General features: G+C 40.8%; 8 protein-coding genes and 3 pseudogenes across 8 annotated transcripts; all 11 read right to left on the bottom strand.

The window, feature by feature from the left end:
- Positions 1-8,244: 8,244 nt before the first annotated feature.
- On the bottom strand, positions 8,245-11,423 carry LOC121784202 (biotin carboxyl carrier protein of acetyl-CoA carboxylase 2, chloroplastic-like; the record flags this gene model as incomplete). Its single annotated transcript, XM_042182369.1, has 7 exons — positions 8,245-8,411; positions 8,655-8,720; positions 9,098-9,169; positions 9,424-9,730; positions 9,823-9,956; positions 10,078-10,131; positions 11,196-11,423. Coding segments are annotated over 7 exons (930 nt in total), but the record flags the coding sequence as incomplete, so codon positions are not given.
- Positions 11,424-25,646: 14,223 nt separating this feature from the next.
- On the bottom strand, positions 25,647-26,123 carry LOC121784204. Its single transcript, XM_042182370.1, has 3 exons — positions 26,116-26,123; positions 25,908-26,025; positions 25,647-25,826 (listed from the first exon to the last, which is right to left on the bottom strand). Exons 1-3 carry the CDS (start codon positions 26,121-26,123, stop codon positions 25,647-25,649), a joined length of 306 nt encoding a protein of 101 aa, XP_042038304.1.
- Positions 26,124-27,082: 959 nt separating this feature from the next.
- Positions 27,083-34,558, bottom strand: LOC121784523. The gene is made up of 4 exons (XM_042182678.1): positions 34,551-34,558; positions 34,343-34,460; positions 34,109-34,261; positions 27,083-27,220 (listed from the first exon to the last, which is right to left on the bottom strand). The coding sequence occupies exons 1-4, from the start codon at positions 34,556-34,558 to the stop codon at positions 27,176-27,178; spliced, it is 324 nt and encodes a 107-aa protein (XP_042038612.1). The 3' UTR covers positions 27,083-27,175.
- Positions 34,559-35,421: 863 nt separating this feature from the next.
- Positions 35,422-37,663, bottom strand: LOC121784205. Its single transcript, XM_042182371.1, has 4 exons — positions 37,656-37,663; positions 37,448-37,565; positions 37,214-37,366; positions 35,422-35,598 (listed from the first exon to the last, which is right to left on the bottom strand). Exons 1-4 carry the CDS (start codon positions 37,661-37,663, stop codon positions 35,422-35,424), a joined length of 456 nt encoding a protein of 151 aa, XP_042038305.1.
- An 863-nt stretch (positions 37,664-38,526) lies between these two features.
- Positions 38,527-40,767, bottom strand: LOC121784206. The gene is made up of 4 exons (XM_042182372.1): positions 40,760-40,767; positions 40,552-40,669; positions 40,319-40,471; positions 38,527-38,703 (listed from the first exon to the last, which is right to left on the bottom strand). The coding sequence occupies exons 1-4, from the start codon at positions 40,765-40,767 to the stop codon at positions 38,527-38,529; spliced, it is 456 nt and encodes a 151-aa protein (XP_042038306.1).
- Positions 40,768-41,715: 948 nt separating this feature from the next.
- Positions 41,716-46,763, bottom strand: LOC121784207 (annotated as a pseudogene).
- Positions 46,764-47,625: 862 nt separating this feature from the next.
- Positions 47,626-49,930, bottom strand: LOC121784208 (annotated as a pseudogene).
- An 858-nt stretch (positions 49,931-50,788) lies between these two features.
- Positions 50,789-59,113, bottom strand: LOC121784209. Its single transcript, XM_042182374.1, has 4 exons — positions 59,091-59,113; positions 58,884-59,000; positions 58,649-58,802; positions 50,789-50,989 (listed from the first exon to the last, which is right to left on the bottom strand). Exons 1-4 carry the CDS (start codon positions 59,111-59,113, stop codon positions 50,858-50,860), a joined length of 426 nt encoding a protein of 141 aa, XP_042038308.1. The 3' UTR covers positions 50,789-50,857.
- Positions 59,114-60,118: 1,005 nt separating this feature from the next.
- Positions 60,119-63,185, bottom strand: LOC121784210 (annotated as a pseudogene).
- A 34,761-nt stretch (positions 63,186-97,946) lies between these two features.
- Positions 97,947-101,894, bottom strand: LOC121785488 (allantoinase-like). Its single transcript, XM_042183934.1, has 14 exons — positions 101,742-101,894; positions 101,083-101,188; positions 100,803-100,923; positions 100,532-100,605; positions 100,330-100,406; positions 100,197-100,233; positions 100,031-100,116; positions 99,886-99,945; positions 99,667-99,806; positions 99,408-99,534; positions 99,185-99,340; positions 98,890-99,111; positions 98,463-98,561; positions 97,947-98,384 (listed from the first exon to the last, which is right to left on the bottom strand). Exons 1-14 carry the CDS (start codon positions 101,823-101,825, stop codon positions 98,256-98,258), a joined length of 1,518 nt encoding a protein of 505 aa, XP_042039868.1. The 5' UTR covers positions 101,826-101,894; the 3' UTR covers positions 97,947-98,255.
- On the bottom strand, positions 101,864-102,743 carry LOC121785489. Its single transcript, XM_042183935.1, has 2 exons — positions 102,098-102,743; positions 101,864-101,997 (listed from the first exon to the last, which is right to left on the bottom strand). The coding sequence occupies exons 1-2, from the start codon at positions 102,596-102,598 to the stop codon at positions 101,938-101,940; spliced, it is 561 nt and encodes a 186-aa protein (XP_042039869.1). The 5' UTR covers positions 102,599-102,743; the 3' UTR covers positions 101,864-101,937.
- Between the last annotated feature and the right edge of the window lie 41,436 nt (positions 102,744-144,179).

The raw sequence follows: 144,179 nt of genomic DNA on the forward strand, positions 1-144,179 counted from the left end.
ATGCGAATACTTCTACACCAATCTTAGTGGTCAGGGGGAGAGTAGACTGATTGATAGGTCAAGTCGACCCCTAAATTGGTTTGTGTCACCGCCAAGCGAATCTGTGGCGGAACCAACAGAGACAACTAGCACTGTCGCCGAGCCCGTCTTGTCACCGGCAGAGCCTCCTCAGTCACCCACATCTGACCATCCTCCTCCAGTGATATCTGAGGTAAACACTGAAACCAATGTCAATAGTGCAAATGTTCCTAACGATACTAATGTAGAACCCATGGAGAATGCTGCGATTGATGGAGACACAGGACAGTACATACTTCCAGACAGGAGTACAAGGGGTGTTCCACCTAAACGATACATTCCCGAGCGTATATCAAAGAAGAGCAGATATTCGGTGGGAAACTTTGCAACAACGAATCTGACCAAAATGGCAAAGACTTTTATGATCGCTTTATACGAGGAAGAAGTACTTCCTAGGACAGCGGAGGAGGCGATAAAAATCCCGCATTGGAAGGAAGCGATGCTTGTGGAAATGAAGGCACTAATGAAGAATAAGACGTGGGAAGTCTGTAGAAGGCCGGAGGGGTCTAGACCAGTGGGGTGCCGCTGGGTCTTTACAATCAAGAGAAAACCGGATGGATCGGTTGATCGCTACAAAGCAAGACTAGTGGCAAAAGGATATACACAAACCTATGGGGTGGATTATGCAGAGACCTTCTCACCAGTAGCAAAGATGAACACGATCCGCGTACTGTTCTCTATTGCGGCAACGAAGAACTGGTCACTACATCAGTTTGATGTGACTAATGCGTTCTTGCACGGAGAGCTGACACGACCGATCTATATGGAAGCTCTACCAGGGTTCGATGAAGAGTTCAGAGTGGGAGAAGTGTGCAAACTCAAGAAGACGCTTTATGGTTTGAAACAGTCACCAAGAGCGTTGTTTGGAAGATTTACTGAAGTGATGAAGAAATATGGATACAAACAGAGTAACTCAGATCATACTTTGTTCATAAAAAGGAAAGAAAAGAAGATCACTTGTCTAATCATTTATGTGGACGATATGATCCTTATTGGGGATGATGAGGACGAGATCAAACAGTTGAGGGAGAACCTATTCACCGAGTTTGAGATGAAGGACCTGGGCCTATTGAAATACTTTCTAGGTATTGAAGTGATGAGATCGAAGAAGGGAATATTTATAAACCAGCGGAAGTATGTTCTGGACCTCTTGGCTGAAACAAGAATACTTGACTGTAAGCCTGCAGAGACCCCGATGATGCAGAACCACGGTCTGCGACTGACCGAAGGAGCTGAACTCACTCATCAAACAAGATACGAACGACTGGTGGGTAAGCTTATCTATTTCTCCCACACTTGACCTGATATTGCATACGCCGTGGGAGTAGTCAGTCAGTTCATGCACAAACCCCAAGTTGATCACTGGGAGGCAGTCTTAAGAATTGTGCACTATTTGAAGGGAACACCAGGACACGGGATCCTGTTCGAGAATCACGAAAACTTGGAAGTACATGGGTTTACAGATGCAGATTGGGCAGGAAACCCAAATGATCGGAAATCAACTGCAGGATACTTTACCTTCGTTGTAGGTAATCTGGTGACGTGGAGAAGCAAAAAACAGAAGGTGGTAGCTCTATCAAGTGCAGAAGCAGAATTTCGTGGGATCAAGAGTGGGATAATCGAGATACTGTGGCTAAAGAAGTTACTGACAGAGATTGGCTTGATGTCAAAGGAGCCGTGTAAGCTGTTTTGTGAAAATAAAGAAGCTATTAGTATATCCGAAAATCCGGTACAACACGATCGAACGAAGCATGTTGAAGTAGATCGACATTTCAGTTTTCTTTTAACACCGATGTGGGATAGTTACATGTTATTTTTCTAGTTTCAATTGCCAACAAAAAGAAAAACAAAATAATATATATATAAATCTAGCCTCTAACTTATATAATACCCTTTCTCATTCATCGATAATGGCCTCAATTCAGTTTTACTAGTTTTGGTATATGACTGTCCGTTATTTTAGTAACTTATTCCACTAGCATTTTCTTATAAAAATAAACAGAACTTGTATTTATTAAAGTAGGACACTTATTCATGAAGTGAGGGAGTAATGTGGATGACAAATAATGAATAGTTTTGGCCTAAAACAAGAATCATCCTATCTTCACCCTGAACGTAGGGCAAAATACAGTGGGCTGATTGAAAAGTGACCAAAACTTAAGTCCACTCTAAAACCAATTACGATCAGTGGTTGATTATTTAATAAGAAAGTGAGCACTCACATGTAAACATGAAAGTTGTCCTTGGTGATTTACATGTGCATGGCCAATACAAGGGCTGACCACAAAGGGCGTGATTAATCGGGCTGCGTGAGGTTGGTGGAGTTTTGCGGTTACAATGTCACAATGTGCAGGAAGCAACATCATTTGGAGTAATTTCATCGTACATACAAAATGTTTCATAAATGTTTCAAATTAGTACAAAGAGTTTAAAATTTATCGGAATCATCCAAAAGTTTCATTATTATTCTATCTTAATACATTCCGTTAAGTGCTAGCTTTGCAAAATGGGTGTGTCTCGAAAGCGCCGCAGCGATGGGCCGGGCCACAACTGGGCGTGTCCCGAGAGCGGGCAATGCCGGGCCGGACCGCAACTAGTCTCGGCCTCAGGCCGCTCCAGCTTCCCGGAGTGCGTCCCAGCCCCGTCCCCAACCCCCTAAAACACATCAGGCCATGGGCCGGGAGCCGGGTTCGGTCTAGCCCCCATAATGCTCTAAGAGCATCTCCAACCATTACCAAGCCGATTTTAGTATAAATGTCACACTAAAATATGTATTTTGCTCCAACCATTTACACTAGGCATGCACACTGTTCAAAAACCGCCGGTTTCGGTTCGAAATCGGCGGTTCACAGTTCAACATTTTCATGAACCGGAACCGGGCCGCCAAGGCTTCCGGGAGGTTCAAAACCGTCGGTTCGGCGGTTTGTAATTTTTTTTTGCATTTTCTTATTTATTTATCTATGAAATATGCGTAGACAAAATTCAAAAAATCACAATGAAAATTGCAATTTTATTGAGATTACAAGTTACAACAATTACAAATCACAAAAAAGACTTGAAGTTCTGAACAATAAATTTATAGGTATATATACTCTTAGTCGGCGAAGGAGATGTTTCTACATAACTAAATTGGGGACACCTTTAGCAATTCAACCTTAAATGTTGAGTTTAGTCTAACAATCAACAATTATAGTAGAATTGTCAAAAGTTTCCCGGAGCCTTATAGAGAAATCTATTTAACCGACTAGAGTATATACAAATACAATTATTTAATTGTATTTGCATATTTTTAAAGTAGAAACAAATGAAAAAAAAATAAAGGAAAAAGGACTTAGAGTTCAACTTAAATTTAAAATTTAAGTTGAGGTGCCTACGTATCCTCAATGCTCATTTACATTAGGGAATCAAAGCCCACATAGTTCTCTTACCTTACTTACCTATTTGGCTTGGCCGGCGGTTGGCGGTTGGGTTGGTCTACGATTCATCCCCGGTGAAGTCTTCTTGTGATTTCTCCTGACGATCATCCCAATCATTTTCTTGCTCTCTGACGTCAGTTTTGACCCAATCATCAAGTAACATCACAACTTTCATATTTTTCGCGGAGAGCTTACTTCTTGATTCATCCAACACACGTGATCCAACATTGAAAGCGGACTAGACGGCGACAGTGGAAGCCGGAACCGAAAAAATCTCCTTGGCCATTGACGCAAGTATAGGAAAATCTTTCTCGTGTGTTCCCCACCAATCGAGGATGTCGATTTGGGCGGAAGGAGTAGAACCTTCATCACCAAAGGAAAAGAGTGAATCAAAATATAAATCTAACTCACTTACCATACCTAAGGTCGACCTTCCGCCGGTGCTATAGCTGTATAGGTCGGCTAATTGGGATTGCGCGTCGGGGTCATCATAATCAGTTTGAAATGCAGGGCCTAAATTATGTTGTTGAGGAGGGGTATGTCTTCTGACTTGGTGGGTACTGTTATACTTGGTTTCATATTCGGTATAGAGAGCACGCAAGTTAAACTCGAAGGTTTGTTGGACAATTGACCGGTCTGGGAGGTTTATTTGAAATGTTTCGGTTAGGTTTACTCCCCATTGGTCATCGGAATCCGCTTGCAATGCTTGAAGTGGACCAAGATCAATAGAACCCAAATTGTTATAATAAAAATCTATAATCTTGGAGGTACCGGCTAATTTTGATTTTGGATCCAAGACCTTTGTAATGAAAAACACAGTTGGAATCTCACTGAAATACTTAAGCCATTTGTCAATCATATAATATAAAACACACATCAATTTAGGAGAAGAGCAAGCATTTTTCATCACAGTTTTAAAACCAAGTGATATATATATACATGCAATGCTCTAAAACACGAACAACAGTGCAATAATAAACACCCGATAATTCAACAGTCACATTTTCGAAATATTTGAACAATTTAAATAAACTCACACTATGATCCCAACAACTATGCGACATATATAAATCAGAAGCGGGATAGGTTCTAAAAAAATCACACAAAGAATCTTTATGCGTCAAAGTAGAATTCAGACAATCATATGTCGAATTCCATCTATGAGACATATAGATTAGCATATTCTCGTGTCACTCTTAGTCGATTTGAAGGCCTCTCTAAGAATTAGGTGCACCGTGTGCATTGTGTGTGTGCGCGCATTTGTGCAAATGTGTGTATAGATGCACTATGTATGCGGTGTGCATTAAATGTGTGAATTGTGTGCATGCGTTATGTGTGTGAAATAATGTGTGCGAAGACATCCAATTTTATTGCTATTTTGGAATTCTAAATATGTATACTTCGAACAGAGTAGATCTTGAAGGAGAAAACATTTCCCCGTCGACGATTTCTTCTTCATTTTCTGGAGATCTATTGGATCCGACATTTCCTTCGCTAAATAGTTTTCATAGTGTCGATTCTTCCATGGAAATATTCATCTCCATAGATCAAGAAGTATTCCCCGAATTGTCACTCTGAGCCATGAATGCAAAGAATTTGAAACAATTAGAGGTATACATGATTCAGAAAATGATAAATGAATAATTTAATCGAAATCCGTACAAACATTCTTAGGATGGTGATGGTAGAAGTGGTGAGGTTCAATCTCCTTCATGACCTTAGTCAGTAGAGATTTAGAACCCACCTTTTTCTACAGGTAGAATTCGATGAGCTCTTCGTCGGTTGGATCGAATCGCCAACCGGCCGGCAGCCTGATCTCTTCCTCCATAACTGAACTCTCCCTCCTAACAATGACAATGTTGATTTAGTTTAGTCACTAAGAGCCCGTTCGGTACACGAAATTGGAATTTAATTTTTAAATCATTTTTTGGTAAAAATAAAATAATTGATCATAAAATAAAATTTGAAGAAATTCTACACACGCACGACACACATTGCAAACACTTCACATTTTGTTTGTAGGTGCACCGTGTGCATTGTGTGTGTGCGCGCATTTGTGCAAATGTTTGTATAGATGCACTATGTATGCGGTGCGTGTTAAATGTGTGAATTGTGTGCATGCATTATATGTGTCTGAAATGTGTGCAAAGACGTCCAATTTTATAACTATTTTAGAATTTTAATATATATACTTCGACGATTACTTCTTCATTTTCTAGAGATCTACTGTATCCGACATTTCCTTCGCTAACTAGTTTTCATAGTGTCGATTCTTCTATGGAAATATTCATCTCCATGGATCAAGAAGTATTCCCCAAATAGTCGCTCCGAGCCATGAATGCAAAGAATTCGAAACAATTAGAGGTATATATGATTCAAAAAAAGATAAATGAATGAATTAATCGAAATCCGTACAAACATTCTTAGGATGGTGATGGTATAAGTGGTGAGCATCAATCTCCTTCATGACCTTAGCTAGTAGAGATTCAGAACCCACCTTTTCGACAGGTACAATTCGATGAGCTCTTCGTCGGTTGGATCGAATCGCCAACCGGCCGGCAGCCTGATCTCTTACTCCATAACTGAACTCTCCCTCCTAACAACGGCAATGTTGATTTAGTTTAGTCACTAAGAGCCCGTTCGGTACACGAAATTGGAATTTAATTTCCAAATCATTTTTGGTAAAAATAAAATAATTGATCATAAAATGAAATTTTAAGAAATTCTACACACGCACGACACACATTGCACACACTTCACATCTTGTTTGTAGGTGCACCGTGTGCATTGTGTGTGCGCTCGCATTTGTGCAAATGTGTGTATAGATGCACTATGTATGCGGTGTGGGTTAAATGTGTGAATTGTGTGCATGCGCTATATGTGTGTGAAATGTGTGCAAAGACGTCCAATTTTATTGCTATTTTGGAATTCTAAATATGTATACTTCGAATATAGTAGATCTTGAAGGAGAAAACATTTCCATTCTCGTTGACGATTTCTTCTTCATTTTCTGGAGATCTACTGAATCCGACATTTCCTTCGCTAACTAGTTTTCATAGCGTCGATTCTTCCATGGAAATATTCATCTCCATGGATCAAGAAGTATTCCCCAAATAGTCGCTCCGAGCCATGAATGCAAAGAATTCGAAACAATTAGAGGTATATATGATTTGGCATATGATAAATGATTGAATTAATCAAAATCCGCACCAACTTTCTTAGGATGGTGATGGTAGAAGTGGTGACTGGTGAGCATCAATCTCCTTCATGACCTTATCCAGTAGAGATTCCGAACCCACCTTTTTCGACATGTACAGTTCGATGAGCTCTTCGTCGGTTGGATCGAATCGCCAACCGGCCGGCGGCCTGATTTCTTCCTCCATAACTGAACTCTCCCTCCTAACAACGGCAATGTTGATTTAGTTTAGTCACTAAGAGCCCGTTCGGTACACGAAATTGGAATTTAATATCCAAATCATTTTTTGGTAAAAATAAAATAATCGATCATAAAATGAAATTTGAAGAAATTCTATACACGCACGACACACATTGCACACACTTCACATTTTGGTTGTAGGTGCACCGTGTGCATTGTGTGTGTGCGCGCATTTGTGCAAATGTGTGTATAGATGCGCTATGTATGCTGTGTGTGTTAAATGTGTGAATTGTGTGCATGTGCTGCATGTGTGTGAAATGTGTGCGAAGACGTCCAATTTTATTGCTATTTTGGAATTCTAAATATGTATAATTCGAATAGAGTCGATCTTGAAGGAGAAAACATTTTGTGTTTGCAGGGTGTGTGTGTATGTGCTTTGTGTGCTGTGTGTGAAATGTTTGTTGTGTGCGTGCACTATGTGTGTGTGAAATGTTTTCGAATGTGTCCAATTTCATAGCTATTTTAGAATTCTAAATATCTACTACGAGTATAGTAGATCTTGAAGGCGAAAAAATTTCCATTCTCATCGACAATTTCCTCCTCTTTTCCAAGAGATCTCCATGATCCATCATTGCCTTTTCAGACTAGTTTCATCTTGTTGATTCTTTCGTGGAAATATTCGTCTCCATGAATCAAGAGATACTCTTCCAATAGATGTTCTGAGCCATAAACTGCACATAATTGAAAATGATTAAAGGCATATATGATTCTAAATATGATAAATGAATGAATGAATCGAAATCCGCACCAAGATTCTTTGAAGGGTGTTTGTAAAAGTGGTGAGCATCTATCTCCTACATGACCTTAGATGGGAGAGATTCTAAGCCCACTTTTTTCAACAGATTTGATTCAATCAACTCTTCACCGGACGGATCAAAATGCCAACCGGACGACATCTTGATTTCTTCCTCCACAGCTGAATTCTCCTTCCAAACCATGGCCATCTTAATTCAATTTAGTCACTAGGAGTCCGTCCGGTTGCTGAATTGAATTTGAAATAGTTTTATTCTAATTCAATTCGAAATCATTTGTTTAGTAAAAAATGAAGTAATTGATATGAAATTGAATTTGAAAAATTTGTGTACACAAACTGCACACACTGAATAAACACACTACACATTTGTGAATGAAAATCTATATTGTAAATAAGAATATAGAATCATTTTCCGCTCTTAGATTGAATGTCTAACTTATTCAACAAAACTTATGTGAGCTCTCTTTCATATAAAAGTGAATATTTGTAGGTAACCATCCAAATGAATTTTAATCTGCAACGTAGTGATTTGTGTGCGCAAAAATATTATTATTTGAAGATTATAAATTAACACCAGAATTACTAAACATCATTACAGCAAGAACAGCATTGTCCTAATTTCAGTGTACATTTCAAGAAGACAAATAAATCTCACACTTCAGAGCTTTAATTGTGGTTTTTCATGAGAGGTGCACTTGGTTCTTCTTGGCTCGATTATAAATAAAGGCTGCAAAGGAAAAAAAATTTAATTATAAGAAAGAGATAGCAGGTCTGAGGAATATATATGATGTTTGAGATTCACATATCGACTATATCCTAATTGATGCATCATTCTATCATACTTGAAGGACATATGATCCGTTCGACATCAAAGCTGTTTTAGCATTGGATTATCAGCTTCCCATGCAACCACACGGTACAAATTTCAAAATGGAGTTGCGAGTAACAGTCGACAAAGAAAACAGCTTACCATATCCAAGCTGACGGGTTTCCCATCATCTACAAGAATCTCAACTACAGTGCCAGAGTGATCAGCCTGAAAGAAAAAATAAAGATATCCCGAGGTTATTTGTATCTAAGAATGTCATATAGAAAGAAAGTAATGAAACAAAGTTGAGCATATTTCAGAAGAAATTGAATTGAATATCTGAACAAAATCATAAAGCTGTCCCATTTAATTTTTAATACTCCATTTTTCTAGAGTTTCATCATTGCTACAACATTTTAGGTAATATAGAATCAACAATCTCAAGGAGCTTAACCATAAGCTTTCAGAAATTCCCTCAAGCTGAACCACAGAATTGGAGCATTTCATGTAATTCGAATTTTAAACTATTTATCTAGACATGTATCCACCATGTAAATAAGAACATAGAAACACGAATAAATGCTATGCAAGAGATTAAAGCTCACCTCAATATCATTCATCAGTTTCATAGCCTCGATGATGCATATTACTTGTCCCTTTTGCACCTTATCCCCAACCTAGAAAATCAAGGAAAACAAAAGGAAAATAGACAATCACGTAGAAGCTAAAAACCAGAGCATGCATCAGATAAAATTAAAATGGTCTAAACTGTTTTTCCTATGTAGATAAAACTTTAGTTATATAAAAGATATAGAAAATTGGGAAAGTCCTCCTACATCGAGCTCACACCAAATAAGATATATGAAAAATAGACACTATCATTATATCTGGAAAATTATTTTCATGTATACATTCATGATTTCATGCAAACCTTCACAAAAGGTGGTTCACCAGGAGCTGGAGAACGATAGAAGTTTCCAGCCATTGGGCATTTCAATGGGGGATGTGATGACGTTGGTTTTGTTGGTGCAGGTGCTGAAGTGGGAGATGACGGTCTAGAGGACACAGATTCCGGAGCAGGAGTGCTTGGTGGTAGTGCAGACTGGTATGTAGGAGGTGGTATGAGGTAAACAGGATCTGGACTTGATGACTGTGGCAGTGCTTCCTTTTTCCGGATAAGGATTTCAATATCCAATTGTTTAAGCTGCAACTCTGCAATATCTTTTGAATCCACAAGCCTGACCATGCGAGGAAAAGGAAAAGGAAGGAAAAGTTTTAATACAGATTGACTGAGAAAGTGACCAGATTCTATGCAATTTGGTTTACATACTTGACAAGATCTGACACTCGGTTCATAAAAGTTGAAATAGAGGATGCATCTGGAACTTCATCTTGCTTTTCAGATTCTAGGATAGGCACTATCTCTAGAGCTGGAGTAGCATTTGGAACCTTTTCGACCACAGCCTGATTAAAGTAGGAAAAATCTCAGCTATATCCTTCAAGTCAAGGAAACTCAGGTATAGGAGAATTGAAAGCAAACGAAGAAAATGAAAACAAGTTATACCATCATCACCATTCGTCTTACCTGACTAAGCTGAGCACAGACCTTAAAGGCATCTGATTGGCTGCGGCTACATCCCTACAAAAAGGGAGGAAGCTTATCGCCGTTATCCACTAATTAAACATCATTGTTTCTATCTTCTCTAAACTGCAAGTCGGCAACATTCTGTGCCTTTCCACATCCAAACACTTTAAAAGACATGAAATACTGAGAGCAACCCAAGTCTTTCTGTCTCCAGCTGAAGATATGTCGAATTGAACAAAATCTAAAAACTGGGACCGTGGGACATTATCACATCCTATATTCATTCACTAACTGTTTTTTATTCCATTTGAAAATCAGTGGTTCGAAATTAAACTAAAGTACGATATTCATGATACTAATTACCACCAAACCAAGAAATGAACTTATTCATTTTTTGAGAAATACATTAACCATCAATTGGCATAAATGATACATCTGTGACGAGATCGCAAGTTTGCTAGGTAAAACCGAAGATGCCTAACAGAAATCTTAATGTGTTCTCTGAACAGCTGCTCTGAGATTGGCAACATCTTTCGAATTTTCGTACAGTCTTGATATATCACTTCATAATAAGGCTTGCAAATTCAGTCACTGAGTAAAGTCTTTCACTGGAACTAATGGAATAACAGGAATGTGTTAATTGTGGGCTACTACATGAACTTATTTTGAATTTGAGAATGTCTATTACTGCATCAAGAGAAACTTAATGACTTCACTGCTGTATGGAGACTGATGGTTAGCACGACACCTTCTCCTTGTCGTTGTGTTGTCATATTCATATGAAATAGATATATACTGTCTATATCACACATGCCAGTTCTCACCAACTTAACTCACCTTTATGTTAAATTACATTTACTCTCAAAGACATTTAAGCATCGAAAGTCTAGGTAACTAATACACATGATAATGCGATAACAACACATGATTTAAATTGCCATATCCATATGAATGGCTTGCAATAAAGAACCAGAGTGGAATTGAAATTCAAGTTGACAGTTCAACCAAACTAGAGTGCTACTCAATCCAATCTACAAAACTGCGTCCATACATGTCACTTGCAAAAATGAACTAAATAGCTACAGAAAGCAAGTTTTTCAGTACTAAACAAAAATTACCTGAAACTGAGCTGTTGTTGTCAATGCAGGAGTTGATCTGCAATCCGATCGAGGAAAGGAAGCAATAAAGTGCCGTCTCTGAGCCGGCTGCGATGAAGCAGCCAGGAGAGGCGAACCTTCGGGCCTTGGACGCTGAAAGAAGACATTGATTAATACTATTATTGCTTCAGCAACAAAAGTAAACGATGAATCAACGTAGAAAGAAGGAATGTAATTGCAATCGTAGATGTGAATCCGATGGAAAATATGGAAGAATTAGATAGGCAGGAAGTAGGCGATAGGAATGAAGTGCGACTAGGAGAAGAAACGATGTCTGTGTGTGTGTGTTAGAGAGAGAGAGAGAAGGCGATGCGGTCGAGGGGCAAAGGCGTCGTTTTCATGTGGCCGATTTTCCCTCCAAAAGGCCGTTTCGTTGTGGTTGTTTAACCAATCAACATTTTAATAATCATAAAATATAATCATATTTTCTCATTTTGGATTATTCATTAAAATTAGTTTCATCTATTTATAAAAAAAATCTAAGAATTTCATATTTCAATAATATTTCTATAATCACTTTTTCTATGTCTACCATTATTTACCAATTTTGCATAGGAGAGGTAGTAGTTTGGAGTGTTGTACATGAATATGCATTTCCCTCCGTGCTATTTTGAAGTAGTAACGGTGCAACAACAGCCTCAAATTTTCTCGCTTGACTTGTAGAAAAGATTAACTACTGCGACCAAAAATAAATCTCATACTATATCTGTAGTCAAATCTCTTCCAGAAGAATGGAGACGTATTTCCAATAACAAAAAAAATGATTGCATTCTTATTGATTATACTATAAAAGAAACCGCAGCCAAATGATGGACTGCTGAAAAATAACCTACTAGTATATTCTATTTTCAGTATAATTTATGTCAAAATAATGTTCAGTCTTCACCACATTACAGTGTATGATTTCCTTGCTTGCCATTTCATCCTCTTTGTTGTGTTTACTTCCTCAAGCATCCATATGAGCTCATTTGCTTTAAGCACTCATTTTTCAATTTATTCATTGCATCTGAGTATTACTACAGACCAAAGAGATGAATTCATACTTGACCAAATGTAGAGCTGCATATGTTGTTTTGCCTATACATGACCAGAGAGAGTTAATTGTGATAAATGCAACCAAAAAGTGTATTAACATGAATGTAGATGTGGTTTACTAACCTTACCTCTCCTTAATTTGGTTTTCCAAATAATCACTTCAGACAGTTCTGGAAGAATCGAACTCCCTGTTCCCAAAATTATTGTGATCAAATATACAACTCACACAAGCACTAAAATAGGCATATTAGAGTACCTGCAGTGCAAAAACAATGTCTGCTCTGTCAACATTTAATGTCACTCTTCTTAGCTTATACTCTCTTGATTGTCCAAGTTTAAGAATTCCCTGCAATTTCAAATTTTTTATTCCCATGAGATTAAGAACATATGAAATATTCAGACATAGCCAGGTAGAATGCTGTGTTTGCATGGTCATGAATAACATGAGTATATTTTACCTGGTCGTCTAGCACCCTGCACATACTTGAGAGCTCCAAAATGCCAACTGGAGGGATCATAGTCGATTTACACACATCCACGTAATATTTATTCAACTGCAGCAGTATAATGAGTGGCATTTAATCCCAACGTTGGAAAGATTTATATTGGCAGAGGATGATCTGGGGAAATGGCTCTCATTAAAAAAGCATATGAATATACGTAGTATAAGAAAAGTGTAAACTATTAAGATTGATGAGTAGTAACATTTTATCAAATTATTTATGCCTGATGATTTAGCGAATTTTTTATGGGAATAAATGCAAGTAATAAATGAAGATCACAACACTGAGAATTACGTGGTTCGATTTACTGAGGTAAATCTACGTCCACGGGAAGAATAGAGGGCAAATTTGTATTGCTTGATCTAGCTTACAGATTACAATACTGATTTGCTATATAAGATTCAGGATCTAGAGAACTTAACCTTAGTCTATCTGATCTAAGTTCTATTTATACATTCGAACTAAGATCGTGGTTTGCAGTCCTGGTAGGGGGGTTGATAACTGCTTAATACCACTAAATAGATCGTGGGTGTAATGGAGGTCGTGGAGATCCTGCATGGGTCCACTATCTCCTTGTTCGGTCGAATACTGAGACCGAACTGCTGAACTTTGCCGATCAGCTTTTGCCGATCTGAGAGTTGAGCTCGATTGGTCGGCTTTTACCGAGCTATAGGCTGTGACCGAACTCTTTGGTTGTGCCGAACTGATACTCTTTCTTGGGTTTTGGGCTGGTGGGCCGTCACTGCTATTGGGCTCGCAATTATTGTTTAGTTGTTTAGTTCGTATCCCATCACCACCCCCCCCCCCCCCGAAAAGCGAAGTGAATCACTTCGGCATTTTGGATAAGTGTAAGGGGGAGGCTGACGTCAGGGGACGTGCTCTGCACGTGTCTGCATTAAATGTGACAGCAAATCCGGCCAGAGAATCCAGAAAAAGTGGGATTTGAAACGGTGCGACGAATTTGAAAAATATTTCCTTTCTTCATCATTGGAACACTTTGGCGATTATTTCTTCTGCATTCTCTCTCTTTTTCGTAAAATTTTCTTCCGCTTCTTCAAGAATTTCTTCAGAGACTTTCGACCATCAAAGAGTAAGAATCATGTCTTCTTCTTCTGAAACTGTTTCTGAATCAGGTAGTGGTAGGAAGGGGGGTAAGGGATCTTCTGGCTGGAAAAAGTCCGGGGAGAAGACGGTAGAATATTTTCACAGCATTTTGAGTAAGGATACTGTGATATCCTTACACAGAAAATATTTTCTTCCTGGGGGGTTAGTGGTGATTCCCGACGACACTCATAGGGCTAACTCGCCGCCGGAGGGTTATGCCACCGTTTACGAAGCCTGCTTAGAATGCGGGCTTCGTTTCCCTCTTCCCCCCGCCTTTGTAGAGCTTCTTGATTTTTTCCAACTTCCTTTAGGTCAGGTGACTCCAAATTCTTGGAGGCACTTATCGGCCTTTGCTGCCAAGCTGCGTAGACTAGAAAAGGATCTGTCTCTGAGGGCAATCCTTAATTTCTTTCAGTTTAAGAGAAAGGGATCCTGGTTTTACTTGATCCCTTTACAGCCCTTTAGAGCCTTCTGTAAAACCAAATGGCCGATGTGGAAAAATCGCTTCTTTTTTTACAATAGGACAGCGGCTCCGGACTTTTCCTGGAGAGGGCCGAAGTCCGTAATTCCTCATCCTCGGGTAGAACCGTTGGACGAGCTCGAGGGCGGGCTCAATAAGATTCCCATGATTAGGAAACAGTATTTGGAATCTGAGCTCGTCAAGGGTGACTTCGTGTTCGACTCCTCGTCTTCGGACGAAGAGACTGAGGGTGAGGATTTCTTTTTTATGCTTTACTGCTTTAGCGGCGAAAACTAACTTTGTTTTCTTGCTTTTTGGCAGTGAACATGCTAAGCAGGCTTGGTCGCAAATCCTCCGAATCAAAGGAGCCGGAGAAACAGAAAACCACCAGCTCGGCGTCTGATGCCGAGAAGAATCCGAAGAGGCAGAAGACCTCTTCGAGTCAGTCTTCGGATCCAAAAAAGCCGGGATCGACCTCGGCAAGGGGGAAGGCGAAGACTCAGAAACCCCCAAAAGCGCCAGAGAGAGACATTGTCCAGGGGGGTTATGGATCAGGAGTGGTTACGGCCACTTCGGAACATATCTCTGAGCCCTTTTTATGGCCAAAGGACTTTGTAGAGGTGAATTTTCTTCTTGATTTTCTGGCTTTGCTTCTTTCCTATATTTTTTTTGTGGACCCTCTGTTGACTTTTTCCTTTTTCCATTTTCAGAGGAACAATATGCTCTGCAAACTCGTCACAGTTGAACTCTCTAAAGCGTCCAGCGATTATGATGAGATGCAGAGGAATTTGAATGCTGCTCGTCACCAGGCCGAACAGGCTCGGGCAGACTTTGAGAGGGCAAGGGCCGCTATGATCTCGGCTCAGGATGAAGCCCAGCGTGCCAAAGACCAGCTCATCATCCAGAGGGAGGCGGCTGCCGTGGTTGCTCAGGGGGAGGCTCTCCGTGTTTACACGGAGAAACTCTTTTTGAGCAATCAATTTTCGGCCCTTATCGGTGATCTGCTGAAATTGATGACCGATAATGTTGAGCAGGAACCCGAAGTCGTCTTGCCGCTGTACGGCCGAGAGATTGCAGCGCGTCTCCAGAGTCTGCCGCTCCTTGAGGAGCTTGCATCTTCATCGGTCCTGCTTTCTGCTGAACGAGTCCGTAATTGCCGTGCTGACCGTGACGAGAACATGGAGGCCATCTTTGCCTCCTTGGGGCCTGTTTCACCCGCTTCAATTTTCAAAGAAGAGGGTGAGCAGGAAAATGAGGCCGGCAAGGAGACCGAGCAGAAGGATGAGCAGACCGGCGACGGGCACGCCGAGCAAGAGGTGCAGCAGATCGGCGATGGGGGCGCCGAGCAGGAGGGAGGGAGGAGGGAGGCTGAGGCTGAGACCGAGGTCGACAAGGAGAAAGAAGCTGAAACCCACAGGGAAGCCGGAGACGAAACTGGCGAAGTATGATTTCGTCTCCCTTCTCTTAGTTTAGTTTCTTTCTTTCTATTTGTAAAATGGCCTTGAAGCCCTCCTTGTGTAACTTTTTTCCTGTGAATGAAAAAAATTCTTCTTTCTACACTCGTGTCTTCCTTATAGCTCTTCTTAATCTCTTTTACCCCTATTGTGGTTTACTGCCTGCTCGGTAAACTGAAATGCCGAACTGACATAGCTGCTTCGTATTCTTAACTCTAAGGAGCTGGAGATACTTCACTGGAAGCGGCTGTACTCTTCGGCTTTAGACGAAGCTGAGAAAAGAGCTATAGCCGATCAGACGAAGAATGACGAGCTTCTGGCTCGTTTAGTGGAGCTGGAGTCCAACAATAAGGACTTAGAGTCCATAAAGAAAGATCTGGAGGCCGAGCTGAATACTGTCATCGCTGAGAGGACTGCATATGAAGATTTCATCTGCGGGCGCGGGGGAATGACTATATCTGAAGTTCAGAATCAAGTTGATGAACAGTGGGAGAAGCTTCATGTACTCCGGAAGAACAATGTGCTGGAGAGCTCGGCTTGCCAACAAGTTGTGAAATCATTGCGGCGCTTGGCTTCTCTGTACGACATCATTCTTTCCCGGCGTCCCTCAATCGAGAGATTCCTTAGCCGTTTCCCGCTAACAGATGCTCACACTCCAACTCAAACCTCTAATCCACTTACTCAAATTTCTACTCCAAATCAGCAACGGACTCAGGAGCAACCGGAAACGTCAAGACAAGAACGCCCTGAAGTTCGTAGAGGAGTTGTGAATATGAGTGAGCAAGATCAGCGAATGCTTCGTGAAGAGACTCTTCGCCGCCGAGGTGCTAGAACTTCCCGGACTCAGGGAAGAGGCGGTAGGTCGATCAGAGCATCTCGCCCACCTACTTATTCTTCATCTGCTTGGAACGCCCGAACTCAGCATCATGAGGATTTTTTGGATAGGTGGCTCAACTTTAGCAATCGTAGACAGTAGAATAGTCCTTTGTAATAGTGTAACGCATTCTCGTAGGGCAGCGGAATTGTATGCCCAACAAGACTTAGTAAATGAAATTTTTTCATTTCGCTTCTATCACTGCGTATTTACAGTTCAGCGATTTTTTATTTCATTTATTGTACTCGTCCTCGGTCTTATGAAGTAAACTCTTCTTTGACCGGACTTAGTTAGTGTCCTTATTTGGCGAGTTTTATCGCTTGGATTGGACATTCCCTAGTTAACCGAAGTGGTTTTCGGCTTATTGCAGTTCGTTTCAGACGAATTGCTTGTTTCTTAAGCTGAATTGTAGAATCTTGTATCTTCCTTAGAAGCTTGGACTCACAATTGTCTTTAATACATGCTCTAAAAAAAGGGGATCAACCTTTAAGGAGCAATATACCTCAGTAACATTCGTAAGAGACAAAACGCACATAGAGAGACAAATAAAAAGGACGAAAAAGATTTTAACCTTTTAAAAAACGACAAGTATAAAGAACAATAAAAATATGAAAGCACATAACCCTAGGACCGAACTAGACACAAGACTGACCGGATCTTGTCTCTTACAAATAGAACTTCTTGAGGTTGGAAATATGCCATGTTCGGGGTACTTGTTCTCCTGACATGTGGGTTAATTTATAAGACCCTTTTCCCAGGACTTCTGACACCCGATACGGACCTTCCCATGTGGGTTCAAGTTTGCCCAGCTTTTCTGCTCGGCTTACTTCATTGTTTCTCAATACGAGATCTCCCACTTGAAACTGCAGCTTTTTCACCCTTTGGTTATAATACCGGGTTACTTGCTCCTTGTACTTGGCTTCTTTTATGAAGGCCAATTCACTTCTTTCTTCGGCAAGATCTAGTTCGGCTCTCAGCCCGTCGTCATTCAGTTCTGTTGAGAAATTAATGGTTCGGGGGCTGGGTATGCCGATCTCAACCGGAATTACGGCTTCAGTGCCGTACACTAGACTGTACGGAGTTTCACCGTTGGAGGTTTTTGGTGTAGTTCGGTAAGACCATAGGACTTGAGGAAGATTTTCTACCCATTGTCCTTTGGCTTGTTCTAACCGAGTTTTTAATCCTTTCACCAAAGTACGGTTTGTTACTTCCGTTTGTCGGTTTGCTTGTGGGTGAGAGACTGAAGTGAACCGCTGTTGAATATTCAACTCTTGGCACCAATTCTTGAATGTTTTGTCAGTAAACTGAGTCCCATTATCCGAAATGAGGATATGGGGTATGCCAAATCGGCAAACTATGTTCTTCCAGACAAAATCTAATGCCTTTGAGCTTGTTATCGTAGCTAATGGTTCAGCCTCCACCCACTTTGTGAAGTAATCCACGGCAACGATCAAGAATTTTATTTGCCGGGGAGCTTGTGGTAGTGGTCCTACTATGTCTATGCCCCATTGCATAAAAGGCCAAGGGCTTTGCATAGCACATAGATCAGTCTGCGGCGTCCTTGGGATATTTGCATGGATTTGGCATTTCGTACATTTCTTAACTAGCTGTACTGCTTCTTGTACCAAAGTTGGCCAATAATATCCCCATCTCGGAACTTTTTTAGCTAATGCTCTAGCTCCGATGTGGCTACCGCAAGATCCTTCATGAACTTCTCTAAGGATGTAATCCGTCTCTTCTGGTCCTACACATCGCAATAACGGTTGAAGGTAGGACTTTCTATATAGGACTCCTTCATGAAGTTCATACCGACGTGCTCGGCATGTGATTTTCCTTGCTTCTCTCTTATCCTCGGGCAGTTGTCCTTGATCTAGATACTTTAATATTGGCGTCATCCAGTCTGGTGAACTGGTTACTGAGTGTACTTCAGCTTCATCAATGCTTCTGTGCGGTAATTCCTCCACCTTTGAGCTCGGATATGAGGCCAACTTACTTAAAGTATCTGCTCGGCTATTTCCCGCTCTGGGAATGTGGATTATCCGAAAATAAGAGAAATTTCGGCTAATACTTTGCGCTTTGTCCAAGTATTTTTTCATCCTTTCACCACGGGCTTCACTTGTACCCAGCATGTGATTCACTATGACTTGTGAATCACAATGAATTTTGAGAGATTTGATAAGTAGATGTTGCGCTAACTGAAGTCCGGCAAGAAGGGCTTCGTATTCGGCTTCGTTATTAGTGGTTGGGAATAAGAACCGAAGTGAATAAGTTACTTCGTGTCCGTCGGGAGCGATAAGTAGAATACCAGCTCCACTTCCTGTCTTATTCGAAGCTCCATCTACGAATCCAATCCAACAGTCCGACGACTCTACTTCGGGTTTCTGGGGTTGTGTTAGTTCATCATTGGTAGGATTTTTCTGTTCGGCAATAATAGGGATTGCCTGATCGAACTTTGCCTCTACAAGAAAATCTGCCAAGGCTTGTCCCTTGATGGCTTTCCGAGGTAGATATTCTATTGAATGTTCTCCCAACTCTATGGCCCACTTGGCAATTCTGCCTGATGCTTCTGGCTTAGTCAAAACTTGCCGAAGTGGAAGATCGGTTAAGACGCCTACTTTGTGAGCATAGAAATATGGCCGCAGTCTCCTTGCTGCATTTACTAATGCCAGAGCAATTTTTTCCAGAGGTTGATACCTTGTTTCGGGACCTCTTAATGCTCGGCTTGTAAAGTAGATAGGACGCTGTTTTAGGCCTTCTTCTCGTACAAGCACCGCGCTAATGGTTTGATCTGATGCTGCTAAATATAAGAATATCACTTCGGCATCTGTTGGAGCAGAGAGAGTAGGAAGTTCGGTTAAATAACTTTTGAGTTCGTCAAAAGCCTTTTTCTGTTCGGCTCCCCACTCAAACTTTGGTGCCTTCTTCAAAACATTGAAGAACGGCATTTGCTTTTCGGCTGCTTGGGAAAGGAATCTATTCAGTGCGGCTAGACATCCAGTTAGCCTTTGCACATCATGTATGGACTTCGGCATTGCCATGTTCTGAACAACTTGAACCTTTAGGGGATTTGCCTTGAGTCCTTCCTTTGAAACCCAACAACCCAGAAATTTTCCCGAATCTACCAAAAAGGTACATTTTTGGGGATTGAGTTTGAGGTTGGCTTTTTTGAGCACGTCGAGAGTGGATTTGAGATTGTTTTCGTACTCCGAAGTGCTTCTGCTTTTAACAACTATGTCGTCAACATATACTTCAACCTCTTTTCCGATCAGGTGCCGAAATAGCTTATCTACCATCCTTTGATATGTGGCTCCGGCATTCTTTAAACCAAATGGCATCTTTTTATAAGCAAAAATACCGAAGTCAGTAATGAAAGCTGTTTTTGAAGCATCATTCTCATCCATTAAAACTTGGTGGTATCCTTTATACAAATCAAGAAAACAGAAAATTTCGAAGCCTATCAGAGCTTCTACTTTTTTATCTATGTTGGGAAGGGGGGTAGCAATCTTTAGGACAGTGCTTATTTAGATCCGTAAAATCTATGCACATCCGCCATCCTCCTTCTTTTTTCTTGATCATCACAGGATTGGCCACCCAAGAAGGATATTTTACTTCAAATAATACATCCGCTTTCAGTAATTGGCGGACTTCGTCATGGATGACTTGACTTCTTTCTGCCGCAAAGAGTCTTTGCTTCTGTTTTATAGGCCGGACTGAAGGATCAATATTTAACCGATGTGTAATTACCTCGGGAGACACTCCAGTCATGTCCAACGGAGACCACGCAAAGACATCTTTGTACTCTTTGAGGAGCTGGATGGTCTTTTCCCGGAGTAGAGGTGTTCCCGCGAAACCGATCTTGACCGTTCTGGATGGATCATCTTCGTATAACTGAACTTTCATCGAGTTCGGCTCCGGTGTGACTTCGTTCATTTCGCCTGCCTCTGACTCCGGCTGCTGTGATTGCTATGCTTGATGGTGCCGATCTGATTGTTCGGCACTTTTAAGCGCAATATGCAAACATTCTTTTGCTCTCTTTTGATCACCTCGGATGACTGCTATCCCTCCTTTAGTGGGGATCTTGATTGTGAGGTGATAAGTAGAGCAAATGGCCCGAACTGTGTTGAGCCAGTCTCTTCCCAGTATAATGTTATACGGGTATCGAGCTTTTACCACAAAAAACTCGATCACCGTACTGGAGCTAGTAGGCGCTCTTCCTACCGTAATCGGAAGGCTGATAATACCTTCAGGGCGGGTGTCCTCCTGGGCGAAACTTTTCAGAGGAAGTGGGGCCGGACTGAGCCGAGCTGGATCCACTTCCAGTTTATCAAAACATTCTTTAAAAAGAATGCTAACCGACGCTCCTGTATCCACAAACACTCTGTGGATCAGTTTGTTTGCCACTCCGGCTTGAATGACAATAGCGTCTTGATGAGGAGAAATGGCCGGGACGGGATCTGCATCTGAAAATGTAATTACTTCCTCATTCTTCAGCCTTTTATGTGTTGGCTCCTCTCGATTGAAGCCTCTGCGCTCTGATTTTAGAGACGATTTAGTCTTCCCGGCTGGGAGAGCGTCAATAGTCTGGATTACTCCATCATATTGCGGCTCGTCATCGTCTTCGGGATCCTGTTGCCTTTTAGGATCCTGAGGAGCGCAGTTCGCACTTCTCTGTTTCTTATTCTTTTTCGGCGGCTTGCTTTGGTATTTTTTTAACGTCCCTGCTTTCACAAGAACATCAATATCTGCTGCCAAATTTCGGCACTCCTCGGTATCGTGACCGTGGTCTTGATGGAAGGAGCAATATTTATCCTGACTTCGGCGCGTGGCCGATTTCGTCATCGGCTTTGGTTTTTCGAACATATCAGAATGCAGTTCGAAAATTTCCGCTCTCGACTTGTTCAATGGTACGAACTGAGCGGGTGGTTTCTCAGGATTGAGACGTGGTCCCAATCTGTCTTGTACCGGTGCCCTTTGAATTCTTTCAAAAGGAGTTCGGCGAGGATGTCCCTGATCGCTATGATCGGGCTTCCTCTTGTCTCCTCTGGAAGAGCTGTCTAAAGACCGTTTTCGACGGTCTGCCTCATCAGCACGAGGAAACTGGTCCTCAATGTTCCACATCTCTTGAGCTGTTTGCGGACTGCATTCAACGAGCTTTCTGTAGAGAGCTCCTGGCAGAATTCCATTTTGGAATGCCGAAATGACAAGTAGATCATTGAGATCATCTACTTGTAGGCATTCCTTGTGGAATCTTGTCATGAAGTCGCTAATCTTTTCATCGCGACCTTGACGTATAGAAAGCAGCTGAGCCGAAGTGATTCGGGTTTCAGCTTTCTGGAAGAACCTCCTATGAAAAGCATCCATTAGATCTCTGTAAGATCTAATGCTGCCTTGAGGGAGGCTATCAAACCACCTTCTTGCGTTCCCGATGAGCAGCTCGGGAAACAGCTTACACATATGAACCTCATTGAGACCTTGGTTCGCCATATTATACTGATAGCGTCCCAGGAATTCATGAGGATCCACTAACCCGTCATAAGTCACTGACGGAGTTCGGTAATTCTGTGGCAACGGAGTTCTGGTGATATCATCCGAAAATGGAGTCTTCAGCGCTCCATACATAGCGAATCCGACATCTCTACGGTATGGTGGAGATGGAGTTCTCCTGTGATTTCGGTAACAAGGAGGAGAAGGAACATATCGGTGGTGAGGATTCTTTCTCCTGGAAGATACGACACTACTGCGGTAGTGACTTTCATGTCTGGAGGGGGAGGGAGAATCCGCCGTTTTCTTCTCCGGCTTCTGGCTCTTTTGCAGGAATGTTAAGAACTCATCCTGCTTCTCAGCCAAGAACAACTTGACAGCCTCATTCAAATCGAGCTGCTGGGGAGGCTCGGTGCGATGACTTTTTGAGTGGTTTGTTCTTTCACCGTGAGAACTGGAGGCAGATTTCTCCCGAGGCTGTTTTCCAGACCTACGGGCTGGACTAGCTTCCTCACGTTCATCACGGACGGAAGTATGGGTATTATGTGATCTGGTACGCATTTTTTGGTGGAAGAGGATCAAAAGCTCGCTTTTATCACAGTTTTGGTTTTCTGTGTTCCCACAGACGGCGCCAGTGATGATTTGGCGAATTTTTGATGGGAATAAATGCAAGTAATAAATGAAGATCACAACACTGAGAATTACGTGGTTCGATTTACTGAGGTAAATCTACGTCCACGGGAAGAATAGAGGGCAAATTTGTATTGCTTGATCTAGCTTACAGATTACAATACTGATTTGCTATATAAGATTCAGGATCTAGAGAACTTAACCTTAGTCTATCTGATCTAAGTTCTATTTATACATTCGAACTAAGATCGTGGTTTGCAGCCCTGGTAGGGGGGTTGATAACTGCTTAATACCACTAAATAGATCGTGGGTGTAATGGAGGTCGTGGAGATCCTGCATGGGTCCACTATCTCCTTGTTCGGTCGAACACTGAGACCGAACTGCTGAACTTTGCCGATTAGCTTTAGCCGATCTGAGAGTTGAGCTCGATTGGTCGGCTTTTACCGAGCTGTAGGCTGTGACCGAACTCTTTGGTTGTGCCGAACTGATACTCTTTCTTGGGTTTTGGGCTGGTGGGCCGTCACTGCTATTGGGCTCGCAATTATTGTTTAGTTGTTTAGTTCGTATCCCATCAATGCCATCATAAAAGAATCCCAGCATGTTGCAAATTTATCCCACCTGTTGATGTTGGGGCAGTGATATAATTGTGTCTATTACTGGCGATTTATACACCTTTGATAATGCAGCAGCAACATGATGTATTCTCACCTGCAAAAGTCCCCAAGTATTTTAAAGACATAATCAAAATCTTCAAAGTGCATATAACATGAAGAGAGGTTCCACAAAAGATGTCAAAACACCAAGTTTCATAACAGAACATTGGGGGTAGAATTAGAAGACTAAGTAGAAAATAATGTTTCTCATGGTACTTACTTGATTAGACATCATATCATTTGCAGCAGGCTTTAGTTGATATTCAGTCCCATCTACTGATGATAACATAGACTCGCCTATTAGCATTTCAATGAACAGCTCTTGTTATTGCGGTTCAATGCGGTTTAATAGTAACTTAAATCCATTTTCCTGAGGGACCTAAAATTATGGCATCTCTCTGTAACTGCTCTGGTTTGGAGTCAGTTGAACCCAACATAAAAAAATGGCTATGCAAACATAAGTGTAAAAATACCAACCTGCACACTGCAAGAGCCTTTCTCATATCTCCCGATTTCTGCAGAAACAGAAAAACATCATTGAGAATATAAATAAGACATGTCAAATTGACCCCTATTAGCACCTGTAAGGAGCAATGAATTTGAAGAGAGAGACTTAAAAGAGAACCACTGTTTTAATGTTCCAAAGGAAAAGAAATTGAGCTCACCCTGGCACAGAGTTCCAGTGCTTGTGGCTGGAAAACAGTATAGGTAAGTGCCTGTCAAAGTTGCAGTTATGTTAGACTGACATGATATTTTCCAAGAACAACGAATTCTCTAAACTATACGATCTCATCTTCAGATGCACTGCTGATGAGATAAAGTTAGTTATTCTTTATTTATCCATTTTATTTAACCTTCCATTTCTTTCTATGATATTCTATTTTATTAGATATACTTTAAAGTTAGGGTGTGTTTGGTTCACCATTTACCATTTCTCTAGAAAATAGATACCTCACATTTGTAATTCCCTTTTCAGACTTGGGCTTTTTTTAATCAAGCGTTTGGTTCAATTATTAGGAAAGTCTGTTAACATTTCTAGTGTTTGGTTTGGCATTTGAATCTACAAGTTATCCTAACATTTGAATCAGATATGCTAAGCTGATTCAGTTTCAAGAGCGCCCCCCCTGAATTTCATTAGACTGCTTATTAGTGAACATTACATTGTATGCACACATCTGAGTATAACTCCACTTTACAAAAGTCGATATCTTTTATTTAGCAATACCCCTTTCTTAGCGTAATAATTCTAGGTAATGATCATAAATGAAATACTCGAGACTCCAGGCAACAAAGCATATGAAATCATAAATAATATCCCCCCGTCTGCCAAAACCTAACACGTTTTGCCATTTTGGGGAGTCTGCCCTTTAAAGACACATTTACCTTTTTTCCACTTTTAGTAACCTTATACTCCACGTACTCATTCCACTCTCATTCTACTATAAAATAAATATATAAAAATGAGACTCACATTCCACTAACTTTTTTACTCATTTTCTTTATAAAGTCAAACAATTTCTTAAAACCCGCACCGAGTCAAACTGTGTCTTTAATTGGCGGACGGAGGGATTAATTCAGTGGAGCTAGCCAATGTTAATCTAAAGTTCAAGTGTGAAGTGTGAACATCCAATCACCAAACCCCTGATGTTCCTCAAAATTAAACTGAAGTATATGTAAAATTTGCCATGGTGGTGTAACTGCATGCATTGAAAACAGAGTAACCTAAACAACAACAAATGGACAAGATGCCAGATCGTCCTAAACTGATTCCAGTAATTTATCTAAAATAAAATACTCAAGACTCCATGTGACAAAGAAAATGAGATCATAAATAACAATTGGTTTAGCTAGCCAATGTGAATCTAAAGTTCAAGTATAAGGCATCAGAAACAAATTTCCAAACCACTGATTTCCCTCAAAATTAAACTGAGATAGATGCAAAATTCATACAGCACTAAACTGCATGTATTGAAAATAGAGTAACCTAAACAACAACAAACATATACGTTACCAAATCATCTTAAACACATTCAGAATAACATCTTCACCTAGTATTTGAACCAAGGGTCACACTTATCAACCAATTTTCAGTGTAACTTGGATAGGAAAACTCAACATAAGTGGACATACAACATTGATAAATATAATGATGTGGATGGCTCTTTATTAAAAACAATGTAGGAAGTACAATTCAACAACACAACAAAACATAAGGAACTCAATAACAAGAAATGATAGAGATTATCGGGAAAAGTTCAGGTTCATTTCTTGGTCTTATATTCACAATATTAAGAATATCTGCCTTTGGAAGGTCAAATTTTTGGCACTCGGCAACAAAGTTATCGACAATTTCCCTTGTTTGATTGCAAGCAACAGTCCCCTCTAAATAATCAAAAACCTAAACGAAAAATAAAAGATATGAGAGATGCAATAAAGAAGTGGTAACATAAGTTGATGATCATAAATAGGAATCCCCAACCTTGAACTCAGATTGAGATACGGTTGCAATAGCTAGTGAGGCATACTTTCCAGCCCCTCTTGATCTCAAGAGATCAAGCAATTCAAAATTAGTGAGAGCGGTGGCGCTAGCCTCAATTCTTAAATAAAGGATAGAAAAAGCTAACTACTTCATATGTTAATTCTCACTTTGTAAAAATCGGAAATGTGTAGAAACTCTCTATACGTACATTTTCATCGATAGGATGCTCACTGCTTTGAGAGCTAAAACTTGTTTCAGTATATTATGAGCTGTGATTTGGTCGACCAGATTTGTGATGGTGGCTGCAGTCGCCGGAGTGGAGGGGTTGCGGTCGCGGTCGCGGCGGCAGATGGGGGTTTTGGATTTGGGGGTATGTTTTGATTGTTTAATTTATTGTTGGAAAAAATGCATTTTGTATATATTCATCAACAATTAAGAAAATAAAATCATTTTTTATATTTGTTGATGAATATATACAAAATGCACTTTTTCCAACAATAAATTAAACAATCAAAACATACCCCCAAATCCAAAACCCTCATCCGCCGCCGCGACCGCGACAGCAACCACTCCGCTTTTTCTTTTTTAACTCTCTTTTTGCTACATGATTTTTGTGAGGTGTTATTGCAGTGATAAGATTTATGAGTAGCATTAATTCAGTATACCTTTTATGGGACAAAAGGAGGTGATAGATGGATTTCTTAAAAAAGAAACAAGAAACGAGAACAAGATACAACTAATTGCGCTTCATTCGGGCTACGCCTACGGGCCTAATCAACACAATTTGGTCCGTCTAGCCAGAAACCCAAAGTATCCTAAAATGAAATCAAATTTGTAGCAAGAGTGGGACAAATTTGAGATATTTTCTTTTTGTAGTATAGTTATTATTGTGCAAAACTTAGAAAAGAGAAATCACTAGCTTTGCAAAAGCACAAAAAAATAACTTGACATTGATGTAGTAATTGGCTCTTGAGAGTTCAGTTGTTAATTTGATGTCATTGTGCAAAATTTCACACTACCATCTTCCTTCTTATACTAACTAGAATTCATGGCTAATGCTCTAAAGAAATTAAGTAGAGGTGGTAAAAGAAGTATACTATGTAGTATGGTTAAGGCTCGGTCTCTTCTTCTTCTTCTTGCCCTTCCCCATCCCCTTCAGCAGCCTATTCAGGCACGGTCTCTTCTTCTTCCCCCTCAGCAGCTTCCTCGTTTGCTTCATCCACCTGAGACGGATGAGGTGGCAATATCCTAGTGATGGTCTCTACAAGCTATTCAGCCTTATCTTCCATACGTGACTCGCATTCCTCGATGAGCTCGCGAATGGGAAAAAAACAAAATGAACAAGCAAAAATCTGTTAGACCATTAATAGCGCTCAGAAAGTACGATATTGGATTTCTAAGACTGTCAGTTAAAGAAGAGCCCAAGATAACAACATCATGGAACGAATTATTCAAACATTGTCTTGTTATATTCTAAAAGAAACCAACTCATGAAATTACCACAGGATGTCCCAATCCCACATCATTGTTGTGAAAGTTTTCTAGATGTTTAGAAAAAAACATGGACAACCCAACTTGAATGTTTTTCGTTTACATTTCCTCCATTTCTATTGAGAATTACTATATGAATCCGAATCCTGATATAGACTTACTGATGGCTCAAAATTTAACCTAAACACATCACTATCTTGTGATCAGAAATGCAAATACTGAAAAGAACTTAACAGTTCACTACCTTACCATTTGGTATTTGAATCTACAAGTTATCCTAACATTTGAATCAGATATGCTAAGCTGATTCAGTTTCAAGAGCGCCCCCCACCCCCGAATTTCATTAGACTGCTTATTAGTGAACATTACATTGTATGCACACAGCTGAGTATAACTCCACTTTATAAAAGTCGACATCTTTTATTTAGCAATACCCCTTTCTTAGCGTAATAATTCTAGGTAATGATCAAAATACTCGAAACTCCAGGCAACAAAGCAAATGAAATCATAAATAATATCCCCTCCGTCAGCCAAAACCTAACACGTTTTGCCATTTTGGGGTGTCCGTCATTTAAAGACACATTTACCTTTTTCCACTTTTAGTAACCTTATACTCCACTTACTCATTCCACTCTCATTCTACTATAAAATAAATATATAAAAATAGACTCACATTCCACTAACTTTTTTACTCATTTTCTTTATAAAGTCAAACAATTTCTTAAAACCCGTACCGAGTCAAAATGTGTCTTTAATTGCCGGACGGAGGGATTAATTCGGTGGAGCTAGCCAATGTTAATCTAAAGTTCAAGTGTGAAGTGTGAACATACAATCACCAAACCCCTGATGTTCCTCAAAATTAAACTGAGGTATATGTAAAATTTGCCATGGTGGTGTAACTGCATGCATTGAAAACAGAGTAACCTAAATAATAACAAATGGACAAGATACCAGATCATCCTAAACGGATTCCAGTAATTTATCTGAAATAAAATACTCCAGACTCCATGTGACAAACCAAATGAGATCATAAATAATAATTGGTTTAGCTAGCCAATGTGAATCTAAAGTTCAAGTGTAAGGCATCAGAAACAAATTTCCAAACCACTGATTTCCCTCAAAATTAAACTGAAATAGATGCAAAATTCGCAACAGCACTAAACTGCATGTATTGAAAACAGAGTAACCTAAACAACAACAAACAGATACGATACCAAATCATCTTAAACTCATTCAAAATAACATCTTCACATAGTATTTGAACCAAAGGCACAATGATCAACCAATTTTCAGTATAACTTGGATAGGAAAACTCAACATAAATGGACATACAACATTGATAAATATAATGATGTGGATGGCTCTTTATTAAAATACAATATAAGAATGACAATTCAACAATACAACAAAACATAAGGAACTCAATAACAAGAAATGTAGAGATTACCGGGAAAAGATCAGGTTCATTTCTTGGTCTTATGTTCACAATATTAAGAATCTCTGCCTTTGCAAGGTCAAATTTTTGGCACTCGGCAACAAAGTTATCGATAATTTCCCTTGTTTGATTGCAAGCAACAGTCCCCTCTAAATAATCAAAAACCTAAACGAAAAACAAAAGATATGAGAGATGCAATAAAGAAGTGGTAACATAAGTTGATGACCATAAATAGGAATCCCCAACCTTGAATCAGATTGAGATACGGTTACAATAGCTCGTGAGGCATACTTTCCAGCCCCTCTTGATCTCAAGAGATCAAGCAATTCAAAATTAGTGAGAGCGCTGGCGCTAGCCTCAATTCTGAAATAAAGTATAGAAAAAGGTAACTGCTTCATATGTTAATTCTCACTCTGTAAAAAGCGGAAATGTGTTGAAACTCTCTATACGTACATTTTCATCGATAGGATGCTCACTGCTTTGAGAGCTAAAACTTGTTTCAGTATATTATGAGCTGTGATTTGGTCGACCAGATTTGTGATGGTGGCTGTAGTCGCCGGAGCAGAGAGGTTGCGGTCGCGGTCGCGACAGCGGATGAGTGTTTTGGATTTGTGGGTATGTTTTGACTGTTTAATTTATTGTTGGAAAAAATGCATTTCGTATATATTCATCAATAAATATAAAAAATGATTTTATTTCGTACATAAGTTCTTTTGTATGAAGAAGAGGTTAATGAAGAAGTGGTGGATGACTCTTGGTTTGTAGCATTGATGGTGGAAGAAGGTGAAAGAGTTGGAGAGGATGAAAGGTGGAGAGTCTCCAAGGGGTGGGGGGTGATCGGCCGAGAAGTGGGAGGGAGAAGGAAGAATTAAAATTCTTGGGCTTGTTCCCATTTTCTTGGATAGATTTGGGCTCCAATTAAATTAAGTGTTGTTGGGCTCAAGTTATTGTAAGCCCATGTTAGAATATTATTGTTTTGTTAGACTTTTACATAATTAGGGTCCAAGCTATTTTGTAGATAGACAATTGGGCTCTAATTAAATTTGCAACGCCCAAAATAAATTCATACTTTATATTTTTGTATTTTCCTTCGATAATTAAAATTCACGGTTCTTCATTTAATTTTGTTATCTCGTCCTTCACAAACAAAAATTAAAGAATGTTTAACGGCACAACTTATATTTGGTGTTGTTCCAAATATAATTCCTTCAACCATTCCTCGATTTACGCACGTCGTCTTCCATAAAAAAAATATTCATCTCCACGTATTTCATCCGTCTTGCCAAATATAGCAATATCGTCGTCATTCTTTCAACGAGACCTTCAACATGTCTCCCAATGTTCCATAATAAAAAAAAGTACGTTCCTTTTCACATTAAACACATAAAAACATACTATTTCCCAAATCACATTTATCGAGAAGCATAGTATTCGAAATAATTTTTATTAATCATTTCGTGACATATATTAAATTCGTACTTAAAAGTACGGGTGTTCCATTCTACCCACCTTAAAAGAAATTTCGTCCCGAAATTTACTCATTTCTAACGAACAACTCTGGGTATTTCTGTTTCATTTTATACTCGAGTTCCCAAGTAGCCTCCTCGTGACCATGATGTTTCCAAAGCACTTTCACCGACGCGATTGATTTATTCCTCAATTCTTGCACTTCCTTGTCTAGAATAGCTTCGGGCTTCTCCTTATAACTCAATCCGGGATTCAAAATCTTTTCCTCTTGATGAACCACGTGTTTGGGATCGAACACGTACTTTCGTAATTGTGACACATGGAAAACATTATGCACAGTCCCAAAACTCGGTGGTAGTGCCAACCTATACGCTACGGGTCCCACCTTCTCAAGAATTTCATAAGGCCCTACGTATCGTGGCTTCAACTTCCCCTTTACGCCAAACCTTGGTATCCCCTTCGACGGAGATACTTTCAAGAACACCTTGTCTCCAGTATTGAACTGTAAATCTGTACGCCGGACATCAGCATACGACTTCTGTCAGTCTTGAGCTTCTTTTATCCTTTGTCGGATTTGTCACACGATCAATCATTTCTTCGACCGAATCTGGCCCGAGTATTCTTCTTTCACCAACCTCATCCCAGTAGAGTGGTGATCTACACTTCCTCCCATACAATGCTTCATATGGGGCCATATTTATTGTCGCCTGGAAACTGTTGTTATTGGCAAACTCGATCAATGGTAGTACAACTTCCTAGTTTTCTCCTCTGTCAAGAACCACGGCTCTCAACATGTCCTCGAGAGTTTGAATCGTTCTCTCGGACTGTCCATCGATTTGTAGATGGAAAGCAGTACTAAAATTTAGTCGAGTACCAAGCTCTCTTTGTAGGCTTATCCAAAATCTTGAAGTAAACCCGGTGTCTCTGTCTGACGTGATTGTTACTGGCACTCCGTGTAGTCGAATGATTTCCTTCACATAAATTCGGGCCAGTTTGTCAGATCCATGAGTTATAGAGATAGGTATAAAATGCGCACTATTGGTAAGGCGGTCTATGATTACCCAAATGGCTGTATTCCCTTGCCGGGTCTTTGGTAAACCCGTCACAAAATCCATGGCGATATGTTCCGATTTCCACTCCGGAATCTCCAACGGTTGCAGCTTCCCATAGGGTCGTTGATGTAGAGCTTTTACTTGTTGGCAAGCCAAGCATTTCTCCACAAACGAAGCTATGTCCCTCTTCATTCCACCCACCAGAATGATCCTTTCAAGTCCTGGTACATCTTTGTACTTCCAGGATGAGCGGTGTATGGAGTCTCGTGTGCCTCAGTCAAAATTTCATTTCGAAGTCCTTCGTCGCTCGGCACACATAGTCTCCCCTCGTAGGTGAGAGCATTATCAGCCTCCTCTCGAAACTTCTCTTGCTCGCCCTTCCTCACCTTCAGTCGAACTTTCTCCAAATTTTCATCATTTCGTTGACCCTTTTTTTATCCTTGTTCGCAGATCGGGTGCAATTACCAAGGTGGCGATCTTTCCTTTCACGGTCTCTGGGGCTCTCACTACTTCCTATCGCATTTTGCTGAATTCACGAATCAACTCCTCCTCCTGAGTGAAGAAGGTAGCCAATTGTGGTTGGGCTTTCCGGCTCAGTGCATCTGCTACTACGTTTACCTTGCCCGGATGATAGTTAATGCCACAATCATAATCCTTGACTAGCTCGAGCCATCTGCGTTGCCTCATGTTCAGGTCTTTCTGCTCAAAGAAGTATTTTAGGCTCTTGTGGTCGGTAAAAATCTCACACCGAACCCCGTAGAGATGGTGTCTCCAAATCTTCAAAGCATGCACAACGGCTACTAATTCCAGGCCATGAGTAGGGTAGTTCAGCTCGTGTGGCCTCAACTGACGTGAAGCATAGGCAATCATCTTACCGTTCTGCATCAAAACACATCCCAGTCCAACTTTAGACGCATCAGTATAAACCACATAGTCTACTCCCGGTTTCGGCACGGCCAGAATAGGTGCGGTGGTCAACTTCTCCTTCAACAACTGAAAACTAGCCTCACACTCTGGTGTCCAATTGACCTTGGTCCCCTTCTTCAGTTGTTGAGTTATCGGCCTAGCGATTTTAGAAAATCCTTCAATAAATCTCCGGTAGTATCCTGCCAGACCCAGGAAACTCCGAATTTCGTTTGGGGTCTTTGGCGCCTTCCACTGTTGTACGGCCTCCACCTTTGCAGGGCCAACTCGAATCCCTTCGGCCGTCACAATATGCCCCAGAAAATTTACTTCCTTTAGCCAGAAATCACACTTACTGAACTTGGCGTACAACTTCTCCGTTCTTAGTGTTTCCAGTGTGATCCTTAGGTACTCCTCATGTTCCTTTTCATTCTTCGAGTAAACCAGCACATCATCTATGAACACCAGGACGAACTTGTCCAAGTATGGATGGAATACTCAATTCATTAAGTCCATGAATACTGCAGGTGCATTTGTCAGTCCAAATGGCATTACTACAAACTCATAATGCCTATACCTTGTTTGGAATGCCGTCTTGGGTATATCTTCTCTTCGTACCCTCAACTGGTGATATCCTGACCTTAAATCCATTTTCGAAAATACCCCTGCTCCCCTGAGTTGGTCGAACAGGTCATCTATTCTCGGCAGAGGATACTTATTCTTGAGAGTTAGGTTGTTCAATTCCCGGTAGTCTATGCACATTCTCAGTGTTCCGTCTTTCTTCTTTACAAACAGTACAGGTGCTCCCCACGGCGATACACTGGGTCTGATAAAACCCAAGTCCAGTAGTTCTTGTAGCTGGATTTTGAGTTCTTCCAACTCTTTCGGTGCCATCCTATAAGGTGCTATCGGTACGGGTGCGGCTCCTGGTTCCAGATCGATAGTAAACTCCAACAGTCGGTCAGGAGGAGGGCCTGGCAAAGCGTCGGGAAATACGTTGGGAAACTCACGTACTACTGCCACATCTTCAACTTTCATTTCTTTCTTGTCATGTTCTTGTAGATAAACGAGATAGGCAGGACGCCCCTTTCTAATCATCGTAGTTGCTTGAAGTGCCGATATCACAAAAGTACGGGTGATACACAAAATGTGTCTTTAATTGGCGGACGGAGGGATTAATTCGGTGGAGCTAGCCAATGTTAATCTAAAGTTCAAGTGTGAAGTGTGAACATCCAATCACCAAACCCTTGATGTTCCTCAAAATTAAACTGAGGTATGTGTCAAATTTGTCATGGTGGTGTAACTGCATGCATTGAAAACAGAGTAACCTAAACAACAACAAATGGACAAGATACCAGATCGTCCTAAACTGATTCCTGTAATTTATCTTAAATAAAATACTCCAGACTCCAGGTGACAAAACAAATGAGATCATAAATAATAATTGGTTCAGCTAGCAAATGTGAATCTAAAGTTCAAGTGTAAGGCATCAGAAACAAATTTCCAAACCACTGATTTCCCTTAAAATTAAACTGAGATAGATGCAAAATTCGCAACAGCACTAAACTGTATGCATTGAAAACAGAGTAACCTAAACAACAACAAACAGACATGATACCAAATCATCTTAAACTCATTCAGAATAACATCTTCACCTAGTATTTGAACCAAGGGTCACACTGATCAACCAATTTTCGGTATAGCTTGGATAGGAAAACTCAACATAAGTGGACATACAACATTGATAAATATAATGATGTGGAGGGCTCTTTATTGAAAAACAATGTAGGAATGACAATTCAACAACACAGCAAAATATAAGGGACTCAATAACAAGAAATGATAGAGATTACCGGGAAAAGCTCAGGTTCATTTCTTGGTCTTATATTCACAATATTAAGAATCTCTGCCTTTGCAAGGTCAAATTTTTGGCACTCGGCAACAAAGTTATCGATAATTTCCCTTGTTTGATTGCAAGCAATAGTCCCCTCTAAATAATCAAAAACCTAAACGAAAAACAAAAGATATGAGAGATGCAATAAAGAAGTGGTAACATAAGTTGATGATCATAAATAGGAATCCCCAACCTTGAACTCAGATTGAGATACGGTTGCAATAGCTCGTGAGACATACTTTCCAGCCCCTCTTGATCTCAACAGATCAAGCAATTCAAAATTAGTGAGAGCGCCGACGCTAGCCTTAATTCTGAAATAAAGTAGAGAAAAAGGTAAATTCTTCATATGTTAATTCTCACTCTGTAAAAAGCGGAAATGTGTAGAAACTCTCTATACGTACATTTTCATCGATAGGATGCTCACTGCTTTGAGAGCTAAAACTTGTTTCAGTATATTATGAGCTCTGATTTGGTCGACTAGATTTATGATGGTGGCTGCAGTAACTGGAGCGGAGGGGTTGCGGTCGCGGTCGCGGGGACGGATGAGAGTTTTGGATTTGGGGGTATGTTTTGATTGTTTAATTATAAAAAAAGTATGTTAAGAAAATAAAATCATTTTTTATATTTGTTGATGAATATATACAAAATGCATTTTTTCCAACAATAAATTAAACAATCAAAACATACCCCCAAATCCAACACCCTCATCCGCCGCGATCGCAACCGCAACCCCTCCGCTTTTTCTTTTTTAACTCTCTTTTACTACATGATTTTTGTGAGGTGTCATTGTAGTGATAAGATTTATGAGTAGCATTAATTCAGGATGCCTTTTATGGGACAAAAGGAGGTGATAAATGGATTTCTTAAAAAAGAAACAAGAAATAAGAATAAGATACAACTAATTGCGCTTCATTCGGGCTACGCCTACGGGCCTTATCAACACAATTTGGTCCGTCTAGCCCGAAACCCAAAGTATCCTAAAATGAAATCAAATTTGTAGCAAGAGTGGGACAAATTTGAGATATTTTCTTTTTGTAGTATAATTATTATTGTGCAAAATTTAGAAAAGAGAAATCACTAGCTTTGCAAAAGCACAAAAAAAATAACTAGACACTGATGTAGTAATTGGCTCTTGAGAGTTCAGTTGTTAATTTGATGTCACTGTGCATAATTTCACACTACTATCTTCCTTCTTATACTAACTAGAATTCATGGCTAATGCTCTAAAGAAATTAAGCAGAGGTGGTAAAAGAAGTATGCTATGTAGTATGGTTAAGGCTCGATCTCTTTTTCTTCTTCTTGCCCTTCCCCATCCCCTTCAGCAGCCTGTTCAGGAGCTTCCTCGTTTGCTTCATCCACCTGAGATGGATGAGGTGGCAATATCCTAGTGATGGTCTCTACAAGCTCTTCAGCCTTATCTTCCATACGTGACTCGCATTCCTCGATGAGCTGGCGAAAGGGAAAAAAACAAAATGAACAAGCAAGAATCTGTTAGACCATTAAGAGCGCTCAGAAAGTACGATATTGGATTTCTAAGACTGTCTGGTAAAGAAGAGCCCAAGATAACAACATCATGAAACGAATTATTCAAACATTGTCTTGTAATATTCCAAAAGAAACCAATTCATAAAATTACCACAGGATGTCCCAATCCCACATCATTGTTGTGAAAGTTTTCTAGATGTTTAGAAACAAACATGGACAACCCAACTTGAATGTTTTTCGTTTACATTTCCCCCATTTCTATTGAGAATTACCATATGAATCCGAATCCTGATATAGACTTACTGATGGCTCAAAATTTAACCTAAACACATCACTATCTTGTGATCAGGAATACAAATACTGAAAAGAACTTAACAGTTCACCAGCTTACCATTTGGTATTTGAATCTACAAGTTATCCTAACATTTGAATCAGATATGCTAAGCTGATTAAGTTTCAAGAGCGCCCCCCCTGAATTTCATTAGACTGCTTATTAGTGAACATAACATTGTATGCACACAGCTGAGTATAACTCCACTTTACAAAACTCAACATCTTTTATTTAGCAATACCCCTTTCTTAGCGTAATAATTCTAGGTAATGATCATAAATGAAATACTCGAGACTCCAGGCAACAAAGCACATGAAATCATAAATAATATCCCCTCCGTCTACCAAAACCTAACACGTTTTGCCATTTTGGGGTGTCCGCCATTTAAAGACACATTTACCTTTTTTCCACTTTTAGTAACCTTATACTCCACTTACTCATTCCATTCTCATTCTACTATAAAATAAATATATAAAAATGAGACTCACATTCCACTAACGTTTTTACTCATTTTCTTTATAAAGTCAAACAATTTCTTGAAACTCGTACCGAGTCAAAATGTGTCTTTAATTGGCGGACGGAGGGATTAATTCGCTGGAGCTAGCCAATGTTAATCTAAAGTTCAAGTGTGAAGTGTGAACATCCAATCACCAAACCCCTGATGTTCCTCAAAATTAAACTGAGGTATATGTAAAATTTGCCATGGTGGTGTAACTGCATGCATTGAAAACAGAGTAACCTAAACAACAACAAATGGACAAGATACCAGATCGTCCTAAACTGAATCCAGTAATTTATCTGAAATAAAATACTTCAGACTCCAGGTGACAAAGCAAATGAGATCGTAAATAATAATTGGTTTAGCTAGCCAATGTGAATCTAAAGTTCAAGTGTAAGGCATGAGAACCAAATTTCCTCAAAATTAAACTGAGATAGATGCAAAATTCGCAACAGCACTAAACTGTATGTATTGAAAACAGAGTAACCTAAACAACAACAAACACACACGATACCAAATCATCTTAAACTCATTTTGAATAACATCTTCACCTAGTATTTGAACCAAGGGTCACACTGATCAACCAATTTTTAGTATAACTTGGATAGGAAAACTCAACATAAGTGGACATACAACATTGATAAATATAATGATATGGATGACTCTTTATTGAAAAACAATGTAGGAATGACAATTCAACAACACAACAAAACATAAGGAATTCAATAACAAGAAATGATAGAGATTACCGGGAAAAGCTCAGGTTCATTTCTTGGTCTTATATTCACAATATTAAGAATCTCTGCCTTTGCAAGGTCAAATTTTTGGCACTCGGCAACAAAGTTATCGATAATTTCCCTTGTTTGATTGCAAGCAATAGTCCCCTCTAAATAATCAAAAACCTAAACGAAAAACAAAAGATATGAGAGATGCAATAAAGAAGTGGTAACATAAGTTGATGATCATAAATAGGAATCCCCAACCTTGAACTCAGATTGAGATACGGTTGCAATAGCTCGTGAGGCATACTTTCCAGCCCCTCTTGATCTCAATAGATCAAGCAATTCAAAATTAGTGAGAGCGCCGACGCTAGCCTTAATTCTGAAATAAAGTAGAGAAAAAGGTAAATTCTTCATATGTTAATTCTCACTCTGTAAAAAGCGGAAATGTGTAGAAACTCTCTATACGTACATTTTCATCGATAGGATGCTCACTGCTTTGAGAGCTAAAACTTGTTTCAGTATATTATGAGCTCTGATTTGGTCGACTAGATTTATGATGGTGGCTGCAGTCGCTGGAGCGGAGGGGTTGCGGTCGCGGTCGCGGGGACGGATGAGAGTTTTGGATTTGGGGGTATGTTTTGATTGTTTAATTATAAAAAAAGTATGTTAAGAAAATAAAATCATTTTTTATATTTGTTGATGAATATATACAAAATGCATTTTTTCCAACAATAAATTAAACAATCAAAACATACCCCCAAATCCAAAACCCTCATCCGCCGCGATCGCAACCGCAACCCCTCCGCTTTTTCTTTTTTAACTCTCTTTTACTACATGATTTTTGTGAGGTGTCATTGTAGTGATAAGATTTATGAGTAGCATTAATTCAGGATGCCTTTTATGGGACAAAAGGAGGTGATAAATGGATTTCTTAAAAAAGAAACAAGAAATAAGAATAAGATACAACTAATTGCGCTTCATTCGGGCTACGCCTACGGGCCTTATCAACACAATTTGGTCCGTCTAGCCCGAAACCCAAAGTATCCTAAAATGAAATCAAATTTGTAGCAAGAGTGGGACAAATTTGAGATATTTTCTTTTTGTAGTATAATTATTATTGTGCAAAATTTAGAAAAGAGAAATCACTAGCTTTGCAAAAGCACAAAAAAAATAACTAGACACTGATGTAGTAATTGGCTCTTGAGAGTTCAGTTGTTAATTTGATGTCACTGTGCATAATTTCACACTACTATCTTCCTTCTTATACTAACTAGAATTCATGGCTAATGCTCTAAAGAAATTAAGCAGAGGTGGTAAAAGAAGTATGCTATGTAGTATGGTTAAGGCTCGATCTCTTTTTCTTCTTCTTGCCCTTCCCCATCCCCTTCAGCAGCCTGTTCAGGAGCTTCCTCGTTTGCTTCATCCACCTGAGATGGATGAGGTGGCAATATCCTAGTGATGGTCTCTACAAGCTCTTCAGCCTTATCTTCCATACGTGACTCGCATTCCTCGATGAGCTGGCGAAAGGGAAAAAAACAAAATGAACAAGCAAGAATCTGTTAGACCATTAAGAGCGCTCAGAAAGTACGATATTGGATTTCTAAGACTGTCTGGTAAAGAAGAGCCCAAGATAACAACATCATGAAACGAATTATTCAAACATTGTCTTGTAATATTCCAAAAGAAACCAATTCATAAAATTACCACAGGATGTCCCAATCCCACATCATTGTTGTGAAAGTTTTCTAGATGTTTAGAAACAAACATGGACAACCCAACTTGAATGTTTTTCGTTTACATTTCCCCCATTTCTATTGAGAATTACCATATGAATCCGAATCCTGATATAGACTTACTGATGGCTCAAAATTTAACCTAAACACATCACTATCTTGTGATCAGGAATACAAATACTGAAAAGAACTTAACAGTTCACCAGCTTACCATTTGGTATTTGAATCTACAAGTTATCCTAACATTTGAATCAGATATGCTAAGCTGATTAAGTTTCAAGAGCGCCCCCCCTGAATTTCATTAGACTGCTTATTAGTGAACATAACATTGTATGCACACAGCTGAGTATAACTCCACTTTACAAAACTCAACATCTTTTATTTAGCAATACCCCTTTCTTAGCGTAATAATTCTAGGTAATGATCATAAATGAAATACTCGAGACTCCAGGCAACAAAGCACATGAAATCATAAATAATATCCCCTCCGTCTACCAAAACCTAACACGTTTTGCCATTTTGGGGTGTCCGCCATTTAAAGACACATTTACCTTTTTTCCACTTTTAGTAACCTTATACTCCACTTACTCATTCCATTCTCATTCTACTATAAAATAAATATATAAAAATGAGACTCACATTCCACTAACGTTTTTACTCATTTTCTTTATAAAGTCAAACAATTTCTTGAAACTCGTACCGAGTCAAAATGTGTCTTTAATTGGCGGACGGAGGGATTAATTCGCTGGAGCTAGCCAATGTTAATCTAAAGTTCAAGTGTGAAGTGTGAACATCCAATCACCAAACCCCTGATGTTCCTCAAAATTAAACTGAGGTATATGTAAAATTTGCCATGGTGGTGTAACTGCATGCATTGAAAACAGAGTAACCTAAACAACAACAAATGGACAAGATACCAGATCGTCCTAAACTGAATCCAGTAATTTATCTGAAATAAAATACTTCAGACTCCAGGTGACAAAGCAAATGAGATCGTAAATAATAATTGGTTTAGCTAGCCAATGTGAATCTAAAGTTCAAGTGTAAGGCATGAGAACCAAATTTCCTCAAAATTAAACTGAGATAGATGCAAAATTCGCAACAGCACTAAACTGTATGTATTGAAAACAGAGTAACCTAAACAACAACAAACACACACGATACCAAATCATCTTAAACTCATTTTGAATAACATCTTCACCTAGTATTTGAACCAAGGGTCACACTGATCAACCAATTTTTAGTATAACTTGGATAGGAAAACTCAACATAAGTGGACATACAACATTGATAAATATAATGATATGGATGACTCTTTATTGAAAAACAATGTAGGAATGACAATTCAACAACACAACAAAACATAAGGAATTCAATAACAAGAAATGATAGAGATTACCGGGAAAAGCTCAGGTTCATTTCTTGGTCTTATATTCACAATACTAAGAATCTCTGCCTTTGCAAGGTCAAATTTTTGGCACTCGGCAACAAAGTTATCAATAATTTCCCTTGTTTGATTGCAAGCAACAGTCCCCTTTAAATAATTAGAAACCTAAACGAAAATAAAAGATATGAGATATGCAATAAAGAAGTGGTAACATAAGTTGATGATCATAAATAGGAATCCCCAACCTTGAACTCAGATTGAGATACGGTTGCAATAGCTCGTGAGGCATACTTTTCAGCCCCTCTTGATCTCAAGAGTTCAAGCAATTCAAAATTAGTGAGAGCGCCGGCGCTACCCTCTATTCTGAAATAAAGTAGAGAAAAAGGTTACTGCTTCATATGTTAATTCTCACTCTGTAAAAAGTGGAAATGCGTAGAAACTCTCTATACGTACATTTTCATCAATAGGATGCTCACTGGTTTGAGAGCTAAAACTTGTTTCAGTATATTATGAGCTGTGATTTGGTCGACCAGATTTGTGATGGTGGCTGCAGTCGCCGGACCGGAGGGGTTGCGGTCGCGGTCGCAGTCGCGGCGGAGGATGAGGGTTTTGGATTTGGGGGTATGTTTTGATTATTTAATTTATTGTTGGAAAAAATGCATTTTGTAATAAAAGTATGTTAAGAAAATAAAATCATTTTTTATATTTGTTGATGAATATATATAAAATGCATTCTTGCCAACAATAAATTAAACAATCAAAACATACCCCTAAATCCAAAACCCTCATCCGTCGCGGAGACCGCGACCGCAACCCCTCCGCTTTTTCTTTTTTAACTCTATTTTGCTACATGATTTTTGTGAGATGTCATTGCAGTGATAAGATTTATGAGTAGCATTAATTCAGGATAACTTTTATGGGACAAACGGAGGTGATAGATGGATTTCTTAAAAAAGAAACAAGAAACAAGAACAAGATACAACTAATTGCGCTTCATTCGGGCTACGCCTACGGGCCTAATCAACACAATTTGGTTCGTCTAGCCCGAAACCCAAAGTATCCTAAAATGAATTCAAATTTGAAGCAAGAGTGGGACAAATTTGAGATATTTTCTTTTTGTAGTATAATTATTATTGTGCAAAACTTAGAAAAGACAAATTACTAGCTCTGCAAAAGCACAAAAAAATAACTTGACATTGATGTAGTAATTGGTTCTTGAGAGTTCAGTTGTTAATTTGATGTCACTATGCAAAATTTCACACTACCATCTTCCTTCTTATACTAACTAGAATTCATGGCTAATGCTCTAAAGAAATTAAACAGAGGTGGTACAAGAAGTATACTATGTAGTATGGTTAAGGCTCGGTCTCTTCTTCTTCTTCTTGCCCTTCGCCATCCCCTTCAGCAGCCTATTCAGGCTCAGTCTCTTCTTCTTCCCCCTCAGCAGCTTCCTCGTTCGCTTCATCCACCTGAGACGGATGAGGTGGCAATATCCTAGAGATAGTCTCTACAAGCTCTTCAGCCTTATATTCCATACACGACTTACATTCCTCGATGAGCTGGCGAAAGGGGAAAAAATAAAATAAACAAGCAAGAATATGTTAGAAACCAACTCATAAAATTACGATATTGGATTTCTAAGACTGTCTGTTACAGAAGAGCCCAGATAACAACATCATGGAACGAATTATTCAAACATTGTCTTGTTATATTCCAAAAGAAACCAACTCATAAAATTACCACAGGATGTCCCAATCCCACATCATTGTTGTGAAAGTTTTCTAGATGTTTAGGAAAAAACATGGACAACCCAACTTGAATGTTTTTCGTTTACATTTCCTCCATTTCTATTGAGAATTACTATATCAATCCGAATACTGATATAGAATTACTGATGGCTCAAAATTTAACCTAAACACGTCACTATCTTGTGATCAGGAATACAAATACTGAAAAGAACTTAACAGTTCACCAGCTTACCATTTGGTATTTGAATCTACAAGTTATCCTAACATTTGAATCAGATATGCTAAGCTGATTCAGTTTCAAGAGCACCCCCCTGAATTTCATTAGACTGCTTATTAGTGAACATTACATTGTATGCGCACAACTGAGTATAACTCCACTTTACAAAAGTCGACATATTTTATTTAGCAATACCCCTTTCTTAGCGTAATAATTCTAGGTAATGATCATACTCGAGACTCCATGCAACAAAGCACATGAAATCATAAATAATATCCCCTTCGTCTGCCAAAACCTAACACGTTTTGCCATTTTGGGGTGTCCGCCATTTAAAGACAGATTTACCTTTTTCCACTTTTAGTAACCTTATACTCCACTTACTCATTCCGCTCTCATTCTACAATAAAATAAATATATAAAAATGAGACTCACATTCCACTAACGTTTTTACTCATTTTCTTTATAAAGTCAAACAATTTTTTAAAACCCGCACCGAGTCAAAATGTGTCTTTAATTGGCGGACTGTAACACCCCGAAAATTTGTGACTTATTTTATTTTATTGATGTGGATGTTGAATGGGAAATGCTTTTATGAAATTTAATTTATATGTGATTTAGTTTATTATGTGAAATTAGTTGTTGTGAGTTATGTGAAATATTGTGATTAAATTTTCAATGTGTGAATTAAATTAAATGGGATCATGCATAATTATTCTAGCCATTTTATCGGAATTTTCGGCCCTCCTATTTATTGGAAATAATATTTTCTTTCTTGGATTTAATTAATTGCTTTGTGATATTTATCCAAATTAAATCCAAACCAAACTGTCCTCATTTTATTCTACATGATTTTCGACCCCTTGGCCATCCCTTGATATTTCGAAATCTCCTATTAATTGGGAGAAGAAATTATATTTGTAGATTTTATTGATATCTTGTTTATCTCTTTCCTTGAATTAAAATCCAATTAAATCTTACCATATCTTGCCAAATCTCTCCATATCCTATTTTAATTAGGATTTGATTCTTTCTTTCCCTATAATACACGGCTCTTTTCCTCTCCTCACTCCCACACGTTTTTCCCTCTCCTCCCTCTCTTCATCCTCTCCAAAATTCCTTCCATCATTGTTCTTACATCCATTAGAGTTGGATTTTCAAGAGTTCCCGACGAATCGCGTCAATACTTGCTTCTACCGTTTGATTTTTGATTCAAGAAGGTATAACTAAAATCTTTTCCTCATCTTTTCCATTGAAACCTTGTTCTTGATTCCCTCATGCATATAGTGAGTGTAGGAATCATAGATCGCGTAATTAATCGGTGGGAATTTGTGTTTTGTATGAGGAGAATTGTGAATATGCGATTTTGAATGAATATGTGTGAAGTTTGAATGATTCATTGGTGAATGATGTGTGATTATATGAGAACATGATTGTGAGAACCTTTGAAGCATGTTTGTGTGTGGGGAGCATGAAAATTTGTGTTTGGATGAATGAGGAAGAAACCCTAATTTCGAAATTTGGAGACCTGAAAACTGTGGTGTTCGGACAGTGGATTCCGACGTGTGTTTGACTGACCAAACGATCTTATTTTGGTACGAATTTTTAACTGAGTAAACTTAAAGGTGTTTTCTGTGTTGTGTGTAAATTTCAGCCCCCTTTGACGAAAGATGAATGTTTAATGAATTTTTTAAGTCGGCTGCGCAATTCTGCCAGAAACTTGTATTCTCGCCCAGAATGTTTCGTTTTTTATTTGACCGACCAAATGGCCTCATTTTGATGTGAATTTTGAACTGAAGTAAATTTGAAGTGTCTTCTGTGTTTTGTGAAAATTTCAGCCTCATTGGACATAGGATGAATTATTGGTAAATTTTTCAATTAAACTGCGCAGTGCCGCCAAAATTTTTGTGTTCCGACCAAAGAGTTTCATTGTTGTTTTGACTGACCAAATGACATGATTTTGGTGTGAAATTTTAAAGGGATGAATGTGTCTACTGTGTTGTGACCAAATTTTAGCTTCATATAAGGTCGGATGGATTTTTGGTGATTTTTACAAACCAACTCCACAGTTCTGCCAGATTTATTGCTACGTTAAAATATCATTTGTTGCCAAGTTGGGTGAATTATATGATGCATGTATGACTAAGGAATATATCCTATGACGTGATTATGTGTGATACGTTGAGAAATATTATGGCATGTTTTCCTTATGTTGATGAATGTTGGGATGAGTAATTTAAGAGAACGATGAAAGGAACGATAGGACATGCATGATAATGTGAATTCATGGAAGGCTGATTTGTGTTGTGATGTTGGCAAGGGTTATTGTGTGTATGTGATCACAAGGTACGATGTTGCCTCAAGTTGGATATTGAATTGTTTAAGCAAACGAGGTGGGCTTTCTTTTACTAAACTCTTTTATTTTTTCAAAGTATGATTGTGGAGCTATAAGGGTGGTTTAAAGTGTTATATCATGCCATGATTGTTTTGATGTTGAGATTGTTGCTTGATGCCTAGTTCGTTTGAGCTTGCTCCGTTAGGCTATAGGGCTATGTTGAGGTTGTGCTTGATGCCTAGTTCGTTTGAGCTTGCTCCGTTAGGCTATAGGGCTATGCTGAGATTGTGCTTGATGCCTAGTTTGTGAGTTCGCTCCATTAGGCTATAGGGCTATGATAAACGAATTCGGGTGTGAGTAGGGCCGCAAACCCTATCAGGCTGTGTACACAGGTGGGATCGGGAGCCGTCCTTGCAAGTCGGCCGGTCTCGTGGGCGAATAGTGTGGCCACACTTTCATCGCACTATGGTAAGAGGATGTGAATGATTGATTGTTGAGAAAGTGGGAGATTATTTTGTCGGGCCAGACTATGAAAATGTTTTTGTGTTCTCGATGATATTTCTTAACTACGTATAAAACTCGAGATCACTGGTATGGATGACATAACTGTTTTAAATTGTTTTCGGCATGAACCCATTGAGTACAACAAGTACTCAGCCCTGCATATGTTTTCCCTATGTGCAGGTTGAGCGGGATGTTGCAGCGGATGTTGAGTGAGCTTTAGGAATTCCCGGATGCATCGTGTCTTCATACATGGGCGTCATCCTATGACTCTCCTTTGATACTTGTATTTCCGCTGCCGTGTTTCGAATCGTTCTTGTTAAAGTCTTTCGTTTTGCCCCACACTATTTTTTGACATTATTTACCTTGAGATATTAACCCGCTCCTTAATTATTTAATCGATTAAAACTCTTCTTTTGAAGCTTTGTTTAAGATGTTGTCTTTCATTGCTTTCCCATTCTTCTTCCCTGCTCATTCGTCCCTTCCCTAGTCACGATTTCCCCGTCTTTACTATCCTTAGTGAGGGCAGTCGTGACACAGACGGAAGGATTAATTCGGTGGAGCTAGCCATTGTTAATCTAAAGTTCAAGTGTGAAGTGTGAACATCCAATCACCAAACCCCATATGTTCCTCAAAATTAAACTGAGGATATGTAAAATTTGCCATGGTGGTGTAACTGCATCCATTGAAAACAGAGTAACCTAAACCACAACAAATGGACAAGATACCAGATTGTCCTAAACTGATTCCAGTAATTTATCTGAAATAAAATACTCCAGACTCCAGGTGACAAAGCAAATGAGATCATAAATAATAATTGGTTTAGCTAGCCAATGTGAATCTAAAGTTCAAGTGTAAGGCATCAGAAACAAATTTCCAAACCACTGATTTCCCTCAAAATTAAACTGAGATAGATGCAAAATTCGCAACAACACTAAACTGTATGAATTGAAAACAGAGTAACCTAAACAACAACACACAGACACGATACCAAAATCATCTTAAACTCATTCAGAATAACATCTTCACCTAGTATTTGAACCAAGGGTCACACTGATCAACCAATTTTCTGTATAACTTGGATAGGAAAACCCAACATAAGTGGACATACAACATTGATAAATATAATAATGTGGATAGCTCTTTATTGAAAAACAATGTAGGAATGACAATTCAACAACACAACAAAACATAAGGAACTCAATAACAAGAAATGATAGAGATTACCGGGAAAAGCTCAGGTTCATTTCTTGGTCTTATATTCAAAATATTAAGAATATCTGCCTTTGCAAGGTCAAATTTTTGGCACTCGGCAACAAAGTTATCGATAATTTCCCTTGTTTGATTGCAAGCAACAGTCCCCTCTAAATAATCAAAAACCTAAACGAAAAACAAAAGATATGAGAGATGCAATAAAGAAGTGGTAACATAAGTTGATGATCATAAATAGGAATCCCCAACCTTGAACTCAAATTGAGATACGGTTGCAATAGCTCACGAGGCATACTTTCCCGCCCCTCTTGATCTCAAGAGATCAAGCAATTCAAAATTAGTGTCAATTCTGAAATAAAGTAGAGAAAAAGGTAACTGCTTCATATGTTAATTCTCACTCTGTAAAAAGAGGAAATGTGTAGAAACTCTCTATACGTACATTTTCATCGATAGGATGCTCACTGCTTTGAGAGCTAAAACTTGTTTCAGTATATTATGAGCTGTGATTTGGTCGACCAGATTTGTGATGGTGGCTGCAGTCGCCGGAGCGGAGGGGTTGCGGTCGCAGTCGCGGCGGCGAATGAGGGTTTTGGATTTCGGGGTATGTTTTGATTGTTTAATTTATTGTTGGAAAAAATGCAAAAGTATGTTAAGAAAATAAAATCATTTTTTATATTTGTTGATGAATATATACGAAATGAATTTTTTCCAACAATAAATTAAACAATCAAAACATACCCCCAAATCCAAAACCCTCATCCGCCGCCGCGACCGCGACCGCAACCCTTCTGCTTTTTCTTTTTTAACTCTCTTTTGCTACATGATTTTTGTGAGGTGTCGTTGTAGTGATAAGTTTTATGAGTAGCATTAATTCAGGATACCTTTTATGGGACAAAAGGAGGTGATAGATGGATTTCTTAAAAAAGAAACAAGAAACAAGAACAAGATACAACTAATTGCGCTTCATTCGGGCTACGCCTACGGGCCTAATCAACACAGTTTGGTCCATCTAGCCCGAAACCCAAAGTATCCTAAAATGAAATCAAATTTGTAGCAAGAGTGGGAAAAATTTGAGATATTTTCTTTTTGTAGTATAATTATTATTGTGCAAAACTTAGAAAAGAGAAATCACTAGCTTTGCAAAAGCAAAAAAAAAAATAACTTGACATTGATGTAGTAATTGGCTCTTGAGAGTTCTGTTGTTAATTTGATGTCACTGTGCAAAATTTCACACAACCATCTTCGTTCTTATACTAACTAGAATTCATGGCTAATGCTCTAAAGAAATTAAGCAGAGGTGGTAAAAGAATTACACTATGTAGTACGGTTTAGGCTCGGTCTCTTCTTCTTCTTCTTGCCCTTCCCCATCCCCTTCAGCAGCCTGTTCAGGCTCGGTCTCTTCTTCTTCCCCCTCAGCAGCTTCCTCGTTTGCTTCATCCACCTGAGACGGATGAGTTGGCAATATCCTAGTGATGGTCTCTACAAGCTCTTCAGCCTTATCTTCCATACGTGACTCGCATTCCTCGATGAGCTGCCGAAAGGGAAAAAAAGAAAATGAACAAGCAAGAATCTGTTAGACCATTATTAACAGCGCTCAGAAAGTACGATATTGGATTTCTAAGACAGTCTGTTAAAGAAAAGCCCAGGATAACAACATCATGGAACGAATTATTTAAACATTGTCTTGTTATATTCCAAAAGAAACCAACTAACAAAATTACAACGGGATGTCCCAATCCCACATCATTGTTGTGAAAGTTTTCTAGATGTTTAGAAAAAAACATGGACAACCCAACTTGAATGTTTTTCGTTTACATTTCCTCCATTTCTATTGATAATTACTATATGAATCTGAATCCTGATATAGACTTACTGATGGCTCAAAATTTAACCTAAACACATCACTATCTTGTGATCAGGAATACAAATACTGAAAAGAACTTAACAGTTCACCAGCTTACCATTTGGTATTTGAATCTACAAGTTATCCTAACATTTGAATCAGATATGCTAAGCTGATTAAGTTTCAAGAGCGCTCCCCCTGAATTTCATTAGACTGCTTATTAGTGAACATAACATTGTATGCACACAGCTGAGTATAACTCCACTTTACAAAACTCAACATCTTTTATTTAGCAATACCCCTTTCTTAGCGTAATAATTCTAGATAATGATCATAAATGAAATACTCGAGACTCCAGGCAACAAAGCACATGAAATCATAAATAATATCCCTTCCATCTACCAAAACCTAACACGTTTTGCCATTTTGGGGTGTCCGCCATTTAAAGACACATTTACCTTTTTTCCACTTTTAGTAACCTTATACTCCACTTACTCATTCCACTCTCATTCTACTATAAAACAAATATATAAAAATGAGACTAAAATCCACTAACTTTTTTACTCATTTTCTTTATAAATTCAAACAATTTCTTAAAACCCGCACCGAGTCAAAATGTGTCTTTAATTGACGGACGGAGGGATTAATTCGGTGGAACTAGCCAATGTTAATCTAAAGTTCAAGTGTGAAGTGTGAACATCAAATCACCAAACCCCTTATGTTCTTCAAAATTAAACTGAGGTATATGTAAAATTTGCCATGGTGGTGTAACTGCATGCATTGAAAACATAGTAACCTAAACAACAACAAATGGACAAGATACCAGATCGTCCTAAACTGATTCCAGTAATTTATATGAAATAAAATACTCCAGACTCCAGGTGACAAAGCAAATGAGATCATAAACAATAATTGGTGTAGCTAGCCAATGTGAATCTAAAGTTCAAGTGTAAGGCATCAAAAACAAATTTCCACACCACTGATTTCCCTCAAAATTAAACTGAGATAGATGCAAAATTCGCAACAGCACTAAACTGGATGTATTGAAAACAGAGTAACCTAAACAACAACAAACAGACACGATACCAAATCATCTTAAACTCATTCAGAATAACATCTTCACCTAGTATTTGAACCAAGGGTCACACTGATCAACCAATTTTCAGTATAACTTGGATAGGAAAACCCAACATAAGTGGACATACAACATTGATATATATAATGATGTGGATGGCTCTTTATTGAAAAACAATGTAGGAATGACAATTCAACAACACAACAAAACATAAGGAAGTCAATAACAAGAAATGATAGAGATTACCGGGAAAAACTAAAGTTCATTTCTTGGTCTTATATTCACAATATTAAGAATCTCTACCTTTGCAAGGTCAAATTTTTGGCACTCGGCAACAAAGTTATCGATAATTTCCCTTGTTTGATTGCAAGCAACAGTCCCCTCTAAATAATCAAAAACCTAAACGAAAAACAAAAGATATGAGAGATACAATAAAGAAGTGGTAACATAAGTTGATGATCATAAATAGGAATCCCCAACCTTGAACTCAGATTGAGATACGGTTGCAATAGCTGGCGAGGCATACTTTCCAGCCCCTCTTGATCTCAAGAGATCAAGCAAATCAAAATTAGTGAGAGCGTCGGCGCTAGCCTCAATTCTGAAATAAAGTAGAGAAAAAGGTAACTGCTTCATATGTTAATTCTCACTCTGTAAAAAGCGGAAATGTGTAGAAACTCTCTATACGTACATTTTCATCGATAGGATGCTCACTGCTATGAGAGCTAAAACTTGTTTCAGTATATTATGAGTTGTGATTTGGTCGACCAGATTTGTGATGGTGGCTGCAGTCGCCGGAGCGGAGGGGTTGCGGTCGCAGTCGCGGCGGTGGATGAGGGATTTGGATTTCGGGGTATGTTTTGATTGTTTAATTTATTGTTGGAAAAATGCAAAAGTATGTTAAGAAAATAAAATCATTTTTTATATTTGTTGATGAATATATACGAAATGAATTTTTTCCAACAATAAATTAAACAATCAAAACATACCCCCAAATCCAAAACCCTCATCCGCCGCCGCGACCGCGATCGCAACCCATCTGCTTTTTCTTTTTTAACTCTCTTTTGCTACATGATTTTGGTGAGGTGTCATTGCAGTGATAAGTTTTATGAGTAGCATTAATTCAGGATACCTTTTATGGGACAAAAGGAGGTGATAGATGGATTTCTTAAAAAAGAAACAAGAACAAGATACAACTAATTGCGCTTCATTCGGGCTACGCCTACGGGCCTAATCAACACAGTTTGGTCCGTCTAGCCCGAAACCCAAAGTATCCTAAAATGAAATCAAATTTGTAGCAAGAGTGGGACAAATATGAGATATTTTCTTTTTGTAGTATAATTATTATTGTGCAAAACTTAGAAAAGAGAAATCACTAGCTTTGCAAAAGCAAAAAAAATAACTTGATATTGATGTAGTAATTGGTTCTTGAGAGTTCAGTCACTGTGCAAAATTTCACACTACCATCTTCCTTCGTATACTAATTAGAATTCATGGCTAATGCTCTAAAGAAATTAAGCAGAGGTGGTAAAAGAAGTATACTATGTAGTATGGTTAAGGCTCGGTCTCTTCTTCTTCTTCTTGCCCTTCCCCATCCCCTTCAGCAGCCTGTTCAGGCTCGGTCTCTTATTCTTCCCCCTCAGCAGCTTCCTCGTTTACTTCATCCACCTGAGACGGATGAGGTGGCAATATCCTAGTGACGGTCTCTACAAGCTCTTCAGCCTTATCTTCCATACGTGACTCGCATTCCTCGATGAGCTGGCGAAAGGGAAAAAAACAAAATGAACAAGCAAGAATCTGTTAGACCATTAACAACGCTCAGAAAGTACAATATTGGATTTCTAAGACTGTCTATTAAAGAAGAGCCCAAGATAACAACATCATGGAACGAATTATTCAAACATTGTCTTGTTATATTCCAAAAGAAACCAACTAATAAAATTACCACGGGATGTCCCAATTCCACATCATTGTTGTGAAAGTTTTCTAGATGTTTAGAAAAAAACATGGACAACCCAACTTGAATGTTTTTCGTTTACATTTCCTCCATTTCTATTGATAATTACTATATGAATCCGAATCCTGATATAGACTTACTGATGGCTCAAAATTTAACCTAAACACATCACTATCTTGTGATCAGGAATACAAATACTGAAAAGAACTTAACAGTTCACCAGCTTATCATTTGGTATTTGAATCTACAAGTTATCCTAACATTTGAATCAGATATGCTAAGTTGATTCAGTTTCAAGAACGCCCCCCCCCCCCCTGAATTTCATTGGACTGCTTATTAGTGAACATTACATTGTATGCACAGAGCTGAGTATAACTCCACTTTACAAAAGTCGACATCTTTTATTTAGCAATACCCCTTTCTTAGCGTAATAATTCTAGGTAACGATCATAAATGAAATACTCGAGACTCTAGGTAACAAAGCACATGAAATCATAAATAATATCCCCTTCGTAAACCAAAACCTAACACGTTTTGCCATTTTGGGGTGTCCGCCATTTAAAGACACATTTACCTTTTTTCCACTTTTAGTTACCTTATACTCCACTTACTCATTTCACTCTCATTCTACTATAAAATAAATATATAAAAATGAGACTCACATTACACTAACCTTTTTACTCATTTCATTATAAAGTCAAACAATTTCTTAAAACCCGCACAGAGTCAAAATGTGTCTTTAATTGGCGGACGGAGGGATTAATTCTGTGGAGCTAGCCAATGTTAATCTAAAGTTCAAGTGTGAAGTGTGAACTTGTGACTAGGGAACTGACGAAGGAGCAGAGAAGAAGAAGAGGAAAGCAATGAAACACAACATCTTAAACAAAGCTTCAAAAGAAGAGTTTTAATCGATTAAACAATTAAGCAGCGGGTTAATATCTCAAGGTAAATAATGTCAAAAAGTAGTGTGGGGAAAACGAAAGACTTTAACAAGAACGATTCGAAACACGACAACGGAAAAACAAGTATCAAAGGAGAGTCATAGGATAACGCCCATGTATGAAGACACGACGCTTCTGGGAATTCCTAAAGCTCACTCAACATCCACCGCAACACCCCGCTCAACCTGCACATAAGGAAAACATATGCAGGGCTGAGTACTTGTTGTAACTCGAGTTTTATACGTAGTTAAGAAATATCACCGAGAACACAAAAATATTTTCATAGTCTGGCCAGACAAAACAATCTCCCCACTTTCTCATCAATCAATCAATCACATTCTCTTACCATAGTGTGATGAAAGTGTGGCCACACTATTCGCCCACGAGACCGGACGACTTGCAGGGACGGCTCCCGATCCCACCTGTGTACACAGCCTGATAGGGTTTGCGGCCCTACTCAGACCCGAATTCGTTTATCATAGCCCTATAGCCTAATGGACCGAACTCACAAACTAGGCATCAAGCACAATCTTAACATAGCTCTATAGCCTAACGGAGCAAGCTCAAACGAACTAGGCATCAAGCACAATCTCAACATAGCCCTATAGCCTAACGGAACAAGCTCAAACGAACTAGGCATCAGGCAACAATCTCAACAACAAAACAATCATGGTATGACATAACACTTTAAACCACCATTATAGCTCCACAATCATACTTTGGAAAATAAAAGAGTTTAGTAAAAGAAAGCCCACCTCGTTCGCTTAACAATTCAAAATCCAACTTATGGAAACTCTCATTCCTTGAGCTCACGTATACACAATCACCCTTGTCAACGATAACACAATCAACCTTCCATAAATTTATATTATCATGCATGTCCAATCGTTCCTTTTATCACTCCCTTAAATTACCCATCCCAACATTCTTCAACATAAGGAAAAACATGCCATAATATTTCTCAATGTATCACACATAATCACGTCATAGGATACATTCCTTAATCATAAATGCATCATATAATTCACCCTACTTGGCAACAAATGATATTTTAACGTAGCAACAAATCTGGCAGAACTGTGCAATTGGTTTGTAAAAATCACCAAAAATCCATCCGACCTCATATGAAGCTAAAATTGGGTCACAACACAGTAGACACATTCAAGTTCATCCCTTTAAAATTTCACACCAAAATCATGTCATTTGGTCAGTCAAAACAACAATGAAACTCTCTGGTCAGAACACAATAATTCTGGCAGCACTTCGCAGTTCAATTGAAAAATTTACCAAGGATTCATCCGATGTCCAATGAGGCTGAAATTTTCACAAAACACAGAAGGTCATTTGGTCAGTCAAACAGAATATGAAACGTTCGTGGCGAGAACACAAGTTTCTGGTAGAATTGCGCAGTCGACTTCAAAAATTTATTAAAAATTTATATTTCGTCAAAAGGGGCTGAAATTTACACACAACATAGAATACACCTTGAAGTTTACTCAGTTAAAAATTTGCACCAAAATAAGATCTTTTGGTGAGTCAAACACACGTCGGAATTCACTTTCCGAACACCACAGTTTTCAGGTCTCCCAATTTCAAAATTAGGGTTTCTTCCTCATTCATCCAAACACAAAATTTCATGCTCCACACACACAAACATGCTTCAAAAGGTTCTCATAATCATGTTCTCATATAATTACACATAATTCACAAATGAATCATTCAAACTTCACACATATTCATTCAAAATCGCATATTCACAATTCTCCTCATACAAAACACAAATTCCCACTGATTAATTATGCAATCTATGATTCATACACTCACTATATGCATGAGGGAATCAAGAACATGGTTTCAATGGAGAAGATGAGGAAAGATTTTAGTTATACCTTCCTGAATCAAAAATCAAACGGTAGAAGCAAGTATTGACGCGATTCGTCGGGAACTCTTGAAAATCCAACTCCAATTGATGCAAGAACGAGGATGGAAGGAATTTGGAGAGGATGAAGAGAGGGAGGAGAGGGAAAACGTGTGGGAGAGAGGAGAGGAAAAGAGGCGTGTATTATAGGGAAAGAAAGAATCAAATCCTAATTAAAATAGGATATGGAGAGATTTGGCAAGATATGGTAAGATTTAATTGGATTTTATTTCAAGGAAAGAGATAAACAAGATATCAATTAAATCTACAAAAATAATTTTTCCTCCTAATTAATAGGAGATTTCGAAATATCAAGGGATGGCCAAGGGGTCGAAAATCATGTAGAATAAAATAGGGACAATTTGGTTTGGATTTAATTTGGATAAATATCCCAAAGCAATTAATTAAATCCAAGAAAGAAAGTATTATTTCCAGTAAATAGGAGGGCCAAAATTTCAAGGGATGGCCAAGGGGTCGAAAATCATGTAGAATAAAATAGGGACAATTTGGTTCTAGATTAATTATGCATGATCCCATTTAATTTAATTCACACATTAAAAATTTAATCACATTATTTCACGTAACTCACAACAACTAATTTCACATAATAAACTCAATCACATAGAAATTTAATTTCATAAAAGCATTTCCCATTCAACATCCACATCAATAACATAAAATAAGTCACAAATTTTTGGGGTGTTACATCCTTCCCCTCTTAAAAGAAATTTCGTCCCGAAATTTAGTCGTCCTACATAAATAATTCGGGGTACTTTCACACATACCTAGGACATCATGCCAATCATGCTCATCTTCCGCATAATCATACCATCACATTATCATACCATCACATTATCATATTCACACATGTATACTCTTGCCAAAACATCCTTATCAAATCATCGTCAATTTCATATTCCTCCAATAACTTAAAACATACCTCACATTCTTTTGGTTGAGCGTGATGCTTCGGATGTTGAGCCTTCGTGACACTTTTAGTCTATGGGTACTAATCTAGACTTAATCTGAAAAAAGACTCTCGGACCAGAGCGCAAGAACGAAGCTCTGATACCACTTTGTCACGACCGCCCTCACTAAGGATAGTAAAGACGGGGAAATCGTGACTAGGGAAGGGACGAATGAGCAGGGAAGAAGAAGAGGAAAGCAATGAAACACAACATCTTAAACAAAGCTTCAAAAGAAGAGTTTTAATCGATTAAACAATTAAGCAGCCGGTTAATATCTCAAGGTAAATAATGTCAAAAAGTAGTGTGGAGTAAAACGAAAGACTTTAACAAAAACGATTCGAAACACGGCAGTGGAAAAACAAGTATCAAAGGAGAGTCATAGGATAACGCCCATGTATGAAGACACGACGCATCCGGGAATTCCTAAAGCTCACTCAACATCCGCCGCAACATCCCGCTCAACCTGCACATAGGGAAACATATGTAGGGCTGAGTACTTGTTGTACTCAGTGGGCTCATGCCGAAAACATTTTATAACAGTTATGTTATCCATACCAGTGAACTCGAGTTTTATACGTAGTTAAGAAATATCATCAAGTATTACAAAAACATTTTCTTAGTCTGGCCAGAGAAAACAATCTCCCCACTTTCTCATCAATCAATCAATCAATCAATCACATCCTCTTACCATAGTGTGATGAATGTGTGACCACACTATTCGCCCACGAGACCGGCCGACTTGCAGGGACGGCTCCCGATCCCACCTGTGACATAGCCGGATAGGGTTTGCGGCCCTACTCTGACCCGAATTCGTTTATCATAGCCCTATAGCCTAATGGAGCGAACTCACAAACTAGGCATCAAGCACAATCTCAACATAGCTCTATAGCCTAACGGAGCAAGCTCAAACGAACTAGGCATCAAGCAGTATCTCAACATAGCCCTATAGCCTAACGGAGCAAGCTCAAACGAACTAGGCTGCAGGCAACAATCTCAACAACAAAACAATCATTGCATGACATAACAATTTAAACCACCCTTACAGCTCCACAATCATACTTTGGAAAATAAAAGAGTTTAGTAAAAGAAAACCCACCTCGTTTGCTTAACAATTCAAAATCCAACTTATTGCAACTCTCGTTCCTCGAGCTCACGTATACACAATCACCCTTGTCAACAATAACACAATCAGCCTTCCATAAATTTATATTATCATGCATGTCTTATCGTTCCTTTTATCACTCCCTTAAATTACCCATCCCAATATTCATCAACATAAGGAAAAACATGCCATAATATTTCTCAACGTATCACACATAATCACGTCATAGGATACATTCCTTAATCATACATGCATCATATAATTCACCCTACTTGGCAACAAATGATATTTTAACGTAGCAACAAATCTGGCAGAACTATGCAATTGGTTTGTAAAAATCACCAAAAATCCATCCGACCTCATATGAAGCTAAAATTGGGTCACAACACAGTAGATACATTCATGTTCATCCCTTTAAAATTTCACACCAAAATCATGTCATTTGGTCAGTCAAAACGACAATGAAACTCTCAGGTCGGAACACAAATATTCTGGCAGCCTAGAATCATGTCGTTTGAGCTTGCAGTTCAATTGAAACATTTACCAAGAATTCATCCGATGTCCAATGAGGCTGAAATATTCACAAAACACAGAAGACACTTCAAATTGTCATCTAGTTCAAGAATCACATAAAATGGAGGTCATTTGGTCGGTCAAACAGAATACAAAACGTTCTGGGCGAGAACATAAGTTTCTGGCAGAATTGCGCAGTCGACTTCAAAACTTTATTAAAAATTCATATTTCGTCAAAGGGGGCTGAAATTTACACATAACATAGAAAACACCTTGAAGTTTACTCAGTTAAAAACTCGCACCAAAATAAGATCGTTTGGTCAGTCAAACACACGTCGGAATTCACTATCCGAACACCACAGTTTTCAGGTCTCCCAATTTCGAAATTAGGGTTTCTTTGTCATTCATCCAAACACAAATTTTCATGCTCCACACACACAAACATGCTTCAAAAGGTTCTCATAATCATATTCTCATATAATTACACATCATTCACCAATGAATCATTCAAACTTCACACATATTCATTCAAAATCGCATATTCACAATTCTCCTCATAACAAAACACAAATTCCCACTGATTAATTATGCAATCTATGATTCCTACACTCACTATATGGTTTCAATGGAGAAGATGGTTCAATGGAGAAGATGAGGAAAGATGAGGAATCAAGAACATGGTTTCAATGGAGAAGATGAGGAAAGATTTTAGTTATACCTTCTTGAATCAAAAATCAAACGGTAGAAGCAAGTATTGACGCGATTCGTCGGGAACTCTTGAAAATCCAACTCCAATTGATGCAAGGACAAGGATGGAAGGAATTTTGGAGAGGATGAAGAGAGGAAGGAGAGGGAAAACGTGTGGGAGAGAGGAGAGGAAAAGAGGCGTGTATTATAGGGAAAGAAAGAATCAAATCCTAATTAAAATAGGATATGGAGAGATTTGACAAGAGATGGTAAGATTTAATTAGATTTTAATTCAAGGATAGAGATAAACATGATATCAATTAAATCTACAAAAATTATTTTTCCTCCTAATTAATAGGAGATTTCGAAATATCAAGGGATGGCCAAGGGGTCGAAAATCATGTAGAATAAAATAGGGACAATTTGATTTGGATTTAATTTGTATAAACATCCCAAAGCAATTAATTAAATTCAAGAAAGAAAGTATTATTTCCAATTAATAGGAGGGCCGAAAATTCCAATAAAATGGCTAGAATAATTATGCATGATCCCATTTAATTTAATTCACACATGGAAAATTTAATCACATTATTTCACACAACTCACAACAACTAATTTCACATAATAAACCCAATCACATAGAAATTTAATTTCATAAAAGCATTTCCCATTCAACATCCACATCAATAAGATAAAATAAGTCACAAATTTTCGGGGAGTTACACCTGATGTTCCTCAAAATTAAACTGAGGTATATGTAAAATTTGCCATGGTGGTGTAACTGCATGCATTGAAAACAGAGTAACCTAAACAACAACAAATGGACAAGATATCAGATCGTCCTAAACTGATTCCAGTAATTTATCAGAAATAAAATACTCCAGACTCCAGGTGTCAAAGCAAATGAGATCAAAAATAATAATTGGTTTAGCTAGCCAATGTGAATCTAAAGTTCAAGTGTAAGGCATCAGAAACAAATTTCCAAACCACTTATTTCCCTCAAAATTAAACTGAGATAGATGCAAAATCCGCAACAGCACTAAACTGTATGTATTGAAAACAAAGTAACCTACACAACAACAAACAGACACGATACCAAATCATCTTAAACTCATTCAGAATAACATCTTCACCTAGTATTTGAACCATGGGTCACACTGATCAACCAATTTTCAGTATAACTTGGATAGGAAAACCCAACAAAAGTGGACATACAACATTGAAAAATATAATGATGTGGATGGCTCTTCATTGAAAAACAATGTAGGAATGACAATTCAACAACACAACAAAACATAAGGAACTCAATAACAAGAAATGATAGAGATTACCGGGAAAAGCTCAGGTTCATTTCTTGGTCTTGTATTCACAATATTAAGAATCTCTGCCTTTGCAAGGTCAAATTCTTGGTACTCGGCAACAAAGTTATCGATAATTTCCCTTGATTGATTCCAAGCAACAGTCCCCTCTAAATAATCAAAAACCAAAACGAAAAACAAAAGATATGAGAGATGCAATAAAGAAGTGGTAACATAAGTTGATGATCATAAATAGGAATCCCCAACCTTGAACTCAGATTGAGATACGGTTGCAATAGCTCGTGAGGCATACTTTCCAGCCCCTTTTGATCTCAAGAGATCAAGCAATTCAGAATTGGTGAGAGCGCCGACGCTAGCCTCAATTCTGAAATAAAGTAGAAAAAAAGGTAACTGCTTCATATGTTAATTCTCACTCTGTAAAAAGCGGAAATGTGTAGAGACTCTCTATACGTACATTTTCATCGATAGGATGCTCATTGCTTTGAGAGCTAAAACTTGTATCAGTATATTATGAGCTGTGATTTGGTCGACTAGATTTGTGATGGTGGCTGCAGTCGCCGGAGTGGAGGGGTTGCGGTCGCGGTCGCGGTGGCGGATGAGGGTTTTGGATTTGGGGTATGTTTTGATTGTTTAATTTATTGTTGGAAAAAATGCATTTCGTATATATTCATCAACAAATATAAAAAATGATTTTATTTTCTTAACATACTTTTTGTGAAATGATTTTATTTTCTTAACATACTTTTTTTACACAAAAAGTATGTTAAGAAAATAAAATGTAAAAAAAGTATGTTAAGAAAATAAAATCATTTTTTATATTTGTTGATGAATATATACAAAATGCATTTTTCCTTCAATAAATTAAACAATCAAAACATACCCCCAAATCCAAAACCCTCATCCGCCGCCCCAAACCGAGACTGCAACCCCTCTGCTTTTTCTTTTTTAACTCTCTTTTGCTATATGATTTTTGTGAGGTGTCATTGCAGTAGCATTAATTCAGGATACCTTTTATGGGACAAAAGGAGGTGATAGATGGATTTCTTAAAAAAGAAACAAGAAACAAGAACAAGATACAACTAATTCGGGTTGCGCCTACGGGCCTAATCAACACAATTTGGTCCGTCTAGCCCGAAACCCAAAGTATCCTAAAATGAAATCAAATTTGTAGCAAGAGTGGGACAAATATGACATATTTCCTTTTTGTAGTATAATTATTTTTGTGCAAAACATAGAAAAGAGAAATCACTAGCTTTGCAAAAGCACAAAAATATAACTTGACATTGATGTAGTAATTGGCTCTTGAGAGTTCAGTCACTGTGCAAAATTTCACACTACCATCTTCCTTCTTATACTAACTAGAAGTCATGGCTAATGCTCTATAGAAATTAAGCAGAGGTGGTAAAAGAAGTATACTATGTAGTATGGTTAAGGCTCGGTCTCTTCTTCTTCTTCTTGCCCTTCCCCATCCCCTTCAGCAGCCTATTCAGGCACGGTCTCTTCTTCTTCCCCCTCAGCAGCTTTCTCGTTTGCTTCATCCACCTGAGACGGATGAGGTGGCAATATCCTAGTGATGGTCTCTACAAGCTCTTCAGCCTTATCTTCTGTATGTGACTCGCATTCCTCGATGAGCTAGCGAAAGGGAAAAAAACAAAATGAACAAGCAAGAATCTGTTAGACCATTAACAGCGCTCAGAAAGTACGAATTGGATTTCTAACACTGTCTGTTAAAGAAGAGCCCAAGATAACAACATCATGGAACGAATTATTCAAACATTGTCTTGTTATATTCCAAAAGAAACCAACTCATAAAATTACCACAGGATGTCCCAATCCCACATCATTGATGTGAAAGTTTTCTAGATGTTTAAAAAAAACATGGACAACCCAACTTGAATGTTTTTCGTTTACCAGCTTACCATTAGGTATTTGAATCTACAAGTTATTCCAACATTTGAATCAGATATGCTAAGCTGATTCAGTTTCAAGAGCGCCCCCCATGAATTTCAGTAGACTGCTTATTAGTGAACATTACATTGTATGCACACAGCTGAGTATAACTCCGCTTTACAAAAGTCGACATCTTTATTTAGCAATACCCCTTTCTTAGCGTAATAATTCTAGGTAATAATCATAAATGAAATACTCAAGACTCCAGGCAACAAAGCACATGAAATTAAAAATATTATCCCCTCCGTCTGCCAAAACCTAACACGTTTTGCCTTTTTGGGGTGTCCGCCATTTAAAGACACATTTACCTTTTTTCCACTTTTAATTACCTTATACTCCACTTACTCATTCCACTATCATTCTACTATAAAATAAATATATAAAAATAAGACTCACATTCCACTAACTTTTTTACTCATTTTCTTTATAAAGTCAAACAATTTCTTAAAACCCGCACCGAGTCAAAATGTGTCTTTAATTAACGGACGGAGGGATTAACTCGGTGGGGAGCTAGCTAATGTTACTCTAAAGTTCAAGTGTGAAGTGTGAACATCCAATCACCAAACCCCTGACGTTCCTTAAAATTAAACTAAGGTATATGTAAAATTTGCCATGGTGGTGTAACTGCATGCATTGAAAACAGAGTAACCTAAACAACAACAAATGGACAAGATACTAGATCGTCCTAAACTGATTCCAGTAATTTATCTGAAATAAAATACTCCAAACTCCAGGTGGCAAAGCAAATGAGATCATAAATAATAATTGGTGTAGCTAGCCAATGTGAATCTAAAGTTCAAGTGTAAGGCATCAGAAACAAATTTCCAAACCACTGATTCCCTCAAAATTAAACTGAGATAGATGCAAAATTCGCAACAGCACTAAACTGTATGTATTGAAAACAGAGTAACCTAAACAACAACAAACAGACACGATACCAAATCATCTTAAACTCATTCAGAATAACATCTTCACCTAGTATTTGAACCAACGGTCACACTGATCAACCAATTTTCTGTATAACTTGGATAGGAAAATTAAACATAAGTGGACATACAACATTGATAAATATAATGATGTGGATGGCTCTTCATTGAAAAACAATGTAGGAATGACAATTCAACAACACAACAAAACATAAGGAACTCAATAACAAGAAATGATAGAGATTACCGGGAAAAGCTCAGGTTCATTTCATGGTCTTATATTCACAATATTAAGAATCTCTAGCTTTGCAAGGTCAAATTTTTGGCACTCGGCAACAAAGTTATCGATAATTTCCCTTGTTTGATTCCAAGCAACAGTCCCCTCTAAATAATCAAAAACCAAAACGAAAAACAAAAGATATGAGAGATGCAATAAAGAAGTGGTAACATAAGTTGATGATCATAAATAGGAATCCCCAACCTTGAACTCAGATTGAGATACGGTTGCAATAGCTCGTGAGGCATACTTTCCAGCCCCTTTTGATCTCAAGAGATCAAGCAATTCAGAATTGGTGAGAGCGCCGACGCTAGCCTCAATTATGAAATAAAGTAGGGAAAATGCTAACTGCTTCATATGTTAATTCTCACTCTGTAAAAAGCGGAAATGTATAGAAACTCTCTATACGTACATTTTCATCAATAGGATGCTCACTGCTTTGAGAGCTAAAACTTGTTTCAGTATATTATGAGCTGTGATTTGGTCGACAAGATTTGTGATTGTGGTTGCAGTCACCGGAGCGGAGGGGTTGCGGTCTCGGTCGCCGCGGCGGATGAGGGTTTTGGATTTGGGGGTATGTTTTGATTGTTTAATTTATTGTTGGAAAAAATGCATTTTGTATATATTCATCAACAAATATAAAAAATTATTTTATTTTCTTAACATACATTTTGTACATATTCACCAACCCCTCCGCTTTTTCTTTTTTAACTCTCTTTTGCAACATGATTTTTGTGAGGTCTCATTGTAGTGATAAGATTTATGAGTAGCATTAATTCAGGATACCTTTTATGGGACAAAAGGAGGTGATAGATGGATTTCTTAAAAAAGAAACAAGAAACAAGAACTAGATACAACTAATTGGGCTTCATACGGGCTACGCCTATGGGCCTAATCAACACAATTTGGTCCATCTAGCCCGAAACCCAAAGTATCCTAAAATGAAATCAAATTTGTAGCAAGAGTAGGACAAATATGAGATATTTTCTTTTTGTAGTATAATTATTATTGTGCAAAACTTAGAAAAGAGAAATCACTAGCTTTGCAAAAGCACAAAAAAATAACTTCACATTGATGTAGTAATTGGCTTTTGAGAGTTTAGTCACTGTGCAAAATTTCACACTACCAACTTCCTTCTTATACTAACTAGAATTCATGGCTAATGCTCTAAAGAAATTAAGCAGAAGTGGTAAAAGAAGTATACTATGTAGTATGGTTAAGGCTCGGTCTCTTCTTCTTCTTCTTGCCTTTCCCCATCCCTTTCAGCAGCCTGTTCAGGCTCGGTCACTTCTTCTTCCCCCACAACAGCTTCCTCGTTTGCTTCATCCACCTGAGACGGATGAGGTGGCAATATCCTAGAGATGGTCTCTACAAGCTCTTCAGGCTTATCTTCCATACGTGACTCACATTCCTCGATGAGCTGGCGAAAGTGAAGTATTTGATATTTTATATTTTTCAATGTCGGGAATAAATTAAATAGGATCATGCATATATATTTTTTTTCTAGCCAATTCTTTGGAATTTTCGGCCCTTCCTAATTAGTGGAAATAGTATTACATTTTTGGATTTAATTAATTGTTTTGGGATATTCATCCAAATTAAATCCAAACCAAATGATCCCTAAATTGTACTACATGAAATTCGAACTCTAGCCTACCATCCTTGGGAGTTTCAAAAATCCTCTATTTAAAATAAGAGGATGAATTATTTTCTTTGATTTAATTGGTGCCTTGTTGACTCCCTTCTTTTGAATTAAATCCAATTAAATCATGTCACATTTTATTTCTTCACCCAATAAAATAAAGAGTGGAAATAATTCCTTTTTGTGAGACCCTTTTTATTCAAATTAATACCTATGTCTACTTAACTGGGAATGTGAATATTTCCTTTTAATTCTCACCTATATCACACGCCCATGCTCTTATTTTTCCTTGTGGGAATTTATTTATTTGTTACCTATTATATGGGAGTCTTTTCCCATAAAGAAATTACCAAATTTAAATCCTATTCTATTTAATTGAGGATTTAAATAATTTCCTTGTGCATTTCCCCTTAAATTTTCGGTCCTTACCCCATTTTTCCTACTTGGAGATTTAATTTATTTTGTTCCCTTGTTTATGGAATATTCATTGTTTTATTTCCTAAATTGTGGATCTATTTCTCTCCAAGTAAATACCAAATAATTCCTTGTTAATTCCCAGCCATAATTTTCAAAAATTATGCTTCTTTAATTGTGGGAATTTTAATTATTGACCTCTATTTTATTCCCCCATAATTAATTAAATTTTGGAATTAACCTGGAGCTATAAAATCACCTAAACTAAACCCTAGCCCCCATTTTCTTCCTACCCTAGCTGTCCACCCTCTCTTTTCCTCTCTCTCACACGCCCCTTCTCCCACTCTCCATATTCTCTCCAAAAAAATCCTCCATTCATCCTTGTTCTTGCATCCGTTGAAATTGATTTTCAGGAGTTTCCGACAAATCGCACCAATTCTTGTTTCTACCGATTCATTTTTATCAAGAAAGGTATATTTGATTCACTTTCCCTCAATCTTTCCATTTAATCCTTGTTCTTTAATCCTACATGAATATAGTGAGTGTAGGAATCATAGATCGCAAATTAATCGGTGGGAATTTGTGTTTGCATGAGAACTTTGATGATTATGCGATTTTGAATGAGTTTATGTGAAGTTTGATTTGAATCTTTGGTGAATGATGTGAGTTTATGTACAAGCATGATTATGATAACCTTTTTAAGCATGATTGTGTGTTATAAGCATGGAAAATTTGTATTTGGATGAATGAAGAAGAAACCCTAAATTCGAATTTGTGAGCCTGAAATCTGTGACGTTCGAACAGTGGTTTCTGATGTGTAATTGACCTATCAAACGATCGAATTTTGACATGAAAATTTTACTAGGTAAACTTCAAGGTGATTTATATGACTCCTGTGAATTTTAGCCCTTTTTATTGAAAAATGAAATTTAATAAATATTTGAAGTTGACTGCGCAATTCTGTCAGAAACTTGTGTTCTCGCCCAGAAAGTTTCTTATTCTGTTTGACCGACCAAATGACCTCTGTTTGATGTGATTCTAGAACTAGATGAAGATTTGAAGTATCTTCTGAGTCGTGTAAAAGTTTCAGCCTTATTGGGCATCGGATGTATGTTTGGTGAATTTTCCAATTTAACTGCGCAGTGCTGCCAGAATTTTTGTGTTCCGACCAGAGAGTTTAATTATTGAGTTGACTGACTAAACGACGTGATTTCAGTGTGAAAATTATTCTGGACGAACTTGAATGTGTCTTCTGTGTTGTGACCAAAATTTAGCTTCACACGAGGTCGGATGCAATTTTAGTGAATTTTACAAAACGGTCGCGCAAGTTCTGCCAGTTTTCTGCTTTGATAAAATGCTATTTATTTTCAAGTTCAAAAGTACTATATGATGCATGTATGTCCAAGGAACGTATTTAATGGTGTGATCACGTGTTATACGTTGAAATATATTATGGTGTGTTTTCCATCTTTGTGGCGAATGTTGGGGTTGGGTAAATTGAGAAAAACGATGAGAGAGAAACGATAGGACATGCATGATAATATAAACTTATGGAAGGCTGACTGTGTTGTCGTTGACAAGGGTGATTGTGTATACGTGAGCTCGAGGAACGAGAGTTGCCATAAGTTGGATTTTGAATTGTTAAGCGAACGAGGTGGGCTTTCTTTTCAAATCTCTTTATTTTTTGAAAATACTATGTGGCGTTACAAGGGTGGTTTAACTTGTTATGTCATGCCATGTTGTTTTTGTTTATGACATTGTTGCCTGATGCCTAGTTCGTCTGAGCTTGTTACGCTAGGCTATAGGGCTGTGTTGTGAAACGAATTCGGGTCTGAGTAGGGCCGCAAACCCTATCAGGTTGTGTACACTGGTGGGATCGTGAGCGGTCCTTGCTAGTCGGCCGGTCTCGTGGGCGAACAGTGTGACCACACATTCGTCGAACTGTGATATGATGATTGTGATTGATGGATTGATAGGAAAAGTGGGGAGATAAATTGTCTGGCCAGACTTGAAATATTTTTGTGTTCTCGTGATATTTCTTACTACATAAAACTCGAGATCACTGGTATGGATGACATAACTAATATAAAATATTTTTGGCATGAGCCCATTGAGTACAACAAGTACTCAGCCCTGCATATTCTTTTTCTTTATGTGCAGGTTGAGCGGGATGTTGCGGAGGATGTTGAGTTGGCCTAAGAACTTAGGATGCGTTGTGTCTTCATACATAGGCGTTATCCTCGACTCTCTTTAAACCTTATTTTCGATGCTATATTTTGAACTATGTCTCAAGACTTTAATCTTTTTCGTACTGTGTTTGAGCATGTTTGGTTGTGTTTGTTTTTTAACCGAGTATTTACAATGTTACTTTAAAATGGTGTTTACGTGATTTAAACTAAATGTTTCTTTATAAGTTAATTGGGTTTTTTTTATATATATATTTTCTCTGCTGCTTCTTTTGAAAAATCATTTGTCATAAGTCGTTGCTAATTAATACTCCCTCCGTCCCGCTTTAGCAGTCCCGGTTAAGCCGGGCACATGTTTTAAGGGGTATTTAAGTGTAATAAATAAATGATGAAATAGAGGTTGGGTCCCACTTTTAAACTACTTTTTTACTTTTAAGTGTGTAATAAATAAATGATGTAGTGGAGGTTGGGTCCCACTTTTAAATGATGTAATAAATAAATTGATGTAGTGGACATCAATTTTTATGCACCGAGTTCAACCGGGACTCCTAAAGCGGGACACCCGAAATTGATCAACCGGGACTGCTAAAGCGGGACGGAGGGAGTAATAGATTTATAACATTAGGTTTCTTTAAACTAAAATTTTTTATTTACTGAACTTTTAATGAACTAAAATATTGTTATTCCATTAAGCTAATTAAGTTTTCTTTTAAAATGTTATCCTTGTATGTTGTCGTTTTGTTGTCCCTTGGTCACGGCCGCCTCGTTAGTTGTACCCCTAGTATGGGCGATCGTGACAGAGTGGTATCAGAGCTTTGTTCTTTCGCTCTGGTCCGAGAGTCTTCTTTCACTTTATGTCTAGATTAGTGAACCCTTATTGACTAGAAGTGTCACGAAGGCTCAACATCCAAGCATCACGCTCAACCAAGGAAAGTGAGGTATGTTTTAAGTTGTTGATGAAATATGAGAACGATGTATAAGATAGATGATATGATGAGGACGTTTGGGCAAAATAATGCATGAGTATGGAATTATGTGATGATGTAATGTTATTGTCATGTTGTAATAGGAGTATAAATGATGTGATGACATGCATAAGTTGAATGTGAGCATGATTGACATGATGATCTAAACACGCATTACATGTGTGAAAGCGATATTATGATAGTATGAATATGTGGAATATGAGCATGAATTGACAAGATGATTTAAGCACGTGTTGTATGTACGGACATGATATTGATATGGTATGATTACGTGTGACATGAACAAGATCTGTATAATGACACAAGTATATGTCAAATAGGAGAAAGTGATAAGACGTGAGCATGAATTTTGTGATGTTGTGAATGTGTATCACGTGCGAAAATAATACGACGTTAGCATGTGGAGATATGAAGCCTTGAGATAATATTAAACTTGAAAATGCGTGAGGAGCTTAGGAACCATCACAAACAACAATGAGATAAAAGATGTTTTGAGAAAATTTTGAGAATGAAAGAGGAGAAAAATGTTTACACGAGCAATGAAGTAAAATCTTTCCATGAGGGATTGTTTTCAAATTGAGAAGTATTTTCTGATGTTTGTGAAAAGAGCGAGTTGTGAATAAGGAATATGACGTAGTTATGCATGATGATATACGTTTATGCATGTTGAATCTTTTGGTATGTGAATCATGTTTTAAGTGATGAATTATGAACGTTAAAGTGTGAGGTATTTTATGAAAGTGTTGATAGAAGGAAGTATGATGCTATGAACTTTGTATGCAAACATAGAATGCCCAAGATGTCTGTTTGATCGAACGATATCGAACTTAGTTGTTACAACTGCAATATCACTTTTCTGAGTGATAAGATAAATGGAAATATGTGGTACGAATGCGAACTCCTTTGGATAGTTACAAATCCACTATCGTTTTCCTGAACGATAAGAATAAAGAGAATACAAAGAGACATTACATACAATGATGATTTCAAGAGGAGATGCTAAATGACTTAATCCTACGACGAGGAGAGATCATACTTGTGATCTAATATGTAAACTCATTCTTATGTCAAAAGTGGCGATGTGACGAAAACGACTGTTATAGCACGTTGAGAGCGCGAGTATAATTACGATGTTTTAAGAGAAAGTTTTTTTATGACGTGCGGAGAATATTATGAAGATATGGATTCCGACTATCATTATTAGTGGCATTGACACGAAGAATCTCAGCGTGGAATCCACAGTTCTTAGAGCGATATTACCAGCCTCGGCTTGCGAACGATGAACGAGGTGGTGCGAATTTAATAGCTAGAACAAACTATTCTAATCAACAGTTCTTACTAGGATTCTAAGAAGTTGTCTTTCAGGACCTTTCAAATAATCGTGAGCCCTTGTCTATTTAACATCTTGTTTCACTCACTCTTTGCAAGTAACGCTTATTATTTCTTTTCATCCATTGAGTCATAACTCACTTTCAGTTCTTGGAAAGTGGTGTTGCCTTTATAACTTTGGACACTTGGATTGGTTGTAGTCTTCCTTGACCTATTATTTACGAACAATATTTTGACCTTGTGAACCTTTGCTATTAAACTTCATTTCTAAGGCTGGTTGCAGTTATGTCCTTCAACATGTTCACGTTTCGCAGACATGTTTTCTGTGGGATATTCTTCTTCGAACTATTTTTTTCAGTCTTTCATTTTGTAACCATGTCTGTTCAAGATCTTTCTTACAGAGTGAAATTCTTTTGGTTCTGTTCCACTATACATATCATTTCCATATTATAACTTTTCTTTTTACAAAACAAAGTTAAGGCCTACATTTTGTACCTTGCCTTAACGAATTCAATCCACTAGATTTTCTTTCAAAAGTTCCTTTGACCTTCATAGCCTACTACGAGACTTGAGATTTAATTCGATTCCACCCTATATTCATGATCTATCTTATGTTCTTTCAAGCTCCGTGGAGATGATCATAACCAATTGTTGCAAGTTAGTGAGACCCGAAAGAGTCGAGCTAGAGATGTTGTTTTCTTAATTAATTCTGCAGCCTTTCTGCTTAAGACACTTTCAGCAGTGTAGCTACAATTTTGAAATCAGTTCATATCCAAGTAAGACTGCTTGATCAATTTTCGAGTTCTTAAAAGCTACACTTGGAGGAATTGGTGAGGTTGAGCTTTTCGAATGCACTTTATGCGGATGTGTTTGTAGACAGGTTGAATTGGGTTTGAGGTTGTCTTCACCTGGTGGAAGTTTGATTGATATTGTGCGAACTTGCTCGAACATAGAGTTTGTGTTATAAGGATTAAGAGTAATGGCTCAACTGTTGCACGTTATACCTTTGGAAAACGTAGACATAATTTTGGGAATGGATTGGCTTACCGATAACCACGAAACGATTCACTGTAAAGAGAGACAAATTTCTTTTCAAGCCCCGGGCAAAGAGGCGACTATCTTATATGGGATCTCCATGAACCGACGAACCCCCATAATCTCCGCATTGCAAGCAACCACGATGATAAAAAAAAGGGCGTTCGGCGTATCTTGTGTACTTGAACGGAGAGGAAAAGAAGGATTTAAGAGTGGAAGACGTGGCGGTCGTACAGGATTTTCTCGATGTGTTTCCCGAATCTTTGCTTGGACCGCCAACCGAGACAATTAGAGTTCACCATTATTTTGGAGCCAGGGTCTGCGCCAGTATCGAAGGCGCCATACCGAATGGCCCCTAAAGAGTTGGCAGAATTGAAGATTCAGCTGCAAGAACTGTTAGACTTGGGTTTTATTCGACCTAGTGTGTCACCGTGGGGAGCGTCAGTGTTGTTCGTTAAGAGGATAAATAGGCTTGAGAAAGCACTCTTGAGTGCAATTGAGAAGACCAACCCACCAGCCTCACAAGAGAAAGAGAAGCCTCCGGATCCAGGAGAAGTTCCACCCCAGCAATACTATGGCCCTCAAGTGGGAGATTACCAGGCCCATGTTAATTCGATGGGGAGTTGTAATCCAGATAGGAGTTGGAATCAAGGGAGGTAGAGGGATGCACCATGGAGAAACCATCCCAATTTTAGATGGTCTGACAACGATCCGAACCCGACACATCCACAACAGAATACCCAGTTGACACATCAACCAGAAAGGCAAACTAACTGGTCTGGGAAAAATCAGGAGGGGCAGAACAACTGGAACAACCGGAACCAAGGAGATCATTCTAATTTGGGGAACAGGAATCAAAACCACCAGGGGAACTCTTATGTACCGCCACACCAAAGGAACTACCCTGGAAATTATCAGAATTCCCAAACCACTTACCAAGGGAACCAAGGGCCAGGAAATCAGTACAACAACAGTTCAGGAGGTCAGGGAAATTTTTTCCAGAACCAAAGGAGAGGACAAAACCTAGGTTCGGGACCGAATCCCAACCAGCCTAATCCTAAACCACCAAGGAATCTTGATGATATGGTGCATGATCTAGTCAGTTCGCAACAACATACGCAGAACAACTTGCAATCCAACAATGACGTGGTGCATAAGCTTCAAGACGCTCAGTTGGAGCAGAAGGCATCAATGGACATGTTGGCCAAGCAATTGTCCCAGATCGCAACTTCCTTAAGCGAGATGCGAGGGAATGAAGGAATGATTCCTGCCTCAGTAAGGCCAGCAGATAGAGCTAACATTAGTAAAATCACTTTAAGATCTGGACGAGGTTATGAAGGTCCGGTGATGAAGATGAATGAAGAAACAACTTCCGAGGAAGGCAAGGAAGGGAAGAATTCAGCTTCCGAACTTGGAAACTCGAAGAGGGCAGGGTTGTGAGAGGAGATGACCTTCAGGAAGGTGATCTGGGGAAACCGCTACCTAGTGTGGCTGAACCATTTTTCCTAGACCCAGAGCCAGAAGCGGAGAATGAAGGAGTGAGGAAGGAAACAGAAGAGCTTTCAGCTGGAGGGTCTACAAGTGTAGGGAAATAATTGAAACCATTTCCGCACCGAGGAGAGGCTAAGAAGAAGAAGGATGAACCGGTGGATTTTATGGATATCTTTGGGAAGTTGGAGATAAACCTACCATTCTTATAGGCTTTGAAATTGCCGGTCTTCAGTAAATTCATTAAGGAATTCATAGCTGGGAAGACAAGACCCAGTGAGAAAATCCTGATTGGCGAGAACGTGTCAGCAGTGATTCAGAAACACAGGATGCCTTCGAAACGCACTGATCCAGGTATGTTCACCTTACCTATTTCCATTGGTGATGTCAGAATTGAGCATGCTATGTGTGATTTAAGGGCGTCGATAAATGTTTTACCGCTTTCCATATACAAAAAGTTGGTAGGAGTAGGAATGGTGGATACAAAAGTGGTGATCCAATTGGCGGATAGGTCGTGCATTTGTCCAGAGGGAGTCTTGGAAAATGTTATAGTCAAAGTGCATGATTTTCTGTATCTGGCCGATTTCCATGTTATTAAAATGAGTGATAATGAATCTGCTGAGTCTAGCGGGGTGCTTTTAGGAAGACCTTTTCTGCGTACTGCTAAAACCATTATCGATGTCTTTGGTGGAACAATATGCTTGAACTATAATGGGGAGAAATATACATTTAGCATAGATGAAGCAATGAAGAAACCTTTAGATGTTGAGAATTTGCATGCTGTCGATGTTATTAACCCCATGGTCCAGGAATATCTTGAGACCGAGTTGATGCAGGAGCAAATTGATAATTCAGAGTTAAGTCACTCTATTGATAGAGAGGTAGCTGGTTGGTGTAAGGCAATGCACATAAATGAATTATCGAATGAAGAGCTAGCCGAAGCTATTTCAGAATTTTGTAGAGATCCAGAGTCAGCCAGGTCAAGGGAATTATCCCAAGTAGCAAGCGTGGGAAATTCTTCTAGGTCTGCTAAGGGGATGATAATAGATGCGACAGAAAAAAATCCCTTACCCGAGGAAACAAGTACCCCCAAGAAGGAACTGAAAACGCTCCCACCAGGCCTCAAGTACGCTTATCTGGAAGAAAATGAGGCTTTCCCAGTCATCGTCAATAGCAACTTGACCGAGGAACAGGAAATGGCAATGCTGGAGGTAATCAGAAGGAACAAGAAGGCAATAGGATGGACTCTCTCAGACCTAGTATGAATCAGTCCGGATCTTTGCATGCACCACATCAGGTTGGAAGAAGGTGCGAAGGCCTACAGGGACCCGCAGCGTAAGCTAAATCCAAACATGAGGGAGGAAGTTCTGAAGGAAGTCTTGAAGCTGCTTGCCTTAGGCATCATCTATTCCATACCAGACAGTGAATGGGTCAGCCTGGTTCACATGGTACCCAAAAAATCAGGAATTCAGGTAGTTCAGAATGACAAGAATGAATTGGTGCCCACTCGGCTTGTCACTGGGTGGAGGATGTGCATCGATTACAGGAAGCTGAATGAAGCAACCAGGAAGGATCATTTCCCCCTACCCTTCATTGATCAGATGCTAGAGAGGCTAGCTGGAAAGCAATATTTTTGTTTCCTTGACGGGTACAGTGGATACTTTCAGATCTATGTTGATCCCGAAGACCAAGAGAAGACTACGTTTACGTGCCCCTTTGGCACGTATGCTTATAGAAGGACGCCGTTTGGGCTGTGCAATGGGCCATGCACTTTTCAACGCTGCATGATGAGTATCTTCTCGGATCTACTGGAGGATTGTATTGAGATTTTCATGGATGACTTCACCGTATATGGGAACTCTTTCGATTCTTGTTTAGCTAGCCTGGACGTAGTATTGAGGAGATGCCAGGAAAAGAATTTGGTCCTTAACTTCGAAAAGTGTCACTTCATGGTACCCGAGGGAATCGTCTTGGGGCATGTAGTCTCGGAGAAGGGCATGCAGGTGGACCAAGCAAAGGTCGATGTAATATCAAAATTACCTTACCCTATGAATCAGAAAGAAGTCAGGGGATTCCTAGGGCATGCAGGTTTTTATAGAAGATTCATAAAGGACTTCGCGAAGATTGCTCAGCCACTCACCCATCTGTTGCACAATGATGTTGATTTCGTCTTCGACGAAGTGTGTAAGAAGGCTTTTTGATTATTGAAAGATAAACTAGTATCTGCCCCTATCATCAGGGCACCCGACTGGAGTCAGCCGTTTGAAATAATGTGTGATGCAAGCGACTTCGCAGTGGGAGCGGTACTAGGGCAAAGGATTGATGGAAAGAATTACGTGATCTTCTATGCATCGAAGACACTCAACCAGGCCCAGAAAAACTATGACACCACGGAAAAGGAAATGTTAGCAGTCGTGTATTCATTTGAGAAATTCCGACCATACTTACTGGGGTCGAGGGTGATAGTTTTTACCGACCACGCGGCTATCAAGTACTTACTGGCGAAGAAATAGTCGAAGCCAAGGTTAATCCGCTGGGTGTTACTCTTGCAATAATTTGATTGGGAAATTAGAGACAAAAAAGGGATAGCGAATAAAGTGGCTGACCATCTGAGTTGGATCTTCCAGGGAGAGTCTGAGGAAGCTATACCAGGCGCATTCCCAGAGGAACATTTATACTACATGTGAGAATTTCTTAGACCTATCAGTTGGGAAGAAATAATGGCGATAACAGGTCCAGTAGATGCTGTGTCACGACTGCACTTCCTAAGGATAGGAAACACGGGGAATTGTGACTAGTGGGGGAATTAAGAAGCGGGGAAGAAAGGGGAAACAATCAAGGGGTACGATATGTAGATCAAAAGATGAAATTCCATTTATCAAACAAAGTTTCAAATCCCGAAAGTACATAACGTGAATGACATAGTTTGACAATTCAAATGGAATAAAAGAAATTCTTAAAACGTAGAGTAGCGGAAGCAATTGAGAGTTGGCTACTACTATGTATGAAGACACAATAGCAACCAGAACGTTTATTGAATATGGTCTCTGTCCAATGCTCAACATCCTCCGCCTCCCGCCCACACTCAACCTGCACATAGGGAAAACATATGCAGGGGCTGAGTACTTGATGCACTCAGTGAACTCATGCCTGAAATACATTTTATCGATATAGATATGTCAAGCCATCATTGAGTGAAACTGGGGTTTTACTTTAATAGGCCGAGAAACACTAAATCATTCCTTAAATAAAATAGTGCTTGCGCAGGCAAACATCATCGTCATCCTCCATCATGTGAAACGAGAATGTGGCCACAAACTCGATCACTGGACCGGCCGACCACAAAGGACGGCTCACAATCCCCATCAGTGCACTAGCCTGAGTAGGGACTCACTCCCTAGTCAGACCCGAATTCGTTAACCATCAAAGTCTAGTAGGACATTATCTCAATAGACAATCAGATAGGCAATTCAAAACATAAAATACGGCATGACATAACATTTAAACCACCCTTATCTCACCATATACATATTATTTCAAATAAAAGAGTTTAAGTAATAAAGCCCACCTCAAAAGCTTAGAGTTTTCCTTAAATAGCTTCTCGTTCCGACTTTAGCGGCCGTGCGAACCACCTTTTCAGAAAATACATAAAGTTCACATCAATCTCGGCAACGAAGACATTTTAGAATGCATGCACTCTAATTAAAATCTTTTAATTCGTTTTCTCGGTTTTCGTGCATTTTCGATTATTCGGCGGCCGCCCAAGGCATCGCGTGCTACGCCGGTCGGCCGCTTACGCTCGTTCTTTCCTCTGTTGGCTCCTCGTATTTTTCCACGATATCGGAATAAATTTCAAAAATTAATTAAGCGCATAATTACTTTATTGCAATTATTTCTCTTCGCAAATATATTTATCTCGCACTTGGGATAAAATTATTCATAATTTGAAATATTCCACAAATTAATTAAAATTTCCCACGATTAAATTAATTATTTGCCCAAAGGTTTAATCAACTAATCCAAGCTATTTTATATTCGAGCCCAACGTAATTGCCAAACAACCCACCTTATTCTCCATTTTAATTGATGGGCCCAACTTAAATAAATCATCCCATCAAATTATTAAGCCCACTTCCTTTTTACAAACAGAAGCCCAATCTTTTTAAAAAAAAAGACCACCCATCTCTACTGCCACCATTTCCACGTCTCTCTCTCCCTCCCTAATTCTCCTTTCTAATTCTTTTCGCCCAAAACGGCTAGTTCCAAAATCTCCGTCGCCGTCTCCAATTCCGCCAGAACCGTGGGTCGTCTTCAGCGTCCAGCCACCGCCGCCAATCCGCCGGAAGAGCTGCTGATCCTGGCTGCTGTTCGGCGGGAGGCGCCGCTGCTATCGCAGTTGCTCGTTGTTGGTGGCCGTCGTCCAGCCACCGTCTCGGCGGTCTGAAGTCAGCCGCTGATGCTGTTACTGCACAGAATTGCTGCTGTCGTTTCCGGCAGACGCGACGCCGCTGCTGTCAGCAGCGTCCGTCGATCGGTCTACGCCTCCGTTGCCCCGATTCACTCCGAATCAGCCCCAAACAGACACCGCACAGCCCCGAACAACTCCTAACAGCCCCGAAACGTCCCGAACCAAACCCGAACAGCCCCGAAAGCTAAGTTCTCGTACTCAAATTAAGTTCTTTTCGCATTCGATTTTTATTTTGCCGAGGGAAAGTTCAATTGGGATTATTTGATCCATTGTTGATTGTTGAATTTCTTGAATTACTTGTGAGAGTGAATGTATGAAAATAATGTATGAAATATATACTAAAATTCATGCTTTGGGGATTGGATAGAGATTAGGGTGTCCACTATAAGGTGGACACGCCCAATAGCCCCGCCCCAGTTTTTTGTCCATAGCCCCGGATTTTTGTCCATAGCCCCAAAATTCTATTTCCGCCACTATAGTGGATACCTCCAATAGCCCCCAAATTTTATAATCAATTTTCATTTTAAAAATAAAAAATTTTGCATGCGTCGACCGCCGCGCCGGAAGCTGCGGTCACTATGACCGCCGCGCCTATAGGCGCGCCTCACCCCCACCAGCCGCGTCCTCGCCCCGCACGCGGCGAAGCCGTTTCCGCCCCCCTCCCCCGTCCTCAGGCGCGGCGGCCACCCCAGCCACTATGACCGCCGCGCCTCCCGCCTCGCCCCACACCCCTCTTCGGCGACCGCCGAGCCGCTCCCATAGTGGACACTCTTATACCTCAAAAGAATTGAACTTGACTGTGGTTGAAACAAAAATGGAAGCAACTTCTTGAAACCTCTCGGCTCTTTCTCTCTGCCCTCTTTCTCAAATTTTGTTTGGAGATGTAATGTGTACTGTGAAGAGTTAGGGAAGAGGATACATGAAGGATTAATGTGTGACCCTTGGTTTGTAGAATTAATGGTGGAAGAGGGAAGGTGAAGAAGTTGGAAATTGGAGAGTCTCCATGGAGAAGAACCGGCGCTGGGGAAGAAAGAAGAATTTCGGGCTTGCACCAACAATTTCTAGGAATGAATTGAGCCGAAAGATATCTCTTTTAATTTAATAGCCCCAAAGCCAAATTGTAAAAATAAAACATTGGACTTTATTTAATCGAGAAGCCCAACTTTTACTTTTCGCATAACTCTTTATTTATTCAAAGTTCACGGAAAACTTTAATTAATTTTATCGTTCCCAACTCCAACAAAGAAAAAAACGAGAAGCATAGCATGACGACAAAATTTTATTTTAACTAGTTCACGACATTTTTTTTAGTACTTAAAAAGTACGGGTGTTACATGCTGAGAGAGCGAAGTGTCAGCTGAACGCTGAACCCTGGTTTGCAGACCTGGCAAATTACTTGGTCACTGGAAAGGTGCCTAGTTCACAAGAAATTTTCCGGAACCCGAAGATGAAGCATTAAGAGTGAGGCTAAGTATTATTTCTGGGACGATCCCTACTTGTGGAGGATGGGAGCTGACCAGGTGATCAGGAGATGTATCCCCGAGTGGGAACAGAGGGATGTGCTTAATCATTGCCATGCGTTGGCGTGTGTAGGTCATTTTGGACCAAGGAAGACTGCGAGTAAAGTCTTAGACAGTGGAGTTTTTTGGCCTACATTACACAGGGACTCTTTTGAATTCTGTCAACACTGTGAGAGATGCCAGCAAACTGGAGGAATTTCAAAGAGAAATGAGATGCCTCAGGTCCCAATAATCGTCTGCGAAATTTTCGACGTCTGGGGGATGGATTTCATGGGTCCATTCCCATCTTCGTACGGGAGTACATACATCCTTGTGGCCGTAGAGTATGTTTCAAAGTGGATAGAAGCCAAAGCAACCACTTCTTGTGAATCCAAAGAGGTGGCTAAGCTTCTTAGAGCTAACATTTTTAACAGGTACGGTGTGCCCCGAGCTATTATATCTGACCAAGGGACGCATTTCCGTAACCGAACCATAGAAGCTCTGATGAGGAAATACGGAGTCCACCACAGGCTTTCTACTCCGTACCATCCTTAGTCTAATGGGCAGGCAGAGATCTCGAATAGGGAGATCAAGGCAATATTGGAGAAGACAGTGAACCCGTTGAAAGTGTTTTAGTGAAGCTGTGTGTGCTTTTATGCTAGGTCAGGCTTCTCAAACCCAGGGAATCCACTAGATCACGAGGTCTAGGAACTCGAGGATCACAGAAGTCTCAGTCGTTGGACACACACTCTTTCAAAACCCTCAACCCGCTATACTATGAATTAGTACAGGGAAGTAGGGATCGATCCCACGAAGATGGGTGCGTAAGAAAGTGTATAAAAGACTCTGGGAAGGGTGAATGGCTGCTGCCCCGTAAATTTGGGTTGAGGTGCAACTATTAGTAGACAACATAAAGCACTAGACCTAAGAAACTGAAAACATCATGCAGGTTCTGAGCACATCTTTAGCTCCAATCTCTTAACCGAATTTCCTCGGTCTAGTAAATATCTACCTAATTTAGCTAGACAGGAAGAAAACAAACAGTGGAGACCAATGACCAAAAACAGCAAGTACGACGAAAAGCTGCATATAACAAACTATGAAATTAACTAAACAACGCCACGTGCCCCTTGCTTGAATCAAATGCGAACATGAAGAAAACATAGCAAATAACTAGACTCAAACAGAATGTAAAAGTTTGGACGTCGGAAACTTGCGATTAGCCAGAAATTAAACAGATCTACATATACTAGACGGAAGGAAATAAAAATACAGAAAAGCAGCATCAAACTACAACTACTCTGTTTCAGATCCACACGTCGGATGCTTAATCCACTCCGGATCTAAGCAACCCGAACACAACCTCAGCCAAACTCAACTCCGTAACTCCTATCCAGCAGATCTACTCCGGTCAACCACAATTATCAATGATTCTGCTCCATTTCGACAAGCAAATGCGAAAAGCATCCAAATAACTTCAAACTCAGAAATAAACCTCATTCATGCGCAAAATACACATCACCATGACAGAAAACGGAAACTGCAATACCACGATAATTCAACGGAAAAAAACAGAGCTAAGCTTCGAACAACGAAGCTCGGTGAAATTCACAGCAACAGAATTGAAATGAAAGTGATAAATTGTTTCTTCGCCCCACGCAGGGACGGTGTTACCCAACTACTGACTGAAACAATAACCCGTAACCCCCTACAAGTTCCCGAATAATTCCCCCAAGTGCGAAGATATGAGTGAGCTATGAGAGCCTAAAACTAAGTGCTGAGAGATTGGAAAAAGTCCCCGATCATTGCATGCTCTCCTTCTTTATATAGGTACGGAAGTGACCTTCTAGAAGCACTCGCAGAAATCTCCATTCTGCCCTTCAGCTTCGCGGTCTTCCTCCGTCCAGTCATTTCTTCCATCTCGCTCACTTTTCTCGCCAGTTCCCCGCGCCATGCAAACGTCCTTCTCTCTTTCCTGGACCTTGCAAACTTTCTACACACCTGGCTTAAAAAGATGTGTTAGACCCTGTATATGGACGAAATCAACCCCTTAATCAATGCATGAAATTAGCCTTATCAAACTGCTCACACTTAAACCATACTTGTCCTCAAGTACAAAGACAAGAAAAAGAAATAAGGCGAATTTCAATGCATGATTGTCCTATGACCGACTCTACAAAAACAGAAACTCCTAGACCTAGACACACTAACAGACCTAAAAGAAAAACAAACACTTTAAGAAAAACACAAAGGCATGAACTAGCTTCAACTTTTAAGCAGTCGTCCCCACAAGCTTAAGGTCTATCCGATTCGTCTACAGTCTCCAAATCCTCCCCTTTCCTTCTTCTACCTAATCGGTCTGCCAGTTCGTCAAGATAGCCTATTGACTCCCCAATTATTGGATACACTCGATCACTCATTCCTCACCAGGGATGTTAGGATCGAATCACTCTTAAGTCAACGTTATACCATTGATGCATCGGGTTATGAGAGTTTCTCCTTCCTACCGTCCCCTTTTTATTTCCTGGGTCAGGTAACTATTGTCTCCTACCCTTGGAATTGTTTTTCCTTTTCTTCTCCCTCTTTATATTTTTCCTTTTTACCCTGGACTTCGTCCAGCTTATACCTCCGAGTTTTTTATTTATTTATTTTTTATTTTTTTCCTGGACTTCGTCTAGCTTATACCTCCTTTTTCTGGACATCGTCCAGCTTATACTTCTTTTTTCCTGGACTTCGTCCAGCTTATACCTCCAGAACCCATTTTTTTATTATCTCCTTCTGACTCTACTCCCTAAGCATCAAGTGGCGGCCCCCTTTTTATACAAGTTAGCTCAAAGTGTATAGGCTTATAACTCACTTTTAAAGTGGGGCTTCTCAACTAAGTCATCTAAGGCGTCTTCTATCGTCCTTACTTCATTCAAACCGAATTCGTCTTATTAAGGAAAAAGACCTCAAAGTTGACATGCATTCTATCTTCAATTGCTCTTACGAAGGGAATCTTGCCTTATTATATTCACTAGCTCATGCTACACACAAAAACAAAATACTAGACCTTAAGACACCAATCAACATTAAACACAAACTATACGACTCCCTCCCCCTCCCACTTTACTCAGGCTTGTCCCCAAACTATCCCAGTGAAAGGGGGAAACATGGAAGTAATACAGATCGCAACAAAACACCAACAAAAACAACACAACCTTCTCACACTTAGACCGAGCAACGGGCTAAGTGGGAGAAGTGACAACAGACAAACGGAAACATGCCTAAAAGCAATACAAACTTCGCACACTTAGACCGAAGAACGGGCTAAGTGGGAGAAAAATACATAAGATGCAGACAATTATATACAACAAAAGGCATGCTGGAAACAAACTAACGCAAGTATAAACACAAAACACCAAACATACAAATATTCAAAAACTGAAAGAAAATAAAGAAAAACTGAAGGTAAAGTTACTTGGTTAAGGGGGCCATCAATTCGGAGTCTGGCTCCCTCGGGAGCCAGACTGGGGTGGAACGTAGGGTCGGGTTACTTTCGATTTCTTCCTCGCCGGCGACTCCGGCTTCTCCTCCTTCTTCTCACTTGGTCTAGACACTAGCTTATTCACGGACACGGGCTTTGATGCAGATGGGGCTGTCAAGGGCTTGGACGCTGGCGGTGGCAGCTGGAGGGAAGAACTTCCTTGCCCTGGTGGTTTGGACACACTACTGGGTCCAGCAGGCACTTTCTTCTGGGGCTCAGGGAAGTTTTCCTTCAGCTATTTAGTCATCATCATCATTAAGGAAACGGCCTCCGCCATTCTATCAGTCTGCGTGGATGATTTCCCAGCCAACTCAGTAAAACCGCCCCTAATGGCCTTAATCTCGTCCCTGGCATCACCAAGCTCCTTCCGCATCAGTCCAATTTCTTTCCTAACTTCACCCAACTCAACCTGCATCGTTCCCATCTCTTTTCTCATCACATCATACTCTACCCTGGCCACCGCTTTGACAACATCCTGTTCGGGCTTCACCTGGGGCTCCATTCTGCCGACCTCATAAAAGCAAATATCCTTCCCAGACATGTAGATCACGCCTTTGTTGAAGAAATAATCGACACTGAAAACTTCGAGAGGCTCACACATCACTATCTCGGGTGCTGTTTTGGCAATCTTCATTATCGTGTTTCGCTGAAGGTAAGCCCCGAGAAGGTGGCATGTGTACATGTGACGGGAAGGGTTTGCGACCATCTGGTGACATGCCTGAGCTAACTAATAACCCAGGTGTACCTTCACGCCCTTGGCCATACACCATGTGAAATAAAGATCGGCCGTGGTCAAGGCAGAATTGGTAGTCCCCATCAAGTTGTAGCTAATGAACGTCTGAGCAAAACGCAGGATCCGGTTGTCGATATGAAAGGCTTTGGAGTAGCTAGTCTTGAACTGTCCCACTTTCGGATGCGTGATGAACTCCCAAGCAGACTGTGCCTTGAACCCAGGGTATACTTTGGTGGACCCACAACGCGCTCATTCCAAACACCGTCATCGTCATCTGTGCGGGTGAACAGACCCAGTCGGAGGGATCATTCTCGGATACTCATTTCGTGTTCTTTTGTAAACAATCGGAAAGTGATTGAGTCCGCATCCAGATCAGTGGTGGGTTTCAGGCGGAACGTGGAGAAAAACTCTCGGGCCAACGCAGTCGGCACCTCCGCCTCACTATGCTTCAAGAGCCAGTCAAACCCGATCGCACTGATGTATTGACGAAACTCCTCTTCGTCGTCTATCTCTTCCAATTCTTCCCGAACATACCGTTTGCCGGACTTAGCTAGCTTTCCAGAACTACATCGTTCCTTATACGTCACCGTTCTCTTGGGATCCTCGACTTGCCCATTGCTTCTAGCAGACCTTTTGTTAACCACACTTCCGCTGGCTCGAAATTTAACTCTTCCTCTGGTTCACTGATCTCCTCCTCATCAGACTCACCTTCCGCTGGAGTAGCAGCTTGTTCCTTGGCGAAAGGAACCTTGGCAGGGGTAGGGAACGGAGTTTCAACAGCTTTGCCAGTGGCAGTCTGCTTAGCCTTCTTGGCCTGGGAGGTTGCGGCATTCTTGCCCTTCCTTTTTTGTTCTGCCGCTAGCCGGCGTTCCTCTGCTTCGTCTGCATCCCCGCCAGACCTAGGGGTGTCTTCCTCCATGGGTAGGGTGAGATCCTCGATCTCGTCCCTCAGATTTCGTCGGGCCCTCCACCTGGCCGTTCTTTTATGCGCAGGCGAGTCTGCGTCCGTCGGACTTCCCTCCAGATTAATCACTAATTCGAGCCCGCTCTCCTTTGGTTCTGAAACTTCATCAAGAACAGGGGTCTCTACCCCCTCAGACAAACTAGGGGTCTCCCCCTCAACGTAGACAGGGGTTTCTCCCTCAGCAACTATCGGATCAGAAATTAGGGCGTTACCGCCCACGAACCTTTCAGGGGTTTCCCCCTCAACAACCTTCTAAGAAATAACAGGGGTTTCCCCCTCCAAAACACCAACAGTAACAGCAGGGGTGGCCCCCTTGATCACACCGTCAACACCAACAGGGGTTTCCCCCTCACCCATACTTGGGTTTCCCCTTCACAAACACTCGCAGAAATAACAGGGGCTTCCCCCTCAACAACATGTGCTATCCTGCGATCACACACCGCTATTTGCTCCACCCATGCAGTCAGATCCGTCTCCTTTCCCTGTCCAGCACCTATCGCGGCGTCTTTCTTTGGTGCGCTGGTTGACGGTTCGGCTACTGCATGTACGACCGTGAGTTGGGCTGTCGAATCTTCCGGGATTTGCGGTGGTGGTGGTGCGGTGGTGGTGGTGCGGTGGTTGTCGACGCGGTAGGTGTTGCTTTCTCCATCATCATCGCGAACAGGGCGAAGGCCTTCATCGCCTCTTCTAGACCGCCGAATTTCAGCATTAATTCTGCCATGAACGTCGTCGTACTTGAATCGGCAGATATGGTGGGATTTCCTGCATTTGGTGCGTTCTCCATGATATGAATCTGAAAATTATACAAAGAACTTGGAAGAAATTTTCCGATTAGGGTTAAAGAAGGGTGGGTATTGCGAGAGAGGATTTGGGGATTTTTTAGAGTGAGAGAGAGTTTAGTTTGGGAAATAAAGAATAAAGTGGGAAAAGAAGTAATGTAGGTAGGGATAGGAACGGTTTGCAGGCGGTTGCAGGCATGATGTAAGCAACCGTACGCCTTCCCGTAAAGTGAAAATTTGAATTACGAAACTTTAACTTCTTCCCTCCTAAATAAAATCTCTCTGCCTCATGTAAACGCTTCCCTTCGCAATACCACACTTGGGCAAAAAACAAACAAATGAAACGCCAGACTCTCAGGCTAAGGATTCAAACTATGACAAAACAATTTCCCTAAGGAGCCTGGTGTTTCGAAAATATTTTTGGAAAATTAGATTTTATGAAAGCAAATAAACTATTTACACATTCAATAGAGTACTCTCGAGATCCCCTGGTTCAGTGTATAGATAAGAATGTATTCCCATTTACCTGACCCAAGAATTCGTCGAGAGCACTTACTCCAGAGCGATTAGGCGATAATAGGGAGTGCGCGTAGTGACATCAGCTTGAGCCTGAACTGAAAAAGGAGCACCTTCTGGCCTACTTGTAATTGCTTAACCCGGAGGTTCTTGTCATGCCAGAGTCTCATCTTTTCTTTGTACCACATTGCGGATTCATATAACTCCAGTCTTAACTCTTCTAGTTCTTGGAGTTGCAACTTCCTCTCTTCCTCCGAAGCCTGGGGTCTCATATTAATCTCCTTGACCGCCCTGTACGCTCTGTGTTCCACTCCCACGGGTAGGTGGCATATCTTGCCAAACACCTACCTGTAGGGTGACATTCCAATAGGAGTTTTGTAAGCTGCCCTGTAGGCCCACAACGCATCACCGAGCCTTTTACTCCGGTCCTTTCTTGACGAATTCACAGTCTTTTCCAGTATTGCTTTGATCTCCCTGTTTGAGATCTCCGTCTGTCCATTAGACTGAGGATGATACGGGATAGAAAGCCTGTGGTGGACCCCGTATTTCCTCATCAAAGCCTCTATCGTTCGGTTACGGAAGTACGTCCCTTGGTCGGATATTATGGCTCGGGGTACGCCGTACCGGTTGAAGATGTTAGCTCTAAGAAACTTAGCCACCTCTTAAGCTTCACAAGACGTGGTTTCCTTGGCTTCTATCTACTTTGAAACATAATCCACAGCTACAAGGATGTATGTGTTCCCGTATGAAGATGGAAATGGACCCATTAAATCCATCCCCCAGACGTCGAAGATTTCACAAACAATTACAGGAAACTGCGGCATCTCATCTCGTCTCGAAATTCCCCCTGTTTGCTGGCATCTCCCACAGTGTTGACAGAATTCAAAAGAATCCTTGTGTAAAGTTGGCCAATAAAATCCACTGTCCGGGACTTTTCTAGCAGTCTTTCTGGGTCCGAAATGACCTCCACATGTCAATGCATGGCAATGATTAAGCACATCCCTCTGATCCCATTCGGGGATGCATCGGCGGATTACCTGGTCAGCTCCCATCCTCCATAAATAAGGGTCGTCCCAGAAATAATACTTCGCCTAAGTAATTTGCCAGGTCTGCCAGGTCTGCGAACCATGGCTCGGGAAATATTTTGTGAACTGGGCATCTCTCATGTGACTAAGTAATTTGCCAGGTCTGCGAACCATGGCTCGGCGTCTGGCTGACATTTTCCTTTCTCAGAATCTCCTGGACCTGTTATCGCCATTATCGCTTCCCAACTGATGGGTCTAGGAGACTTTCCTATGTAGTACAGATGTTCCTCAGGGAATGCATCAGGTATTGCTTCCTCCGTTTCTCCCTGGAAGATCCGACTCAAGTGGTCAGCCACTTTATTCTCCGTCCCTATTTTGTCTCTTACTTCCCAATCAAATTCTTGCAACAATAACACCCAACGGATTAACCTTGGCTTAGATTCTTTCTTCGCCAGCAAGTACTTAATGGCCGCGTGGTCGGTGAAAACTATCACTCTCGACCCCAGTAGGTATGGTCGAAACTTCTCAAATGAGTACACGACCGCCAGCATTTCCTTTTCCGTGGTGTCATAGTTCTTCTGGGCCTGGTTGATCGTTTTTGAGGCATAGAAGATCACATAATTTTTTCCATCGATCTTTTGACCCAGCACTGCCCCTACTGTGAAGTCGCTCGCGTCATACATTATTTCAAACGGCTGACTCCAGTCGGGTGCTCTGATAATAGGGACAGATACTAATTTATCCTTCAATTGCTAAAAAGCTTTCTTGCACTCTTCGTCGAAGTCGAAATCAACATCATTGTGCAAAAGATGGGTAAGCGGTTGAGCAATCTTTGCGAAGTCCTTCATGAATCTTCTGTAAAACCCTGCATGCCCTAGGAATCCCCTAACTTCTTTATGATTCGTAGGATAAGGCAATTTCAAAATCACATCGACCTTTGCTTGGTCCACCTGTATGCCCTTCTCTGAGACTACATGCCCCAAGACGATTCCCTCGGGTACCATGAAGTGACATTTTTCAAAATTTAGGACCAAATTCTTCTCTTGGCATCTCCTCAACACCACGTCCAGGCTTGCTAAACAGGATTCGAAAGAGTCCCCATATACGGTGAAGTCATTCATAAAAATCTCGATGCAATCCTCCAGTAGATCCGAGAAGATACTCATCATACAACGTTGAAAAGTTCCTGGCGCATTGCACATTGCCAAAGGGACACGTAAATGTAGTCTTCTCTTGGTCTTCGGGATCCACATAAATCTGGAAGTATCTACTGTATCCGTCAAGGAAGCAAAAATATTGCTTTCCAGCCAGCCTCTCTAGCATCTGATCAATGAAAGGTAAAGGAAAGTGATCTTTCTTGGTTGCTTCATTCAGTTTCCTATAATCGATGCACATCCTCCATCTAGTGACGAGTCAAGTCGGTACCAATACATTTTTATCGTTTTTGACTACCTGGATTCCTGACTTCTTTGGTACCATGTGAACCGAACTTACCCATTCGCTATCTGGGATAGAGTAAATTATGCATAGGGACAGCAGTTTCAAGACTTCCTTCAGAACCTCCTCCCTCATGTTTGGATTCAGCTTACGTTGGGGGGTCTCTACAAGCCTTTGCTCCTTCCTCTAGCCTAATGTGGTGCACGCAAAGATCCGGACTGATTCCTACTAGGTCTGAGAGAGTCCATCCTATCGCCTTCTTATTCCTTCTGATTACATCCAGTAACTTCTTTTCCTGTTCTTCGGTCAAGTTGATGTTGATGATTACTGGAAATGCCTCGTTTTCTTCCAGATAGGCATACTTGAGTCCTGGCGGAAGCGTTTTCAATTCCTTCTTGGGGGTGCTTGTTTCCAGGAGTAAGGGATCATTTTCCTTCACATGAGTTTTCATTCCCTTCCCAGACCCTAGAGTATTTTCCATACTAGCCACATGGGCTGATCCTCTTGATCTTGCTGACTCCGGATTCGTGCAGAACTCCGAAATAGCTTCGGCCAGCTCTTCATCCGATAATTCCTTTGTGTGCAATGCCTCACACCATCCAGCTACCTCTCTGTCAATAGAATGGCTCAATTCTGAATTATCCATCTGCTCCTGCATCAACTCAGTCTCAAGATATTCCTGGACCAGGGGGTTAATAACATCGATAGCATGCAAATTTTCAACATCTAATGGTTTCTTTATTGCCTCATCTATGCTAAACGTATATTTCTCCCCATTATAGTCCTGACATATTGTTCCATCAAAAACATCAATAATGGTCTTAGCGGTACGGAGAAAAGGCCGTCCTAAAAGCACTCCGCTAGACTCGGCGACTCATTATCACTCATTTTAATAACATGGAAATCGGCCGGATACAGAAAATCATGCACCTTGACTATAACATTCTCAAAAACTCCCTCTGGACTAATGCACGACCTATCTGCCAATTGAATCACCACTTTCGTACTCACCATCCCCACTCCTACCAACTTTTTGTTTATGGAAAGCGGTAAAACATTTATCGATGCTCCTAGATCACACATGGCATGATCAATTTTGACATCACTGATGGAGATAGGTAAGGTGAACATACCTGGGTCAGTGCATTTCGAGGGCATTTTTCGCTTCTGAATTACTGTCGACACACTTTCTCCAATCAGGATCTTCCCACTAGGTCTCGTCTTGCCCGCTATAAACTCTTTGATGAATTTACTGAACACCGACAATTTCAAAGCTTACAAGAATGGTAGGTTGATCTCCAATTTCCCAAAGATGTCCATAAAATCCACAGGCTCATCCTTTTTCTTAGCCTCTCCTCGGTGTGGGAACGGTTTCACTTGTCTCTCTGGTCTTGCGAATCCTTCAGCCGGAAACTCACCTAGTTCCTCTCCTGCTAACTCCTTCTCTGCTTCTGGCTCTGGGTCTAGGAAAAATGGTTCAGCTTCTCTCGGTAACGGTTTCTCGAGATCACCTTCCCGAATATCATCCCTTCTAGTGGTACCTTCTACTTTTGAATTCTCAGGTTCAGAAACTGAGTTCTTTCCTCCCTTTCCTTCTGTGGTGGGTGTCTCTCCTCTCGCTCTTATCACTAGACTGTCATAACCTCTCCCAAATCTCAAAGTGATTTGACAGATGTTAGCTATGTCTGGTGGCCTTACTGAAGCAGGAATCCTTCCTTCATTCCCTCGCATCTCACTCAAAGAAGTCGCTATCTTAGACCATTGCTTTGCCAACATGTCCATTGCTGCTTTCTGCTCTAGCTGAGCGTCCTGAAGCTTATGCACTACGTCATTGTTGGACTGCAAGTTGTTCTACATATGTTGTTGAGAGCTCATCAGATCATGCACCATATCATCTAGATTCCTTGGTGTTTTAGGAATGGGGTAGCCGGGGTTCGGTCCCCGAGCCTTGGTTCGCCCCACTTCCGTGGTTCTGGCGAAAGTTTCCTTGACCTCCTGCACTGCTGTTGTACTGATTTCCTGGCCCTTGGTTCCCCTAGTAGGTGGGCTGGGGATTCTGATAATTTCCAGGGTAGTTCCTTTGGTGCGGTGGTACATAAGGGTTCCCCTGGTGGTTGAGATTTCTGTTTCCCCAAATCGAATGATCCCCCTGATTCCGGTTGTTCCAATTGTTCTGTCCCTCATGATTTCTCCCAGACCAGTTAATCTGCCTTTCTGATTGATGCGTCAACTGGGCATTTTGTTGTGGAGGTGGCTGGTTTGAATCGTTTTCAGACCATCTGAAATTGGACTCTCATAACCGAGGCATCAGTGGTGTGGCAATAACTTAAGAGTGAATCGATCCTAACATCCCTGGTGATGAATGAATGACCGAGTGAATCCAACAATTGAGAAGTCAATAGGCTATCTTGATGAATTGACAGGCCGATTAGGTAAAAGAAGGAAAGTGGAGGATTTGGAGACTGTAGATGATCGGATAGACCTTAAGCTTGTGGGGACAGCTGCCTAAAAGTTGAAACTAGTTCATGCCTTTTTGTTTTCTTTAAGTGTTTGTTTTCTTTTGGTAAGAGTCTGTTAATATGTCTAGGTCTAAGAGTTTGTGTCTTGTTTGAGTCTGTAGGTTCAGTCATCGGATAACCATACATTGAAATTCACCTTATTCCTTTTTCTTGTCTTTATACTTAAAGGCAAGTATAGTTTAAGTGTGAGCAGTTTGATAAGGCTAATTTCATGCATTGGTTAGGGGGTTAAATTCATGCATTTACGGGGTCTAACACATTTTTTAAGCCAAGTGTGTAGAAAATATCGCCAGGCCAAGGAAGAAAGGAAGACAATTGCTCGGTGAAGGAAATTTGGCAATAAAATGAGCATTATGAAGGAAAAAATAGCCAGACGGAGGAGATTGCTAAGCCGAAGGGCAGAACATAAATTTCAAGTGAATGCTTCTAGAAGATCACCTCCGCATCTATATAAGAGAGAGCATACAATTTATTGGGGATATAGAGGATTTTGGGCTCTCAGCTCACTCGCACACACTTTTACACACTTGGGTTCGGATTTTAATAGGGGTTGGGGTTTCACTTTCAGTTTAATGTTGCGTACCACCGTCCTTGCGTAGGGCGAAGAAACAATTTACTGCTTTCATTTCGTTTGCTGCTGTGAATTTCACTGAGTCTTCGCTGTTCGAAGCTCGGCTTTTGTTGACTGTTGAAATACTATTGATCCTTCTATGCAATTTCTATTTTCCATTATGATGATGTTGATTTCGACCATGGACGATGTTTGTTTCTGAGTTTGTAGTTGATTACTTGAATGGATGTTTTTCGCACTTGATCTGTTGAAGTGGAGTAGAATCGTGTTTGGTTTGTCGTTGATCGGAGCAGATTTGTTGAATCGGAGTTTATGGAGTTGTTTTTTGTTGTAGTTAAGTCCGGATTGCTTGGATCCAGAGTGGATTAAGCGTCCGACGTGTGGATCTGAAGCTGAGTCAGTTGATTGTGCACAAATTTGATGTTTCATTTCCGTGTTCTGTTTACTTCGTCTAGTAGAAGTAGATCTATTGGTTTCCGGTTAATCGTCAGTTTCCGACGTCTAAATTTGTATGTTCTGTTGGAATCTGGGATATTACTCTATTTTCTCCATGTTTGTTTTTAAATTAGGTAACGAGATGCAGGTTGTAGTTGGATAATTTCATAATTTGTTATTTTCAGCTTTTCAGACGTACTTCACCGTTTCTGGAAATGGTCCCCACTGCATGCTCGACCTCTGTTTAGCTAGATTGGGAAGTCGTTTACTAGGTCAAGGTAGTTCGTTTAAGATAGTGAAGTAATGGTGACGTTCTATGTTTGCATGATGATCCCTGTTTCCTGAGTCTAGTGTCAACCAATTTTATTTCCTAAGTCTAGTTATAATTTCCTCAACCCAATTTGCGTGGCAGCAGCCAATCACTTTTCCAGAATCACCTAAATGCATTCTTACGCATCTGTCCTCGTGGGATCGATCCCTGCTTCCCTGTACTAATTCATAGTATCGTGGGTTGAGGGTTTTGAACGCGGAGTTAGTGTGTCCAACGACCGAGACTTATAGAATCCTCTGAGTTCCTAGACCTTGTGATCTAGCGGATTCTCTGGATTTGTGAAGCTCGACCTAGCACAAAAGCACACGCTAACCTTTCCGAGAACTTCAATGCCCCCTCAAACCGAGTGCAGATTGAGATACCAGCCCGAGCTTATCACGCAATCGCAGGAAGGTTTGTCGAGACAATGTCTTTGTTAGTATATCAGCAACCTGATTTACAGTAGGGACATGCCTAAGCTCAATCTCTTTTGCCAGTACCTTGTCTCGGACAAAATGAACATCAATTTCAATATGTTTGGTTCTAGCATGCAAAACTGGATTCGACCCATACTACTGTAGGATCATTTTCTGTTACCTTTAACTCCCCAAGAAGAGAATTCATCCATGTTACTTCAGAAACAATGTGAGCAAGGCTTCGGTACTCTGCCTCGGTACTGGATCGTGCCACAACTGACTGCTTCTTTACGCACCATGCTATCAAATTGTTCCCATGATACGCACAATATCCACTCGTAGATCTTCTATCATCAAGATCGGAAGCCCAATCAGAATCAGAGAAACCAACGATCTTACCAGATGATTTTTATATAAGAATCCCAAAATCTATCGTTCCTGATAAGTATCTTAGTATCTTTTCTTTACTGCCTGCCAATGAGTATCCAACAGAGAAGACATGTATTGGCTTACTTTATTGACGGCATAACTGATGCCAGGTCTAGTAATTGTTGCATACTGTAGAGCTCCTACTATGCTCCTGTACTGTTTTGGATCGGGCAAGACATTTCTATCTGACTTACTTAAAACACAATTTGATACCATTGGTGTTGGACATCCTTTGGCTCCTGCATATTTACCATCTTTAGAAGATCTTTGACGTATGTTGATTGGCAAAGATGAAGGCCCTTATCAGTTTTTAGAACTTCAACGCCAAGAAACAAGTTGACCTCTCCAAGATCTTTTAAAGAGAAGTGATCATTGAGCTGGGGAGATTACCTAGCTGGATAGCGGCTGAATTGTTTCCAGTGACGAGATATCATCTACATAAATGAGCACATAAATCACCTCCTTCCCTTTGATTCTGAAAAACAAAGAAGCATCTGATCGAGATTGAGAGAAGCCCAATGTGATGAGAACATAGTGAACTGTAAAGAACCAAGCTCGAGATGCATGTTTAAGGCCATATATTGCCTTGTTTAACTTGCAAACTAGGTGAGGGCCACCTTGTTCAAAGCCAATGGGTTGTCTCATGTATATATCCTACCCCAAATTTCCATCCAGAAACGCATTATTAACATCAAGATGAGTAACAACCCAACCACATGAAACAGCAATGCTAAGAATAAGTCGGATGGTGGCAGGCTTCACAACGGGACTAAAAGTTTCATTGAAGTCAAAACCAGGAAGCTGAGAAAATCCTTGGGCTACAAGTCTAGCCTTATGTCGAGCTATAGGACCATCAATGTGTTTCTTGAGCTTGAAAACCCTGTACACCCAATTAGATTCTTGCCGGGTGGAAGAGGTGTGAGGGTCCAAGTATGATTCTTTAGAAGAGCATGAAACTCAAGTAACATAGCCTCTTTCCATATGGGAATCAACAAAGCTTCTATAGCGGACTTGGGAGTGAGATACGGAGAGAGTACTATGGTCAGGAGCCTGCTTTTGAACACACCAGCCTTGGCCCTTGTGACGATATGATGAGAAGGCAGAGCAGCATTTGGTAAAGTAGGAGGCTGTGAGGCAGTAGGAGTAGATGAGCTAACATGGGAAGAAAGATCAGTAGATTCTGTGTTAGGAGATAAAGGTAGATGTATCATAGTAGGGTGTGTCAGAGTAGGAGCTGTGCCAGGGAAATTTGTAGGAGATTGATGGCTAGTATGAAAGGCAAGGATGGGCATAGGTGAAGAGCCAACATCAGGAGTGAAAGTGTGTGAAATGCCACCATCAGGAGTTAAAGTGTGTGATGTGGTAGTTACACTTTGTGAGAGAGGAGGAATAAGAGAAATGAGATGAGAGATAGAGTGAGTGGCAGAAAGATGAGCATGTGAGGTTTTGTTAGAGGAGCTGGATTTGAAAGGAAAAGAAGACTCATTGAAAACAATATCCCGAGTAACAATGAGTTTTCCTTGAGGTAGAAGTGTCTTATAACCCTTGTGAGAGGGACTATAACCAAGAATTGTAGCAGGAGCGGATCTATATTCAAGTTTATTCTTGTTATAAGGCTTAACAAAAGGGTAGCAAAGACATCCAAAAACTTTGAGATGGGAGTAGTCGGGTTTGGAATTGTGTAGCATTTCAAAAGGAGTGAGATTGCCTATAGTTTTAGAAGGGAGAAGGTTAATGAGGTGAACTGTTGACACAAAGGCATCATCCCAAACTCTTTGTGGTAAAGAAGCTTCTGCCAAAAGAAAAAGACCAACTTCGACAATGTGTCTATGCTTTCTTTCCGCCAAGCCATTTTGTTGAGGTATGTGTGGGCAAGAAATTATGTGAATAATTCCACATTGCTTGAGGAATGGGGTTAGAGCTTGATACTCACCTCTCCAATCGGTTTGCAACATTTTGATTTTACAAGAACAAAGATTCTCAACCATAGCTTTGAATTGCTGAAAAACATCAAACACATCACTCTTGTTTTTCAGCAAATACACCCAAGTGAATCTGGTGAACTGATCAATGAATGAGACATAGTACACAAATCAATTCCTTGATATTACGGGGGAGGGTCCCCATAAATCACTGTGAATTAGCTGAAGAGGGGAGGTATATTTAGTTTGGGAAAGAGAGTATATTAATCTATGTGATTTGTATAGACAATAGGCATTGCAAGGAGAATTTGATTTCATTGATTCAAAAGGAACATTACAATGTTTTAGAACATTTTTGACAATATCAAAAGTTGGATGTCTAAGCCTTTTATGCCACAAGGCAAGGTTGGAATCAACTGAACTAGAAACAGAAGAACATCCTAAAGATGAAGTGAGCACAGAGGGTGAACACTTGGCTTGATTGGAAGAAAAAACTGGAGACACAGCTGCCTCTCTTGATTGGTGACTGCTTAACTAAGAAATGGTAGAGACCCTCATTAAGAGTTCCTTGCAGGACGACCTCCTTGGTTACCTGATCTTTGACAAAACAGACGGAATGATTTTGGTTATATTAGGAACGTGTAGAAGATTTTTGAGAAGAAGTTTTCTACTTGAACAGGAAGTATTAGAGTGCAACTCAGTTTCACCAATATATTTTATTTCCATGCCAAAACCGTCACCAAGGAGCAGCTTCTTACCTCCAGAATATTCATTGCTGATGTTGAGGTTGTTTAGATCATGAGAAACATGATTTGTTGCTCTTGAACCAGGGTACCAGGCTGCGGTACTAGCTGCATCATAGCTAAGCTCAGAAGGGTAGATGACAGACTGAGGAATTCCAGCAGATTGTGGTCGTGCTTGAGCTAGGTGCGTTGTAGGAAAAGATGACAAATGTTGCTGATGTTGTTGAGGAGTAGCTTGCTGGATTTGTAGAGTGAAGTTCTGTTCATATCTATACCAGCATTTGCTTGCTGAGTGGCCTGGTTTCTCACAAACTTGGCATATGATTTTTGAGTTACCAGAACTTCGTCCTCCTCTTCCTCGAAAACCTCTTCCATTTCCTCGACTAGGACCTCCTCCAAAACCTCCTCTAGACTGCTGGAAAGGGGAATTCCTCTTCTGCCCTGAGTGTTGTGCTAAATGCAAAGAAGGTTGTGATCCCTCCGTACTTCCTGGAACACTATTTTCTGCTGACAAACGAGATTCAAAACTTAAGAGCATTGCCCCAATATCCTTCACTGTTCATGGTTCAACTCTGGTCGAAATAGAGGCCACTATCGGATCATATTCACGCCCTAGACCACCGAGGATATATAAATTTTGGTCGTGATCTGCTACTTTGCTTCCTGCGGAACCCAAAATGTCGAAGCACGGCTTCATCTTACTCAGATACTCTTTCATTGAAAGAGATTCATTCTTCATAGTTTGGATCTGCAACCTGTGTTGCATTATCTTAGCCATCGATCGATTTGCAAAGTTAGTTTGGATGGCTTCCCAGATCTCCTTGGTTGTCTTTAATCCAACAACCAACACCATAGCACTTTCCGCGAGAGAAGACAGTAACCAAGCAACAAGCCTCTGATCTTGTCGTTTCAACGCCACATATTATGGGTTTGGCATAGTTTGATTTGCCTCAGATCCTGGAATCCTCTGCGGAGGAGGTGGTTCCTCTCCGGTTAGATGTGATTCCAGCCCGTATCCCCAAATGGTGGCTTCAACCTGCTGTTCCCACATCAAGAAGTTCTCATTAGTGAGCTTCACAGAAATGGGAGGAATTTGTTGTAATGAAGGAATTGCCAGATTTTGTTGAACGGAAGATGAAGATACATAATAAGGTGCGTTTGATTCATTTGAATCTGCCATTCTTAGTCAAGGAATAAACCAAAAACAAAAGAGATGGGCAAAAGAGACAGGATCAGAAGGATCCTACTCTGATACCATGAAAGAAAAGGAAAGATTTCATTTTTGCTGAAAGAAAGCTCAAGGCTGAATAGGCTAAAATATATTTTTCCTTCAATGCAACTGTCATACATTGATTACTGATTATATAGCCACTCTAAGTGAGATCTGGATAACCAAGCTACACATGAATATATACAAAAACATCTAACAACTTACGAAAGAGATTCTGCAGTAAGTTTACTCTTTCCAGCTTGCACCACAACATCGCGCCAGCTGCGTTTGTGGTCCCTCACACTTGCTGGAATGCTCTCCACATTACCACGGCTTATATCCGTTGCATCCTTGTGTGTGCTACCCTTGACTTGGCTTGAGCATGATTCGCTAACAGGGAGTACTACATTTATAAGAATAATAGATTGAAATATAAATTATGTTGCATGTCATTTAATCAATCTTTTTATTTCTTTTTCTATAAGCATAGTTTTATTATCTTACATATTATTGTATATATAATATGTTTCTTTTCTTTTATCACACTATATGTTTTACATTTATATTTAATATTTTTTCACAATAGATATTATGTTTATGTTAAAATAAAATATTAAACATAAACATTGATATATGGTATGATAATTAAAATGGGTAAGAATTTCAGTTTATAAATTATTGTATAGTAATGTGATCAAATGCAAACTCTAAATATTGCACAAATTATAAAATAATAGCAACAAAAAAAGTCAATGCAATGTCAACTGTTGATGATGTGTTGAAATTGTGTTGACATTGTATTGACATAAAAATCTTGAAATTTTACATTGTGTTGACACTATGTTGAAAAGTTTGAAGTTTGTTCAATATATGAGTTTGCATTTTATCACTACCCGTATTGTATATATAACTATGCTTTTTTATTATAATATGTTTTTTATTTATATTTATATTTATATTTAATAATTTTAATTTAATATTTGATCATATTAGATATCATGTTTATGTAATAAAATGTTAAACAAAAACATAAATATACATAATACTAAATTTGGTATGCATTTCAATTTATGAATCTGACTAAATTTTAAAGTATTTGATTTTATAAATAAAAATATCTATTACATTATATATACTTATTAAACAAGAAAAAGAAATAAATTAATTGAATGTGTGTATTAAATAAATATACAAAATATATAGATTTAAAAACAAACACATTATACGTAAAAAAATACGTCAGATAAGGCCATCCACAATAGAAATAGCCCAGCAATAGCCCAGCCATAGCCTAGCCACTGCCACATCATCAGCACTAAAAATCCTTCTGCCACATCATCAAAACAAGCAAATAGCCCAGCAATAGCCCAGCCATAGCCTAGCCACATACTATCCACATCACTATTAACAAATATATACAAAATGCAACAATTAACAATAACGCAATATACGAAATTTAATTTACGAGACATATACGGGAAAATTCACTAATATTAATAAAATTTAAAAAGTACATAATTAAAAAAAATTACATAATTAAAAAAAATTACATTAATTAAATTTACAAATGAAAATTTAAAATAACATTACAACTTAAAGTTAAAAAATAAAAAAAAGACATAATTAAAATCTTAAAAAAATAAAAATGACATAATTTAAAATACAATTTTATAGAAAATCCTTGATTGAGATTGTCTCACATCGAAAGTGGAACATAAAACATTCAAGGATATCTCTCTATAAAAGAGAAACATCCTTGAATGAGATTGTCCCACATCGAAAGTGGAACATAAAACATTCAAGGATATCTCTCTATAAAAGAGAAACATCCTTGAATGAGTTTGTCCCACATCGAAAGTGGAACATAAAACATTCAAGGATATCTCTCTATAAAAGAGAAACATCCTTGAATGAGTTTGTCCCACATCGAAAGTGGAACATAAAACATTCAAGGATATCTCTCTATAAAAGAGAAACATCCTTGAATGAGATTTTCCCACATCGAAAGTGGAACATAAAACATTCGAAAGTGGAACATAAAACATTCAAGGATATCTCTCTATAAAAGAGAAACATCCTTGAATGAGTTTGTCCCACATCGAAAGTGGAACATAAAACATTCATGGATATCTCTCTATAAAAGAGAAACATCCTTGAATGAGTTTGTCCCACATCGAAAGTGGAACATAAAACATTCAAGGATGTCTCTATAAAATAGAGGCAACCAAGAATGAGTTTGTCCCACATCGAAAGTGGAACATAAAACATTCAAGGATGTCTCTATAAAAGAGAGACAACCAAGAATGAGTTTCATAAATTCGCAAGCCCATTAAATATATATGGACTATTACGAATTTCTAGTATAAATTTATTTATAAAAATTGATTTTTATATATAGAAAACAATTTTTATAAATAAATAATATTTTTTTATATTTGATTTTTTTTTAAAAATTTGAATTTGAAAAATTCGAATTTAAATAAAAAAAATCGCGCTGGGCGATCCGGGCGCTGCAATAGCGCCGAGCGGATCGCCCAGCGCCACGAAACCGCCTAGCGCTGCGCGGTTTCTCTCTCCAATCGTCCGCTGGGCGACTACAATAGATCGCCCAGCGAACCGCCCAGCGCCGGCGCTCGGCTGGGCGGTCGCTGGGCGCCTACTGTGGATGGCCTAACAAATTAATGCTTATAGAAAAAGAATAAAAAGTAAGCTTAACTAAAGATTTAGATGGAGAAAAATGGTAGAGTGAAAAACTGGAAAACAGGCGCCATTTTGGGTGGAGAAAATAATAATAGGCATTCTATTGAACCGAAAATTTATCAATAAATTGGTTTTTTTTTTCCAATTGAACCAATCAGGGACGGACCTAGCGCAGGCCAAGCCACCGCTCCCGCGGGGGCTTGGCCAGCGCCGGACCAGCACCCCTCATGGCCGACCCCAAATGTGAGAAATCATGTCACTCTGTGTCACTATGCGTAATGGCGAGGAAGAAGAGAAACAAAAGAAGAAAGGAGAATGGAAACGTGTTGAATTTACAAAAAGTTTAGCTAGTCTAGGAGAGGTACCTAGTATCTAGGTACAGACTACTCCATCCCACACCTTGTATTTTTATCTATTTTAAAAATCCAATTACTATGTTATCAAGTTTTCGTCGGTCCATAGCCAGTTTTTACAAAACTACTTCAAATATTTTTTATATTATGATTACAATTTACAATTAATCGATTATATACCTTTGATTGGTGACTTTATAATATTTTTAGTATTTAAATAAAAGTAACGAAGCAAATGAAAAAAAAATTGCATTTGTCAAAATTGCTTTTATTTATCATCCAAATTTATTTTAAATATAATTAAAATGTTGAGATTTATATGTGCTGATTTATCAATTATTAGATGACCAATTATTTAGGGATAGTGTATCAAGGCCAGATACTTTGCTTTATACATTCGATTTGGAATTGCATTTTAAGAAATTATGATAGTGATTTGTGAACTACTCTATACTTTGGTTTGTTAATTTGGAATTAGATAGCTATCAATTTAGATTGGATTAGGAGTTTTAGTAATATATATAGTACATGATAATGGTGATTTATTGAATTTTTTTAATTACAATTATCATCTGGTGTCTCACAAAATTTGTAAAAAATTTATATGTAAAATTCAATACAAAGTGTTTTACTTTAATTCAGCACCGGCTTCTTCGAATTTCTGGTTCCGTCCTTGGAACCAATTAATGGTTGTCCATAATATGGTGATGTAGATTTATCCTGAATTCAAAGAGGAGAAAGGTATATAATAAAGTAATGAAGATGTGGGCAGCTACAATTCATTATGGACAGTTTGCAGAAATGTGGCAACTAACAAATGGTATGGTGTGATCATTTAGCCAAGATGGGGACGCCGCAGGCTGCCGGAGCGTGCTTCCCACTTCGGTAAACGAGATTGCCTCTCGCAAAAGTGGCTACAACTTTTCCCGCCAATTTGGATCCCATGTATGCTGAAATGTTCTGCACACCACCATCCATAGTTTACACAAGTAGTAAAACAGAGACACGAAGGTTTTGGTTTTGGTTTTGGTTACTGACCCGATGCTTAAGGTATACCGGGTGATCTTCGTCCAGTTCAAATTCCACATCAGGATCCCACACCACGATATCTGCATAATTTCCGGCTGCGATCGCCCCCTGCCACCCAATCCAATCCAATTCAATCTAACATGTCCATATGTATATATACTCCTTCCGTCCACAAAAAATAGTCTCATTTGTGGACGACACGAGTTTTAATGAGAAAATGATAAAGTAAGAGACGGGGGATAAAAAGTAGGTAAAATAAAAGAGATATGGAGAAACGTAGGTAAAAAGTATGGGAAAAAGGAGAAAAAGAGGGTAAAGTATAAGAGAGAAACTTTCTATTTTAAAAAATGAGACTATTTTTTTTGGACAAGGGACATTTTTTTGAGGACTGAGAGAGTATTATATACACAAGACTAGGCAAGAGTGTGTATGTGACCTTAAGATGCTGTGAAGCCAGTTTTGCCGGCTTCTCACTCCACCAAGTAACCAACCGATGGAGACTGATCCCATGTTTGCGTCCGTACGACCATGTCACCGGTAGAACAAACTGCAGTGAAGATACACCGCCCCACGCTCTCAGGAAATCACCCTCCTCCAACAGCTTCAGCTCCGGAGCTGAGGGCGAGTGATCCGAACTCAGCATATCGATCTCTCCATCCTACATCAAACCAACTACTCAATACCACAACCAAGGAACCACTTATGTATATATATATATATATAGCTAGTACCAGCAAAGCTTCCCAGAGCTTGTCTCTATTATGAGCATCACGGATTGGTGGAGCGCACTTGAAGCGTGTATCTCCATCTGCTATTTCTTCAGCTGAGAAGGCCAAATAGTGGGGGCACGTCTCTACGCTTATGCTATCACCGCTACTCTTAGCTTCCTGATATAAACACCTACCTCATTATGAGACAGGATTCATTTTAGATCGAATTAATAAACGTGCATACCTTTATAAGGTCTAAAGAGGATCCAGCATCAGCCAAATGAACAATGTGGAGATGAGCACCCTCGGCAACACCTCCGCCTCTAGTGTTTTTACTTACTTTTAACAGCTCTCTTATTGCAGCTTCTTCCCTGCACAAATACAAGACCATTGCCATGGTTGACACCCCGAGTTATTAACTTCATACCACCTCTCTTTTTATTTCTTCTTCCCTAATGAAAAATCTCAGAAACTTGTACAAGTCTTCCATGAATAGCTCATACCATGAAGCAGCCCGAGTCTTGAGATACGTGGAATACGATCTAGGATTTGCAGCACCATTATCTGCCGTATCCAGCTCTTGAGGAATCTCAGCGTGCACAAGGAGTGGTCTTCTATATTTTGCCAGTACAGACAGCCCTTCCTACGCGAAGCTCTAAGTATTCAAACAACCTCAAACACAGACAAACATTACTTTATGGTTGTATATATAAGATGGATACCCTTATATGGCTGGAATTTGTCATGGGAAAGTCATCGATTCCTGAGGGGCACATGAAAGACTACAAAGAATGCACCAAATTCAGATGATGCATAAAAATTATATCTTCAGTTGATGTTCCATTCAAGAATAATAAATATGCAAACCTTGAGGCCAAGTGCTCCAGCTTCAAGAAGACGCTCCAAAGCAGTTGAATTGAATGCATTTTCCGGAACCAGACCTCCCCAAAAACCTTTCCAGACGGACAAGTCAGCTACACATGTACTAAATCTTAAGCTACCAAAGAGTCAAGACCGGTAGTACAAAACCTACCAACATCAACGAAGATCCTCCCCTGAGCTGCCTGGACCTGAATGTACGAGCACCAAAAGGACGTAAATGAGCAAGATAAGATAACAACGATTCATATAAATAAGGAGACTCTATAGTTTATCTCTCACTGTACCTTAAGTTTGAGTGTCTCTTCTGAAACTGTAGATGGATCGCTATTCAAAGGCATGTCAATCAATGTTGTGATACCACCTGTTAGAGAGCAAAACCAAATACAATATAAAGTTTAATGCATAAACTTCGTAGTTCCATAAAAAAATATAAACTTCTGACTTGAAGAAATTTAGAGAGTAAACTAAACAAGTAAATCTGCATACCAGCAGCAGCTGCCATTGTCCCTGAAGGAAATCCTTCCCATTCGGTTCTTCCAGGGTCGTCAAGATGTGCATGCCTGCCAAAGCAAACACAAATCCTTAGAAATCAAATCATTGGAAAAAGTGGGGAAAATTTTGTTTCTGGCATAGATTTGGAAGGGAAACATCTAACTTGCGAAATCTCTCATGATGAAGCATAATAATAATGATGTGAGTTTTCTGGTTGATGGAAATAAACATGAAGGGGAAACGAATTAGTGTTTCATCATCTTACACATCGATCAGTCCAGGCATAACAACAGCATCCCCATAATCAATTATTTGGTGAGTCCAGGCATTCCCACGCCAATCATCTCCCTCAACAACGGCTACAATCTTCTCGTCTTTCACTTCAACTGTTAATGATCCACACAAGTTAAGAAACGAGTACATGGCCCAAAAAGTATTAGAGTTCTGGAATTTAATAAGCTGCTTATAAAAACATTATCCGAAATAGAAGAAGGCCGTAAAACTTGAATGTGATTTCCCAATATATGATCATCACTAGCTCGCACCTGCACCAGAAACCATTGCATCTGGCGTCACAATACGCTTGCTAGCTATCCAGTAATGCCTTTGCTGTACATGGCTGCAGTTGATTCTCTTGGATTGTCGAACAAACTACAGTGGAATATGCATTAACATAATTTATAATGAAAAAATTTAACACCAAAGGTCAATGCTGTTATCCAGTTTTATCAGAAGTGAAGAAGCAGTAATTATCCTCATCTAATGAAGACTAGAAGATGAGACCAGGGAAAATGCTTTTTGCTACTGTTCATCCATTTAGTTGTATGAGTGCATAAGCATATCAAACATTTAATTATATCCAAGAAAAGCTTCCACTAATACTATCATGTAGATACTCCAAAAAGTATCAGGAGAACAGTGACATTTCACAACAATATGTATAAAAGAATTCCAAGCAAAATACAACTCCAATAAACCACTGTTCTATGCAATTGCACATCCAACTCAGATTTGCATGATGAAATTTCAACATCAACATCAACAAGAATCATGATATATCAGTTTTGGAAAAGAAAAACCATGTGGAGAAATCCAAGAAAACAATATGAGCTCAGAGATTCTGTTTATATAGCAAACGCCCAAAAACATTCAAGAATCTGCATATTCTAGAATCAACACAAAGTGTGAAGGAAAGGAACCAAACCTGGGGAAGACGATCGGAACAGAGAAGAATGAGAGATGCAAGAATTGGCAGCAGAGCAAGAAGCCTTAGTTTCCCAGACTCCATGTTCTCTGCCACACACTCTCTCTCTCTCTTGTGTAAATGTTTGGTATCACTCTAGATCAGCTCTAAAAAGGCAAGTCCATAGAAGTTTTCATAACGTTACCCCAGGATTGCGTCACAGACCAATGAAAATGCTCGTTAGTTGCAGCGATTGACTCCGTGACTCCATGATTATCTTACCAGAAACTTCCAATCATCCATTAAAAATCAAATCTTTAAGACTAAAAGCCAAAATTTATGCCCAAACTCACAAGAATCTAAAAGTGAGATTTTACCTGCTGTTTACCGTAGGGGGTGGAGGCGGCTTTGGCTGCTCCAGCTCTTGCAACGTGCGGAGTCGCCGAGACCAGAAGAGGCGGGGCGAAAGATAACACCCAACGGAAACGGGGTAAATTCCACGAATGTACGTCGTGAGAGTCGATATCCGCCATTTGTACTCGGAAAAAAACATTTCCCGTGATGGGAAAGACACGTGAGCCTCTCGCGTCTTTTATAAACACGCATGATGATCTTGCGTCTTTGTGTAAACACGCGTGACACTCTCGCGTCTTTGTGTAAACACGCGTGACACTCTCGCGTCTTTGTTTAAACACGCGTGACGCTCTCGTGTCTTTGCCTTGGATACATGTTCCAGGCGGCAGAAACTTCACTTCCACCTCGCTCACTCTCTCACTCTCAGCGACGCCCAACGTCTCTAGCCGGCGGAAATCGAAGTGAATCCGATATTTTGATGCTCTAATTCCTATTTTAAGTGGTGTTAGGTCATTTTTGACCATTAATTTCAATTATCATTGTTATATGTTAGTTAGGTATAGATTTAGGGTTCATGGTTTGACATTGTGTGACAAGAAAAACATTGAATTTAGGCCATTGATATAGTTATATGTATGCATTGTAAACTAAATATATAATCGAAGCATTGAACTTAGCATTGAATTTTCGTATTTAATTTTGTGCAATATTTATTTAAGTATGTTGAATTTAGAGTATATGATGTTTTGTCGTACTTATTTTGCAGGTTCGATGGTGTTTGTGAGTTTATATTGGGATGGGAAAATTATTCAGCTCCCAGGTTTGGGTGTTGCTTATGATCCCCATCGTGCAAAATCATTTATTATATTGAATGAAAAGATATCTTATTATCAACTAGTTTCAATGATATGTGAAAAAATTGGAATTGATTTGGATGCATATACAATTGATTTAACATTGAGGCATCCTGTGGTTTTTAGTGGAGTGGTGAATTATATAGCTACACCAGTGGATGATAATTTGTTGGAGTATATGTTTGCTGAAAATCCACGTCAAATTGAACTTTTTATTGAATATACTCCGGTTACTACTGCGTTGCAATTTGAACCACCTATCACTCATCATGATGTTGGAACGTCTAGGAGAGATGATTATCATAGTTTTGATGTCGGGACATCTAGGAGGGATGATGAATATCATAGCTTTGAATTCAACACATTTGGGAGGGAGGTGATGAACAACTAGATGTACCAAATGTGACATGTGATGGTTATGATGGTTCTGATAATTGTGATGGTTCAGATGGTTCTGATAATTGTGATGGTTCAGATGGTTCTGATCATTGTGATTGTTCAGATGGTTCTGATCATTGTGATGGTTCAGATGGTTCTGATTGTGATGGTTCCGATGGTTCTCAACCAAGTGATCTTGATTGTAGTGCAGAATCATGTGAAGATTCTACAGACGACGAGACACTTGATATGATGGTTGAGAATTATGTACAACCATCTGTTAGTGGGGAGCAACCTGTTCCCGACTACGTGCCCGAAGGGTTACCATTTTTTCGATCATTACCATGTGAAGGCAGCCGAGGTTACTTTTCAGAAGACCATGGAGTGGGTAAAGAAGATATGTGGTATTGGGATGAGGATAATCCGAGACATATAGATGTGGGAACGAAATTTGATAGCAAATTGCAGTTGAAAACTGCTGTAACATTATGGCATGTGGGAACAGGTCGGATGTATGAGGTTATGGATAGTAAATCAAGAAGATGACATGCAGTTTATAGGGACCCATTTGGTCCAAAAAGAAAAGGCAAGGACCTTGGGCAACGATACACATGTAATTGGGAGGTTAAAGCAACGTTTAAGAAACGAGATGGTAGCTGGTCTATCAATTCATGGGTTGATCGTCATTGTTGTATGGGAGATCACGATCCAAGTGAACATGTTAATCTTACATCATCCATGATTGCTCTCTGTATTCGAAGTCAAATTGAAAACGCAAGAGACTATCGCGTGTTTGGTTAAAACACGCAAGAGGCTCACGCGTCTTTCCCATCACTGGAAACATTTTTTTTCCGGGTACAAATGGCGGATATTATCTCCCATGACGTACATTCGTGGAATTTACCCACGGAAACGGTGAGAGAAATGAGAGTAATAGCATCCACAACGGCGAGCACAAGCTCGTCCGTCAGTCCGTGCCGCCGGCGCGGATGAGCTGCCGCCGCTGCGCTCTTGCCGCTGGCACGGCTCTGCTCGATGCATCGAGCACGTCCGTGCCAGCGAGCAGGCAACGTGTCAGCGTGTGATTGGCCAACGACATAGCCGTTGGCAATTTATTTTTTTTAAAATCAGGTTTTAATTAAAAAATCTGATTAAAAAAATATTTTCCCACTTCCCATAAAATTATATCCGTTTTCTACCCACTTTTAATTTATTTTTTAATTTTTTTCCCAAAAATACACATTTTCATCTATAAATACCTCCACTTCCACACCAAAAATTTACACCACACTACACAATTATCATCTAAATTCTCTCATTTCCATTCTCAATTCTCATCAATCTTCCTTTCACTCTTACTCTTACAACAAAACAATGTCCAGACACGACGATCACCCCCGGCTCCCAAGGTTGGAACCCCGATTGGTTCGGTTCACAACCGTTTCCTAGTCCGGAAACAGAATATTCGGCCCCTCCTCAAACCCAAGGTTCGGAAGTTCTAGGTGGCTACCGGCCTTACCGGATCAACGACCAAGAGCGAGGTCGAGCGGCCCCTCCCAAACTCTGACTCCTCTTACTCGCGGTGTCCGCACACCGTACACTCCAGCGGAGATGGAGCAATTGATCAAAACATTCTTGTCAATCTCCGAAAATCCGGAGGTTGGCACGAACCAATCCGGTGATCATTATTGGTGGCGTATCTGTCGCCGGTACAAGAGCGAGGTCGAGCGGCCCCTCCCAAACTCTGACTCCTCTTACTCGCGGTGTCCGCACACCGTACACTCCAACGGAGATGGAACAATTGATCAAAACATTCTTGTCAATCTCCGAAACTCCGGAGGTTGGCACGAACCAATCCTGTGATCATTATTGGTGGCGTATCTGTCGCCGGTACAAGAGCGAGGTCGAGCAGCCCCTCCCAAACTCTGACTCCTCTTACTTGCGGTGTCCGCACACCGTACACTCCGGCGATTGATCAAAACATTCTTGTAAATCTCCGAAAATCCGGAGGTTGGCACGAACCAATCCGGCGATCATTATTGGTGGCGTATCTGTCGCCGGTACAATGAAAACTGGCCGGCTGGAACAATCGAGCGCAACGAGAGTATGGTGCGCAACGCCATATACAGAGCCAATGAAGAAATCCAAAAGTTCCAGGGGTATTACCTCTAAGAAGAGCAGTCGGCGGGGAGCGGCCGGAGCGAGGTCGACATCTCAGTTCTGCCTTGTCGACCTACCAATCCATGAACTACAAGGCGTTCAAGTACCTCAACATTTGGCAGGAGACGCGGCCGCATCCGAAGTATAGGGGAGGCGTAACATCCTCCTCTAGCGGCTCCTCCAAATGGTCAAGGTTGGTATTCCTATCCGACGCCGGCTTCGAAGACGTGGCTAGCCAACTTGCCAGAGCTAACTTGGGTAGCTCCGACGCCGGCCCGAGCGGTTCCCAACGCCGACCGCAAGGAAGGAAGAAGGCGGCGACCAACCGCCATCGCGCCGCGACTCCATCCGCCCCCGCTCCCGAACCGGCTCCCGCTCCCGCTCAAATTTAAACTATGACCCCCGAGCAACTTCGATCGGATGTTTTGGACCAACTCAATTTGGACCAACTCAATTTGGGGGGTTTTGGACCAACTCAATTTGGCCGATAGGTCAACTATGACCCCCGAGCAACTTCGATCGGATGTGGCGATGATACGGGGTCTGCAAAGAACGTTGGGGGTATTGCCAGATGATGAATAGTCTTCCCCATGGGCATTTTTACGCTTAAATTATGTAATTTTTAATTTTTAGCAATTTAATTATGTATTTTTTATTTTTTTAGGATTCTAAGTATGCAATTTTTATTTTTTAGGATTTTAATTATGCAATTTTTATTTTTTAGGAATTTAATTATGTAATTTTTAATTTTTTGTAATTTGTAATATTATATCGGGTATTTTTAATGTATTTAATTTTGTGGAAATGTTTTTATTTAAATTGAATAATGGAATGGTGGGACCCTTGTGCTCGTCCTTACGGAAGAGCACGGATGTGGGTGTTGTGCTCTTGCCTAAGAGCAGGCAGAAAAAGTGGGTCCGGGCCCACATCCTTGATCGTTGGCAAGAGCACGGATGTGGATGCTCTAAGAAAAAAGACAAGGGTGTAAAGTAACTGTTAGGGTTTGTATACTAGAAATCACATTTCGAGTAATTGAATACTGTAAAACTATAATTATTATTTTCCAATGAATGCAACAAATTATTTTTGTCATGATGTTGTTATGTTTTACATTTAATGGATGTTTATTACACATTTAAATGTACAAGCGAACATAACAAAGTCTGAGTCTTTGTTTTAGTTGACCGGTTGTTGGTTGCGCTCAATTTAAGGTACGCGGTCAGTCCTGAACAAATAAAACCTATCGTGAAAGGTTGCAATGTCAGTCCGACTATTTCTAAGTCTTATTGAAATAAGATGACGATGGTGTGGTATAGCATTGAATGGATCTAACAGCAAGAAGAGTCTTTATGCTATCTACTGAAAGACGAGGTCTTGATAATCAATTTCTTAATCAATGTACGTTATCATTGAGCATATGATATTGAGTATCTACTACTTTGACTTACTAAAGGTGCGAGTTTTTCGTCACCCAACGATCCAGGTATATTGAGTAGTGGTGATCATTATCTGGCGGTGCTAGGATTGCTATTATGTTGAATCGTGCGCGAGGAGAGTCTCGTTTGATAACATCCACAAGAGGAGCTCGAAACAAGATTTTATTATTCGAAACCTAGCTAGTTGGAGTTTTATTACTCTATGAATAATAAATAAGAGTTTCTTGTTAAGTCCACACTTGGAGATTAAAATATGTTAATTAATTAAGTCCATAGCAGGCATTGATTAATTAATGGATGTTTCTATCTAAAGTACGAGAAATGAATTACACACACAAAAGGAAACCCAGAATACTTGTAATTTCGGATTTGGAAAGGCAATGCAATATTACTTCTGTAGTGGCTGCTTGTAATATTCCAGTATAAGCTTGTATTAAATTGCGGGTTCAATTTAATTAGCAAAAAGCTAATTGGGTGAGGCCATGTCCAAATTCTTCCTTAGATCCCTGACTGGGCCCAATATGTGACTTAATATAAATAGGAGAATAAAGGAGACAGAAAATATACTTTTTCCTAATCATAATTTTCGTCCCTCTCCATCTAGAGAGAGAATCGAAAATTGCTCTCCTTCCGTGAGCAGTTTTATGTCTTCGTTATTTAAGTTCTAGTACACTGGTGAGATTTGCCCACACAAATATCAGTCTACAGTCCGGGACACCAGTCAGAAGATCCGAGGTCGAGTTCTCAAGATCTTCACGTAGAGAACACGCAAGCCATCTTCGATTCTCAAGTGAATTAACGAGGTAAATTGGCTAACTCCGTATTACGCATGTTTTAGGGATATTTTGTGCTAAAGCATGTTTATAATTCAAGTTGCGAGCATGATACATGTGATAATTACGCGAATAGAGTTTGTCTGCATAATCTGCTAAATAAAACAGTTTTGTGTGATCTGTGAGAACGCATGCTTCCGCTGCCAACCCCTTCAATTGGTATCAGAGCCAGTCTTTGGCTCAAATTATTTAGATTTAAATTTCGCTAAATTCATGTATGCATGTGTTATTTGATTACGAAGCATGTTCTTGTTTGTTTTTGTTTAATTTTTATGCATGTTGAATGAGAACTGCCGAATCAAACAACTTGAATTTTTCGATCACATGAGACGTGCAATCCGTCGGCGCTCGCGCCGAGACGGATCGCACCACGCGCGATTGGGATTAGGGTTGTCGATTGAGTGGGAGCCAAGGGTTCACGATCAAGGGGCGACGCGCAGACGAGCAAGGGCTCGACGCGCCGCCGACCGAGACCGAACCCTAGGCCGCACCCGTACTAAGGTCGACACTGAGGCTGGCGCGGTGCGGCGGTTCAACCGAGAACTCGCCGAGACACCGAGACGCCGAGAGCCCAAACCCTAGGTGGAAGGATCGAGACGAAGCTCCGAACCACTGGGCGAGACGTGCACGCCTAGTCGTGCGACGTATGCCGCTGGAGATGGAGCATCGTGTCTCGGATGTGTCGAGACAGGCGGTCGACTGGAGGCGCACCACCGTGCGCGCGCCTGGACGAGACGCTCACGACACCCGACGGCGCGGCTAGGCGAGACGCCACCACGGGCCACGTGCCACCCGACGCGACTGCGTAGGCCGAGAGCAGCAGCGCCATGTGCGCGAGCCGCTGGCCGAGACGTGGTCATGGTCGACGCGTCGTGGTCCGACGACGAACTCGTCGGATCTTCGTCGTTCATCGTACGTGCAAACCTCGTGCGATGAAATAACGATGAAGGATTATTTTAATGATTATTTAATTTTTAATTAAAAGAAATCATTAAAATATTATTATTTAATGGTATTAAAATATTTTTGGAAGATTTCCCTAGATTTTAGGTATATTTTTATTATTATCTATATCTATGGAGATAAATAACATTATTTTATTCCTAGATGATATAGACAAGAATAATTTAATAGTTTCCTAATATTTATATATCTAGAATCCTAAACATGATAGATATGTATGAATTCATTAAATAATAAAACTTCTCTTCCTAATCTTGAACATGGAAATAAATTGAATTTAATTTTTCCTGTCTTAATAAGAATTAAATAACCTAATTATTTTAGATATATCTTATAGTAGACATGAATAATAATTAGATTCTAGAACATTACTTTCATAAAGGAAGATACCAATTATGAATAAAAGATTAATTATCCAGCATATTAAATACCAACAGAATTTAATCAAGCCTTAATCTGCCTTAAGGCTAAGGATAATTAAATAAAAACCATAACCAAAATATCTAAGCTATATTTACGAACTCGACGTTTGTATATGGTCTCCATCAATTGGTCTGCAATTTATGAAGCTTGTTTTCTAATATTATCGCCACCTGCTCTGTGGGGGCAATAATCCTAAGAAATAGTGAGTTCATGAGGGCGGACTTCTCAAATATAAATAGTATGAACTAAAGTGTGGTTTCCAATATTATCGCCACCTGATCTGTGGGGACAATAATCCTAAGAAACTACGAGATTCAAAAGTTCACACAGGATTTATGGGATAGCTTGATCTTGTTAGCAGCACATGAGCATTGTTATGGGAGTGTGTTGTAGGAATGAGACTCTGTAATGCTAAATTCGGTGGTCTTGCTTAGGCAACATTAGGCGGCCATGCCACTTTGTGGTCTCTGGACTATTCGTCGGTGTTGTGACCAGTAAAATTGTTAGATTTCTATGCGTATTGACTTCCTCTGGAGGGTACAAAATTTTAATTTTACAGTTGTAAGATTTTGAAAAGTTTTATGGTTAATTTAATCAAACTTCTTACATAAGTTTATGACAAATGGTAAAATACTATGTATTGCAGTGCAAATCAAATCGTCAATATGTCGTTCAATCATCTTTCTGCAATTCTTAAAGAAAACAAACTCGAGGGCCAAAATTACATTGAATGGAAGCAAAACTTGGATATCATTCTTACAGCAGAAGAGTACAACTTTGTACTCACAACCCCGCGACCTCCAGTGCCGCCGGCCAACTCAGCGGCAGGAGTCAGAGATGCACACAGACGGTGGCATAAGGCGAATGAGATGGCTAAGTGCTATATGTTGGCATCTGTGTCATCAGTGCTCAAGCATCAGCATTCAACCATGGAAACAGCCGCCGAGATCATGCAGAATCTCAAGAATCTCTTTGGTACTCAGAATCGAACGACAAAGTCTCAAGCCTTTCGGAGTATTATGTCGAAGACAATGAAGGAAGGCTCGTCTGTGAGGGACCATGTCCTCGAGATGTTGGGCCACCTCAACCAGATTGAGGTCTTGGGAGGGATGATCGATCCCGAGTCCTAGGTGACTATTATCCTTCAAAGTCTTCCTCCTAGCTTCCAACAGTTCAAGCTCAATTTCGAGATGTACAAAAGGAACTACACCTTGGCAGAGCTGTGGATTGAACTTCAGTCGGCATAGGACCTTATGGTCCAAGCTAAGGCGGCCATGATGACTTCGGCGCCTCATTCCTCTGGCTTTAAGCCTAGCAAAGGAAAAAAGGCAGACACCGAACTCAGAATCATGCAAAGTGGCTAAGGGAAAGAAGAAAAAGAGGGCAAACAAGAAGCCCACGGGGAAGTGTTTCAAGTGTGGAAAAAAGGGGCATTGGAAGCCAGACTGTCCTAAAAAGGGCAAGGCTACAGGTATGCACCAAGCTTTAGTCGTCGAGTCATGTTTGGCTTCGACATCTACTTGCACTTGGGTAATTGACACGGGAGCCACTGATCATATTTGTTTTGATCCTGACTTAATGCAGGTGACAAGACGGCTACATGATCGTGAGATCGAAGTCCAGCTGGGCGACGCTACAAAAGTGGCGGCCGTTGCAGTGGGAGACGTTTATTTGCGTTTTAGTAGTGATAGATTTTTTATTTTGAAGAATGTTTTATTGATACCTTCTTTTAGAAGAAATTTAATTTCAGTTTCTAAATTAGTTTTTGATGGATATTCGATTTCTTTTAATGACAACTGCGTTATTAAGAAAGATGGCTCTTATATCTGTCGTGGTATCATGGAAAACGATTTGTACACAATCACATCTACACAGTTTAATAATTGCAAATCAGAACTCAATACAACATAAAAAATTTCAAAGAAACGAAAGGAACCTTCAAGTTCAATGAACGAAACGTACTTATGGCACCTTAGACTTGGTCAATCTAATGAAAGGAGGATCCATTCTCTTGTTCAACAAGATCTAATTAAAGGTCTACAGGAGGAACCTTTTCATAAGTGTGAGTCATGCTTAGAAGGCAAGATGACCAAGAGGCCTTTTCAGGCTAAGGGCAATAGGGCCAAGGAAATACTTGAGCTCGTTCATTCCGATGTATTTGGACCAATGTCTACTGAAGCAAGAGGTGGTTTTCGGTACTTCATCACATTCATTGATGACATCTCGAAAATTGCATATGTCTATTTGATGACCCACAAGTCAGAGTCTTTTGACAAGTTCAAGAACTTTAAGGCCCCAGTGGAAAAGTATCATGGTAAGAGTATCAAATGCCTGCGATCTGACCATGGAGGCGAATACCTCAGTGCCGAGATTTTGAACTACTTATCGGAGTCGGGAATTGAATCCCAACTGATTGCGCCGGGCACGCCCCAGCAGAACGGCGTGGCTGAAAGAAGGAACATGACCTTGTTAAACATGGTCCAATCGATGATGAGTTATGCATGACTACCTATTTCGTTTTGGGGACATGCCTTGCTTTCTGCAAGCCATATATTAGACAATTTACCGTCAAAATCCGTACCTACTACTCCTTATGCGTTGTGGACTGGGCGCAAGCCTAATCTAGCACATCTCAAGATTTGGGGTTGCCCGGCTCATGTATTGAAAAAGGATCCAACTAAGCTAGGATCAAGGACGGAGGTATGTTTGTTTATAGGGTATCCCAGAGGGACGAAAGGTTATGAATTCTTTAGTATCTGAGATAAGAAAGTTATTGTGAGCACTCACGCCACATTCTTAGATGAAGACTATGTAATGAATCATAAACCCATCAGTGAAGTGGCTCTTGAAGAGCTAACTTCTGTCACAAGTTCCATTAACAAAGAACAAGTACCAAGTATACAAACAATTCCCGAAACTTTAACTTCTACTGCAAGTATTGTAGTGTCGTGCCGCAGTGGGAGGGTCTCACATGAGCCCGATAGATACATTGGTTTGGGGGAATCCATGGATCACTCCTCGGACAGCAATGTATTAGATCCGTGGAACTTTGCGGAGGCGCTGGCAGATGTGGATCATTGTGAGTGGGTAAAAGCAATGGATTCAGAACTACAATCTATGATAGACAAAGACGTCTACGATTTGTCCGTCCTACCCGAAGGCTGTAATGCCATTGGGAGTAAGTGGATATATAAACGTAAACGTGGACCCGATGGACGAGTTAAAGTCTTCAAGGCAAGACTAGTGGCTAAGGGGTATACCCAAAAGGAAGGTGTCGATTACGATGAGACTTTCTCCCCAGAGGCCATGCTCAAATCGATCCGGACACTATTGTCTATAGCAGCTTATATGGATTGGGATGTATGGCAGATGGACGTTATGGTTGCATTTCTAAACGGCGGTCTTGAGGAGACCATCTACATGGAACAACCCGAAGGATATGCCATAAATGACAAAGAACACATGGTTTGGAAGCTTAAGAAGGCTATTTATGGCCTTAAGCAAGCATCTAGATCATGGAACCAGTGTTTCGATCAAACTGTTCGAAAGTTTGGATTCGAAAAGTGCCCAAATGAAAGCTGCGTGTATACGAAGGTTGAAAGGGAGAATGTAGTGTTCTTAGTTTTATATGTAGATGACATTCTTCTAATTGGAAACAATAAAAAGATGTTGTCATCAGTACGAACTTGGTTGTCAAACTAGTTCGAGATAAAGGATAAGGGAGACGCGGGGCACATCCTCAGGATCAAGGTTCTTCGGAATCGAGAAAAGAAGATATTGTGCTTATCTCAAGAACCTTACATCAACACAGTACTTCGTAGTTTTAGCATGCAGGACGCCAAGAAAGGTTTCTTACCTTTTAGACATGACATCCATCTATCTCAAGAGATGTGCCCCAAAATGCCGTCTGAGATACAAGCAATGAGAAGGATTCCATACGCTTCGGCAGTTGGAAGTCTCATGTATGTTATGCTTTGTATGAGACCTAATATTTGCTTTGCTGTTGACATGGTGGCAAGATGTCAGTCAAAGAACATACAAGTACCTTCCGCTCATTGGACTGTCGTAAAGAACATACAATTACCTTAAACGGACTAAGGACTATGCTCTAGTTTACAATACAGTCGAGCTCTGTCCTTTAGGATATACTGACTCAGATTTTCAAGCTGATCAAGACTCGAGAAAATCTACTTCAGGATATGTGTTCACCTTAGGAGGTGGAGGCGTAATTTGGAAGAGTGTGAAGCCAAAATGCATCGCGGACTCAACCATGGAAGCCGAGTATGTGGCCGCTTCGGAGGCTGCAAAAGAGGCAGTATGGTTCAAGAACTTCCTTATGGATTTAGGTGTGGTTACGAATCTGCCCAAGAGTATCACCGTTTATTGTGACAATTCTGGTGCTATGGCAAATTCGAAAGAACCAAGAGCTCACAAAGCGAGCAAACACATAGAGCGGAAGTATCATATCATCAAGGATATAGTGCAGAGAGGAGACATACAAGTGGTCCAGATTGCGTCAGAGAACAACCTGGCAGATCCCTTTACAAAGGCATTGGCGGTGAAACCGTTTGAGCACCACGTTGAAGGGATGGGAGTTCGACTCGTTCAAGACCTCAACTCGCTTTCAGTATAAGTGGGAGAAATTTAGACGTGTGCACTACTGTTTTGTATACTCGAAAGCTGTTTTGAGTATAAGTGGGAGATTGTTAGGGTTTGTATACTAGAAATCACCTTTCGAGTGATTGAATATTGTAAAACTCTAATTATTATTTTCCAATGAATACAACAGATTATTTTTGTCATAATGTTGTTATGTTTTACATTTAATGGATGTTTATTGCACATTTAAATGTATAAGCGAACATAACAAAGTCTTTGTTTTAGTTGACCGGTTGTGGGCCACGCTCAATTTAAGGTACGTGGTCAGTCCTGAACAAAGAAAAATAATAATTTCACAACCTAGATAGGCCTAGACTACCTATCATGAAAGGTTGCAATGTCAGTCCGACTATTTCTAAGCCTTATTGAAATAAGATGACGTTGGTGTGGTATAACATTGAATGGATCTAACAGCAAGACGAGTCTTTATGCTATCTTCTGAAAGACGAGGTCTTGATAATTAATTTCTTAATCAATGCACGTTAGCATTGAGCATATGATATTGAGTATCTACTACTTTGACTTACCAAAGGTGCGAGTTTTTCGTCACCCAACGATCCAGGTATATTGGGTAATTGTGATTGATAAGTAGTATTCTAGGCCTTGGTTACTGGTCAGTATGATGTGCATAATTGATTATATCTGCAAAACAGTTGCTCAAAGTGTGCAGGTTGAGCGTTCTAGCCAGGAGGCAAAGCTTCAGATACTTCAGGTGAAAAGGGCGTCAGAACGATTACGTACTGATCCGTATACATGCTAAAACGGCTTGAGATGAAGAAGACGGATAGCTGGGACGGATTACCCACAATCAAGGGCAAAGAAGTCAAATTGCAGCGAGGATTTACCCTAAAATCAAGGGTAGCCTCCCTATAAAAGGAAGCCACTTGGAGAGAGAGGGGGACGGATAACTTTCATCATCATCACTCTTAGGTAGAATTCTCTTGGTAGTTCAGTCCTTCAGCCCAGTCCAGAGTCTCGTTCCTTGCCACAGCCATGGTCACTTGAAGATCATCAGTTCGCCGGAGTTCCATTCTCTCGATCCAGCCAGTTTATTCCGTAGTCGTAGCAGTTCCATCGCCCGGAGTGGCAAAACAATCTTTATTCGCTTTCTTAGTTAACCTTTACTTGTTTTCTATCGATTGGATCTGCTGCATTTTCAGTACTTATCATCCTTTGAAGTGTTTTGTTGAGATCCAAACGTTTTATGCAATGAAGTTGTTTTTATGCATCTCTTTCTGTTCAATTTTGCTTCATTCTGCCTAGGTAGCTTAGATCTAGTTGTTTCAGTAATTTCTAAGTGTTGGAAGCATGATTTCATTTGGAGTTGTTCGATCTGTGATTTGTTAGTTCAGTGGCTGTTTAGATTTATTTTCCAGAAGTGTCTTAGTGTGAAATCCGAGTTTACGTTATTCTGCCACCTTGCATGTTGACCAGTAAGCATAATTGCAGTTTCAGTGTTCAATCTTTTGATCCAAAGTTTTAATTGTAGATCTGAGCTGCGAAGTTTGTTAATCTGTGTTTCTCGTCCATGAAATCTGAGATTGTTGATCTGAGTTTATTCATGTCGAAGAAGATAACATCCACATCCAAGTTTGGGACCACTTTTACTTTTTAGTTACTTTTACTTTTGTCCTTTACTTTTTCTACCTTTTCAACTGGTACCCTACAGATCTGTCAGCCTAGTCACCTAACTACGTTTTTTTCCTCTGATATTTTGTTTAACCTTTTATAGTAAACTAACACTTTCCATATACTTCCTGAAAACCATGTTCCCCACTTTCCACGTACACAGCCGCCTGTCCATACCTTTCCCACCTCCTAGTCAGTAGAGTACCACCTTAAATTCTAGTCTAGATAAGTCTCAACCCCAAGCGTGGTAGCTAACCAAACCTTTCCAGAATATCACCGCAATCACTCCAACCGTCACCATCTCTGTGGGATTCGACCCCCTTCCTTCACTATACTACCCAGTAGAAGAGGGTTGAGGAATTATTGATACCAGGTTTTAGTCTTAGCAGGGGATTGTTTCATCCTGATCAGTAGGATACATCCTTGTTTGAACGACACCTACGCAAACCTGCTATTTCAAATGGCGCCGTTGCCGGGGATGGATGGCGTTATTAGTAGCTATTGTGCGTGATACTTTGGCGTATATATTGTGGATAACTTTTTCTCTTTCTTTTTATTTCAGTTTATGAGAAGCAGCTCGGCTCGTGACCAGTGGAGGCCGAAGATACTTCAGCGACGATCTATACTCGTAACCACTCGATCCGGCTTGTCGACGGCTTTGTTTAACTTAGGTTCGAGTAGTGACGAGGAGCAATACACCATAGAAGGACCAATACCGGAAGAGATACCAAGGATAGAGGGAAACCCGAGAAGGATGGCCGCTCAAGGAGAAGAAGATCCTGAGATCGGGACGCACATACCGAAGAAGAACCACCTCAAGCCATAGTTGTGACCCCAGGGCAAACTGCCTGTGATGTGAAGTCTCATGTGATCGCAATTCTGCCTACATACTGCGGGAAGAGTTACGAAGGGCCTTACGAGTTCCTTCATGAGTTTTGTAAGATTTGTAGGGCGCAGAGGAGGCCAGCAGGGGCGACCGAGGATGATTACAGATTGAAGGCTTTGCCGTTCGTTTTGAAAGGGGAGGCAAACACCTGGTGTAACATCCCAAACTTTTGTGACTCTTCTTATATGTTATTTGAATTTTTTTTGAATTCTTGGAATTATGAAACTTTTGTTTCTATGTGATTAAGTGTTTTGCGTGAAATAAATTGTCGTGGTTAATGTGGAATGATGAGCTTGGGATTTTATATTTGTTTCCAATGCGGGGAAATAATTAATAGGATCATGCATTTATCCTTTTTCGAGTCAATTCATTGAAAGTTTCGGCCCTCCCTAATTACTGAGATAATATTTCATTTCGTGGATTTAATTAATTGTTTTGGGACATTTATCCAAATTAAATCCAAACCAAAAGATCCCTAAATTGCGCTATATGAAATTCGAACTCCATTCTTTTATCCTTGGGAGTTTCAAAAATTTCCTATTTAAAAATAGGAGAATGAATTATTATTTTTCCTTTGATTTAATTGGTGCATTATTGACCCTCTTCTTTTGAATTTAACCCAATTAAATCATGTTATAATTTATTTCTTCACCCGAAATAAATAGAGAGTAGGGATATTTCCTTGTCTATTTGAGCCTAGTAATTTTCGGCCCTCCAATAAATTTTGGAGGATAAATTTATTGTTTCCTATTTTGTGGACCCCCTTTTTATTCAATTAAATACCATTCTAATACCTATGTTCAATTAATTGGGAATGTGAATATTTTCTTTTATTCTTCATCTATTGCCACACGCCCCTATGCCTTATTTTTCCTTGTGGGAATTTATTTACTTGTTATCTATTTTATGGGAGCTTTTTTCCTATAAAGAAATTACCAAATTTAAATCCTATTCTAGTTAATTGAGGATTTAAATAATTTCCTTGTACAATTTCCCTTATATTTTCGGCCCCTACCTCATATTTCCTACTTGGAGATTTAATTTATTTTGTTCCCTTGTTTATGGAATATTCATTGTTTTTATTTCCTAAATTGCGGATTTATTTCTCTCCAAGTAAATATCAAATAATTCCTTGTTTAAATTCAGCCATAATTTTCGAAAATTAAGCCTTGTATAATTGTGGAATTTTTATTTATTATCCTATATTTTATTCCTCCACAATTAATTAATTAATTCATTCATGGACTTGAACCTAGACTATAAATACCACCAAAATAAACCCTAGCCACCATTTCCCTCACAATTTTCGTCCACCCTCTCCCTCTCTCCCTCTCACACGTTTTTTCCCCTCCTCTCCACTCTTTCTCTCCAAAAATCCTCCATCCAATCCTTGTTCTTGTATCCATTGAAGTTTATTTTCAAGAATCTCCGACGAATCACATCGTTTCTTGGTTCTACCGATTCGTTTTGTCAAAGAAGGTATATTGGCTTCACTTTTCCTCATTCTTTTCATTTGAACCATGTTCTTGAATCCTACATGCATGTAGTGGGTGTAGGAATCGTAGATCGCAAATTTAATCGGGGGGAAAAGTGAGTTTGCTTGGAAACTTTGATAAATATGCGTTTTCAATTGATTTGTGTGAAGTTTGATTTGAATCTTTGGTGAATGATGTAAGTTTATGTGCAAACATGTTTAAGAGAGTCTTATCAAGCATGATTGTGTGTTATAAGCATGAGAATTGGTGTTTGGATGATTGAGAAGGAAACCCTAATTTAGAAATTTTGTGTCGGTTATCTGTGATGTTCTACCAGTAGCTTCTGATGAGTAATTGACCTATCAAACGGCCGAATTTTGATATTAATATTTTACTGAGTAAATTTCAAGGTGTTTTCTGTGTCTCGTGTAAATTTCAGCCCGTTTTGTGGAAAAATGAATTTTTAAAAAATGTTTGAAGTCGACTGCGCAATTCGGCCAGAAACGTGTGTTCTCGACCAGAAAGTTTCGTTTTCTGTTTGACTGACCAAATGACCTCCGATTGATGTGATTCTTGAACTATATGAAGATTTGAAGTGTCTTCTGAGTTTTATTAAATTTTTAGCCTTTTTGGGCGATGAATTTATGGTGAATTTTTCAAATAAACTACGCAGTGCTGTCAGAAATTTTATGTTCCGACCAGAGAGTTTATTTTGTGATAGGACTGACTAAATGACGTAATTTCAGTGTGAAAATTTTCATGGATGAACTTGAATGTGTCCTCTGTATTGTGACCAAAATTTAGCTTCTTTTGAGGTCGGGTGAATTTATAGTGATTTTTACAAAACGGTCGCGCAATTCTGCCAGTTTTCTGCCTTGTTAAAATGACACCTAGTTTCAAGTTTAAAAGTATTATATGATGCACGTATGTCCAAGGAACGTGTTTAAATGTTGAAATCACTTGTGATAAGTTGGAATGTGTTACGTGTGTCTTTACACCTTTGTGACGTATGTCAGGTTGGGGAATTTGAGAGAAAACGATAGGACATGCATAGTAAAATGTTGTTGTGGAAGGCTGACTTGTGTTGTCGTTGACAAGGGTGTTGTGTACTCGTGAACTCGAGGATCGAGAGTTGCTATAAGTTGGGTTGTGAATTTGCTAAGCGATCGAGGTGAGCTTTCTTTTCAAACCTCTTTACTTTTCTGAAAATTATTATGTGGCGATATAAGGGTGGTTTAATTGTTATGTCATGCCATGTTGTTTTTATTATGAGATTGTGTGCCTGATGCCTAGTTCGTATGAGTTCACTCCGTTAGGCTATATGGCTGTGTTGTGAAACGAATTCGGGTCTGAGTAGGGCCGTAAACCCTATCAGGCTGTGTACACTGGTGGGATCGTGAGCCGTCCTTGCAAGTCGGCCGGTCTCGTGGGCGAATAGTGTGGCCACACTTTCGTCGCACTGTGATGTGATTGATGGATTGATGTGAAAAGTGGGGAGATAAATTGTCTGGCCAGACTTGAATTTTTGTGTTTCTCGTGATATTTCTTACTATATAAAACTCGAGATCACTGGTATGGATGACATAGCTTATTAAAATGTTTTCGGCATGAGCCCATTGAGTACAACAAGTACTCAGCCCTGCATATTATTTTTCCTTATGGGCAGGTTGAGCGGGATGTTGCGGTGGATGTTGAGCTGGCTTAAGTACTTAGGATGCGTTGTGTCTCCATACATAGACGTTATCCTTGACTCTCCTTAAACCTTATTTTTCCACTGCTATAATTTGAACTATGTCTCAAGACTTTAATCTTTTCTTTATGTTTTGTGTTTGAACATGTATGGTGGTGTTAGGTTTTAAACAAATATTTACGTTGCCTTTTTAAAATGGTATTCTCCGAGATTTAAGTTAAATGTTGTTTTGCTTTAGTTATTAATTGTTGTTTTACTTAAGTCAAATTCTTTCCGTTGTCTTTTTTTTTTACAAGTATTTTTGCCTTAAGTCTTCTCAAAAAAAATTTTATAACCGTAAACTCCTTAAACTAAGTTGTTTTTCTTTCTTTAAGTTAATTAAGTTGTTCCTTTAAATTGTTATCCATGCATGTCGGTCACGATCGCCGCGTCTGTGGTACCCCTTGTATGGTCGGTCGTGACACATGGTTCATGCGCCTGCCCCCCGACTCCATTGAGAGTTGACCGATTTCAAGTCAGTGTTCCTAGGCGAGTTTTTCCCGTCATCCAAGACAAGCGCACTGAAGAGGGAAATAACTAGTGTGAAGCAAGGGTACAATGAACCCTTGAGCGATTATTGGGCGATGTATATGGGCCTTTTAGATGCATGTCCCAATCATCGCATGGCGGACATTGAGATACATCATACCTTCTATGAGGGGATGAACATAACAACCAAGGACCTGGCCAATTCGTCGTCGGGAGGAAGCTTCACGCAGCTACGGGTCAGCGAAGCAAAGAGGGTCCTAAGGAAGCTACTGAGTGCGAAGAAGGAGTATGACCATTCAAGGGATGGATACAACCGAGAAAGGGTTGCAAGTGCCTCGTCTACTGACCAGGAGCAGAAGCTTGAACAGAAGATGGATTTTAAGATGGATGAGCTGAAGAAGTCACTCCTGAGCGCAATTGAGAAGAATACACTGCCGACTTCCCCAGTTGGGAACTACAAGGGTGCAGAACAGGGAAACCAAGGACCGAGCTATGATCAGCCAAACAACTTGGTCAGCATGGAGCAAGTCAATGCTGCCGGGTACTACAATTCTAGTGGGCACTGGATCCAGGGGAGACAACGGGACGCACCATGGAGGGATCACCCAAATTTTCGATGGGGAGATGGGAACCAAAATCAAAACCAAGGTCAAGGTCAGAACCAATATAACCCCCACTCGAACCAAAACCCCAACCGTGGGCTAGCAAACCCGGACCACCAGTTCAACTGGTCAGGAAGGAACCAATAATCCCAAAACCAATACCCACCAAACCAGAACCAAAACCCTGTTTATGTACCACCCCACCAGAGAAACTTCCAAAATTACCAAAATCAACCAATCAAGCACCCCAACACCATCAGAACCAAAATCAGTTCCAAAACCAAAATCAGAATCAATATCACCAAGACCAGTATAACCCTCCTGGCCAGTATAACCAATACCCACCTAACCAGAACCATCAAAACTTCCAAAATTTCCAGCCCAACCAAAGTTCCTAGTATAACCAGCACCAAGGCCCAAATCAGTCACAATATCCCAACAGGACAAGACGATCCATGGAGGACATGATGGGAGAATTGCTCGCGTTGCAGCAAGGTATCAAGGGTGAGTTGCAATCCTACAACGAAGTAGTGCAGGGGATGCAAAATGCCCAGAAGGAACATAAAGCGAACATGGATATGATGAATAGGCAGTTGGCCAAACTGGCCAGTTCGATGGGTGAAATAAGAGGAAATGCAGGGAAACTCCCGTCCACAGTCCAAATACCTGAAAAGGCGAATGTGAGTAAGGTTACATTGAGGTCAGGAACTACTTATGATGGACCTCGACCGAAACAACCAAGTGGAGAGCCGAGTGGAACGAAGATAGGGGGCGACGCCATCTCAGTGGAAGAGCTTAAGAGATCCATGCCTCGGATGAATGACCCATTTTTCTTGGGGGAGACGCCATGTGGAGGGGGTGAACCCGAGAACGTACTGGTCAGGAAGGAACCCCATCAAGAGGTAGAATCCAGAACGGAGGCTCAGACCCAGAATTTGCCCAAGGAAAATTCCAAGAAGGTTGCTGAGGGACCGATAGAGCAGAAAAAGGGGGAGAAACCATTACCTTTCCGCTTTGTTACAAAAAGAAAGAAGGAGAACTCGGTGGACTACTTGTCAATTTTTGGAAATTGGATATCACCATACCATTCCTCCAAGCCGTGAAGCTATCCTCACTTGGGAAATTCATTAAGGAGATCATAGCCGGGAAAGCCCAGGAGGATGGGAAGATCATGGTAGAAGGGATCGCGTCTGGAATTGTGCAGGAGAAGCTACCGCCCAAGAGGGTCGATCCAGGTATGTTCACACTACCCATAACTATAGGAGATGTGAAAGTCGAGCATGCAATGTGTGATCTTGGAGCTTCTATTAATGTCAAGCATTTGTCAATCTATAACCGATTGAAGGGAGTTAGATTGTCGAGCACTAGGGTGTTGATCCAACTGGCTGATAGGTCATGCATAAGTCCTGAGGGTGTTTTAGAGAATGTGTTGGTTAGAGTACATGATTTTACCTACCCTGCTGACTTTTATGTGATCAAAATGAATGAGTCCGAGGCTAGGGAATCTAGTGGCATATAGTTAGGAAGGCCATTTTTTAGGACGGCCAAGACAATAGTAGACATGGCTGAGGGAACAATTTGCATTGATTTTCATGGGGAGAAGTTTACTTTTGATATCAATGAGGCCATGAAGAAGCCTATTGATTCTGAAAATGTATGCTATGTTGATGTGATTGGCCCCTTAGTCCAAGATTTTCTTGAGACCGAACTATTGCAGGAGAAAATCTAAGCTTTGGATGTGTATGAGCAAGCTGACGTAGAAGCCGCTGCATGGTGTGATCTGATCAGTAGCTAAGGGTTGACCGATGAAGAGATAGAAGGAGCAATTAAGGACTTCTGCCAGAAATCGGAATTTATTGGAGCCGCAGGGGCCAAGCTATCAGTCAGTATAGAGGAACCCCCAGGGGGAGAATTAGGAAAAGAAGGAGAAGCTGAAAAAAACCCTCTACCCGAAGACACACTTCCACCCCAAGTTGAGCTGAAGAAATTGCCATCGAATTTGAAGTATGCCTTCCTCGGAGAGGAGAACTCATATCCGGTGATCATCAGCAGCAGCCTTACAAAGGAACAAGAGGCATGGCTACTGACTGTGTTGAGTAAGAACAAGAAGGCAATTGGATGGTGCCTTACAGATTTAGTGGGAATAAGCTTCGATGTCTGCATGCACCACATTAGGCTGGAAGAGGGAGCAAAGGCACATCGAGATGCCCAAAGAAAGGTAAACCCCAACATGCGAGAAGAAATATTGAAGGAGATCTTGAAATTGTTGTCGCTAGGGATTATCTATTCAGTGCCGGACAGCGAGTGGGTCAGCCCGATCCACATGGTCCTAAAGAAGTCGGGAATCCAAGTCGTTTAAAATGAGAGGAATGAGCTGATCCCAACGAGGCTAGTCACGGGTTGGCGAATGTGCATCGATTACCGTAAGCTGAACAATGCGACCAGGAAGGACCATTTCCCGCTGCCTTTCATCGACCAAATGTTGGAGAGATTGGCTGGGAAGAAGTACAGCGGATACTTCCAAATTTACGTAGATCCTGAAGACTAGGATAAGACCACCTTCACTTGCCCGTTCGGAACCTATGCATATCGACGCATGCCTTTCGGCCTATGCAACGCTCCAGGTACGTTTCAACGATGTATGATGAGCATATTCTCCGATCTGATTGAGGACTGTTGAAGGGAGTGCGGGTGAGTGTGTCGTATGAGTTATGCGCTTGCAAAATTCGATCTAAGCAATTGCTAGGTCGAGACACCACGCTTCTCCGAATTAACTGAATCACAGGGTCCAGTAACTCGAGAGATCGAATGGCGCTCCGGTCGTTGGGCACTCACGACGCTCCTTCAACAATTAAATTTCCTCAACCCGAATACTATGGATTAGTATAGGGAAGTGGAGTCGATCCCACAGAGATGGATTCGTAGGCTAGTATTGAGAGAATTTGGACAAAATGGCTGCTGCCACGCAAAAGGGGATGAGATTTTAACTACTACTAGACCTAGGCACAAAACGTAAATACTAGACCGAAGAACAAAGGACTCTTAAACCAAGTAACAGGCAGAAAAAGTTAAACAATTCCTAGACCGAGTACATAACTACCGATAACCACTAGACAAAGGAAATAAAAAGTGGGGACCATGAAATCCAAGCCTGACAACGTACGGTAAAGCTGCAGCTAACAATCTTCATGCACTTTTCTAACTAATTCAGATTCGCAAATGGAGAAAACAGAGGAAATGCCCAGATTCAAACATAATAAACAGATTTGGTCGACGGAAACTTACAATAACTCGAAGATACGACAGATCTACGTAAACTAGGCGAAATGAAATGTAAATACGTAAACTAGGCATGGAAATCAAGTACTCCTTCTCAGATTACGTCGGACGCTTAATCCACTCCGGATCCAAGCCATCCGAACCCAACAAACAGCAAAACCAACGCCATAACTCCGATTTTCACAGATCTACTCCAATCTCAATCAATCATGAACAGTCTGCAAACAAATCACAAACTCCAGCAAAACCCAACCTCCGATTCATCCAAAAAGCAGAACCATTCATCAGATCTAAACAACAAGTATCGGCAATAAATCAGAACCAACTGCAAAAGTAACTAACTCCGACAATCCAAACTCGAAATCAATCGAACTCAACCAGCAAACCAGAAATGAACACAATAGTCATAAGCGAAAGTAAAATCTGGAATAAAACCGGAAATATTGGTTGTCAAAAGAAAACCGAGCTTCGAACAGCGAAGCTCGGCGGAATTAGTGTAAATAGCAACGGAAATGTAAATTGTTTGTTCGCCCTTGAACTAGGACGGTGTTACAACCCTCGAACCATTGTCGGAAAGCTAAACGTGAACCACCAGTCAAGTGCTAACTGGAATCTCTCGCGAATTCAGAGTCAAGTGTGTGGAAAGGTGAATCGAGCAAGGAGCTGTTAGTGAGGCCTCCAGCCGAGAAGGTCCCTCCAGCCTGCATGCTTCTCCCTTTTATAGATGCGGACATAGCCTTCTAGAGTTTTCGTAGAAATCCCTATTCTACCCTTCAACTCCGAGGCTTCCTCCGTCTAGCAATTTTCTTCCAATTGTTCACCCTTTCGCCAGTTTCCTAGGACCATGCAAGCGTCCTCTTCTTTTCCTGGATCTGGCGAAAAACTTCACATACCTGACTTAATTCAATGCGTTAGACCCAGCAATTTCATGAAATGAACCCCTAGACCGATGCATAAAATTAGCCTTATCAAACTGCTCACACTTAAACCATGCTTGTCCTCAAGTATGAAAGACAAGAAAATAGGAATAAGGCGAATTTCAATGCATGGTTGCCAAGTAAAACCCTAAAAATGAAAACAAAACAAACTCCTAGACCTAAGCAACTACGGACTAAGAAAAGAAAAGAACACAAAGAACAGAAACACAACAAAACAAACAAGCATGAACTAGTTTCGAATTTTTAAGCTACTATCCCCACAAGCTCAAGTTCAATCTGATCGATTACAGTCTTCAAATCTTCCCCCTTCCTTCGTCTGCCTAAACGGTCCGTCAGTTAGTCAAGATAGCCTATTGATTTCCCATCTGTTAGGTTCGCTTGATCACTCATTCCTCACCAGGGATGTTAGGATCAAAACGCTCCAAAGTTAGAGTTATACCACTGATGCGTCGGGTTATGAGAGTTTTCTCCCTATTCTTCCTCCTTTCCTATGAATTTCCCTGGGCCAGGCTACGATTTTTTTCAGCCCTTGAGGATTATATTTTTTTCTTTTTTTTTTTTTCCTCATTTCCCTGTTTATACATATATATACTTCCCCCTGGACTTCGTCCAGCTTATACCTCCGAATTTTTAGTTTATTTCTCCCCTGGACTTCGTCCAGCTTATACCTCCATTTCCTGGACTTCGTCCAGCTTATACCTCCGGTTTCTGGACTTCGTCCAGCTTATTCCTCCTTAAGCCATTTTTTCTCCTTCATACTCTACTCCCTAAGCATCAAGTGATAGCCCATTTTTTCATGTTAGCTCTAAAAGTGTTTAGGCTTATAACTCACTTTATAGTAGGGTTGTTCAGCTAGGTTATCTAAGGCATTTTCCATCGTCCTAACTTCATTCAGATCGCATTTGGCTTATTAAGGAAGAAAGTGTCAAAGTTGATCTGCTTTCTCTCTTCAATCACTCTTACTAAGGGGATCTCGCCTTATTATCTAGCTAGCTCATGCGAAGCACACATCCTAAGACACAAAAACGATACTTACTCCCCCCCCCTCCCGCTTCACTCAAGCTTGTCCCCAAGCCATCGTAGTGAAGGGGGGAAAAGGGAAGTACTAACAGCAGACTGATAAAGCAAACAACAACAAACACAAATACAGAGCAAAACTTCTCACACTTAGACCGAGCATCGGGCTAAGTGGGAGAAGGCGCAACAAACAAACCAAGGCATGCAAAAAAAACAAAACAGCCCCTTCTCACACTTAGACCAAAAGTTGGGCTAAGTGTAAGAAAGGCAACACATATGTACAATTACAGAGCATGCTGGCATATAAGAACACAAACAAAACGGAAAATAAAATAAAAATAAAAAAAAGAAAATAAGGGTTACTTGGCTCCGTGGGGGGTTCAATTCGGGGTCTGGCCCCCGCGAGGGCCAGACTTTGGTGGCGCTGTCTGGTGGGTCACCTTAGCTTTCTTTCTGGCCGGCAACTCCGGCTTCTCATGTCGTTCTTCTGTCGGGCGGGGTACGGTTGTCTTCAATATCACGGGCCGAGAGGGAGATGGAGTAGTCTGGGGCCTTGGGGCATGCGGTGGCTTCTGCGCAGTCAGACTTCCTTGACCTGGCGTTGTAGAATCGCCGCTAGGCTTCGGAAGTTCCTTCGGTGTCTCTGGGAACCTTGCTCTAAGCCACTTTGTGATCGCCATCATCAACTCAACTCCTTCCGTCATCTTCCCAGTACATCTGGTCGATGTCGCCACAAGATCAGATATGCGCCCCTTGAGGGCCACCATTTCCTCCCTAACCTTCCGAACTTCCGTCCTTATTTCTTCCAGTTCCGTTCGTACTCCAGCGACATCTTTCCTGACACTCTCAGTACTATTCTTACTTTTTCCCCGCAGGGACACAATCTCCTCCCGAACCATCTTCATTTCTGACCTCATCCAACCAACCTCCTTTCGCACTTCCTCTACTTCTATCCTGGCTCCTGCTTCTACGTCAGCAGTATCCTTCACTTCCACCACATCGGGGTCCTGTTTCACCTGAGCCTCTGACTGCCCAACCTCGTAAAAGCATACTTCCCTTCCGCGTGCGATCAGCAACCCTTTATTGAAAAAATAATCCATGTTAAAAACCTCAGGGGGCGAACATGTCTTTACCTCTCGGCATGCCTTATGGATCTTCATGATTACATTCCTCTGCAGATAGGCTCCGAGCAGGTGGCACGTGTATAGGTGCCGGGAAGGATTTGCATTGATGGCAGGCTTGGGCTATCCAATAGCCCAAGTGAACTCTTACCCCCGTAGCCATGCACCATGTGAAGTATAGATCGGCGGTAGTCAGGGCGTTGTTGGCTGTGCCCATTAAATTGTAACTAATAAAAGTCTGGGCAAATCGCAGGACCCTATTTTCGATGTGGTGTGCCTTCGAAAAGCTTGTTTTAAACTGACCCACCCTCGGGTGAGTCAAGAACTCCCAGGCGCTTTGCGCTTTGAATCCCGGCGTCATTTTCGGTGGACCAATCATCCTCTCGTTCCACAGGCCCTCATCGTCCTCCGTTCGCGTCTGCAAACCCATCCACAAGGTCCATTCCCGGATGCTCATCGTATGTTCCTCACTGAAAAGTCTGAAATTAATGGATTCGGCATCCAAATCGGTAGTGGACTTGAATCGGAAGGTGGAAAAGAATTCTCGGGCCAGGTCAATCGGGACCTCGGTAGTACTGTGCTTGAGCAACCAATCGAAGCCTATTGCGTCGATATAAGTCCGGAATTCATCATTGCAAGCAATCGTTTTGAGCTCCGATGAGCTATACATCTTTCCTGACTTAGCGACCTTCCCCTCAGTACTCTTCTCCTTATAAATGGCTGTGCGCTTTGGGTCGTCAAACGTCCTCATTTTATCTAGCAAGCTGTTTGTTATCCACACTTCGGTTGGCTCAAAGTTGAATTCCTCTTCCTGTACTTCTTCCGAGTCGCTGGACTCAGAAGGGCTCTCGGTTTCTGCGGCATATGGTACCTTAGCTGCCGGCGGAAGTGTGGATTCAGTAGAGTTCCCTCTCGCCTTCTTGGTCGAGGAAGGAGCAATTTGTTTCCCCTTCCTTTTCTTCTCAGCCGCTTGGCGACGCTTCTCCTCATCACTCTCCCCCCTGCCAGGTCTGGGAGAGTTCACCTGTTCAGATGCTGCGGTCTCTGGACCCAGCGATTCTTCCTCCGTCGGCTCCACTGTTTCATCAATCTCATCAATGAGGCTCCGGCGAGCCCGCCTCCTAGCATCTCTGGGGTTGACCGGCGAGTCGGTATCCTCTGGGATCTCGGTCAGATCCACAATCAACTTCACCCCGGCGTCAGCGGGTTCCTGGCTAATTTCAGAATCGAGGGCTTCTCCCTCCTTGGACAACAATGGGGTTGCCCCCGAGATGTAAACAGGGGTCTCTACCCCCTCAAATCTTTCCCCGACGTGGGCCTCAGTACCCACCGGTTTCTCAGGGGTATCCCCCTCCACATTTTGTTCAGAAATTAGGGCCTCGTCGCCCCCATCTTCACCAACTATAGGGGCCTCCCCCCCCCCCACAGATTTTTCCAAAACAGGGGTTTCCCCCTCAGAAATACTAACATCAGCAACAAAATCTTTGACTTCCCCAGATGGTTCCAGAACATCTCTCTCAACATATTCCTCACTAGCAAGTACGGGCTTCACCCCCTCAGAAACACTAACCGAAACAGGGGTTTCCCCCTCAGTTGCAGAGTCTACCCTTGGTTAGCACATAGCCAACAATTCCAACCCTGTGACCAAATCTGAGTCGTCTTCACGATTCCCTGCGGTGGTTGGTTCCGGGCTAGTGGTCGTGGATTCTTGAATGTCCTCTGGTTGTGTGGTGGTCTCCGGAACAACTGTCTTCTCTGGTACGGCAGTGGGTTCCTGGGCGATGGCTTCTTGAACGGTTTCAGGTTCGGCGACGGGTTCTGAGACGGCCTCCAGTTGTGGTACACTAGAAAACGGAGCAGCCTGTACGGATTTACCCATTGCGGTTGCAAACATGGCGAATGCCTCCATCGCCTTCTCCGCGCCCCCAAATTTCTGGAATAGCTCGGCCATAAACGCCGCCGCCCCAGAGTCGGCGGACCCTGAGGTGCTTCCGGTTCCTTGTTTGCTTTCCATGGATGTTCTGTGGAATTTTTGTAAAGAATTTGGGGCGGAATTTGCAGATTAGGGTTAGAGAGAGAGAAAAAAGGGGAGAGGAGATTGGGGATTTTTTGTGTTTGTGAATATTGGAGAGAGAATAGGTAATGAAAATAAGAAGGCAAAATCGATTATAGTGTAGGCATGAGAGAGGATGTTTTTTGGCAGGCGGTTGCAGGTGATGACGCTTGCGACCGTACGCCTCCCCATAAAGTTCCTTTTGAAATCCGAACCTGTGCCAACTCCCTCCAAAATTTTTACTCCACAACTCCTTGCCTTTGTGAATTCCTTCTGCAAAATCACACTTAAAGAAAAACATTAAACTAAAATTTGAAACGCCAGACTCCCCGGGTCTAGGGTATGACGGTATCAAAAAAATTCCTTAAGGAGTCTGGTATTTCGAAAATATTTTTGGAAGATTATTTTTTTCTGATTTGTTTGGGTTTTTCTTGATTTAAAGAAAGCGATTGAATATTTACAATTTATGTTCAAGTGTTCTCAAGATTCCCTAGGTCAGGTCATGCTAAAACTTCTTGGATGCTGGACCTAGGAAATCTCTAAGAACACTCACTTCCCAGATCTATTAGGCGATATCGTGGAGTGCGCGTAGTGGCATTTCGTCCACTACACACATCTCCGAGCTATCCCTAAATACCTTTACCCTATGACCGTTAACAAGAAAAGGAGTAGAGTTTGAAGAACTTTCCTGGATTTCTACAGCTCCATTTGCACGCAAACTCACAACAGTGTATGGCCCAATCCATTTGGACTTTAACTTACCAGGCATTAGCTTGAGCCGGGATTGGAATAGGAGAACCTTCTGCCCGACTTGCAATTCCTTGACCCGGAGGTTCTTGTCATGCCAGAGTCTTGTTTTCTCTTTGTACCACATCGCCGATTCATATGACTCCAGCCTTAGCTCCTCCAACTCCTGCAGCTGCAATTTCCTCTCTTCCTCGCAGGATTCGGGTCTCATGTTTATTTTCTTGACCGCCCAATATGCTCGGTGTTCGACTCCCACTGGCAAGTGACACATTTTGCCGAACACAAGCCTATATGGTGACATCCCAATAGGCGTCTTGTATGCCGTCCGGTAAGCCCATAGTGCATCTCCAAGCCTCTTACTCCAGTCTTTCCTGGACGGATTAACCGTCTTTTCCAGTATCGCCTTTATTTCTCTGTTGGATATTTCCGCCTGGCCGTTGGATTGAGGATGATAAGGTGTAGACAGTCTGTGATGGACGCCATATTTTCTCATCAGAGCTTCAATAGTCCGGTTGCGGAAGTGTGTCCCATTGTCAGATATTATAGCTCTGGGCACTCCGTACCTGTTGAAAATGTTAGCTCTAAGAAACTTTGCTACCTCCTTAGCTTCACACGAGGTGGTTGCTTTTGCCTCTATCCATTTTGACACATAATCCACTGCCACAAGTATGTAGGTGTTCCCGTATGAAGACGGAAATGGACCCATGAAGTCCATCCCCCAAACATCGAAGATCTCACACACAATCACTGGGACTTGCGGCATCTCATCCCTCTTGGATATTCCCCCGGTCTGTTGACACCTCTCACAATTCTGACAAAACTCGAACGCATCCTTATGCAACGTAGGCCAGTAAAAACCACTATCTAACACCTTCCTTGCTGTCTTCCTAGGTCCAAAGTGACCTCCACAAGCTAGGGCATGGCAATGATTCAGCACATCCCTCTGTTCCCACTCCGGGATACACCTCCGGATTACTTGGTCGGCTCCCATTCGCCACAAATACGGGTCATCCCAGAAATAGTACTTGGCCTCGCTCTTCAATTTCATCTTCTGGGCCCGGGAGATTACTTGCGAACTGGGCACTTCTCCAGTGACTAAGTAATTTGCCAGATCTGCGAACCATGGCTCAGCGTTTTGATGGCTTTTCCCTTTTTCGTCATCCCCTGGACCTGTTAACTCCATAACCTCCTCCCAGGTGGTAGGTCGAGGAAATTTTTTCACGTAGTACAAATGTTCCTCAGGGAATGCGTCCGGTATTGCTTCCTCGGTCTCCCCTTGAAATATCCTGCTCAGATGATCGGCTACTTTATTTTCAGTTCCCTTTTTATCTCTAATTTCCCAATCGAATTCTTGCAAAAGCAACACCCAACGGATTAATCTCAGCTTAGATTCTTTCTTCGCCAGCAAGTACTTTATCGCAGCGTGATCTGTGAAGACTATCACCCTCGACCCGAGCAGATATGGTCGGAATTTTTCAAAAGAGTACACGACTGCCAACATTTCCTTCTCCGTGGTGTCATAGTTTTTCTGGGCCTGGTTGAGCATTTTTGACGCATAGAAAATTACGTAACTTTTTCCGTCAACTCTTTGACCTAGCACCGCCCCTACTGCATAGTCACTCGCGTCGCACATTATTTCAAATGGCAAACTCCAATCGGGCGCTCGGATAATGGGAGCTGATACTTGTCTATCTTTCAGTAGTTGAAAAGCCTTTATGCACTCCTCATTGAAAACAAACTCAACATCATTGTGCAGCAAATGAGTGAGTGGCTGAGCAATCTTTGCAAAATCCTTAATGAATCTTCTATAAAATCCTGCGTGCCCTAGGAATCCTCTTACCTCCTTCTGGTTCGTCGGGTAAGGCAGTTTTGATATCACCTCAATCTTTGCCTGGTCTACCTGTATACCTTTTTCCGAGACTACGTGCCCTAGGACAATTCCCTTAGGGACCATAAAGTGGCATTTCTCGAAGTTCAAAACCAAATGTTTTTCCTGGCATCTTCTCAATACTTTATCCAGACTAGCCAAACATGAGTCAAATGAATTTCCGTACACAGTGAAGTCGTCCATAAAAATCTCGATGCAGTCCTCCAAAAGATCCGAGAAGATACTCATCATACACCGCTGAAAAGTGCCTGGCGCATTGCACAGGCCAAACGGCATCCTCCTGTAAGCATACGTGCCGAAAGGACACGTGAAAGTTGTCTTCTCCTGGTCCTCGGGATCCACATAGATTTGAAAATACCCACTATACCCGTCTAGGAAACAGAAGTATTGCTTGCCCGCTAGCCTCTCCAGCATCTGGTCAATGAAAGGTAGAGGGAAATGATCTTTCTTGGTCGCTTCATTTAACTTCCTATAATCGATGCACATCCTCCACCCAGTGACTAGTCTGGTGGGCACCAATTCATTCTTGTCGTTCTTGACCACCTGTATTCCTGACTTCTTGGGTACCATATGGACTGGACTCACCCATTCACTGTCTGGTATGGAATAAATGATTCCTAGGGAGAGTAGTTTCAATACTTCCTTCAGCACTTCCTCCCTCATGTTAGGATTCAATTTGCGTTGAGGGTCTCTGCAGGCTTTTGCTCCTTCCTCCAAGCGGATGTGATGCATGCACAAATCTGGACTAATTCCTACCAGGTCAGAGAGTGTCCACCCAATAGCCTTCTTGTTTCTTCGGATTACCTTCAGCAGTTCCTCTTCTTGTCCCTCGGTCAAGCTGCTGTTGATAATAACAGGGAAAGTTTCGTTCTCCTCTAGATAAGCATACTTTAGGCCTGGTGGAAGTGTTTTCAGCTCTTTCTTGGGAACATCTTTTTCCTGGGGCAAGGGATTTTTTTCTGTTACTTCCGTAGTCATTCCCTTTCTTGACCCAGCAGAACCTTCCACACTCGCCACATAAGGTGTATTCCTTGACCTGGCTAGCTCCGGATTTGCACAGAAATCCAGAATTGCTTCAGCTAACTCCTCATCAGATAACTCACTTGTGTTCATTGCTTGACACCAACTGGCTACCTCTCTATCAATGTCAAGACTCATCTCGGAGTTCTCAATCTGTTCCTGCATTAATTCCGTCTCAAGATATTCCTGGACCAAAGGGTTAATAACATCTATAGCATGCAAATTTTCAACGTCAAGAGGTTTCTTCATTGCCTCATCAATGCTGAATGTATATTTCTCCCCATTGTAATCAAGGCAAATTGTTCCATCAAAAACATCAATGATAGTCTTAGCGGTTCGTAGGAAGGGTCTCCCTAAAAGTACTCCGCCCGACTCAGCAGACTCATTATCACTCATCTTAATCACATGGAAATCAGCAGGGTACAAGAAGTCATGTACCCTGACTATCACATTCTCAAGCACCCCTTCAGGACAGATGCATGACCTATCCGCCAATTGAATCACAACTTTCGTATCTACCATGCCTACCCCAACTAACTTCTTGTATATGGAAAGTGGTAACACGTTTATCGACGCACCAAAATCACACATAGCATGCTCGATTTTCACATTACAAATAGAGATGGGTAAGGTGAACATACCTGGGTCATTGCATTTTGAAGGCATCTTCCTTTTCTGAATTACTGCGGAGACATTCTCGCCTATCAGAATTTTCCCACTGGGCCTAGCCTTCCCAACTATAAATTCCTTGATGAACTTGCTAAATACTGGCACCTTCAGGGCCTGTAAAAATGGCAGATTGATTTCCAACTTCCCAAAAATGTCCATGAAGTCTACCGGTTCTTCCTTCTGTTTCTTGGCTTCCCCCCGACTCGGAAAGGGTTTCAGTCGCTTCCCTGCTCCGGTAGAACTTTCAGCTGATAACTCTCCAGTTTCTTTTCCCACTGCCTCATCTTCCAACTCCGGCTCTGGATCGAGGAAGAATGGTTCGGTCGGTCTAGGCAATTGTTTCTCCAAATCTTTCTCCTCAAGGTCCTTGACCAAGGGACTTCCTCCCTCCAAGTGTCTGGGTCTGGGAGTTGTATCCTCTTTCTTCTTGCCTTCCTTAGGATCTGTCCTCTCCTTTGTTCTCACCACCGGTCCCTCATATCCTTTCCCGGACCTCAAGGTAATCTTACTTATATTAGCTCTATCAGGTGGCCTTACTGAGGCCGGAATTTTTCCTTCGTTTCCCCGCATGTCACTCAAAGAAGTGGCTATTTGGGACAATTGCTTAGCCAACATATCCATGGCTGCTTTCTGCTCCTGTTGAGCATCTTGCAGCTTGTGCACTACGTCATTGTTCAATTGCAGGTTGTTTTGCATATGTTGCTGAGAGTTGACTAGGTCTTGCACCATATCATCGATACTCTTCGGTGGCTTCGGGGGTTGACTGGGTCCCGGCCCTATACTCAGAGTCGGTCCACTTGCTTGATTCTGACGAGCGTTTCCTTGACCGCCTGAAGAGTTATTGTATTGATTTCCTTGGACCCTGGTAATTGTTTTGGAAATTCCTTTGGTACGGTGGTACATAAGGGTTCCCTTGATTATTCTGATTCCTGTTTCCCCAGCTCGAGTGGTCTCCTTGGTTCCGATTAATCCAGTTGCCCTGCCCCTCTTGATTCTTTCCTGACCAGTTACCTTGCCTTTCGGGCTGAGGTGCAAACTGCTGACTTTGTTGTGGTGCCGGCTGATTCTGTTCATTGTCAGTCCATCTGAAATTCGGATGGTTTCTCCAAGGCACATCTCTCTGTCTCCCTGGATTCCAGCTCCCATCGGGATTCCAACTTCCCATTGCATTGACCTGGGCCTGATAATCTCCTTCCTGGGTCCCGTAATATTGTTGCATTTGAGTATCTCCTGGACCAGGAGATTTCTCCTTCCCTTGTGAAGCCAGTGGAATCGTCTTTTCAATCGCGTTCAAAAGAGCCTTCTCGAGCCTATCAATCCTCGCTTCGACTTTGTTATCTTCTTGTTCTCTCCCAGCATGCACCGATCCTCTTTTCACTGCATTCCTAGGGTTATCGTACGCCTTCTTAGCGTCAATCAACTTCCCTAGGATCTCTCTTGCCTCACTTCCCCTTTTTCTTGTGAAATTTCCCCCACTCGAGGAGTTCATTAAGTCCTTTGACTCGGGAGTGGCTCCTTCGTAAAACAGAGAGTAGGTCTCTGCCTCTATCATCCGGTGATTCGGGCATGCATCCAACAACCCCTTAAATCTCGACCAGTACTGACTCAACGATTCATCGTAATCTTGCTTACACTCTAGTATTTCTTTCTTAAGTGCATTCGTCTTGTTGGATGGGAAGAAATAATCTAAGAATTCCAACTTGAAGTCCCTCCATGTGCGGATAGAATCCGGAGGCAACCTCAATAGCCACGTATTAGCTTCCCCCTTCAAAGTAAACGGAATCGCTCGTAAGCGATAATCCTCCTCTGTTGCATCATTCGGCCTCTTCTGAATACCACATAACTTACTGAATTCATTTAAGAACTCATATGGACACTCATTTCTACGCCCAGAGAACGTCGGCAAGATGCCGAGTACGTTTGTCTTGATCTCGATAGTCCTCTGGCGTGGATTCATTACTATAGCTTGAGCTGGTTCTCCATCTAAATGGGCAGTGAGAGAGCCGATTTCTGGATCTGGGTCTACCACCTGCGCCATGACTAATTTCTCTGCTTCCCCTGTTTCTGACTCTGTTTCTGATTCGGGTGGTGATTCTGGATCTTCGCGTCCTGATGACGTCCAAGATTTGTCGCTAGTAAATTCACTCGGAAACGGGCCTCCCGTGGTGAACCCTGATCTGGTGGTCACAGTAGAGACTGTATCCTTAACCCACCAACCAAACTGGTCGTGTGTCCACCCAGATGAGTTGCTCCAGTAGGTAGACCTTGAGCCTCTGCTCATAAACTGCAAACAAAAAAGAGAAAGAAAACAAATCAAAACTATTTACACCACAGACTCTGAACACTAGCACTAAGCACGCCATCCATCCCCGGCAACGGCGCCATTTGAAGGGAGCGTGGTGTGGGTGTGTCTTATGAGTTATGCGCTAGCAAAATCCGATCTAAGCAATTGCTAGGTCGAGACACCACGCTTCTCCGAATTAACTGAATCACAGGGTCCAGTAACTCGAGGGATCGAATGGCGCTCCGGTCGTTGGGCACTCACGACTCTCCTTCAACAATTAAATTTCCTCAACCCGAATACTATGGATTAGTATAGGGAAGTGGAGTCGATCCCACAGAGATGGATTCGTAGGCTAGTATTGAGAGAATTTGGACAAAATGGCTGCTGCCACGCAAAAGGGGATGAGATTTTAACTACTACTAGACCTAGGCACAAAACGTAAATACTAGACCGAAGAACAAAGGACTCTTAAACCAAGTAACAGGCAGAAAAAGTTAAACAATTCCTAGACCGAGTACATAACTACCGATAACCACTAGACAAAGGAAATAAAAAGTGGGGACCATGAAATCCAAGCCTGACAACGTACGGTGAAGCTGCAGCTAACAATCTTCATGCACTTTTCTAACTAATTCAGATTCGCAAATGGAGAAAACAGAGGAAATGCCCAGATTCAAACATAATAAACAGATTTGGTCGACGGAAACTTACAATAACTCGAAGATACGACAGATCTACGTAAACTAGGCGAAATGAAATGTAAATACGTAAACTAGGCATGGAAATCAAGTACTCCTCTCCTTCTCAGATTACGTCGGACGCTTAATCCACTCCGGATCCAAGCCATCCGAACCCAACAAACAGCAAAACCAACGCCATAACTCCGATTTTCACAGATCTACTCCGATCACCGCCAAATTCGATCAATCATGAACAATCTGCAAACAAATCACAAACTCCAGCAAAACCCAACCTCCGATTCATCCAAAAAGCAGAACCATTCTCCAGATCCAAACAACAAGTATCGGCAATAAATCAGAACCAACTGCAAAAGTAACTAACTCCGACAATCCAAACTCGAAATCAATCGAACTCAACCAGCAAACCAGAAATGAACACAATAGACATAAGCGAAAGTAAAAATCCGGAATAAAACCGAAAATATTGGTTGTCAAAAGAAAACCGAGCTTCGAACAGCGAAGCTCGGCGGAATCAGTGTAAATAGCAACGGAAATGTAAATTGTTTCTTCGCCCTTGAACTAGGACGGTGTTACAACCCTCGAACCACTGTCGGAAAGCTAAACGTGAACCACCAGTCAAGTGCTAACTGGAATCTCTCGCGACTTCAGAGTCAAGTGTGTGGAAAGGTGAATCGAGCAAGGAGCTGTTAGTGAGGCCTCCAGCCGAGAAGGTCCCTCCAGCCTGCATGCTTCTCCCTTTTATAGATGCGGACATAGCCTTCTAGAGTTTTCGTAGAAATCCCTATTCTACCCTTCAACTCCGAGGCTTCCTCCGTCTAGCAATTTTCTTCCAATTGTTCACCCTTTCGCCAGTTTCCTAGGACCATGCAAGCGTCCTCTTCTTTTCCTGGATCTGGCGATAAAGTTCACATACCTGACTTAATTCAATGCGTTAGACCCAGCAATTTCATGAAATGAACCCCTAGACCGATGCATGAAATTAGCCTTATCAACTGTATAGAGATATTCATGGATGACTTCACGGTCTACGGAGACTCTTTCGACTCATGCCTTCATCATTTGGATGTAGTTCTATAAAGGTGTCAAGCAAAAAGTCTGGTTTTGAATTTTGAGAAGTGCCATTTTATGGTTACCGAGGGGATTGTTCTAGGACACGTGGTTTCAGAGAGAGGAATCCAGGTGGATCGAGCCAAGGTGGATGTTATATCCAAATTACCGTTCCCTACTGATCAGAAGGGGATAAGGGGTTTTCTGGGGCTCGCCGGATTTTATCGAAGATTTATCAATGATTTCTCCAAGATCGCCCAACCCCTTACCCGACTTCTTCAGAATGAAGTGGAGTTCGTTTTTGATGAGCAATGCAAGGCTGCTTTCAACCTTCTTAAGGAAAAGCTGATATCCGCACCTATCATACGGGCTCCTGACTGGGATCACCCTTTCGAAGTAATGTGTGACGCCAGCGACTATGCAGTGGGAGCCGTACTAGGTCAGAAGATCGATGGGAAGAGGTACGTAATGTTTTATGCATCTAAGACACTGAATCAAGCCCAGTGGAATTACGATACCACTGAAAAAGAGATGCTGGCAGTGGTGTATTCTTTCGAAAAGTTCTGGCCATATTTGTTGTGATCCAAGGTCATCTTTTATACTGACCATGCATCGATTAAGTATTTGATTGCCAAGAAGGAATCCAAACACCGCTTGATCCGATGGGTCCTCTTGTTACAAGAATTTGATTGGGCAGTGGAAGATAAGAGAGGAGTCGAGAATAAGGTGACGGATCATTTTAAGTAGAGTAGTGCAAGATGGAAACAGTGAAGAGGTGCACGACAAGTTTCCAGAAGAGCATTTATGTGAGGTAATTTTTGAGGTCAGGAAGATTGACTGGGAAGAAGTGATGAAGCTTACTGGCCAGTACGATGCAGGAAAAGGAAAAGAAAAAGTAGGGCAAGAACCATTGTATGCAGACCTAGCTAACTACCTAGTGACTGGAGAGCTTCCAGAAGTACCGAGTATTACCAAGGCCCAAAGAATGAAGATCAAGAGTGAAACAAAATACTACTTTTGGGACGACCCATATCTGTGGAGAGTGGGATCCGATCAAGTGATAAGGAGGTGCGTTCCAGACTGGGAGCAAAGGGACGTTCTGATCCATTGCCACTCGTTAGCATGTGGAGGACATTTCGGATCTAAGAAGACGGCGAGGAAGATTCTGGATAGCGGCTTTTATTGGCCAACCCTCAACAAGGATGCGTACGAGTTCTGCAGAAGATGTGAGCGCTGTCAACTGACCGGTGGGATATCTGCGAAAGACGAGATGCCCCAAGTTCCGGTAATTGTATGTGAATTGTTTGACATTTGGGGAATGGACTTCATGGGTCCGTTTCTTTCGTCCTATGGCAATTTGTATATCCTGGTTGCAGTGGATTACGTCTCCAAGTGGGTAGAAGCCAAGTCCACAAGCACGTGTGAAGCAAGGGAGGTGGCCAAGTTCCTCAAAAGTAACATTTTCAGTCGATTCGGAGTACCAAGGGCCATAATATCGGATCAAGGTACACACTTCTGTAATCGCACAATTGAAGCCTTAATGAAAAAATATGGTCTGCACCACAGACTATCAAGCCCCTACCATCCACAAGCAAACGGTCAAGCAGAGATTTCTAACCGCGAGATAAAGAAGATTTTGGAGAAGACTGTCAATCCTTCTAGGAAGCACTGGAGTGTAAGGTTAGAAGATGCTTTATGGGCATATCGGACAGCCTACAAGACCCCCATAGGGATGTCCCCGTACCGGATTGTTTTTGGAAAGCTGTGCCACTTACCGGTGGGAATTGAACACCGGGCATACTGGGCAGTACAACAAGTGAATATGGATGCTACAGCCTCTGAAGAGGAAAGGAAGTTGCAGTTGCATGAGCTTGAGGAACTTAGATTGGAGTCGTTTGACTCAGCCATGTGGTACAAGGAGCGAACCAAACTATGACACGACAGGAATCTGAGGACCAAGGATCTCCATGTTGGGCAGAAAGTACTACTTTTCCAGTCGAGACTGAAGCTCATGTCTGGGAAAGTCAAATAGAAATGGACAGGGTTATGTCATCACCTCACTCCGTTCCAATGGAGCAGTAGAAATTTCAGGGAGTCTTCCTAACTCTGAACCTTTTATTGTGAATGGGCATAGGCTAAAAGTGTTTAGGGACAACAGTGACGTGGTTGTGGTGGATGAGATTCCACTGCGACCACACACTCAGGGTTCATACTGACTGGTAGGATAGGGAATGGAATTCCACTGGGCTAGCTCTTTTCAGCGTAACTTGCATATGCTGGCTAAGTAGAATTCCAATTCTCCTAAAGAAGATGTAAATATGGTACATATTTGGTAGTTAATTAATTTGAAGCTTTGCATGCTAGTTAGTTTTAAGAAAAACCAAAAATATTTTTCGGACCTCAAATATTAATTGGGAGTACGTACTGACCATCAGAATACCATTTAGGGGGAAATCATTAAGGGACGAATTTGAATTTGTGGACTTTCTGCAGCTTTTGCAGGGTGGCAGCAGCTGGAAGGGGCGCTTGAGCAGAGAGAGTGGACACGCCGACCAATCAGGAGTCAGTATTCTCAACTGTCTCTCCCTCAAAACGACGCGGTTTGGAACCGCCTATAACCGGTTGCAAACCCACAAATGCCCTATTCCAACCCATAACCAGTCGTCTCCCCCATTTTCACTTCACATTTTCACTCTGCAACTTTTCTCTCTGCAAAATTTCCTCCATCACCCCACAAACACAAACCCCCACTTCATACCCAGAATTTCACATATCTAAGCCATGGGAAGGAAAGCATTCGCAACAAAAATCAAACCCACTTCCACCCGCAGGGAAGAAAAACCAGAATCACCACCGCCGCGGGAAGAACGGCCACCGAGCCCACAACCACAACCGCAACCGCAACCATCGGAGCCGACTCCTCAAGCGCCAACAATGGTCTCCTTGGAAGCAATGGCGGCGTTTCTTCGACAGTAGGACCCCAATAGGGATTGGTCGGCGGCGCTGGCCGGTTTGGGTCAAATCAGATGACAAGAGAGCGTACTCGGAGAAAATCCTTCGGAACCGATTATGCCATCTACAGCAACACTCCCCACCCCCATTGCGACTTCCTTCGGAATTCCACCAGAAAGAGAAGCTCCATCGACTACCCCACCACCTAATTCCTCGGAACCCTCAGAAACTCCACAACACAGTGATTCAATGGAGATTGACCCCATTTCAGCTCATTACGATTCCGACTCAGAAGAACGTGAAGCGAGGAAAGGTCAGGAACAGGGGAGCCTACAGGGAGCAGTTGAGTCAGAGAAAACGTTGACGGCGGGAGTCGTTCCCCGAAAAGTGGCGAGGGGGGAGATAGATCTGAACGAATCAGCCAAGAAGCAGGGCCTAATGACCGATGAGGAATTTCAGGCTATTTTAGATGATGTCAATCGGATGGAAGATGACACTGCCATTGTGGCTGAGGGGCTAGACCTCGCATCACGAGCAGTATGAGAAAGTGAAGAAGCCGAAGAAGGAAACCGCTCGGAAAGCCAAGCTAGGGAAGAAGAGATTTTGCCGGAATCACCCCAGCCAGAAGCAGAGAGGGGTGATACATCTATTGAAGCACAGGAAACGAAAGCAAAAGAAACAGAAGCAAGACCAGAAGTACCCAACCCAGTGGCACCTCCGGTGACAAAACCGAAGGCCGTCAAGAGGAAGTTGGTGTTGAAGGGCGAACCTAAGGCTAGACAGCCAAAGCCGCAAAGGGTATCTCAATGATGCTTAGGGAAGTATGCAGCTAGTATGGCGAAGCCGAACACAGAGGCAGATCCCGTGGAGATCTTGAGTGAAGAAGAGAGGACCACTCCCACAAAACCTGGGGAGAAGTCTGTACCTGTTACTGACCTAGAGGATACTGCAATGGAAACCGAAGCGGTCTCACCAATACTGAGTGGCCAAGGTGAAGAGGCTGACGGGATGGCTGAGGGTCTGGACCTCGCATCCAAGTCAGTAGGCCACAAGGAGACCAGTCCTACTGCCCAGGATCCACTTTCGACACAAGCTGAGAAGGAACCCGAAGAAGACAAAGACAAGGATGACGGAGAGGAAGTTAGATACCGTGAAGAGAGAAAACGAAAGGGGAAGGCCCCTATGAAGAAGAAGCCCAGCAACAAGAAGCCACGTACAGTGAACACTGGCATAGTCATTACTGAGTCAGTTCAGCGAGTCCAGGAACACCGGAGGGAAAAAAGTGATAGCGAATACGCTGCCAGCGAGGAATCAGCCTCCGACAGCGATATCTCTTTGGAGGATGAGGAGTACACCAAACAACAACTTCTGGGTGATCATCGGGAGTTAGTCCACCCACCGGTAGAGAGATTAAGGTACCGGAGGTGGATAGTGGACTTCACTAACGAGATAGCGGAGGAGATGAAGCTTTTCGATTCGAAGGAGCTACAAAAAGTTTTCGATAGCAAGGATGAAGGGAGTAAGCAAGTGAAGAGCGGAAAGGTACTTCATATTCCTTCTTTAGATGAGTTGGGTGCCCGCGAGCAGTTTCTCTCTTATTTGCAAGCGTTAGGATTCGAATGGTTGTTGGAGAATGGAGATCCGAGTGTCCCGGTTAGATTAGCGAAGGAGTTTTTCACGACCTTTAGGTTTAAGATCACCACTGATCTAGATGAGGAATGTATTAGTTTTAGGCTGTTTGGCGAAGATATACGGATGAATCTGATTGAGTGGACCGTGCGTCTGGAGATGTGCAGTTTGGAAGAGGCCATAGGGCCTGAGTGGAGAAGTAAGGAGCGAGGAATTCCCCGCAGACATGTGGAATTTGAGCCCTAGGCAGCATGGGAGGAGTTAACACACCCAGCCTCTGGAGAATTTGCATCCAATCTCTCTCGCTCAATCCATTTCAATAACCCAATCCTACGCCTAGTCCAACTTCACTTGGACTTCAATTTGTTGGGACAGTCGAACTCCGCTGTTAGGACATCGATGACGGAGTTATACCTTCTCTGGTGCGCCGAGCACGGAAGGAAATTACATTTAGGTTTTTGGACCGCCTACCAATGCCATCTAATTGCCACCCACCCAGCGAGAAACCTCACTCTCTGCCACATCTTGGGAGTGTTCGTCAGAAACAACATCATCATCACGGAGGCCGAAGACTTATCCGACCAGATCATGGTGGATCCTTCTGGTCTCTTTGATACACCTTTGTTTGTCCGAACGAACACCGTTTACATGAGGCAGGGCGTACCATGTTTCTACGCAATGGGAGAAGAAGCTATACCGACTGGGAGATCTGCAGCACATCCGGGAACACAAGATCAGGAGCAGAGACAGAAAAGGCTAGAAAAGGCAGTGGAAGAGTTGGCGGAAGAGAATCGAAGAGTAAGAGGGGAGTTAAGCCGTTTGGCAACTGTGATGGAAGGAATCTTGAAAGAATTGGGAACCGGGAAGTTGGTCCGTGAATCTGGACCAAGTGGCCATGGAGGCAGAACTAATGAACCACGAGCATCAGAGGAGGTATTAACCGAGACGAAAGAAGCAGAGCAGAAACTAGAGACGGAACAAGAGGAAGGAGATGCCGAAGAGTCGGCAGAATCTGGGAACATGCAATCCAAGAATGAGGATGAGCAACCGGAAGAACCACCTGCACCACAACCTGCCCCGCGAAGGAGCAGGAGGAACAAGTGACCACCACCCCACCTGACCAGTTAGTTTTCTTTTTATTTTCAGTTTTTAGTTTTTCGTACTTTAATTATTATTTTTTTAGGTAGTATAATTTGTGTTTGTGCGCAAATCCCATTTCTAACACTTAGCCTATTTAATAGTCTAAGTGTGAGAAGTAAAGGGTTTGTCTCTTTGGCGCATGTTTTCTGTGTTTTCTTGTTTGTTGTTTTTCGAAAGCATGTTGGCTCACACTTAGCCTATTTTATATAGTCTAAGTGTGAGAAGTTTTAGTTTTTAGCATGTCGTTGTGTTTACCATACTGGCCATTACCTTTTCCACTTCACAGCCTTATCTGAGGGCCGACACTTGTGAAGTGGGAGGGGGACGCAATGGCCAGTAGGATGTTTGTGCATTTGTGTGGTTAGTGTTTGTGCTTGTGTTAGTGTCTTGTTAGGTCTAGTTTTTTTCTTTTGTGTGTTGATTGGGCTTAAAACTCAACTGTCCTGAGCTGACGGTGAGGGGAATTGAGGGAGATACGACATGCTGGAAAACAGAAACTACCCCCCTTAGTACCTCGTAGCCAGGATAGATGACGCAAGTATGAGGGAAAAGCCCATCCTTAGAGCCAAACATGAAAGCCCTCTTAAAATGTGAGTTATAAGCTTTAAGTGGAACCACTTTCCACATATTTTGAAAAGAAAAGAGCGGCTGCCACGAACTACCTAAGATGAAGTGACCACGAGTAGCGAACACTGAAGGTAGTAGGAAACCCCCCCAAAAAAACCACCTTTAGAACCCATTTTCTTAACTCTTTGTACCCAGATATACACCCCTAGCCACTAGGATTGTGTGTGCAAGGCATGAGACGATTGGAGCTTACTGGCCAGAAGGTGTACAAGAAAGCAGAATCCAACTGGGCAAGAAAGTTTGGAAGAAAATCAACCAGGGAGTTATCCCAGGTCCAAAAAAAAAAGAAGATGAAGGTATAAGGGGGGCGGCGAAAGTTAAGAGAAGCAACAACCAAGAGAAGCAAAAAAAAGGGGGAAAGAAAGAAGAAAAAAAGAAAGATAAAAGAAAATGGTCAGAAAAACTTGGCCACAAAAAGAAAGAGAAGGAATAAGGGTGGCGAAGCCATAAGAAGCTACTGACCAGTTGGAGATCATA

Source organism: Salvia splendens, chromosome 21, assembly GCF_004379255.2.
Source record: "Salvia splendens isolate huo1 chromosome 21, SspV2, whole genome shotgun sequence".
NCBI classification, from domain to species: domain Eukaryota; kingdom Viridiplantae; phylum Streptophyta; class Magnoliopsida; order Lamiales; family Lamiaceae; genus Salvia; species Salvia splendens.

Bases quoted from the DNA above. Each gene is read 5' to 3' on its own strand.
- LOC121785488 (XM_042183934.1), bottom strand. From the start codon at position 101,825: ATGGAGTCTGGGAAACTAAGGCTTCTTGCTCTGCTGCCAATTCTTGCA. The intron at 99,807-99,885 runs GTATCCATCTTA...AGCTTCGCGTAG, and splicing joins CAAATTCCAGCCATATAAGG to GAAGGGCTGTCTGTACTGGC. The intron at 99,341-99,407 runs GTATGCACGTTT...TGTTTATATCAG, and splicing joins CCTCTTTAGACCTTATAAAG to GAAGCTAAGAGTAGCGGTGA.
- LOC121784204 (XM_042182370.1), bottom strand. The intron at 25,827-25,907 runs GTTGGGGATTCC...TTTTTCGTTTAG, and splicing joins TATCTCAATCTGAGTTCAAG to GTTTTTGATTATTTAGAGGG.
- LOC121785489 (XM_042183935.1), bottom strand. From the start codon at position 102,598: ATGGTCAAAAATGACCTAACACCACTTAAAATAGGAATTAGAGCATCA. The intron at 101,998-102,097 runs GTAAAATCTCAC...GTTTCTGGTAAG, and splicing joins CCCCCTACGGTAAACAGCAG to ATAATCATGGAGTCACGGAG.
- LOC121784205 (XM_042182371.1), bottom strand. The intron at 37,367-37,447 runs GTTGGGGATTCC...TTTTTCGTTTAG, and splicing joins TATCTCAATCTGAGTTCAAG to GTTTTTGATTATTTAGAGGG. The intron at 35,599-37,213 runs GTAATCTCTATC...CCCTTTCGCCAG, and splicing joins ATGAACCTGAGCTTTTCCCG to CTCATCGAGGAATGCGAGTC.
- LOC121784209 (XM_042182374.1), bottom strand. From the start codon at position 59,113: ATGAGCATCCTATCGATGAAAAT. The intron at 59,001-59,090 runs GTACGTATAGAG...ACTTTATTTCAG, and splicing joins AGCATCCTATCGATGAAAAT to AATTGAGGCTAGCGTCGGCG. The intron at 58,803-58,883 runs GGTTGGGGATTC...GTTTTTCGTTTT, and splicing joins GTATCTCAATCTGAGTTCAA to GGTTTTTGATTATTTAGAGG.
- LOC121784523 (XM_042182678.1), bottom strand. The intron at 34,262-34,342 runs GTTGGGGATTCC...TTTTTCGTTTAG, and splicing joins TATCTCAATCTGAGTTCAAG to GTTTTTGATTATTTAGAGGG. The intron at 27,221-34,108 runs GTAATCTCTATC...CCCATTCGCGAG, and splicing joins ATGAACCTGAGCTTTTCCCG to CTCATCGAGGAATGCGAGTC.
- LOC121784206 (XM_042182372.1), bottom strand. The intron at 40,472-40,551 runs GTTGGGGATTCC...ATTTTCGTTTAG, and splicing joins TATCTCAATCTGAGTTCAAG to GTTTCTAATTATTTAAAGGG. The intron at 38,704-40,318 runs GTAATCTCTATC...CCCTTTCGCCAG, and splicing joins ATGAACCTGAGCTTTTCCCG to CTCATCGAGGAATGCGAGTC.